This window comes from Perognathus longimembris, chromosome 12 (genome assembly GCF_023159225.1).
Source record: "Perognathus longimembris pacificus isolate PPM17 chromosome 12, ASM2315922v1, whole genome shotgun sequence".
Taxonomy (NCBI): domain Eukaryota; kingdom Metazoa; phylum Chordata; class Mammalia; order Rodentia; family Heteromyidae; genus Perognathus; species Perognathus longimembris.
In genome coordinates this window covers 25,833,290-25,977,468 of record NC_063172.1, presented here as the reverse complement: position 1 = coordinate 25,977,468, position 144,179 = coordinate 25,833,290, and the positions used below count along the sequence as shown (strand labels likewise).

Sequence of the window (144,179 nt, the reverse complement as noted above, 5' to 3'; positions counted from 1 at the left end):
ACACACACACACACACACACACACACACTCACTGAGTTTGGTGGTTATCAAGGAAAAATACTCTGAAAATGTCCCCTTTGTGTCAAAATTAGAAATTTAAGGACAATGGGAAGAGCCAAGTGTACTACAATTTAGTCTTATCATATTTGATATCATATATCTGTATATTTAGCATCACTCTAGGTAGCATATTTTTATTTTATACTTTACATAGATAGTTATATGCATTTACTTTTGTCACGTAATATTTTAAAGTATGTCAACATCATGGAATGTTTAAATGACCAATACACATTTTTGTAGTGGGAGTGCCTATCCATTCTATCCATTCTCAGCATGCAAGAATACAATAAATTATTATATTGGCCTTGTTGCACAATAGAGTCTTTACAACTCCACTTGACTCACTGAAATTTTGGATCCAACATTTCTTCACCCCTCAACTACTCAAGCCACTAGCAATGATTGCTCTATTCCATGCCTTTCTTTTCCTCTCTTTATTAGCATATATTAATTAGGCTTTATTTGGTTTGTCCACATATGCATACAATATGCTTTGATCAACTTCACTTCATCTACTACCCTCTTTTCCCCTTTGTAAAACAATTTGATAGGATTTCATGATTCTGTGCTGATTTGTGGATATGAATTCATTTATTGTAACCATCCTCTCCTTCACCCTCTCCTTTTACTCCTTATTTCTAAGACATCAACTTTTTGGATTACACATATAAATTAAATGATACAATCTTTCTCTTTTGGTGTCTGTTTTATTTTGCTTGACATAATGTCTCCCAGGTTCTTCCACAGTACAAATGAGAGGACTTCAGCTTTTCTCATTGCTGAATAATATTCCATTATCCATATATGGCCACATTTTCGTTGTCTATTCATCCACTGGTTGATATGTAGGTAGATTCTGAATCTTGATTCTTATGAACACGGGAGTACAGGTGTCTCTTAGACATCCTTTGGATAGATACGCTCAGCAGGATTGTGTTATCACAGTACCTTACTGACACTTTCAATCTTTTTTTTTTTGGGGGGGGTCTGGTCTTGGGACTTGGCGTGGACTCAGGGCCTGAGCACTGTCCTTTGGCTACTTTTTGTTCAAGGCTAGCACTCTACCTCTTGAGCCACAGTGCCACTTCTGGCTTCTTCTATTTATGTGGTGCTAAGGAATCGAACCCAGGGCTTCATACATGCTAGGCAAGCACTCTACTGCTAAGCCACATTCCCAGCCCATGTGTCAATCTTATAAATATGATTGGTGACTTCCAGACTGGGTATTTGTAAATGCTGAGTGCTTCCTTTCCTTAAGTCTCATTGAATGGGAAATTTAAAAAAAAGAAGAAGAAAAAAAGAAAGAAGACATGAGAGTTTTCTCCTCCTCTGAGTTTCTCATCTCAGTCAATGACACCACTGTTTTCTTTTCTCATCCCTCATCAAGCTTGGTGGTCCTACAACCCCCCACCCCACCTAAATCCTCAATCTGCCCACTTCATTCCCTCTCCACTGCTACTACTTACAGCTGTCCCACCATCATCTCTTCTCTAGACTTTTCCAAACCCTCTTCCTGGACTCTTTCCCTCTCTCTACAGAATTGTCCAAATGATGAAAGTCAGAGCTAGGCACTGGCAGTGCATGCATGCATGCCTGTAATCCTAGCTAACTCAGGAGGCTAAAATCTAAGGATTAAGAAGGCCAGCCTGGGCAGGAAACCCTGTGAGACGCCTATCTCCAATGACCCACCAAAAAAGCTAGAGTGGTAGAGTTCAAGTGGTAGAGCACTAGCCTTGAGCACAAAAGCTCAGGGGCAGCACCCAGGCCCTGAGTTCAAGTCTCAGGATCAACAAGCACGCATGCGCACGCACGCGCACACACACACACACACACACGATTACATGACTTTCCTGTTTGAAACAATAACTATTGCATAGCATGAATACCTAAAAAAATCTGCTTTTAATGAGCAATATTCATGATGGGAAAGAAAAAGAGGAGTCTCTAGGGCGGGTGTGCATTTAATCTTTGCAACACCTTTTGAAGGAACAGCACTGTTGTCCTATTATGTAAGAGATTCAAAGAGTTAATTATCAAAGAACATTTGATTTGTTTAATAAGACTTGGATTTTAAGGAAGTTTACATTAAGATGGGTTTTTGATGTGCAGTTCTCTTCGGACACATATTTACATTAATGTTACTAGCTGGGCACCACCTCTACCAAGGAAATTCATGCACATGTGCTCACATAAACTGGAAAATATGAAAAATGAAGCATGCAAAATTTTTTGTCTCTGAGAAAAATGCACATGGAGGATTCAAAATTTTCTCAAGAGTTCTTGTGGTATCTGTGATTTAAATTGTGATTTTAAAATGCATGTTGACACAGCAAAATGTCCAATCAGATTTCTCTGCCTCCTGCCAAATAATAATTCTTTGCCTTGACTTCCTCAGCCTTGGGGTCAGCCAGAGAAGGTGGGCAATTTAGACAACATCTAAGCGATTTCTTGATAATAGGGCATTATGTAAATGAAGTCGAGTTAACACAAAATGCAAATCCCAGGCATTATCACAAGCCACAGAAAGAATCTACTTCCACTGTCACATTGGAAGGTGTCTGACAAGGGTGTCATTCTCACCCAGTGATTTCCTCCCAGCCAGAGCTGTAATTCTCCAATTCTTAGGTGTGTTAACACTTCCAAAGCTTTACAGCTTTCTTTACCCTGAATGCCCTTCTCCCTTCCCGCAAGCTGCTGAGAATCTAGCCCTGTTCTCAGGGCCATCAGTGTCACAGAGGATGGCCAACCAATTGTCCTAATACCCTGTACCTTTATCAGCCCCATTGTATGTATGACGACTGAGTCAAAGATTTGAGAAACTCCTGCTCTCCAAGTCAACCTTGATGACCTAGAGTGACAGTGAGTATCTCCCCATGTGAATTTTAGCATCACCCAAGTTTTACTTATGTGTTAGGTTGTATTTTTTCTTTTTGTTGGCTTGAGAATGGACTCCATCGTCTCACACATGCCAGGCCACACAAGTACTCTAGTATGACATTATACTTCCAGCCCCTATCTAAGAATATTATAATGACCTTTTGAACAGGCTCAGTTCCTAAGTGTTGTACACCTTGACTCTCCCTGTTTTAAAAGTACTAAGTGACCTAATAAAAGGATTGCCTGCTCTGTCCTTCTATGTAGTCAGATCAGCTTCCCCCACCCCCCCTTACCCTGTCCTCTGAGACATGACTGTGCTTTGGAAATAGAATTAAACAGTAAGTCAACATCCAATCTAGAAGTTCTGTTCAGAACCTGATATTCCTGGTAAGTTGCACAACTTAATTACTAATAAACAATAAGCTGCATCTTACCAAATCATATGAAGCATTTGTTCATTGATACCTGGTAATATTTGGTGGCAATAATATTATCAATAATAATAAGTCTACAGCCATGTATTGTTTCCTCCAGGATAATTCTCCCTTGGAGCTGTTTAAGAACTTGTCCAATGGGCTGGGAATATGGCCTAGTGGCAAGAGTGCTTGCCTCTAATACATGAAGCCCTGGGTTCGATTCCCTAGCACCACATATATAGAAAATGGCCAGAAGTGGCACTGTGGCTCAAGTGGTAGAGTGCTAGCCTTGAGCAAGAAGAGGCCAGGGACAGTGCTCAGTCCCTGAGTCCGAGCCCAGGACTGGCAAAAAAAAAAAAAAAGAACTTGTCCAAGGTTTCAAGTTCAAAACCTTATAAGACTCTGAGAGAAAACACTTTCCCCTGTGGAAGCTACTGTGATACATATAGCCTTGCCATAGAGAGTTAAAAAATTGTGGCATATTTTCCATATTTAATTAGCTTTCAACATAAAAATGCAATATCATGTGACTTATAAAATTATTACAAAGCATTATTTAAAATATCAGGGACAGTTCCCAAGCCTTGAGTTCAAGCCCAGGACCAGCACAAGGAAGGAAGGAAGAAGGACCTGAGGGAGGGAGGAAGGAAGATAGAAAAGCAGTCTGTCTTGGGTGGTTAACTAGATTGAGGCATTTATCAGATAGAAGATTCTGGATGGTTTATACAATCTCTGGAAGGTCTAGAAGACTAAGCTGAGAGTCTAGGTAGCCAGGATCTTTGTCCCAGGCTCACCACTGAGCCCTGCAGCTGCCTCTAGACAAAGATCTCAACCATGGCCTCACCACACAGAGAGGGCTCAGCAACCACTCAAGAACCTTGTCACATGGCGTGAACACAGAGCCATCTTCCCCACCCTCATCAGCTCGCGCTCCAGCGCCATCTGCTTCTCAGGTCACCCACTTGCTAGACAGAGTGTAGCAGTTCACAAGAGCCCATGGACTCAGACATGGCGGAGATGGGAAGCATGGTCCCAGCTTCTGCCTTGGAGCTTCCCAGAGGACGCGTGCACACAGAAGCAGCAGGTGTCCTTACAGAGGCATGTGAGTTTGAACTCGCATTCTTTCCATGAATGCATCCCATCTCCTGTACTGCATTGTGAGCCATCAGCACCCAATTAAGATTTCTATTTACTACAAGTAAGAACCCTGCCTGGTCTTCAGTCTGCAGTGAACCTCCAACAAAAAACCCTTCACTTAATCATCTCGAAAGTATAAATCTGCTGGCTGCCTGTGGCTCATACTCAAAGGGCTGAAATCTGAGGATTGTGGTTTGAAGCTAACCTGAATAGAAGTCTATGATGCTCTTATCTCCAATTAAGCACCGAAAAAGTCAGAATGAAGAGGAAGTGGTAGAATGCCATGTATGAAAACATCACACTGAACACTACTTGTACGTACAATTAATTTATTTGTAACACATATAAATATGTACTATTTATGGGTACTAAAAATGGGTAGCTAATTTTTAAGGGCCCATGCATGTTTCTGAGGCAGAGTCCAAAAATGTCTGTGACTCAAAAAGAACTGAGAAGGCATTTTCAACAAAGCCTGCCTGTAGGACAGAAGTGATCATGAGGTGATGCTTATCCTACTTGTGAGTAAAAATAAACTGTAGAATGCATGATCAAATCGTTTTCAAATCTTACAGTATGCAAACAAGCACAGAGGAGAGGCCTTTGGGAGAAATACCTTCTGTCTCATTACAGAATAGCTATCATTCCGACCTGCTGGCCTGCTCGCTTGGAGATGAGAAGAACGGGGAATGATTAAATTCTTTCTTTCTGAGTCCCTGGGCCATGGCCTCCTCATTAGCAGATTCCCAGGAAAGGTGTTTTCCTGGACACTCTGCCCCAGGGAGAAGCTGCCCTTTGTCAAGTTCACTGTGAGTCTGGATCCAACAGGAGTGTCACAGGCATTTCTCACGGTGGGGACATCACCCTTGTCTTCCTGGATCCCAGGCTGACACCAGCTGGAAGCAGAGGCCCCAAAGATAACATTAAACTATTTTCCTTCTCAGTCAATAGCTTTGATATGACCCATATCACAGCTACAGAAACACATTGTGTCCCTTTGCAAATATCTCTCTATCAAAGAGCCGCATGCCCTTAGAGATGAGAAAAATCACTGGCGCAAAGCCTGGGGGAGACGGTGACATTGCCTGTGTGCATGCAGAGAGTGTACCTGCGAGGGGAAGAGCATTGCTGAATGTACCCCAGGTCTCCCTGACCCCAGAGAAATGACTTGCCTGCGTATTTGTTATGTTCTCTTCCAAATCAGTCATTGTGTTTGAGGCAAGGATGGATTCTTATCTGGTTGCCATGAGAACCAAAAATAAAGTTAATAGACTCATCTCAGGGCTATTAGTGGTGTTTTTAAAATTAGACTGCATTTCTCTGTGCTATATGATACCTGCATATCTGGCATGGAATAATGATAGTTCATCTTGTTAAATCTTCTCAACAGCCCTATGCAGGAGGCATGATTATTGTTCCTGTGTGATAAAGAAGGTTGAGGCACACACAAAAAATTCTATCATGCACCCTAAGGTACATAGTCTGCATTCATGTAACAGAGGTAGGAATAGTAGTTAGGCCTTGGGTTTCAAGGCTGACTCTTACTACTAGATAATAGTGCCCTTTCAAAGCTTTATAGGGTGCCCCTGGAGGTCATGCCATGAATGACAATGTTCTTCATCCCCAGAAAATGAACTGGAATCCGCTGTTTCATTCCATGTCCCCTGGTCTGTTTTCTGTTTAGCAGCAAAGGGTTTCAGATCCTATTAAAGTTTCCCTAAGCTGAAATTGACTGGGTGAGTCTCAATGTGATCAAGATAGCAGATTTTTTTTTCTTTTCTGAGGCATGTTCCAACAGCCTATTTCCAGCTATGTCTTCTGTCAATTTCCTGGACATGACAAGTTATATAAATGGGATGCATCTCTGGAAATGCTAACTGGTGCTACTCCAAGTACATTGTCATTACCAAGCAAAGTTGCCACTCACTGCACCCATCAATCATCCTCCCGCGACGCTGACTTCCACAACTACCTCCTACAGAGGAGAAAATGGGAATTGCTCCAGTCACATTATTAAATCTAAATTGGATGATAACTTGGAACTCTATTGGTGCTCCATGGATGACAAAACATTTCATGTAGGTTTATTAAAACACTGCTAAATAATTATCTTCAAGAAATAAACAGTTGGTATCACCCAGCCTTTTGTCCTTGGAGCTGTGTGATACAGGTCACGGGTGGTGGTGTATGTCCTGGCAGGAGGAATTGGGTAGAAACACTGAAAATCTGACCTTAGAGTAGGTACCATGTCCTCTGCCCCCGTGCCTCATATAGAACTGGGTAAATAGAAGGCATTTTGTATACATATTGTTTATCTGAAAATAAATTAGTAGTAAATTTCCAAAGAACTACTTAACATAAAGTAGTTCATGTTCTATACATTAGTTTTCAGAAAGTAGAGAACTAAAAATAATTTAGTGTCTTGAAGGAAAAGGAATTGAATGTGAATCAGCCGTGCTACCATGATTACTAGGAGAAATGTCCTATGAATATTAAACAGCTAAGTGCTTCTAGGTAAAGGATGATTATTAGCTTTTGGAAATCTAGCCAATTGGCCTGACATGTTGATAAGAGTTGGAAATAACTTCCTGAGGTAGTATATGCATGAGGCCTTCTCATTTTATTGTCATCTTCCCGGGAGCTACTTTGCCTTTGACAAGATGACATTGCTTAACAGACTCCATCGGTATAACTTGAGCAGCAAAGGATCTTTTCTACATAGAAATATTGGCTGCCCCATGCAATGTCCTTCTGAAAGTACTGAAAAGGTCAGGTGCCATATTATGTTCCGCTCTAATGCTAGGTTTGGGAAAAGAAATAACTAGTATTTAAAAGGAAGCTAGATTCCCAATTGAGGGGATGGAAAAGAGTCTGCATGGGTAGAAATATCTGAGAATCTTCTAAACTTTGCTCCTTTTCTTACTGAAAGGAAGTGTGTGTGTGTGTGTGTGTGTGTGTGTGTGTGTGTGTGTGTGTGTGTGTTGGTATTAGTGCTGGAACTCAAGGCCTGGGCACTGTGCTTTAACTTTTTTGCTCAAGGCTGATGCTCTACCACTTGAACCACAACTCCCCTTCTGGCTTTTTAGTAGTTAATTGAAAATAAGTGCATCATGGTCTTCCCTTCTCTGGGCTGGCAATCATCAACACTCAGCCTCCTAAATAGGTAGGACTATGGCATGAACCATTAATACTCAGCCAAAGATGATCTACTTATTTTCCCCCCTCCATCTCTACTGAAGGGAACAAAAGGTGTTAGGAAGCATGATCAGGGCTGGTGAGGCCAATCTGAGCCTCTCCACAATTCACGAGTCAGCTGTGCGAGTGAAAGAGAAAAGGAACTTGGTTGGCCAAGCCAGACAACCATGAGATTCAGAAAGACCTAGAAAGCTGAAGGCCTGGTGAAATCCACAAGCTAGGCTGCAGCTCTTTTAAGAGCATGAGAGAACTTCCAGCTCAGCTATTCAGAGACTCTGGGCCCAGCACTCCTGAGAAGGCATCAAAGCAAACTGAATGCAAACATCACTCTGCTCCCAATTCACAAATGCAGAAACTCCCAACTCAGCCAAAGAATTTTCTTTTCCTAACCATAACAAGTATTTACGGACTCTGCTCTATGCTAGGCATTTAAAACATTTTTATCTCACTAAATCCTTTCCCAATAACATGTGGTATTGTTATTACTATTTTATGCATGAGAACACTGAGGCTGGAAGAAGTTAGGTTGTGTAGGACACAGGAAGCAAACAGCAAAGTCACACCATGAACTCAGGCCTGTGAAAAAGCCTTCTTCCCTTTAGTGATGAAAAGTGGCTCATGTTACCGTCAATCTGCAAGTTCATTTGGAGGTCACTGGGACCAGTCACTAACCAAGCAAAGCACACCTACAGGCATTATGCTTCCATACCCTTGCCATGGCTAGAAAGTTCCACCAAATGCTGACTGCTTAAAAACCATCAATAGGATTTGAATGGATGAAACCACTTAAAATCCTGAAAGGAATTCATTCAGAATCCTCTAAACTCGAATGCGATTCAGTTAAGCATAGCCAAGTAACCTTTATCAATCACTATTTGTTTTGTGGGGGATAGACTCTCATTAGCCCAGGCTAGCTTCTCTAATCCGTCTTTAATTTTTGGCTGCACTGGGAATTGAAATCAGCATCTTGCACTTGATAGAGAATTGCTCTACCACTTGAGACCTGCGCAGTCTTTTGCTGTTTACTTTGTCTTTCTGAAAGGGTCTCACGCTTTTACCTCCTCAGCCAAAGGACTAAGATCCTCTTTTACTTGTCTTATGTGTGGCTAGAGTTACAACTATATGCCACCATGCCCAGCCCTCCAGTCCCATTTTGATTCCCTGTCTGAGGAACTGGCTGCGGAAAAAACAGACCATGAGTTATCAAAGTACCAAAGGCTTGGTCTGAACTGGAATCAGGCTGTCTGTCCAGGAGCTGACCTTGGATAGTCAATGAAAGGGATCTTCAATCTCCATGTCTGTCAACCAGGGGTTGACAAACTATATTACCTAGTCCACAGACCAAATCTGGCTCACGGCTTATTTGTGTCAATAAAGTTTCATTAGAAAACAAGTCACATTTATTTACTTACATATCTGTGGACACTTTTATACTGCAATGACAGAGACAAGCAGTAGCAACAGAAACGTTGTGGCCCACAGAGCTTAAATAATGGACGTCTGGCTCATCACAAGAAGATTGCTTTTTGTCTGCTCTAAATATCTCCAATAGTAGAAACAAAACAAACCAAAACCAAAACACAAAGCTATTGAGGGAGTAATTAGAAGACCTAAAATAGGAAGTGCAAGGCCCATATAAAGGGAAGATGGCAAGCAAGAACAGAAAGGGAAAGAGTAAGGGGGGGGGGGTGAAGTACAGAAAATAATGAAATAATAATAGCAAGAAAGTCTACTTAAAAGGGACTGAAATTGTGGGGACAGAAGGACACAAAAACCTCAACAAGTTCTGGGCAAGGACTAAGCATCTTCAGTACTATCACTACTTGGATCTACCTGGCTTTCTTTAGTTCCTCAACAGCCCACATTACTATTTCCCATTTAAGCAATGAGGAAGGAAATGGAGACTCACAGGCGCTGAGCGGGTGAGTCACCTGGAACCTAAGTCTATAGCCGGAAATCAAATAGTCAAGGGGCCTGCCTTGTTCACTCACTTTCCTGCCACTGTAACCCCGGCTCAAAGGATGGACGAGGGGTAATGCTTTTCACTTGCTCCAACAACTCCCTAGAATACTTGGAATTTTCATGGTAATGAACTACTTTCCCTCTGGGTGATTGGACAGCTCATCATCTCATTCTGCATGGCACACTCCAGCATCTCATCTACCTGCCTAAAATAGAGCATCTTGGAGGCTCTGTCAGAGACTGATGCACAGACTCAAGAGTCTCAATTAGCAATCATACTGACCCAACCCCCAAAGCACCTGCTTCTAGAAAACACCACGAGCCATTGGCTTGCAGGATATTGGGGCCAAGGCAGTCCTAAAACATTGTTCTAAGCAGGCACGGGCTAGTAGTTTAAGGCAAGGAGGCTGAAATGCTGCAGAAATGCACACTGCCAGCCTGACTCAGCTTCTTCATGGAACAGCCTCAGGGCAAAAAAATCACCCACCTAGAAATTTGGGAGGGGAGCAGCACCCAAGAGGGCATGACAAGCCACAACCAGATACCCAGAGATCCGCTGACTTGAGCAAACTGGGGTAATAATAGCCCAGCTTAAGTGATGCTTAAAATGCTGGGCACTGTTGCAAAGAATTCACACTATTAACTTGCTGACTCTACATAGCCCCTTTGATACAGGGTTTATAATTCTTTCCATTTGTCAGATGAGCACATTGAAGGAAACCAAGGCTATAGAGCTCAACCAAGGCTACGCCATCCTCACCAAGAAGAGTGCTAGAGTCTCAACCCAGGAAATGTGGTTTCAGAGACCAAGCTTCAAGCCCCATGTGGCAAGCTGTTCCTTGATCACCCTTTGTGGAGGTTGGGGCATAGGAGAGCTTAAGAGAGTGGACATGGCAGTTAGCCAGGTCTACTCAACTCCGCTGCCCCCCACCCCACACTGGGTGAACCCAGCAAATGACTTAACCTCTGAACCAAAGTCTTCATCTTGAAATAGACACCCTTGAAGATATGATGCTCACAGTTTCAGAGGGTAGAGAGTGGAGTGAGCAGCAGCAGACAGTGTACATGCATCTGTGGAGTGTCCATGCATGATGGAGGGTGAGCACTACATCTTCTTTCAGGGGTTCTGGGTCCTGGGTCACGTGTGTGTGCTTCACTTTCTGACCAAGGGCAGACATGAAAAGCACAAGAACTTTGAACAGGATCTGTGTCTCACTCACTTTGGTCCTGGGGACTCCAGCTCATGTTTGTTCGTCCTCTTGTTCTCGTTCTTCCTAAATCAACCTCATCTTCCCTTCCCAGTTGCCTGCCCTCTGGACTTTAAGCTCCACTATCAGGTGCAAAGACAGCTCCCCTACCACTGTAGAAGGCCAGGTCATACATATATGTGTGCATATATGTATATGCACATATAAGTGTGCACACATACACATGCATGCCCACACATGTATATACCTGCTAGCTTTTTGGTGGTTAATTGGAAATAAGAGCCTCATGTACTTTCCTGCCAGAGCTGGCTTCAAACCATGATCCTCAGATCTCAGCCTTCTGAGTAGCCAGGATTACAGACACAAGCCACCAGTACTTGGCTTGGGATCTTTCTTCCTTTCTCTTTTGGAATTCAAAAGCTTTTACCCTTGACATCTTCATTTGCTTTCCTACATTTACTAATAACACCTCAGTGGCTGGAAGGCATGGCCAAGGTCATCTCTGATTAATATGATGATAATAAATAAAGATATCCAGCTGTGGCTTCCATTTACTGCATACTTAAATATTAAACTATGCTAGAAGCTTTTCCTCATCGTTTTATTTAAACTTAATACTACTCTATGGAGGAAGAGTTATTTTATACTTCTTTTTTTACCTGACTCACCTCTAATCATAAAGAAAAGCCTATGTGAGTAGAATACAAAGTAGCTGCTATGGCCTCCTGCTGCCAGTGGTCCATATAGAATGCAAGTCTGCAGCTAAATGCACATGTGAAATATTGCCCTGTCTTCTTCTAGAAATACTAGAGTTCCTTAAAAGGAAAAAAATAATTTAATATAGGATAATTAGAGATTAGTGTGTGCTTCACTGTTTTACTTTAACAGGTATGTCTTTAGAAAAGATATCGTACCAGGCACCTGTGAACAGTTGAATAGAATATCTTCATCAGCATAAATTTCTATGCAAAACCTTTCCTCCCAACAGACAACCAAACAATGAGTCAACCTTAAGGCCTACTGTCATGTTTTCTTTTAGATCTTGCATACAAATTATTCTCAGAGGCACCAGAAAAGTATTATATCTTGAGGCATATATATGAAGAGCAGTAATAGGTTTGCCATGTATTCAGGCACTAGAAATACTGGTTTATTAAAAACAAAACAAACATTCAGATCTTTTATCATGTTGCCAAGAGTCACTTCTGCATCATTAAACTCTTCTTGTCTCTGGTTTCTCATTTAAACAAATGAGGTAGAACTACTAATTAGCTTTAAGAAGGTTGGTTTTAAGAGATAGATTTCCTAAGTCTAGAATTTCAAGCTTTTGCCTACTCACTCTATGCAAGCCTTCTTTACTTCTGGTTTTAGTCAGAAAAGAAAGAAAGGGAGACATAATCTAGGTGGAAGAACATAGGAAGTTCCTATCTGTCTGTGAGTCGATCATCCACTCATTCATTTAGCATGTACTTGTTGTTTACCTACTCTGGGCCAGGATCTGGGGTAGCAGCTGGGATGAACAGTGGAGAAACAGATGGACATCCCTGGCCCTCTAGCCAAGGATGACACTCTAGCCATGCTATTTCTAAATTGCTATAGACATAATTCTAACATATATTGAGATGTCAACATTTCAACAATCGTAGCATGCATGTAGTGCTTTACAGTTCCAGGCTTTTTCACTTAAGGCTGGTGCTCTACCACTTAGGACATGCCTCCACTTCTGGTTTTTGCTGGTTATTTGGAGAAAAGAGTCCCCTGGATTTGTCTGCCTAGGCTGGCTCTGAACATTAATCCTCCTCAGATCTCAGCCACTTGAGTAGGATTATATTATAAACTTAAGCCACAGGCACCCAGCACAAATCACATTCATGTAACCATAGTAATTTATTTCTCAAAAGATCCTTGGAGAATTTGCAAGAAATGTGACAAACTACTTAAAGATACAAATAATACCTTACCCAAAGAATAATAAGCAGTGGGATTGAACAGATATTTCTTTATAGAAAAAAATTCTAATGACTAACAAATGAAAGTGTTCAACTTCCTTATTGTCCAAATATATGCAATTGTTGCTGAAAGGTAACAATTTTTACCCCCATAATAAAGAAGCAAAAATCAAAGGCAAAGTAAAAGATTGTGCTGTATCAAATGATCATACTCTTTGATAGAGTAATTCTGCATTTAGTCATCTATCTAATGGAAAGAATCAGAAATTTGGTTTTAAAATAGCAAAAAGAATTTTTTTAAAGAAAGTGTAAAAGTTACCTATGGGTATAAAAGCTAATACAGAGAAAAATTTCCCCTGAGGCTACTGTTCCATGATATCAGGCAGAATATCCGAGAACCAAAGAATTCTAAAGCACATTTGGAATATCTCAAAAATAGATAATTGTCCTACACATGGTAATATCAAAGTGTCTTTCTGTGAAAATGTGGTTAACAATGTATCTTGCTGATAGCCAATGACAGATTATGTGGACAGGGCAGGCTATGTATGAACAGAGATGAAATTGTGGCAGAAAAAACTGGGATCCAGGTACTAAGATTTTTTATTTCTTTTATGAGTGTGTGTGTGTGTGTGTGTGTGAGTGTGTGTGTGTTGCTATGTATCAAACCCAGAGCATGCACTTCCCTTGAGGCAAGCACTCTATCACCAAGCTACACCCCAAGCCCAGCATTTATTCTATAGGATTCCACATTGTAAGTATCATTTACTTTGACTTTCTGCTAATTATAAATCTCTAGTGTTTATCATTTAATGCATGATGATTAGAAAGATAATGTTTCTCACAGTGTTATGACAGGCTACCTATCGCAATGATGGCCCTCCAATATCTCCAAATATTGGTATCAGTATTACCACATGCACATTTCACAGAAAGTAGGGGACTAACTTGCCCTTGACTCCAGTTGCTTCCTTCCACTCTAAATGCCCCTTAACCACTGGGCCATATAGCATTAATAGAGGTATTTCCCATTGGCCCAATTAGATCCTCCATTCTTTTAGGGAGAAAAATTTTCACTCAATTCTAAGTATAATGTAGTGCCTTCATCTGGTATTCAGTAAGTACTTACATGCAAATGAATGAATGAAGCTTTTTTCCCCCATTTGTAGGGCTTAAACTTAGATGCTGGGTGCTGTCCCTTAGCGTCTTTGTGATCAAGGATAGCACCACTTCCGGCTGTTGAGTGGTTAATTGGATATAAGAATCTCATGGGGACTTTTCTGCCCAGGTTGGTTTCAAACCGAGATCTTCATAGTTCAGCCTTCGGAGTAGCTAAGATTACAGACATGAGCCACCAGGGCCCAGTTGAATGAAGCTTTAGAAGTTGGGGCTGGGGAGATGGCCTAGTGGCAAGAGAGCTTGCCTCGTATACATGAGGCCCTGGGTTCGATTCCCCAGCACCACATATACAGAAAACGGCCAGAAGTGGCGCTGTGGCTCAAGTGGCAGAGTGCTAGCCTTGAGCAAAAAGAAGCAAGGGACAGTGCTCAGACCCTGAGTCCAAGGCCCAGGACTGGCAAAAAAAAAAAAAAAAAAAAAAAAACAAGAAAGAGGAGGGGGAAGAGGAGCAGGAGGAAGAGAAGGAGGAGGAGGAAGATTCGAGTAAAAGTAGACATCAACAAAACATTGACAGTGGGTGAATCTGAGTGAAGACTATACAGGAATTCCTTGCTTGAATCTGTCTGTATGTTTGAAGTTATTTCAAAATAAAAACTACCAAGAAGATCTTTTAAAAAAAAAAAAAAGAAGTGGCACCTGTCTCTACTCTCCCACTAACTTCCAGTCTTTCTCTAGATTGTTGGATGTGAGTTTAATCCTGGGGAATTTATATTTAGTCTCTTCCTTTTTGTTTTCTCCCCCCATTTTCATTGCCTCTTTCTTGCTGGAATCCTTATTCCCTCAAACCAGATTCCAACAACAGCCTCTGACCATTCTCCATGACTGGAATCCATCATCCTAAATTAATATTTAGATTTCCCCCTCTGATGTTCTTAGACACAAGATTGGGTCTCTCAGAGCCTGTGACAGCCAGATAATGACTGGCCACCTTTGACCAAAGACCTATCCCCAGGCGGCAAACAGTCACAGTGAAGGCTTAGCCTGAGGTGATTTCCATGCACCAGGCTGGCATCTGTGAGCTGGCAAAGACGCTGGCAAGCCAGGACACACGGGTTACATTTTCCCATCCTTCTGCTCTCTAGATCCCTTTTTCTTTACTACCATGTTCTTACACAAGAATACCACTTTCTGCTTTACGTCAAGCAAAGTCCAGAAAGTCCAGAATTAGATAGACTCAAACTGTCACCCCAAGACATTCAATTGCGCAAGCTGAAACGCTTCTGTACTTAATCTAGCACCCAAAGCCCTTGGCAGATTGGTCAAAATTAATCCTCTCTGCAATTCTTTGCCATCAGTCCTCTTCACTCTCTAGTGTCTACGTTACCCCTTGGGTGTATTGCTCTCACCTCTCTCTGTGTGGCTCTGACTTCTCCATTGGGATGCTTCACCAATCCCATCTACCTACCCAGAGCCCTTCCCCCCAAACAACCTAGACTTCTGTGAGCTCAAGGCGTTATGGGGACCACTCATGAATCAAGGATTCAAGCACATAGCCCCTCATCTACCTTTCATAGTGATATAATAAACTGTTTTATTTTTCTTTTCCAAAAATCATTTCTGGGGCTAGGAATATGGCCTACTGGCAAGAATGCTTGCCTCATATACACACAAGCCCTAGGTTCTATTCCTCAGCACCACATATATAGAAAAAGCCAGAAGTGGCTCTGTGGCTCAAGTGGTAGAGTGCTAGCCTTGAGTAGAAAGAAGCCAGGGACAGTGCTCAGGCCCTGAGTTCAAGCCCCAGGACTGGCAAAAAGAAATCATTTCTCTCTTCCCATGTTTATATCTTACCTATCCAATCAAACACAGCCTCCTTAATGGCAGAAATGATCCCTTGTATTTATGTCCCCTAGAGTATTGAACAATTTCTTCTTTGTAGAATGTAGGTAGCAAAGATATGTTTGCAGGTAATTGATTAGTACTGTCTTTCCCTCCTACCATGTGAGGAATTCAGCAACCCTTCTGCATAGATAAATGCTCCAATTTTTTTTGTGTGTGTGTGGGTAAATTGCTTCTCATTATTCTGCTTCCAGAATCTTAGCTTTGCTTAAATGCCTGGCAGGAAAACAGAACTGAGAGCAAAGCGGGAACATTTCCTGGTGAGAAAGAAAGGGCAGAATCATGAGGCAGGATAGGGTGAGGGGGCTGACAGGAAGAAAATATATCAGAAAATGTAAAGAAACCACCTTTAAGAAATTTGGAGAGGCAGAGAGCATGACAAATATAGACAAGGATTTAGAGAACAGGCAGAGGGAAAAGGATTTCTCAGGGAAGAAAAACACAAAACAAAGCTCGATCAGAAGACAGCCAAAGAAACCTGTGCAAAGAGCCCAGAACGAATGCCAAGCTCTGCCCTGAGAGGGGCGGCCTGTGCTGACCCCTGCAGAAGGTACTCTCCGTGGGTCCTGCACAGATGGTAGGCCTTGTACACATGGCCAGGGAGGGCCTGCATTTGCCGGGACAGCTTGCGGCCCCAATTACAGCACTGAAGGCAGGCACAGTGAACCGATGGAAAATTTCCTTCAGGCAACATCATCACAGCATAAAAAACAATATTGATCCATTTGCTTCCAAGCCAGAGAGAAAAATCCAGTTAGACAAAGGAAATTAGGCAATAGGTTTAATGAGACTGGAGTCTGCAGCTGCAAAATCAACCTAATGTACCCTACATCTCCTCCTCAAGCCCTTCTGGGAGGGCACGAAGTAGGTGTTGTGCAGGCAACATGAATTCCCTTAAACTCTAGTCAACTGCCTTCTGGTGTCCGGAGGGCCAGCAGAACATGATGCAGACTGAGGGCCAGGAGCCCTGGCAGCTTTGCAGAGCTCCGTGCGGCACCCTGGCCAAGCGCATGCCTGTCATCAAGGGCAGACATGCAATCTGTTGTCCTGGAGCTCAACGAGGAAGCCCTGACCTTGGATTTGTGGAGCTCAGCTTATTGTCAGGAGAGTAAGGAACTCAAGAACTCATGCTGAAATCTGGACAGCTACCATCAGAAGCCCTGATGAACAGGAAAAGGTTCTATGCCTGTGTGCATGACGCTGGATGCCAGTATTCTACATTTCAAGGCCCAAGTGAATAGTCACAAGAACAAACGAGGTACAGACTGGAATCTAAGAGTGAGTATTCTGCAGAGTCATCTCCAAGCCTGAGTTGTCTCCAGTTCTCTCCTGCCACACACAGTCCCAGGTCTAGGCCCACCAGCTTAGCTACGACTCTGGAGTGGTCCATCTGGCCACAGGACCTGCAGAATACACAGGACCTGCTGACTCTACAGGGAGAAGTAAAATCTGGAAGGTTGGGACTCACAGATGCTTCCATTGTGTCCTCTCTGAGCGCAGCATGTTCCGTCCTCCTGGGGGTCTTCTGCACCCAACTTAGTGCCCTGGTCTTGGGGTCCCTAGCAGCTGCATTGTGTTTTATTCACCTCTGTATATTCTCAGTGAACATGCAAAACCTATCTCGTAAAATTAGCATCTTGAACATTTTTACTTAAATACTTGGGGTCTTACCATGTTGCCCAGGCTGGCCTCAAAACTCCTGGATTTAAACTATTAAAATAATGAATTAAAGTCTCAGAGGCTATGAAATACAGCCCATTGAGTAGCTGTACCAGAATCCCAAACCTTGATCGTGACAAGGGCAATTCCTCAAGTCTGGTTTATTTGCTTTTCTTCTTTCTATCATTAACCCTTTCCTCACTCCTTTCACCTTTAGACTCTCCCATCTTCCTCTGCATTAACTGAAATGTGACTATGAGGTAACATAGCGCGTTTCCAGTTTCAGTGTGTTTTAGTGACTTTTCTAATTTCAGTGTATTTTCTAATTTGATTCAACATGGAGAGTCTTCAAAAATTTGCACAGTGCTGGGTGCTGGTGTCTCAGCCTGTAATCCTAGCTACTCAAGAGGGTAAAAGCTAAAGATTATGGTTCAAAGCCCACGGAGGCAGGAGACTTTGTGTGACTCTTATCTGCAACTAACCATACTCCAGAAGTGGAGCTGTAGCTGAAAAAGTAGAGCTCTTGGCCTTGAGCAAAAAAAGCAATGGTATTGGCACATGCACATATACACGCGCGTGCGCACACACACACATACACACACACACACACACACTCTCACACATTCTTATAGGAAGCCAGTACCAGTGGCTGATTACTGTCAGTTGCTATCAGAAGGCTGATATCGGGATGCTGGAATCGGGACAATCCAGGCAAAAAAAGTTCATGAGGCTCCATCTCAACAGAAGAAGTTGGGAATGGTATTCTCTTCCTACCATCTCAACAGTAGTGAGAGGCATGCCGAGGCAAACATCAAGATGCTACCTCAAAAAACAGCCAGTGTGAAAAGGGGCCCAAGTACACAGTGCCTTCCTACCAAGTACAAGGCTCTGGGTTTAAATTGCAACAGTGTCCTCTCAATATATTTTAAATATTGTTTAGAAATCCTGGATGCTTCTTCTTGAACTACTGTGATGATTGTTAATCACATTGAATACCAATTCTCCAGACACTCAGGGACAAATAAAGGGAAATCTCTAAAATTAAATAGGAAACAAAGCAAAACAGTGACTAAAGCAAAAAAGTAGAAGCTACCAGTTCTGCTGGCCCTTACCTGGGTACAGAATGAGGTTGGGGTGTATCACTTTGCCTCGATCCGTGATATGGGTCCCCAGTCATGATCTAGGCCCAAACCCCCATATGGGGGTTTTTAAGATGGAATTAATGAACATAGATTAAAATGAAATGGAGTAGAGACAAAAAGAGAGTTCTACATCCCAGAAAAGATAAAATGAGACTGCTTAGTGAGGTAGTAAATTCCCTAACACTAACAGCGAGGGTAAGGACTCTGACCCAGGAGTTGAGTTATGAGCATCTTTAGAATTTCTAAGTCTTACCTGACTCAATGCATCTAATCCAGTATAATTGGCCCTGAGCGCACACCAGAACTTCCTGCAGAGCTTTGCTGAAACACACAGGAGGGGGTTGTGCCACCTCTGAGTCCTGGGGGCAGCAGGTCCCAGGGAGGGCCTGAGAATTTGCATTTTCAACTAATTCCAAGGTAATGGTAAAGTCTTGAGTCCAGGAAACATGTTTTGAGAAATGCTAGAGGAGAAATGGGGGAGAAAGCAGTCAAGAATTCTGGTGGCTCACGCCTGAAATCCTAGATGCTCAGGAGACTGAGATCTGAGGATTATGGTTCAAAGCCAGCCCAGGTAGGAAAGAAAGTCTACGAGACTCTTATCTCCAATAACCACACGGTGTCTCAAAGTGGTAGAGTACTAGCAGATTTCAAGGACAGCTCCCAGGCCTTGAGTTCAAGCCCTGTAACAACAACAAAAAGAACTGTATATACAAAAAGGGGTGGGCCAGGGGGGTGAGAATGTTGAAAGAGGTGGCATTGATCAAGATGCATTACATTTATAAACGGCTTTGTAAAATGGCAACCCCTTTGTACAGCTATTTAAAGATAATAAACATAAAATAAAATAAATCTGCTGAGTATTTGTGACTCATGCCTGTAATCCTAACTACTCAGGAGGGGCAGAGATCTGAAGATCTCTTTTCAAAGCCAGCCCAGAGAAAGGAAGTCTGTGGTGAGGCTTTTATTTTCAATTAATCACCAAAAACCTGGAAGTTGAGCTGCAGTTCAAGTGGTTGAGCACTGAAGTGTTGGGGTGTTTTGTTCAAGCATTAAGAAGAGACCATCATCCTCCCTTGAAGTCCTTCCTCCCTCCCTGCCTTGCTTCGATTTTCCCTCCATTTTGAGGGACATTCCCACTAATGCTTTCCCCAAGGGGCCTTTGTAGAAGACGATGGCTCTTTGCTGCACACGAAGAATATAAGAACATGAAGACTCTGAGATTTTTTTTTTCAGTACTGGGGACTGAACTCAGTGACTCATGCTTGTTACATACATATTGAGCCACACTTGCAGTCCTTTTGCTTTTAGTTTGTTCTTCAGAGCGGATCTGGTGTTAACTTTGCCCAGGCTGGTCGCTCAGCCTCTTGAATAGCTAGGATTACGGATATGAACCACCACATTCAGCCTCACCCTGTTCTTCACAGGTACTGATATTAAATTTCCTCTCACTCTTCTTCATGTTATCTTTTGCTTTCTCCATAACAAAGAGCCCATGTTTTTTTGTGTTGTTTTTGGCCAGTCCTGGGCCTTGGACTCAGGGCCTGAGCACTGTCCCTGGCTTCTTCCCGCTCAAGGCTAGCACTCTGCCACTTGAGCCACAGCGCCGCTTCTGGCCGTTTTCTGTATATGTGGTGCTGGGGAATCGAACCTAGGGCCTCGTGTAAGAGCCCATGTTTTTAAGGTAACTATTCAGCATTAGGGGATGAGTCTGAGTCTGAAAGCAGGGTTGTTTGAGCCATGAAAGGACTCAACTTGGAATAAGCCACATTTATTGACAGAATGGGGATGCTAACTAGCCACTAGCTCTGGGAGTGATCTTTGTTAAGTAGTACTTTGGAGAAGACAGAAATGGAGAGTTCTTTGAATTAAAGATTTTCTTTTTAGCTGGGTGCCAGTGGCTCAGGCCCAAAATCCTAGTTAATCAGGATGCTGAGATCTGAAGAGCGTGGTTCAAAGTCAGCCTAGGCAGGAAAGTCCATGAGACTCTTATCTGCAGTTAATTACAGAAAAGGCTGGAAGTGGCACTGTGGCTCAAGTGGCAGAATGCTAGTCCTAGCCGTGAGCAAAAGACAGCACCCACGCCCAGAGTTCAAACTTCAGGACTGGCCAAAAAAATATTTTTTTCTTTTTAAAGAATGGTAAAATGTGGATCTTAAGTCATTCCAAGAGCAGGTAAACAAGGTCCAGGAAAAAAAGGTACACATTTCTTCACTAGTCTACAGCTAGTAGTAAATATAGGGTTTATTTGCTCAACAAATAATTATGAGCTCCCACATTACCTGAAGCTATACAGGAAGAAAGGCAAGTGTCAAAGACAAAAAGATAGACAATGTATCAGGTGGGAATGATAATAAAGCAGATGCTTAGTTAGGAAGGCCTGTGTCTTTTATAGAATAGTTCCTTAGTGCTTATTTCTGCTCAATTTTAATGCTGAAAATAAATTATGCTTACTCTGGCAAAGCAAATGATCAATGATAGACTGAACCTCTGTGATTCATTTCTAAGCAGCTTTTCTTTTATCATTTGGAAAATAAAACACAGCTATTAGTAGTAAAGTCCCCAGAAATCATTTCTAGTTCACTTGAAAGGTTCAGTTGCATAAGAACATGTTTAAACAACTTGGAATAAATAGTGGTTAGAATTTTAACCCAGATGTAATGCAAAGCTAGCTCTTTTTCATGCAGACACCAAACTTGGTTTTGCTTTTTTTTTTTTAAAGCTGTCTTTTGAAGGCCACAAAATGAATCTTCAGTGGTTTGTTTGAACAGTCTCACTGCAAATAATTTTTAAAAGGTGTCAGCTCTAGAGACATTGAAGAAGTCTGATGTCAGCAGAGTGTATTAGCTAGAAGAATCTATCTGAGTTCCTTAATTTTAGTCATTCTTGGTGAAAATTGGAAGAGCACAAGAAAAATAGAAGATGAAGATTTTATAAGAAATATAATTCCAATATTTTGGGGTCCTTCTGAGTGACAACTGGGGGCTAGTCATTGTTCTGCTAATTCCACAAAGTGACTATCTACTGTGTATCAAGCCGCCTAATGAATGAGCCACCTACTATATGCCAAGTGTTTTATGTACATGATCTTAAGTACATCAAACAATGCTATAAAATAAGGATCATGCACCTGAGGCTGCACACAGCTTCTAAGTGGGAGTAATTTTACTTCCGTTGTGATACGGTCCCTCCAACTCCAACTGCTCCATGGCAGGCTGAATTTGTCCAACTATAATGCTGAAAACAAATTATGATTTTGCAGAACTCACTTATTCCTCAAGATTCTTCACTATCATTCACAAAGAAATGGTCATAATGACACTATAAATCTGTGATTAATTGCTGTCTGCTGGGTTGCTGTGTGTGTGTGTGTGTGTGTGTGTGTGTGTATGTGTGTGTTACTTCTTTGAGGGAGGAAGAGTATGGTGTAAAATTTAGATGACACAGAGTGTGAAAGACCAAGGGGAAATGCCCCTTACCTTCTTTGAAGCCATCCCTGATAACCCAGCTCTATTTAAAAACCATCATTGTCACTCTTTCCTCCTCATGACTACTCCTTATTTCTTCCTTTCCTCCATACCAATAGTCTCACTTCCGGCTTAATTTCACACACCAGGCCCCCTCTGGAACCCAAAGGGGCGAATTCCTAAGCTTCACGCCATTGTTGTCCACTGAAGAGAAAGCTAAATTCATTTACCTCTATCTTCAGTGAGAAAAGAAGGGAAATTAAGCAAGAAGGGCAACACAATGCCTATCCCCAAAAAAGGTGTACTTAAGGTCAAAGCCTGATGTAATTGAGTTAAAAAATAATAATAAACCAGAATAGCTGTGAGCAAAAATATGCCTGCTTTGCAGAATGCAGTTCAGCTAGAAATCTTCATTAAATGTTCCAGTGCACACAATGTGTTAGCTGTGTGTTTGTGTGCTTGAGATGCTGAGATACCCTGTAGCTCATAAATACTGAAAAGGGACAGTTACCATGGTAACTAAGTGCTATTTAATGAATACCAAAGAACTGAAGCTCAAAGGATAGCCTTAAATTGCCAGAACATGACTTACTGCTGCTGCTGCAGGCCTACAAGTAGTTTACGTGCCTTTCTGTCTAATCAGATTTTTCACAAGTTGACTAATTCGGCTGATCTCTGTTTGACCATGTCCCACCACAAGACTCTGTCTCCACACCAAAGGAAAACCATACTCCTGATTTCTTCCCCTTGATTCCAAGTATCAAACTATTCCACAGAAATGGGTCAAACATTTAGATAAGAGAATTTGTCCCTAGATTTAAGGCTTTGAGGCTTTGGGACACACACTTCTGCCATAAGCAATAGATACTGGTTCAGTGAGCTGTCAGGCTCAATTCAGAAGACTCATTTACTTCCAAAAAAGGTGAATGCTCCCTTTGCACTAAATGCAGTATTTTTTTTTTTTTTGCTATTTTATTGTGCAGTGACACAGAAGAGCTATTGCAGCTGATTTCTGCAGAACTTTTTACAGGCTAATAATGTCTTAGGTAATCCTTCATCAGGCTGTCCAAACCTTCTCATCAAATGCCCACTCACCATTTTCTCTCACCATCCATTACCACATGTCAAACGTCTCATTCTGGAAACATCCAGTTGTTTTTCTTTTTTTTTCTTCTCACAAGTCTGACCACCTCCCCCCACCCCCCACTCCCACCCATAAAAATAAAGCGTGAAGGGGTGGCATTGTCCAAAAAGAAATGTACTCTTACCTGACTTACGTAACTGTAACCTCTTTGTACATCACTTTTATAAATAATTATTTTTTTTTATTAAGCATGGCTGCCCTGGTTTTTCCTTCTACTGATGTCCCTCCATAATGGTAAGGCAGTTCATTTTTAAGGTTACAGATTGTGTGAGTAGCACACTTGCTTCTACATGCCATTAATACCAAACAAGAATAAAAGAAACAAATGAAAACGTCTATGGATCATGAAGCCAAAAATCATTAGCAAATGAATCCACTCTCCAGGGGCTGCCTTGTTCTTGCATAACCAGCAGTTCGGATGGCCTGATTGGAGCTGCCAAGCTCAGGGTGGGCCGTGGGCGCCCCCTTCAGGATCTGTCATGCAATGCATGTTGCTGACCTCAGATACTCAACCAGGTAGTTGTTTTTGCAAGCTATTTACGGAAATTTAACAGGAAAATTTTGGCCAGTATGAAATGTCATGGCAGACATAAAGCCTGAATATCACCATCCTGAAGTTAACATTAAAATAATGTAGGTAAAATAAAAAGGAGGAATTTCTTGTGAGAAAAATCCTCCCATTAATATATCCATTGATTGATGTGATTAAATACTACTCCTCAAGGAGTAGTATTTAAAATCACCTCTGTGTATAATAATGAAATTAAAACCAGAGATAGTTCATGACATCCTTGACTTCTTTCCCCATTCTGCAGCCTGAATCTGTTTTTCTTCTCATGTAATCCTCAGCCTTAACTATTTCTTCCATGGTTCCTCCATCAATGCATTAATTTACCTTACTTCCACTTTAATTTCAAATCTCAGAAACAGATACTTCAGTTACTTTCTTTTCTTATGTGATTTTTATGCCTCTGGTTGCTCTGTCACAAGAAAGGGGTTCCCTCTTGAATTTCTGTGACATGTTGTTTCTGACTGTCATGTGAGATCCTTAACACACAGTTCTTTCTTAGGCTGAGGGTATTTGGCTTTGTAGCTCATCTCTCCTAAGACTGAAAGTTTCCCAAAGGCAGGACCCGGCTCAGTGCAACTTGACCCTCAGTGCCTGGTCCCCGAGGAGGTGCTCCTGTGTATCTGGGGCCCATAAACACTTTTCTCCCCAAGAGCTCTGCTTGACAAATTGCTCCTTACCCCACCAATCCAGGGGACACTTAAAACCAGCTCTTTCCCATGGCTTTAGGGGAAAAAAACTTCTTTTTATACTATATTCCTCTGTACTTGTCCATTCTTGCAACAGTCAGTTTTGATCACATGCAATAACTTAAAAGTATAAAGTGAGGTTGGGCGCTGGTGGCTTACACCTCGACCCCTAGCTACTTGGGAGGCTGAGATCTGAGAAATGCAGTTTGAAGCCAGCTTAGGCAGAGATATCTGTGAGACTAATCCAATTAATCACCAAAAAGCCAGAAGTGGAGCTGTGGTTCAAGTTGCAGGGAACCAACCTTGAGCAAAAAAGCTCAAGGACAATGTCCAGGCCCTGAGTTCAAGTCCCGGTACTGACACAAAATGAACAAAAGTGAAAAAATGCTATTTTGACTTTTCCCCTTACCATAGCTGTTGCTGAATATGATCTTTCCAGTTTTCCCTGATGCTATTGCTTCATCACACCACTTTTCCAAGCATCATGGAAGACTGTATCCTCATTCACCCATTCGACAGTTGTGCTTCTACTTTATACTGAGCTAAGACAGGACAAAGTCCTGAACTCAGCCAGCATAATTTCCCACTCCTTAAATATGGGCTGACCATATTTAAATACAATGTGGAAGATGAAATAATTGTACTGTGGAGAAATCCACTATGCCTCAGCCAGATGAGCCAGGCCAACGTCAATGGTGACGTCATATCTAGAACAACACACTCCCTCATGTAGTGTGATGGATTGGGTACCCACTTCTACAATTTCATACCCAAATACCTGTGGCTAGTAAAGAAAAAAGTCATCATAAAAATCACAATAGGAAAAAAAATCTTGCAAAACGCCTGACCAGTGTTCCTCAACCTGGCAAATGTATCAAAAACAAGGCCAGAGACACTACTACAAATCCAAGCAGACTAAGTTTACATGATGTGGAATGAAATCCTGCAGAGCAAAAGAAAGATTAAATAAAAACTAAGGAAAGCTGAATGAAGTATAGACTCTAGTTTAATAACATAGTGCCAGGCACTGACTCAGGCCTGTAATCCTAGGTACGATTGTGGTTCTAAGCCAGCTAGGTGTAAAAGCCCATGAGGCTCTTACCTCCCTTTAACTACCAAAAAGCCAGAAGTGGATATTTGGCTCAAAGTGATAAAGTACTACCCTTGAGCATAAAAGCTCAGGGTCTGTGTATAGGTGTTGAGTTCAAGCCCCAGGACTAAACACAAATGATGATGATGATGATAATGATAATATAGTGCTATTGGTTCATTAATTGTGAAAATCATACCAGACTAATGTTAAGACAGTCCATGTTAAGATACTAGAAAATAGCTGTGGGTTGATGGGAACTCTTGGTGATATCCCAGCAACTTTTCTGTAAGTCTAAAACTATTCTGAAATGTAACATCTCTTTTTCAGAATGGAACTAACCCTAAAAACTACCAATGAGGGCCAAAGTAAGACTGGGATGTGCTATCGTGGATGATGGGTGAAGTTTATTAGAATTCAAGGAGAAGGGTGGAGTCGGGGCAGGTCTAGTGTCTAAAGGCCGTGGAAGGCTGTAGCTGATGTAGACAGTTAAAGGTCTACTGGAAAGCTCCCAGTTGAGGTCATCAGTGTAAATTTTCACGGGGAACATCCAGCCACATGAGAAACTAGCTCAGAACAAACAGGCCAAGAATAGAGAATGCCGATGTGGCGATGTTCTGAGTAAGCACTCAGCCCAGTCTCTCCCTTTGAATGAGAACCACAATGAACACTGTCTCCTTCCACACCTTCTTCCAGATTCCTTATCCCACAAAGCCTCCTTCTCAATAGCCCTCTCTTGCTTCTTCTCCAATCTGTGCAACTTTCACATGGAAAAAGATGACTAGTGATAGTGTAAACTATCTCAATGGTGGCTCAGAGAAATTTCTTTTAAAAAGTTAGTTAAGTCAGAGAAGTCAAAGAAGCCAATGAGCCAGGCACCAGTGCCTCATGCTTGTAATCCTAGCTACTCAGGAGGCTGAGATCTGAGGATAGCGGTTCAAAGCCAGCCCAGGAAGGAAAGAGTCTATGAGACTCTTACCTCCAATTAACCACCAGATAACTGAAAGTGGAGCTGTGGCTCAAGTGGTAGAGCACTAACTTTGAACACAATAGCTCAGAAACAATATCTAGGCCCTGAGTTCAAGCCCTAGGACTGGCAGAAAGAAAGAAGGAGAGAGAGACAGAGACAGAGACAGAGACAGAGAGACAGACAGAGAGACAGAGAAACAGAGAGAGAGACAGAGATACAGAAAGAAAGGAAGAAAGAAGTTAAAGAAACCCAGAGGGAGTTATATTAGCTCAACATGATATTAATAACATCTCTTCATTTTTTCAAAAGGACAATAGAATGCAGAAAGAAAAAGGTCCCCTGTTTATTTATTATTTCTTTGTTTATTGCCAGTACTGGAGCTTGAGGTGCTGTCCCTTAGTTTTTTCACCCAAGTTTAGTGCTCTATCACTTGAGCCACAGCTTCACTTCTGGATTTTTGTGGTTAATTGGAGATAAGAATCTATTGGACTTTCCTGCCCTAGCTGGCTTTAAACTACAATCCTCAGAGCTCAGCTTCCTGAGTACCTGGGATCATAGGCATGAACCACCAGTGTTAGCTTTCTAGTTGTTTTTTTTTTTTTTTTTTTTAAGAATGTAAAGGTCAGGTGCTCCGAGCCCCCATTCCGGAGCCACCGCTCGGGTCCGGTCGCTCCGGGCCTCCGGCTCCTCGGGACGACGGTGGCGAGCGGGGACCGTGGCCGCCGCCTGGGGCTCGCCCTGGGGCTGCTGCTGGCCCTGCCGCTGGTTCCGCGGGCGCTGCGGGCCAAGCCCACCGTGCGCAGGGAGCGCGTGGTGCGGCCCGACTCTGAGCTGGGTGAGCGGCCGCCCGAGGACAACCAGAGCTTCCAGTACGACCACGAGGCCTTTCTGGGCAAGGAGGACTCCAAGACCTTCGATCAGCTCACCCCGGAAGAGAGCAAGGAGAGGCTGGGGAAGATCGTGGATCGAATTGACAGTGATGGGGATGGCTTTGTCACCACCGAGGAGCTGAAAGTTTGGATCAAACGGGTGCAGAAAAGATACATCTATGACAATGTTGCTAAAGTCTGGAAGGATTATGATAGGGACAAAGATGATAAAATTTCCTGGGAAGAATACAAACAAGCCACATATGGCTACTATCTAGGCAACCCCACTGAGTTCCAAGATAGTTCCCATCATCACACCTTCAAAAAGATGCTGCCACGTGATGAGAGAAGATTCAAGGCAGCAGACCTTGATGGGGACCTGATAACCACTCGGGAGGAGTTCACTGCCTTTCTGCACCCTAAGGAGTTTGAGCATATGAATGAAATTGTGGTTTTGGAAACCCTGGAGGACATCGACAAGAATGGGGATGGGTTTGTGGGCCAGGATGAGTACATTGCTGACATGTTTTCCCATGAGGAGAGTGGCCCTGAGCCAGACTGGGTTTTGTCAGAATGGGAGCAGTTCAATGACTTCCGGGATCATAACAAGGATGGGAAGCTGGACAAGGACGAGATCCGACACTGGATCCTCCCTCAAGATTATGACCATGTGCAGGCAGAGGTCAGGCACCTGGTATAGGAGTCAGACAAAAACAAAGATGAGAAACTAAAGAAGAAATATTGGACAACTAGAACATGTTTGTTGGAAGTCAAGCTATGAATTATGGGGAGGATCTCACAAAAAATCACGATGAACTTTGATAGACATTCATTGTAAGGAGGCAGACTGTCTAAGGTCTCTTACTGTCTTGGGTGGTTGCTACTTTCACCTGATTTACTGCAGTTGTATCTCTAAAAAAAGCATTATACCTCAGATTGGGGTAAAAAATTATTTTTCACTCCATATTTACTGGAAAGTGATCCTCACTATGTTTTTCAGGAAGATTTCTAAAAAATATTGGAATCTTAGCAAAGTACAGTTATCCCTGGGGGTGCATTGCTACAGCACGGCTTCTAAAGAGTTATTGTTTCTTTTTTTCCCCACTAGATGTAAGTAAAAGGCGAATAAAACTTGAAAAAGATCTGCTACTCAGAGGTTTGGTAGGGTGGGGGGTAGCATATTGCGTGACTGTTGTGTATTTGAGCTATCAGATTTTTAAAATATTCACCACTGCTAAATGGTCAGTGGTATTTCCTTAGGCTTATTTCAGAGCAAGTCTAAGATTCCCGATTCTTTTTTGTTTGTTTGTTTGTTTGTTTGTTTTTTTGGCCAGTCCTGGGCTTGGACTCAGGGCCTGAGCACTGTCCCTGGCTTCTTTTTGCTCAAGGCTAGCACTCTGCTACTTGAGCCACAGGGCCACTTCTGGCCATTTTCTGTATATGTGGTGCTGGGGAATTGAACCCAGGGCCTCATGTATACGAGGCAAGCACTCTTGCCACTAGGCCATATCCCCAGCCCCTCCGATTCTTTTTTGACCTTCTATTTTGAACTGTTACTCTAAAGTGCTATATAGGTCTCTGTGCATTTTTCTGTAGGTGCATAATTAATCCACATCTTTGTTTGTTTTTATGAAAAGCAATAAAAAAAGATAATGTGAACAAGGAAGGAATTTTAGAGGTAGGGAAATGATGGAGGTCAGGCATTTGAAGGATTGTACCAACATGGAGAACCCTTTAAATATTCTTGAGAAGATTTTCTTGACATGGAAATGATGTGGACCTGATCTTTGAATTCGTGGCTAGAAATATAATCTGTTTCCTCTATGACCCTGAATTGAAAATGCAGTTTTGAGAATCTAATGGATTCATCCAGCAAACCCACATCCTCAGCTCTACCACAGGACAGCCTACACCATAGAAGTGGGGCAAAGTGAATTTCTGGGCCACTGACTGAATGGCAGAAACAATGATAGGTTGGAAACAATGGAATAAAGGATCACCTTGAGGATTTTCAAAAAAAAAAAAAAAAGAATTTAAAGGTCAGAGAAACAGAAAATATGGCTTATATACCTGCCTTGTCACCACAAGCAAATTAGCTGAAAATAACCCAAAACAAACATGCGTTTCAAAGCATGGCATTGGCCTTAGAGAAAAATATGAAACAGTTATAACACATATGTTGTGTTTGTTTGATGTTGTTTTAATTCATAAAGCATGATCACAATGATTATCTCATGGCATTCCAACTAAAACCTTATGAGGTAGGCAGAGCAGTGCTTGCTAATCTCATTTTACATACAAGGGGGAAGACACAGCCATTTTGTGTGTGTGTGTGTGTGTGTGTGTGTGTGTGTGTGTGTGTGTACGCATGTAGTGCCAGCGATCAACCCTCTCTATGCTAGACTGAGCTACCCCCTAAACCTACAAAGACCTTAAATGACCTTGGACAGAGCTCAGTTTTGACCAACACATCAGGCTTTTGGGCCTCAGCTGGTTTCCATTATTTTAGTCAGAGATCTCTGTACTAAGCAGAACCAGACTGAAAGTTTTTTTTTTTTTTTTTTTGGCCAGTCGTGGGCCTTGGACTCAGGAACTAAGCACTGTCCCTGGCTTCTTCCCGCTCAAGGCTAGCACTCTGCCACCTGAGCCACAGCGCCCCTTCTAGCCATTTTCCATACATGTGGTGCTGGGGAATCGAACCGAGAGCTTCATGTGTAGGAGGCAAGTGCTCTTGCCACTAGGCCATATTCCCAGCCCCAGACTGAAAGTATTAAAGACTCCTTAGTAGTACTACAGTAGAAAGAGTACGGAAGACTTCGTACTAATAGTTAAATGCCAAATGCATACCTTTATTGCAAAACAAGTGGATGTAAGCACTTTAATATTTTCTTTTTATCATTATTACATAAAAGCACAGATTTTTATATAAGAAATGCAAAAAACACTGATGAAGGAGACAGAAAACAACTTAAAAGCATAGAAGCTTTTTAGTTTGACCTTAGGTTAGTTATTCTTAAAGTAGAAACAAGGGAAATTAAGCAGGTAACATGTAGATTGTTGAAGAAAAACTGCATCTGGCTCATTATGTACTATTCTAAAGCAACTGAATAGGAAAAGAAGGACAAAACAATGTTACAGAAATCAGTATCTTGTGAGAAAGTATCTAAATTTGTATAGTCCAAAACATGACTCACGGAGACATAATCACTGTCTATAAATATCCCCCAGGCAGCCATATGTGATAAATAAAGCAAGGGAATTATTCACAATCTTACTTTCCGGTCATTTCTTTTTGTCTAATTGTCTTAGGGAGACAATGCTTTACACCTTAGCGAGCATCGTCCTCCGAAACTAAAACGGCCAAAGAGGATCTCAAGGTGGGCGGTGCTGTCATAATAAGGTGGGGCGTTAAGAAGAACCACCACATGAATGGCTCTCAAGACTCTCCATAATACTAAGAATTAAACTGGACAGTCATATTGCTCAAGTGGGTATTTTCATTTTTCCCTCAACTTTGATACAAGAGAACAAAATCAAATCCAAAAAAAAAAGGAAAGATTATAGTTACTGGCCCAAAGTGGATGGAATACATAGAACAGGAACACTGAAATAGAACACAAGTGTCCTGCTTTGAAATCAGGAGACAGCGTGGTACCAACCTCACAGAAAGCGTACAAGGCGGTGAAATCACAGCCAGTGCGAAGCTTCTCATATCCAAACTGTCACTGTGTTGTACACTGTTATACAGGCACACTTCCCTTATCATCATAAACTAGTCATATTTGCCTTACCTGGTAAATTATATTTTAGACACCGGAAGTATCTTTTAACCACCCCCCACCAGAGACCTGTGCCCACACAAACTAGCACTAATTATCATAATGACTCTCCCATGTTTTGAGCTTCCAAATAACCATTTCCCACAAATATTTCATCTATGTGATTGTTTAAAAAATGTTGAAAATTCATCCATTTTAAAATTTGCCCGATTATAAAAAATGAAACCTAGTAATTGACCAGGTGTGGCAGAACATGCCTAGCTACTCAGGAGGCAGAAACTGGGAGGATTAGAGTTTGAGGATGGCGGGGGCAAAAAGTTAGTGAGAGAACCCACTTCCCCATCTCAACTAATAAGCCAGGCATGGTGGCATACACTCTTGGTCCCAGGTTTAAGTGAGATAAAGGTAAGAGGCCAGCCAGGGTACAAACATGAGAGCCTATCAGAAAAAGAACTAGAGTAAAAAAGGGATGAGAACATAGCTCCAATAGACAGAGTACCTGCCTACCAAACAGGAAAAAGCTCTTGGTTCAAACCCCAATACCACCAGAACAAAACACAAAAAAGCACACGACCTCATGATCTCCCTAAGCTGCAAAACGTTTCAAAGGACCCCATCAACTGGACCCAGGTTCCAGTGCCCTAGATGCCAAGTTGCCTAGATGATTTGAGTAACAGCAAAGATGACCCCTGCACATGCACACAGCCTCTGCAGAGCAGGGCTTAAAATATCTGGTCTCTAAGTGTGGCCTGCTCCATTCATCCACAGACCAAGCCAACCAATTTTTCTAGCCTAGTAGAAAAGCTTTCACATTGGATTTTGCAAGGTAGTTGTGCCTAGCTGCCTAGTTAGTGTCTTAGGTTATTTATGCAAATTAGGCAACCATACCACCAACCACTGCACTGCACAGATTGTAAGCCAGCGATGAAGTGAGATGTTGGTGTTTAGCTAAGGGTGACTGACTTGTCCTGACCATGATTTATAGTCACATGAAGCTGACCCTAGACTGACTGAGACAACTAATGCCCGCAGGTAGCATTTAATAAAAACCATCCGAGGCTTGTTTTTAGGCTCACAGCCATTTAGAGCTTAGTGTTCTGAATAAAATAATCATCCTTTTTCCAGAGAGTGGTGGTCCAGAAGCACTTTATAATTGAAGCTGAGTCTTTCTAATTGAATTGAATTTTTTTGGGGTGTCAGTACTGTGGCTTGAAATCAAAGCCTAGCACTCTCACTCACCTTGCTTGGAGCTCTTCCACTTGAGCCATGCCACCAGTCCAGCATTTTGCGGATCAATTGGAGATGAACTCCTGATGCCTTGACTACTTGAGCAGGATCTCAGACTGAGATCCTGAGATCTCAGTCTCTTGAGGAGTTAAGATTATAGGCATGGGCCACCAGTACCCAGGTAAAACTGAGTCCTTGTGATGATATCAATTCAAAGAAACTATACATTTTTGCTCACTCCAATAAAAGATTTAGAATTGATAACTCTACAGTGAAGGCAGGGCCTGCTGTATTCCTATTCACAGATGTATGTGTGCATGCAAAGTGTAGGATTTCCTCCACCACAACTACAGTATTTATGAGAAACACAAGTAAGCATGCAGGTAAATCAGCAGAACTTCCACCTCAACACAGTACTGTCTTGAATTGGTGGAACTCATCAGCCCTGCAATATTAGCATAGGATTATGGAAATGGGAAACAAAAGCTGAGTCTACTGGGAAGGACAGGCTCAAGATGAACTCAACTGGAAAATTTGGCTAACTCACAGTGACATCTTCTGTGCTGGAATTTTTCTATCTGAAAGCTCTGAGAAGGCTGTAATTAATTTTGGGTTCGCAATGCATCCCTTTTCAAATTAAACCTTTTCTTTTCTTCATGCCTCTCTCTTCCCTTCATGTGAACTTGGCCATCAGCATGCACTGAAGTGGTAAATTCATACTGGGTTATCTATGCATATCCATTTCCAGAGAATGCAACACAGGTTTTACATCTTTTACGCAAAAAAAAATTCAAAAGAATATTTCATCTTGTGCACAGGCTCAAGATTCTTGGAGATGTTTAAATAAATTACCTCACAAGAAAAGGTTGATGAGGAGTAAGAGAATGATGGAGGGATGTGACACTAATTGAGATGTGTGGTACACATAAATGCACATGTTAAATTGAAACTCCTTGGTTCAACTACTTGAAGATAATTAAAACATTGAAAAGGGGGGGGGGGGAAGGTTGATTAAAACCAAAGCAAAATTGCTTTTCAAGTCAGTGCTTTTCCTCCAGGGTAAAACTCATAGAATACAAGAACTCGTACTTACCTTGTGGCTTTTGGATCCCAAATCACAATGTCAGCATCTGACCCTACAGCAATTCTTCCTTTTCTTGGATAAAGATTAAAGATTTTGGCTGCATTTGTACTGGTAACTGCCACAAAGCGGTTTTCATCCATCTTACCACTGTGCTGTAAAAACAATCCGAGGAAGAACATATATGGATTTTGATCATCAAATATAAAAAACAAAACCCACAAGACCTGCATCTCCTATGGCAAACAAGACTCTATCTAATATTTTCTACTATGGAGCTACCACATCTATGCAGGCTGGCCAGCCTTAATCACAATGCTAATGATGGAGATAATGGCTAACATATGGAAGTCAGACTTCTCAAAGCCTATCAACTTAAAAAACAACCCCCATACTTTTTCTCCATCTTTTCCAGAATTGTGTTAAGATTTCTTCAGATGAGAGCTAAAGGTTGGCCATGGTATTCTCTGCTAACTACTGTATTTATGATCTGACTTACTTATTGCCAAGTTAAGATGTATTAGTTGATCACGTAAACATTAGGTAAAACGTTACAGTTCAAATGAGATTGGTGGTGACGCTTTTAAAATCAGATGGCAATGCATTCAAAAGATGAAATACCTACTTATAGGCTTCCGTTTTATGCAACTGAAATTTACATGATCAACAATCAAGTAGTCTACTGCAAGAGATTTAATATGAAAAGGATGATAAAGGATTTATTCCTATGTACATTTACATGATAAGTGTGACCCTAGGTTTGTTTAATTATCCCTGCCTCAGAAATGATTAAGATCCACGTCCTGAAAGTAGTGATTCCAAAAGTAAATCATCTTAATGTTTTAGAAAATAACATCATTTCATGCCTGTTCTTAGGAACTTGTCAATCACTTTAAAGCCGTTTTGATGCCTAGGAACTCTACTAGATTGTGGAAATGAAGATACTTACAGTAAGAACACCTGTCCAAGGAAGATGGTTGGCCTGTAATCAAGAAATTCTCAGTAGAGGGAAAAAGAAGGGGAGGGTTGAGGAGGAGGAGCTAACGAGGATAACCAATAGAAGCTAGAGTTAGAGATGTTTGAAGATGCTTGTAGTAAGTGAATGGTTTAAATACCGTCCTTTCAGTAATCAAACTCAAAAGGATGACTGAAAGTAGTGTGAACACCACTTCATTTTGACTGTAGTATAGGCTAGATGATAGCAAACCAGGACCCATGGACAAGGACAGACTGTTCTGAGATGACTGGCATTGATCCAAGCAAAAGAGAAACCTACAACCAGGTTGCCAGGAGATATTTGGGAATTATAATTGACAAGACTTGGTAAGTAATGAGAATTAGAAAGGGGTAGTATACATAGGAGAAAAATAATCAAAGAAGATTCTGGATGATGAAATAAGATTCCTGTCATCTAAGACAGAGATCCTGGGAGATGGGTTAAAAAGGTATGACCAGGGACCTCAGATCTAACCAGTCTCCTCTATCCATTTTTACAACTGCATGTGTCCATTGGCTTGATAGGTTAGGATGTGGACATTTCATCATTTGATTCTTCTTGATCCTTAGGGAGAACGTTGTTTTGTTTTGTTTTGTGTTTTCTGGTCCTGGGGCTTGAACTCAGGGCCTGGATGCAGTCCCTGGGCTTCTTTGTGTTCAAGGCTAGCACTTTACCACTTGAGCCACAGTGCACTTCTAGATTTTTTTGAGTAGTTTATTGGAGTTAAGAGTCTCACGATGATATTTCTGCCCAGGTTGGCTTCAAACCATTCTCAGAGCTCAGCCTCCTAAGTAGCTAGGATTACAGGTGTGAGCCACTGGTGCCTGGTTAGGGAGAATGTTTTTAATTGTGGAATATTCCCCCCCCCCAGACTTTGAGTTATTATTCATCTCCCTTCATATAGCAATTTAAAAAAAGTAGATCTAAAATCTATCTTTAAATAGGATGGTTACAAAGATCTCATGAAAAGGAGATATAAAGGTAATAAATATTCTTCATGTGTTTTCCACCATTCCAAGTATACACAGTAGAGCCATTTGGGATATGAGATAGGGGAACATGAGAAACAAAGGAGAAGAGCCACATACATCAGAAACTTCCAGAATAATACTCTGAACCCACTCTACATTCATGCCCCTACTGTCTCTGCAAAATAGTGTATCTTCTGAGCTGAAATGAGCAAAAAGAGAATTGTTTGCTGATGCCATCTGGGTGGGATGGAGTTGGATTCCCACACTCCACCAGAGTGAAAAATTATCAGAAAGCTTCTCTATGTGGGTGTGCCACTCAACCATGCAGGATCCTGACTGAAGAAGTAGGCAAAACCAGGCTAGATCCTGTGAAACTCACCACGCCTTTTTCCCATATAACTGACATCCGGTCCTCAACACCATTCACCCCATTGGGAATCTTAGTAAAGTCATCCTTCCCAAGAGCTTTCTGGCAGGTGTTGAAAGTGCAGTTGTCAGTTCCCGTTGTGGACAGATCATCACTGTACAAGAAAAGAGAAGAAGAAAACATTGAAGTGATGGGAAGATGTGGAAGGAAACTACTTTAATATATATAATCTGGTGACCCACTTCCTCTTTCTTCAAAGAAAGCCGAGAAATGCAGTTTTCTTCTTCCCTTCTTCCTCCCTCCCTCCATCTTTTCCTCCCTCCCTCCCTCCCTTCCTTCTTCCCCTTTTCTCTCCCTCTCTTCTCTCTCTCCTCTATCTCTCTCTTTGTGCTTGAATTTTGAATGTAGCGCTTTAATGCTTGCTAGGCAGGTACTCTGCAATTTGAACCATGCCTCCATCCCTTTTCTTCTCTGGTTATTTCTGAGATCGGGTCTGGGCTGTGACCCTCTTATTTACACTTCCAATTGTCATTGGGATGACATGCACATGTCACCTCCTCCAGTTACTAGCTGAGTCAGTTCTTGAAAACTATTTTCTCTTGGATTGTCATGAATTAAATCCTCTATCTTGTGATCATATAGTATTACAGTGCAAGCCACCAGTACCTGACTCGAGTAGCCTTTTCAAGTGTATAATTCACTCCTTTCCTGTCTTTATTTATTTATTTATTTTTGCCAGTCCTGGGCTTGAGCTCAGGGGCTGGGCACTGTCCCGGAACTTCTTTTTCTCAAGGCTTGCACTCTACCACTTGATCCAGAGCACTACTTCAAGTTTTTCCATTTATGTGATACCGAGGAATAGAACCCAGGGCTTCATGCATGCTTGGCAAATACTCTCCCACTAAGCCACATTTCCAGCCCCTTTCTTTATTCTAAGAATCACTTTTATAGAACACACAAGAACTATGACCCAGGATCATGGATTAATAATTTGGATTCTAGGCTCAGCTCCATCACTAACTAGCTCTGTCTTATGCTCTAGAAGTTGATAGTTGTACATACTTGACAATGAAAGAGCAACAGGGTTACTTGGACAGATGTATGTGAAAATTCCTTATGAGTAGAATGCAGTGTAAAGATACCACCTACCACCTCAAGGACCTACGAGGATGGAGGGACGGTCTTCAGGGCAACCCAAGCCAAATGGATGAATGGATGTAAGATTGGCTGGGGATGATAACATTTCCAAGGCAGCAATCCTGCTTTGATTTATGAACACTCTTAGGGATGTACAAGGACAAACAAGGAAGGATGTAAAAAGAAAAGGGAAAGTGAGCTTTTGTCCCGTCTACTGAGAAAAGCTCTTCATGACTTCAAATCTGAGCCCCTATCAATAGGGCATGTCAGAATGTCCATGAATGAAAATTCTCCAGAACAATGGTCCCTCAAGAAAGTGACAGAGACCCCTAGACAACAATCTGGTTCTAAGATTAAATCACCAAGCATAGAAGAGAAATCAAGTGTATTCTGATATTTAAAAAGAAGGCATAAGACAGAAGGTGTAGCAGGGTAGTAGAGCCCTTGTCTGACATGCATGAGGCCCTAGGCTCAATGCCCCACATGGAATAAAAGGAGAAGAGGTATAATAAAAGAACCTGAGCAATAAGAGATGGGAAAATATTAGGAGAGTAAACCTGGAGAAATGATCAGATTTCTCTAAGTCCAGGAGAGGTTTTGAAAATGTATCATGAACACAATTAAGACAGTGGTTTGTTGTTTTTTTTTCTTCCCCAAGTAAGAAGGTGGAGAAGACTGTCTGGTCAGGTAAAGTGGAATATGAGGTGCTTCAGGCAGCGTCACAGGCACTGTAAAGCAGTTTCTCCCCCACTCAAGCCTGAGATGGGTAAAGCATCTTCTGTGATGAAATACTTCAAAGTGATTACTTAGCCAGGAGGTTCATGAGAAAGCCAGGTGTGGAAGGGTCCGGTCGCAGGGGTGGGCCCATGACATAGTGGGCTGCATGATGCCATTCTTTATTCCAGTAGTGGGTTCCATCAGTGCCAAGACCTGCTGCTATGGGTTCTCCATAGACCACCATCCCTGGAAAGGTTAAAGGAAGTGTTCAGTGCCTTGATTGGCTGTTAAGAGAACCATCTGTCAAGCACATAGGTCATGTTTCTCTTAGCAGAGGCTACTGTCTAGCCTAGCAGAATCCCAAGCTATCACTTACATTTGCAGACAGAATTTACAAATAAGAATTGAGTATATACTGTGGTGCAGTTAGTGGGCCCTGTGTGGTATGGGAGGTGATGCTACCATTGGCCTATTAGCAGGCTTTCCCATCTGATTTACTTTGGCCAATCTGATGTGAATGTAAGTGCCAGGCACTGTTTCCAAGCAGAAGCTAAAAAGACTGTCTCTGAGTATTGTGACATGGGTATGGGCGAGACCTCAATCCAGAAAGAAGAGATTGGAGAGCAGAGACAGGGCAACTTCATGATGGCCATGAATATGAAGGAGCAATAACTCACTGGTTGTGAGCCATTCCTACTTTACATCAATTGTTACTGCAGCCTAATGTCGTGGGAAGATGGTGAACGCATGTGCTGTTCTAATGGAATCTTTTCAACTCAAACAGGGTAATTGCTATTATTATCTCCATTAAAAGGCAAGGCTGAAGAAATGAGATTACATAACTTCTGTCCAATTACTTCATAGGTGTTCTTTATAGATGGAGCAGGGTGGTCGGATTTGAACTCAGCGTTTTTATTCCAGCAATCTTAACTCCTCTGTTGTCCTAGCCAGATGACAGATAATAATGAATACAGGTCATATGGAATTCACTAACAGCATACCTCTGCTGCAAACAGATTGCTAACCTTTTCATACCCTTACAAAAATCTTTCCTCAAAAAAACTTATTAAATAAAAAGAACACTCAGATAATAAAATTATAACCCCAAATACATATTTTTAAAAATCATGCAAATGAGGCCATCAAAGGCACACAATGTTAGAAAACTTAATAGTGAGCAGTGAATTTGAATTTAAAATCAGAATCCTATTTCTGATTAGCATTTATCAGAATAATGGATTCACTGGCATCAAACTCATCGTATGCAAAGCAATCAAAAGAAAGAGTGCACAGAAAGGAGATGCAGGCGTACCAAATTAGTTCACTCTGGTTAATCAGATGCCAGATTTTAGTGTCAATCCTGATATATGAAGGAGATTAGCTGATTTCCTCAGAGAGTACTGACAGTGGATGGCCAGCAGCTGTCTGAGTCATATGAAATTGGAGGGCCGCACCCTATTATCTCACAGATCATTTCTCTCCATCTCCTCTTAATAGCCATCCTCTTCTAGCAGGCCTAAGAAAGTGAAGAAAATGTAAAAGCTAGGCTTGCTAAAGCCCAAGAACAACTCCTCCTCCTCCTCCTCCTCCTCCTCCTCCTCCTCCTCCTCCTCCTCCTCTTCCTCCTCCTCCTCTTCTTTTTGCAAAGGTGATGTATAGAGTTACAGTTACAAAAGTAAGGTAATGAGTACATTTCTTTTTGAAGTGTCATCCCCTTCCTCATTCCCCCTCAGAATGTCACTTGTTAAAGGACCAACTGTCATGATCTATGGAAGGGATGAGCATTTAGCCACCCCTGAGATACTTTGCTTCTATGATGTACATGTCCACATGTACCTATCTTGCTCCTGATTCACGCTTCCTTCTTCCCCCAAAGGAGAAACAACTCTAGCATGTCTTTCAGGTGCACAGAATAAGCTGTACTCATTTCGAGTGAGCCAAGAGTAACCTACTAGAGAAAGACAAAGGCAAGTTCAAAGAGAACTTCTATTTCAAGACTGTTTTATTGTTGCATGGACAATGAGAACTCAGAGACTTGATTTGCAATCACTTGATGAGCTGCCAACTGAAGATTTTCTGGGTTCCTTCATTATTGAGGAAAAATCCTGATCACCTGCTCTTTTCAGTCATTTGCACATCACAGTGATCCAGGAGTAGAGCTCCCAAATGCCTACCATTTTAATAGAGCTCAAGAAAAATTAAAAGTGGCAGTATCTACCAGGATTGTGCCAGCACTGTTTTGAGACCAGATGACAGGCAATTTCTCCCGAAGAGCTGAGCTTCATTAAAATGTGACATGCCACTCTGGGTACCTACAAGCTCTTCCTTGATTCTGTCATAGTCCCTCGGGAAAGGGGGGAGGGAGGGGGGCATGAGGGACAAGGCAACAAACAGTACAAAAAATGTATCCAATGCCCAACGTATGACACTGTAACCTCTCTGTACGTCAGTTTGATAATAAAAATTTGAGAAAAAAAAAAAAAGCTAAAAAGAAAAAAAAAAAACATAAAAAAAGTAAAATTCTTAACTGCCTTTTTTTCTATTTCAGAATGGCTCCAAGACATATCTCAAAAATCCCAGAAGAGTGCAAGAAATACAAAGAGGAAGGGAAACGAGCACTCTAGATATGCCATAAGTCAGAGAATCCAACTGGGCCATTCAGTCCAACAGCAGGCTCTGATAGTTTGGGGCTAAAAATCAATGAAGTAACAATAAAAACAACTAACACAGGCATGACAGGTGGTCACTGCAAAGCTCTCTCACCAATCTCACCTGGCCTCACAATACCCCTCATGCAGGTTGGACAGATGAAGAAATGGATGCTCAATGAGACTCATTCATTTGCTGGAGCCAATCTGCTGGTCAATGAGTCAGGAATAGAGCCGGAAGGTAAGTCTTCCTCATCCTCTGACATCCAATCATATGCATGATGTTACTAAGAAACGTGTCACTATTAATGTCTTGGTAAAGCGCATGTGATTTTTAACTGTGAAGTCAGCCACATGCTATTTGTGGATAGGGCTCAGCACTTCTCCAATTTCACTTACTGGTTTCATTCACGACTCATAGCAGGTTGGCAATGACAAGCACTGTATCTGTCTCTAGTCTAATACTCTTCTGATTACACTTGCAACCAGATGGTCTCAACAACTCTTGGGAAATAGAGACATCTTCATCATCAATCTCCTCCTACTGCCTTAAGGAGTTTCACATTAGGTGGCACTCTGTCAACCCACAGATACTCTTGCTTTATTTATCCATCCTTTGGTTCAGAAAAAGAAGAAAAAAAATCTGTCTTTATGATGCAATCTCCTTCTTAAAAGCAATTTTTCTCTTTGGGAGATTCTAAAGATTTCCTACTAATCAAGTATATTAAAACAACCCAAATCCCCCTTCATCAGACAATTCAATTATTACATGAAGGCAGATGTTAGCATCTACCTGTGAGCAGCACTTTTTTGAGTGGTGGGATATGTTAGAGAGATTTGCATGGGTACCTAAGAGTGGAAAACTTGGCTAACCAAATTGAAAACCAACACATGTTCAAAAATAAATGTTCCTAGCTGAAAAACAGGATGAAACTTTACAGGGCTCTGTTTTGGTTCAAAATATTACATTTACAAGAGAAGGAAATAATTGGGAAGAAAAATATATAGGAGCAATCTGATTGGGTGGATCATGCAAATTCAGGCTCAAACCCTGACTTAGCTACCTTTTAGCTTTATGCACAATGAATTGGTGCTCTTTTTCTTTTATGAAATGGGATCTCACTGAACTTCTAGTATGGTAAAGTCACACAAATATATGAAGGTCAAATAAATGAATGCCTAGTAAAGTACCTTAGTATAGGTTTCTGGAAGCCTGAATCCCTTCATGTTTATAAACTGAATTGTGTGCATCACCAAAACTCCAATGTTTAATCCTAAGAGACAGGATCTTTTGAAAGAGATTGAAGCTAAACTGAAGTCATTAGCAAGGGTCCTAATCCAGTAAGACTGGATCCTTATAGGAAGAGGAAATTTGGACGCAAATACTTATAGAAGGAAGATACAGAGGAAGAGAATGGTATCTACAAGCCAAAGAGAGTGGCCCGGAATATCCCATCCTTCTTCGATAGCCCTCAGAAGAAATCAACCCTAACCTTCAAACTCCACAACTGTGTAAAAATACATTTCTGTTGTTGAAGCTTTCCCAGCTGTGGTCCCTCACAAATGAATATACTCCACAAATCTTGTTTTCCTAGCCACACAGTTCTGACTTTTTTTGAAATATTTAAAACATGAACTGTTTTCCATGGTTACTTCCTTATGAACAGAAATAAATTTTAAAACTAAATTTAAAAGATGGAGTATTCGGATGTTAAGACCAAGTGAAGTAAAAAGCAAGGGTGAGCTTCCGGTACACATTGTCTCCCCACGGTAACTAAGCAGCAGAGTGCTGTAAATGAGATTTGGTTTGCTGATCTTCATTGAAAACTAGCGAATGTGCATTGTGTAATGTTTTAAACTCTGTAGCTGACATGAGGGACAGAGATGAAACAGAATCTCTGTGTGACTATATTGTATAACAATAAGCCTGGAAAGTAGAGCTTTCTACTGTATGAAAACTAATACCAAATCAGACAAAGAACAATCAAATAAACAAATATCAAACCAACCACAAGATAGCTCAGTTCATTGATAGCTCCCTGAGAACTGACATAATCTTAATGCAATTTTCAAATCCACTGCCTCAAGCACAATACCTAGCATACATTTGGTGTCCAGCAACTTGTAATTTTATGAACAGTATAAGAAAGGTTTAAAGGGGAACCTCAAATGGTGAGACAAAGAGTGAAACAATTGCAACAGTGATACTCACAAGGCAGTATGTTGAAAATGAACTGTACAATGGTGGGGGGGAGTTGTGGGGAGGGGAAGTGGGTGAAAAATGAGGGAGTGGGTAACAAGTTTGACAAAAAATGTACTAATTATCTTACATATGTAACTGTAACCCCTCTGTACATCATCTTGACAATAAATTAAATTTTAAAAAATTAAAAAGTTTTAATAATAAACCCAAATGAGGATCATGCTTCTGTCTTAAGATAGGAGCTTGAGTATAAAATAAAGTTGAGCTGGGCACCAGTGGCTCATGCCTAGAATCCTAGCTACTTGGGGTAGGGAGGGTATGTTGTAATTTGAAGCCAGCCTGGGCAGGAAAATCTTAGAGACCCTTAACTCCAATTAACTAGCAAAAACCCAGAAGTAGAACTGTGGCTCAAGTGGTAGAACACCAACCTTGTGTGAAAATGCTAAGAGCATCTAGTCACTATCAAACTCAAGGACCAGCAGAGCACACACACGTGCATGGGCGCGCGCGCACACACACACACACACACACACACACACAGATATACGCACAATTGAGGGACTGAACATATATTCCTCATTTTCCTTCCCAGCCCACATCAGCATCCAGTAAAGCAGGACAGAGGGAAGGATTCTATAGTCCCACTGAGAAAGAATAGGAACCATGGCCAAGATGGATTTGGGGTGCATAGAAACAGGTGGAATGGCAACATTTAATCAGAGGGAGCGCTGGAGGGGGCTGGGAATATGGCCTAGTGGTAAAGTGCTCGCCTCCTATACATGAAGCCCTGAGTTTGATTCCCCAGCACCATATATATAGAAAAAGCCGGAAGTGGCACTGTGGCTCAAGTGGTAGAGTGCTAGCCTTGAGCCAAAAGAAGCCAGGGACAGTGCTCAGGCCCTGAATTCAAGCCCCAGGACTGGCAAAAAACAAAACAAAACAAAACAAAAAATTTAATCAGAGGAACAACAGCCAGGGCTCAGAAGAGCAGAGGGAGTTGTAAGAGTGTTCCTACAGAGGGAAAGGGTAGTAAGTGTATGGAGAAGTTGAGAGGCATTGACAGTATTTCCCCTCTGTGGGAAACATGGCTTCAGACTGTATAATATACAAAAATGAGCTATGGAGTCCAATAAACTAGAGCTTGATTGTAGATGTAACATTGACTGATAACATCATCTTGGGCTTAATTTTTTTTTTTTTTTTTTTTTTTTTGGCCAGTCCTGGGCCTTGGACTCAGGAACTAAGCACTGTCCCTGGCTTCTTCCCGCTCAAGGCTAGCACTCTGCCACCTGAGCCACAGCGCCCCTTCTGGCCGTTTTCGATATATGTGGTGCTGGGGAATTGAACTGAGAGCTTCATGTGGAGGAGGCAAGCGCTCTTGCCACTAGGCCATATTCCCAGCCCCGTCTTGGGCTTAATTTAACATCTGCAAAATTCAATTTCACTCATCCCAATACAGAAATAGAATTGACCTTTAGGTATTATGACATTTTTGTCGTTAGTGGTGTCTGTCCTGGAGCTTGAATTTGGGGTCTGGGTGTTGTCTCTGAGCTTCTTTTGCTCTAAGGCACAGCCCCACTTGTGCTTTTTTGGGTAGCTAATTGGAAATATGAGTCTCATAGACTTTCTTGTCACTGCTGGCCTAAAACCACACTCCCCAGCGTGGCTAGAATGACAGGCGTGAGTCACTGGTACCCAGCTATTATGACAATTGGTTTAAAAAAACATTAATACATATTAAACTACACTGATGAGATAATATTGAGGAAAACCTGAAGTGAGATAAAAGATATTAAAATACTACTATGTGCCAGCCACATATTAAGCACTCAACACAACGTTAATGGTTAATCATATTCCTTTCTTGTGGGTGTAGAGTTGGCAACAAAACAATAAAGAGAATTGAATAGCATTGTATTTCTAAGCAACTACAATAGAAGCAATCAATAACTGGATATCCTTTGTGTCTTCTGAGAAGTTCTATATATTCATGAGTCATCTAGGGTTCCAGTGTGCACTTGGATTTAGTGGGTCTGGGATGGGGGCCAAAGCTTTGCTTGTCTAACAAACTCCCAGGCAATGCCGGTGCTACATTCCAGGGACCCACTGTGAGTGTCAAGGTCCTGGAAGATAGAAGGGACAATGGAAGAGAACAAAGTGGGAACCCAGGAGCATTTTTCATATATGTAGCTTTGGCTTTTGGATCTTGAAAATGATTTACATATTAAAGTAGTAAAATTAAATATTTAGACTGATTGAAAGTAAAATGAAACTTCTCATACTTTGGTTTCTGTGATCTAGAGTTTAAAATATCTAGAATTTTATTCTGTTGCTAATGGAATTTTATCTGTATCAAAAACCAGGACCAATGAGCTGTTTTCTGACAAAACTGTCAAAATGGTAGCACACTGATAGGTTCAGATTGGCCATTTCTGCTGGTTTTTACTGTTGCTTAAATTCCATTCTAACATTAAGGACCTGGTGCATTCATTACTTACAAAAGAAATTACACCAATTCCATAGAGCTGACAGCAGCGCCATCTGGTGGGGAAACATAACCTGTAACTGTCTGTATTTCACTATGTTTTTTTAAAGGCTGATGTTTTATATTGTAACCCTAACTAATATGGAATGTAGAAGGAAAGCAATCAAATACTTGGTGGCAAGACCGTGTTAGCTCGTGTGGAGTTAATATTACTCTTATCACAATATATTGATGGGTAACATCTAAAAAGTACACCTAGCCCAAACTCCTTACTAAAACTTCTTGCAACAGGAGGCAGGTCTAACAAAATTCATTTTGCTATCAATGATAGACATACTAAACATATTCTCATAGTTTTATATTTCATATCACAGAAACACAGCCAGTTTTCAGGCAAGAGTGTCTCTAACTACTTACATTTTTTCAAGCAAAATGGATCAAGCTACCCACCAAATCCAAGCAAGGTCTAAAGTCATTGGTAAAATGCACCACAGTTGGTTTTCATCCTTCTTTGACCAGTACTTGCAAATGAAAGTAATCATTTCTTGGCCCAACTCTTACCAAGATAAGAAATTGTCTATTTTAGGATGACAATTTATGTGCCACATTGAACTAGAGAATGGATGCACTAATTCATTTGGAGTAATAATCATTTTTGTTTAAAAATTAATTATAAAGGGGCTGGGAATATGGCCTAGTGGCAAGAGTGCTCGCCTCGTATACAGAAAGCCCTGGGTTCGATTCCTCAGGACCACATATATAGAAAAGGCCAGAAGTGGTGCTGTGGATCAAGTGGTAGAGTGCTAGCCTTGAGCAAAAAGAAGCCAGGGACAGTACTCAGGCCCTTAGTTTAAGGCCCAGGACTGGCCAAAAATAAATTAATTAATTAAAAATTAATTATAATACTATTGAGAGCCAGATGCCAGTGGTAGTTCACACTTATAATCCTAGCTACTTAGGAGGCTGACTTCTGAAAATTGTAGTTCAAAGCCAGCTTGGAGAAGAAAAGCCCTTGAGACTCTTATCTGAAATTAACTACTGAAAAGCCAGAAGTGAATCTTTGGTTTAAGTGTTAGACTTCTAGCTTTGAGTGACAAAGCCAGGCAAGATCTTGAGGCCCATGAGTTTAAGCTGTAGTACAGGCACAAAAAAATAAAATGCTACTTTGTTATTGCTCAAATACTCATGCTACTTTCAGACAAATCAATTTAACTCAAAAAACAGTTTATGAACATGTATTTTGTTTCCTGAAATGGCCTGATCCAGGTGCTTAATGGCTAACAGGGGATGCTTCATTAAAGTTAATTTTAAAGTTACAACTTTAAAGTTAAATTAAAATTAGCCAGCAGATTAAAAGGTGACTTCCTATGGTGTTGAGGATGAGGCTTAGAGGTTGAAAGAAATAATTTAAAGCCTTAGGGATAAAGAAATAACCTAAAGGAAACACAGAAGCCACAAAGATGAGTGAAAGGAGGGCAAATAGACCTGTGTAAAGATGAAGGAAGACAGAAAGGATTCAGGCAAAAGGGAGAAAGAAGGGTGAAATCCACGTGTAAATCTCAGAAGCAATGGCAGAGTGTTTCAGGCGCTCTGTGGACTCGAGCTAGTTCTGGGTGATCAGTGAGTCTCCCGGGGCTTACCATCTCTCCTAGCATCTGCTATCACCTTGGCTGCAGATTTGCTCATCACGTGCACAATGTAGAGGGGGCAATTCACAGCACCGGCTATGGTGATGGCTCTCATTGTGGCCTCTGCCTCCACTGCTTCCGGGCGGCACAGCTCATGGCCCTCTGGGCCGGTTATCCCCAAGGCCAGCATCTTCTTTGCTCCCTTAAAAAGTAGCATCATTATTAAAAGACAAGGAAGGTTTACTAATGACAAGCAATATTCGTTCTTTGTCAGTTAAAGGTACTCATAGACATTTAATCTGTTAGGTATGGGTATACGTAGGAGTGTTTGTTAAAAGTCATTTCAGTATTCTCATAACATGATAATTTTCCCTATGCATATTTCAAATTCTTTGGATTCAAAAGTTAAAAAGAAACTAGGTTAGTTGGGTGCTGGTGGCTCATACCTATAACCCTAGCTACTCAGGAGGCTGAGATCTGAGGATCATGGTTCAAAGCCAGCTCTGGCAGAAAAGTTGCAAGACTCTTCTCTCCAGTTAACCACTAGAAAACCAGAAGTGGAGCTATGGCTCAAAGTGGTAGAGTGCCAGCCTCGAGCTCGGCAACAGTGCCCATACCCTGAGCACAAGCTCCATGACCGACGGACAACAAATAAAAAAGAAAGAAGTAGTTTAGTTCAGTAACATTCTTTGAAAAGCAATATCCACATTTACAACTTAATGATTGGTATAGGTGAGCCAAATAAAACAAACCATTACAGATCCTTGCTAAAAGTGGCCCATTGCAATATACTATATATTTCATTGTGTGTATATATATGTATATATGTGTGTGTATATACATGCATATACATATGTACACATACACATGTGTGTATATGTATATAAATGTATGTGTGTATTTTTTTTCAAATTTTTATTATCAAACTGATGTACAGAGAGGTTACAGTTTCGTACGTTAGGCATTGGATACATTACTTGTACTGTTTGTTACCTCATGTATGTATGTATTTTTGAGGGCTTGGACTCAGGGCCTGAGCACTGTCCCTGGCTTCTTTTTGCTCAAGGCTAGCACTCTACCACTTGAGCCACAGCGCCACTTCTGGCTTTTTCTATATATGTGTTCTGAGGAATCAAACTCGGGGCTTCATGTATACAAGGCAAGCACTCTACCCCTAGGCCATATTCCCAGCTCTGTGTGGATGTATTTTTAAACTGAAGCTGGTCTTCACTGGCACCCCAAGCCAACCTATTAAGCCAAACTGGTATTGGATCAATTAGTCCCCCTCTCAAATTTTTATTTCTTCCTTATGTAAAAGGGCAGGAGGCCAGGACTCAGGGTAAAATGACTTGCCCAGGCTGTGCTGCCAGGTAGTCAAAGTGTTGAAGTTAAACCTGGTCTGTTTGATTTTACAGCTCATTTCTCTCTTCTTGATTGTTCCCTCTGCCTCCTGGCCACTGAGCCTCAATCTCATTCACTTTAATGGAAACTGAGCCTAGGGAGAGGAAAAAAAATCAGCTAATAGAAAGGGTAAGAGACAGCTCTTTAAATCTGGCAGAAGGTATACCCTATAGGCATTAGTAATGAAACTAACGTGAGAAATAAATATCATCTAGATTCCTTCTGAGCACAGCTTAATACCCAGTTTTTCAAAAGATTAGGGCTTTACAAACCTGTCAAATACACTGCTTAAGTCATCAGATTACATTTAGGCCCACATTTTAGCTTTCTGAACCAGCAGTTTTGAGCTAATATAAAAACAACACCACCATAAATAAACACACACAGTGCTCAGGGACACAAAGAAAACCATCTGGGTCTTGATAATGCAAATGGCTGGAAAAGGGAAATCCTCACTTCAATGCATTGAAACAGTTAACCTTCTTAGGGCCATATGTTTTGCAGGAAGTGAGGGCTGTTTTCATTGTCAGTGGAAGAGGGGGAATGCAGTCCTCACCTCTGCGATTAAGTCTCCATTTTCTGCATGGACCTGGGCAATTGCTCCAATTTTCTTGCACTGGGAGAAGGCTGCATACAGCTCCGAGTCCCCCACCATATACACATCTTTATAAGCCATGAACATCTTGAAAGAGTTAACACCTTTATCTCGGGCAAGGATAGTCATTTCTTCTTTCACCTAAAGGAAAGCAACAACAACAATAGCTCGAATTTCAATGACAGTTTCAACATTCTCCAACAGCTTCCATTCAAGACATAAATACATAATGACAACTGTGGAGTTCTAGAAATATGCAACGAAGTCCTGGATCTTTCTCCCATGTCATCCCCTATTTCATCTGATGAATTGCTGAGGCCATGGTATTTCACTGGTAAAAGTTCATTGGTTTTTCCCAAAGCACTTCATGTCTATGCTTGGAGATGAAATTCTCAGCTTCTGTCTCCCAGTTTGAGGGAATTGTTCTGGAAAATGAAGGTGGTAGCAAGAGAAGTGATGGTGGATCTAGAAAGAATAAAGGGTTGGGGCCAGATCTAGCCACTGGGGATATGTTCATAGAGGGAGTAGATGTGGGTGGGCCTAGGCTTGGCTGAGGAGGTGCAAGCTGAGAACTCTGCAAGAACGCAGCTCTGAGGAGGTGAGAAGGCACTGCTAACAGGACTGGACCAGCTGGAAACTTGGGAGCCTGCAGAGCTGCCAAGGATAAGGGGTAAATGAAGATCAAAACCCAGTGATCAGGATGCATCGGATTCATAATTGACTTGTTTAACTGAAACCCTTTGGACAACTACCCAAAGACCATAATAAAATATATACCAAAACTAGCCCACAATTTGCCTTTGCAGACACAATTCAAGTCTCAAAATGGATGAAACATTTTAAAGGAAAAAATCAGTAAATCAGACTAAATGAAGGAAATTGAATTTTATAGGTTAGCACACACACAAATAAGGGAACGTTGTAGTAACAATAGAGCCATTGCTTTTTGTTGATGAGAGGTTTTCCAACTCAAGAAAAACTTTAACAGCCTAGGTAAAAAATGTGACCAGCAGCTTGTGAAATAAATGCAAACAACTCCTGAATATACATATCAAAGATTAACTTTCCTATTACTTAAAAACACACAGGTCACTAGGTAAGGAGGGGGTCAGAAACACAGGAGATTTTTCTGTAAGACATCTTGTCAAAGGTCTTTGCAAAAACTACCAGAAGCTTTGGAAGAGAGTAGAACAGATCTGTCCACAGAAGGAGCCCATTCTGCTGCCCTTCAGAACTGTGAACCTAATTCTGTTGTTTAAGCCACTTGGTTACAGCAACAGAACAGAATCTGTACGTGAACAACATTCACTAGGACCTCTTTGCATATCAAAGTAATGGTAAGAGCTAATGCCAGGCACCACTGATCTATGTTATATAAAATAAAGGAGGAAAGAAAAGAGAGTGAAGGGGGGGAGGCAGGAGTTGGGGGGAAAGGGGAGGGGAAGGACCTGGAAGGCACTAAACAGATCAAGCACATCACTTAGAATGACATTTTTGGAGAAAAATCAACTTTAGCTGTGGACTATAAACTCTGCTGTTATATGTTTGGCAAATTGTTTGCTAAAGATTGATCACTTGTTTCATATTAACTTGACGTCTAAATTCCAGTTTGGGAGGGAGTTGAGGGCAAGAGTTACTCAAATAATGTCACCCCGGTGATCTCTTTCTGAATGAAGTCCAATCTGAAGAAACAAGCTGTGATTGAAAAATCTCTTCCAAGGTACACATACACATTTGTATGAGGAGAAATTCACATATTTTTGCAGCTCTCAAAACGGGCTTTTCTCTCCAAATCTAGTTACCATGTCCGTCCTGGCTTCAGTCAGCAATAAGTGGGCAAGGAAGGTTTGGCTTGAGTGCCATGATGAACTCTTACCAGCAGACTGAGAGTGGATGAGCCTCAGGTTAGGTCACAGCCGGAGGATAATCCTGGAAAGGGTCTCCGTCTATCACTGTCCTTGCAAAGTATCTGGAGTGGTCATGGGGCTGGGGCGGGATTACAAGAATCCTAAATGTTGAATTTCCTTGTTTTCTCTTCTAAATTAAACATTTCTTATTGAAGTTTTAATAAGTGGGGGTAATGCCAGTTAAAAAATTCTAGCTAGCTACCTCGGTAGTCCTAGCTACTCTGGACACTGAAGTGTGAGGATCATGGTTTGAAGTCAGCCCAGACAGATAAATTTGAGACACTCCAAATAGATATCAAAAAGCCTAAGGTAGAACTGTGGCAAGAAAAAAATCTAAGAGAGAGCATAGACCCTGAGAACAAGCTCCAGTACCAGCTCCAAACAAACAAGCTCCTGGAGATAATCAGCGCTGAGCATAAGAGAAAGCAGTACTTTTCAAGTTTTGCAGAATAGTTGTAATCCATGGCTTACTCATCAAAGACTTGTGATTGAATATAAAGACTATTTTATTGACTTCAATCTCTTTTTAAAATTTGGCAATTTGAATGGGTAATCTTTTCTAGGATCCAGAATTTGAAAGGTACAAAAGAATGGGCAAAGAAAATTCCTGGGATTGTCCGGCTGCCCTGGGAGCAGGCATTCTGTTGACATTGCTCATTTCTTAGTCTCATACAGAACAAGGACAAGGGAATAAAATGGGGAAAAAAGTAGTTAGAACCCAGATGCCTTACCTGGTCACTCCACCACGTCACGGCCACGTGCAAGCTGTAGTCACAGCAGACTTTGGGGTCAGCCCAGCTCCGCCAGGTCTCAAATGCCCCGAGGAGGGAGCTGCCTTTCTGAGGAATGGCGAAATCCATAATCATGGTGGTGCCTCCTGCCAGAGCAGCCTGCAAGCACCAAGGTTCAGAGCGTCAGCCGTCAAGCTCCACTTATGTCACTTGTCACTGAGAGTAGTGTGCATTTGCGAGCATTTTGGAAGAACTAATGTCTTGGAAATCACACAAAAATGCTGCTGCCTGCTTACAAGACCCAGAGGGCTACACTTTTTTTTTTTTTTGCCAGTCCTGATACTTGAACTCAGGGCCTGAGCACTGTCCCTGGCTTCTTTTTGCTCAAGGCTAGCACGCTACCACTTGAGCCACAGCGCCACTTCTGGCTTTTCCTATATATGTGGTGCTGAGGCACCAGGGCTTCATGTATGTGAGGCAAACACTCTACCACCAGGCCATATTCCCAGCCCTACACCTTTCATAAATTAGTGTGTGAAGTACTAAAACTACTAGAATTGCCTTTGCAAAAAGGACAAAATTTCTGATCAGATGAAAACAGTGGAAGTGGAGCCACAGATTAAGTGTAGAGTACTAGCTTTGAGCAACAAGGTCAGGGCCTAGGAACTGAGTTCAAGCCCCAGGACCAGTACACACACACACACACACACACACACACACACACACACACACACACACGTATACACAGAGAGAGAGAGAGAGAGAGAGAGAGAGAGAGAGAGAGAGAGAGATGAAAAGGGCTTTGATTCCAAGAAAATAGTGAAGACTACAAAGAAAAATTGAAACGGGAAAGTGGAAAAGACTCAACAATTTATTTTCTTCTCAAGAAATTATTTTTGCTATTATAAGATAACCTTAAGATCCATCTTGGTAGAATATATTTCCAACCGCTCTGTGATTCACCCAGGACCCCAGGAAACCCTGCAGGGTTATTGCCTGTCCTCCATCCTCTAAAACCACTGAAGGAAGCTCCATCTTTCTTTGATGTACACCTATGCCCTCCCTCTGATCCCATTGCTCCAGGCCTGGTTCAGATCCTTCTCATCTTTCACCTTGATTTTTTTTTAATGGATTCTTGTCTCACCTTATCTCTCTAGTTCTGCTTTCACCCGGCCCCAGGCAAATCTTCATGGAAAAGGGTATATCCAAGCCATAAATGGACCACTTAACTCAAATGGTTCAGGGCAAGGAGAGAGAGGAGAGGCTAGTCAATGAGACAAAGTTACAAGTAGATGAGAGGAATAGATTCCGGCATCCTATTATTTGGGAGGATGACCATAGATCAAATCAGGGCATTGTATATTTCAAAATAGCCAGCAGAGCTAGGTGTTGGTAGCTCAGCCTGTAATCCTAGCTTCCCAGGAGGCTAAGATCTGAGGATCGCAGTTTGAAGCCAAACTGGACTGACAAATCCTAGAGACTCTTATTCCCAATTAACCCGAAAGAGGCTGGAAGTGGGAGGTGCAGCTCACGCGGTAGAGCAACAGCCTTAAGTCACTAAGCAAGAGTATGAGGCCCTTAGTAGTAGCAAAAAAGAAAAAAGAAAAGGAAGAAAGGAAAAGAAGGAGAGATGTTAAATGTTCTCACCACAAGGAAATGATGAGTATCTGAGGAAACAGATGTGCTAATGGTTCTGATTGACCATTCCACAAGAAATATTCCTAGAGCACATTATTCCTTATAAGTATGTAGTTATCTGGTGGCAACTGAAAATAACACAAAGAAATTTTAAAAACCCTACTTCTTCTTACTGCCTCTAGAATAAAGATGAATCTTCCTCAGATGGCCTGAAAGTCCCTGCAATGCTGCCTTAACTCTCAGTACACCTGCTGACATATTACGTTATATTACATTATAGCTAATTTAATAACTATTATTAAATCAAGTGTCATCAGCTAATTATTTAAATTGATTTTGTTTAAACTAAAACCACAAGGTGGTTAATGTGTTTTTAATTGTTGTTGTTGAAGGAAACTACTAATTCTGCAGTTTGGGGCAGGGACCCTGGGGTCTTGCTGATGCCTGAGCACAAAGCTGTGATTCCACACTCATTAGCTACCCTGTCCCACACAATTTCTTAAGCTGCATGTGCCTTTCACTTCTTGCTGGCAAAATGAGGGTGATAATTGCACCTAGGCCCCAGGCTAGTTGAGAGGATGAGTTGAGGGGGAGGTACACAACATACCTGGCTCTGACTGACTCACAGCAGGTGTGTACTAAGCTTCATTTCACGGCATACCAAGGCCTTTGTGCCATTCCCAGAGAACTGAGAAATTTCCACTTTTCAGGCACCATCTCACTTCATTGCTTGAAATATGGCTATGTGACCATAGCCATAAGGCTCTACAATCTCTAGCCGTATCCCTCACCCACTCTACACAGCCCTGCGGGTGCCTTGGTAAGCCACACCCTGCCTGGAACTCCCTCCTTGTTCTTCTCCGCCCCCCCCCCCCCACCACGTAGCTTGGCCCCATTCTGATTCTAAAAAAAAAAATTAAAAAATCTCACTTGGCTGAGAATGTGGCTTAGTGGCATATTGCTTGTCTAGCATGCATGAAGCCCTGGGTTTGATTCCTCAGTACCACATAAACAGAAAAAGAACAGAAAACAGAAACAGAAGTGGCGTTGTGGCTCAAGGGGTAGAGCACTAGCCTTGAGCACAGAGAAGCTCAGGGACAGTGTCCAGGCCCTGAGTTCAAGCCCCAGGACTGGCAAAAACAAAAACAAAACAAAAATCTCACTCTTTTTTTGTACAAGGGTCCACATCTTTGTCTCCACTGTTAGACAGCCTTGCCTTCTATGCAGAGCAACATTTATTTGCATTTCCTAAGATTTCCTTCTGGTATAATGACAACACTAGAATAAAGACCTCAAGTTTTGTACTTTTACTTGAGCACAGATTTATCTTTTCATTTTCTTTCTTCTTCAAGTGTCTTCACGGGCAACACAAAAAAGCCTTGAGGGATTCTATTTCTAAAGGAACATACTGGAGGTTTTTGGATGGTACTGGGATTGAACTCAGGGCCTTGGGCTAGGCAAGTGCCCACCACTGTCACATTTCTACTCCTTTGCTTTTCCTTTGTTCACTGGACAGTTTCAAAATTTTGCTCTAGTAGCCTTGAACTGAAAGCCTCCTGAGTAGCTTGAATGTGGATTACATGATAATAAATATTCTTCATCTACTAATTACTTTTAAAGTCTTTCACATGCAGTCATTACCCGTAGCATGAAGGAAGCAGGTGGGAGGGGTGTACCCATATGCATAAATAATCTACAATGAAATAGTTGATTGTAATAGAAGCAAATCTAGCTCTGTAATAAACAGTATAGAAATTTCTTGGGAAGATAAGATTACTGAGCTTCCTAGGAGAAATGCAGAAAATAAATAAAAAACTCACTGGGAATTTGGAGGACAGAACAATCAAATCTGAGACTCAAGGAAGCTTGGACTTAAATGACAAGTAGGCCAGACATGTGGAATTTGCTGCTTATTATGGCAATATCTATGGCATAGTGAGTGCTTACCATGTGCCAAGAACTACTCTAGTGTTTGGCACGTATTAGTCATCATCAGTTCTGCAGTATTTTTATTGCTACTTTAGAGTGGGGGAAACTAAGCAGAGAGGCCATTATAGTATTTTAGTACTTGGCCACAGTCTCACAGCTAATAGGACAAAGGCAAAATAAAAGACAGTCATTGGATTGCAGAAGCTGTGTTTCCAGAAAAAGAAAAAAAAGAATGATTCAAGAGAGACTTGGCCCCTGAAAAAGAGTCAAAAATTCATTATTAGCTAGGAGCTGGTGGCTCATGCCTGCAATCGTACCTTGAGGAGGCTGAGGTTTGAGGATCAGAGTTCAAAGCCAGCCCAAATAGGAAAGTCCACGCAACTCTTTTCTCTAACCAGCACAAAGCTGGAAGTGGAAGTGTAGCTCATGTGGTAGAATGCTAGCTTAGAGGACAAAAGCTAAGGGACAGTGCCAGGCTCTGAGTTCAAGGCCCAGTATGAGCACATACACACACAAAAGTTCAGCATTAAGGCCACAGGGTACCATATAAAGAGGTGTACCCAGTGCACCCAGGGCGGGGTGATGGTCATTTGTAGAGCTGAAGATAATCAGATGATTATCTTATTACTTGATATAATTACTTGATTGTAATTACTTGATGACTGAGAAGATGGCCCAGTGGAAGAGCATCACCAGCTGATGTTTAAAAGGATCAAGAGCCAGTGACGGTCCCAAGGAGGTTCTGAGGAGCAATCATGGATGAGAGAAAGAAGTAGGAGGGAGCTTGGAGGATTCTGAGCTTGTCTGGGAGCCAGGGAGAAAGAAGCAGGACATGATAACGTAGATCCTAATAACGTTCTCCAGAACATAGCAACAGCACAAAAGCAGAGTCCTGTGGCCATTTCTGCCCAATATAATTTTACGTGCTTTTAATTTCCCTTTAGTTAAACCTTATTTTCAATATCTGCTAAATTTTCTATTTTAAAAGTGTGACTTAAGTTGCTCTCACCTGTAATCCTAGCTACTCGGGAGGCTGAAATCTGAGGGTCGTGATTTGAAGCTAGCTGGGGTAGAAAAGTCCATGTGAGACTCATATCTCCAATTAACCAACAAAACGCTGGAATAGGGGGACAACTCAACCGGTAGAGCACCATCCTTGAATAAATAGAGCCAAGTGAGAGCCAGAGGCTCTGAGTTCAGATACTACTATCAGTACAGAAAAAATGTCTTTAACACACATGTGGCCTAAAGATATACAAACATATAATTGTGTGTGTGTGTGTGTGTGTGTATTAAGTAGACTATGGATAATCTTAGTAGACTGAAGAGATATGATAGTCAAATGTGGGTGTGGGAGTATTTATCTGTAATCATGTACTTGGGAAGCTAAAGGAGGAGGATGGTAAGCTACAGGCTGGTTTACGCTATGTAGTGAAACCCTGACTCAACAAACAAAAACAAAACACAAGACAGGCTGGGGGTATGGCTCAAGCAACAGAGTGCCTCACAAGAGCTATGAGTTCAATAATGCCAATATCTATAAAAATGGTGGTCAAAGGCCAATCTTTCAGCTCTTGAATAATATCAAATATTTATACTTTACCTTCATAATTAATGAGAAATATGAAAGAGAAAGGAGAGAAATAGACTTTTATTTTTTGTCCCCCACCCCCCTTCTTATCCTTTTCTTCTCGTGTTTTTTCTTTTTTTTTTTTTTTGCCAGTCTTGGGGCTTTAACTCTGGGTCTGAGCACTGTCCCTAAGCTTCTTTCTGCTCAAGGCTAGCACTCTACCACTTGAGCCACAGCGCCACTTCTGGCTTTTTCTGTTTATGTGGTGCAAAGGAATAAAACCCAGGGATTCATGCATGCAAGGAGAGCACTCTACTGCTAAGCCACATTTCCAGCCCCTCCTTTTCTTTTCTCTACTCTTCTGCTTCACTCTCCCAGCCTGGGAATCTGGGAATGAATTTAGAGACTCTATAGTGAATAGCAGTGAAGAGCTAGGGCTGAGCTTGTGGATTGCTACCTGGACCCTAAGGGTTCTCTTTGCTTCTGTGCCCAGTGATTGATTTCTTTCCCTTTTTATTTATTTAGCTTAACAAAATGATTTATCTTTTCTACACTTGGCTCATACATCAATGTTCAGTCCCTACTTATTTTGATTGTTCTCTATTGAAAACCTTTTCAGTTTATCCTCTTTTGGGGTAGCAGAAGAGCCTATGCTGTCCCAGTGCAAATGCAATTGAACTTGAATCATGATAAACTCTATCCAACAATGAGTCATCACCTTGTGTAACACACACTTTTATTGAAGAATATATGAGGTTGTAGACCAGTATTGAAAAGATCCTTGGTAGTTTTCTTCTTTCTTATGGTGTCATCAAATTTTATTTCCAAGCTCATTCACATCTAAACTTCAGTCCATCAACAATCTTTCTCATGGCTACTGCCAACCTACTCCATGCCCTTATCATCACTCAGGGATTAACTAAAAAAAAAAAAAAAAAAAAAAAAAAAGCAGGAGAGCTTGGTGTCCCTACCATCTTACACAAATCAGATTCCTCCCTTCAAATGGTGATAGCAGCAATGATTCCTCTGTAGAATCAGACTGAGATAATTAAGGATCAACCAGGCCACAGCTTGTCTAGATATTTAACTACAGATATCTCTCATCTCCTGCCTCAATTCTCCCTCTATTTAAGACTAAAGCCCCTTTCTACACCCTGAGGATGGGATGAAACACTTACTTGGTTTCTTTCTATGGTGTGTCTGTGTGACATCATAAGTTTCCATTCTCTGCCCTCTACCACTAAAGAATGACCAGACTTGACATGTGAATCCTGGGAGTTGGGTCTCTGGCCTAGGACTGGCTACCTGCCCTGTACTTCCTTCATCTTCTTTGGATGGACTAGCACAGTGGAGTGAAGAAGAGAGGGAAGGAAAGACGGAAGAAGAGAATGGAGAGGGTATGCTCCAGAGTAGGTGGAAACTCTACTTCAAGGTCAGAGTTCATTTACAGTACAGCTGCCCAACCTCACTTGCCACTTCCTTGACGTCCCTTTGCTCTTGAAATGAAGAAATGAAGTCCCACTGCCCAGAAGGTTCTGTATGGCCTCACTTTTAGCTATCTCCTTAGCTTTTTATCATGCTCTCCACACCAGCAAGGCTACCCTGTGTTCTCTGAGTCTGTTTCCACCTCAGAGAGGGCACTCTTGCTATTCTTTTGCTCTTCCTAGACTAGAGATTCTTCCTCCTCCCACCTCCCCCTGGGATTTGAACCCAAGGCCTGGGTGCTGTCCCTGAGCCTCTTTGTGCTCAAGGCTAGTGCTCTACTACTTGAGCCACAGCTCCACAAACAACATTTTTAAATAATTATTGTAAAGTTGATATACAGAGAGGTTACAGTTACATAAATCAGGTAAAAAAATACATTGCTGTTTGGACAATGTCACTCTATCCCTCCCTCGCCCCCTGTTTTTCCCTTCCCTCATATTTTTTTTAATGTGGGGAAGTTTTCCTCATCTTCCAGGCTTAATTGATGTTTTCATCCCCACATTCCCATTACAGTGCTTTGCATATAAATATGCTCCTATTTATAAGCGTTCAGAGGGGAAAAAAAAGGGAGGCACTAATGTTTCTCCAAGTCATGAACTAGAATAACAATAATTCACTTTTCCAGTAGCAAACTGGAAAAGCTGTGTAAATTGTGAGTTCCTGGGAAATACTGTTTCCTAGGAGATGAGATGATCACTAGCACTGGCAGTGTGGTACCTTGGCTGCTCCTATGTTAATGTGAAATGAAGATCCTGAGCCCATTTGACTGCCTGGCGCTGTGCAACGCCTACCACAGGACCAATGTTCACCAAAAACTCCAAAGAAAATTAATGTACTTCTGGCTCTATGTCTCAAAGGACTTCTTCACTCATAAACAAAGGGTGAAAGCCTGGGTACTGGTGGCCCATGTCTGTAATCCTAACTACTCAGGAGGCTGAGATCTGAGGAATGTAGTTCAAAGCTCGCCTGAGCAGTAGTCTGTGATACTCTGATCTCCAATAAACTACTAAAAAAGCCAGAAGTGGAGCTGTGGTTCAAGGAGTAGAGTGCTAGTCTTGAGCAAAATTAGTTCAGGGATAGTACACAAGCCCTTCAAGCCCCAGGACTGGTATACACACACACACAACAAGGCAAGAAGAGAAAGGTTGAATTTTATTTAGTAAATGAAGCTCACTTTTTAGGGTTTTGATTTTTATGTGGAAATAAATCCTCAAGGCTCAGAAACTCATGACTGTAATATGCAATTTCTATACTAGGGAAAATAAAACACAATGGTAAAATAAAACAAACACAACGGTAAAAACAGAGTTCTGCCTCAGTTTGTTACCTGCCATGTGATGAGAACTCAAAGAGATACTGAGGTCCAGATGCTGAGAAGTTGCCAAGACTCACTTATCAGCCAAATTGCCTGCTCAGAAACAGCCTGATGATGCAAAGCATTACAAAACTGGTGGCCCAGTGCAAGGGGAAAGGCCACGTGTCATCTGGTCTTTAGTGTTACTCAAGAGCAGGCATAATCCAAAGTGAAGCCAACAGGGTCCAGCACAATGCGCATAGGTTCCTACAGCAGAGACTCAAATTATGGATGGTTTTACCTCCATCCTGGCTGCTCTAAGGACAGAAACCATGGATTGCATCTCTATAACTCCAGAATTGACTCTGATGCCTGGCCTATAGTGGATTTGCAATAAATAATTGTTGGGCAAATTAATGATGGAAATCTAACTACCATCTTGAAGATCCCTTAGCTTGGAGTTGTTGGTATTGCTTGGCAGTTAATAGTTCAAAATATACTGCTATAGCTTCAGAATTATTTTGAATTGGATAGTTAGAATAATTTTTTCATACTATGAAAAAATTCACATCTATACTACTTTTGCTGTACAAATGGCAGTAGGATGAGGGGAGCTGTGAAGTAAAAAGTATGGAGTATGTGAGTACCTTCCTCTGAATGTCCCAGAGGTTCACTCTGTAACTATTACATAGTCATTCAGTAAGAGCATACAGGGCTGGGAATGTGGCTTAGTGGTAGAGTGCATGCACAAAAGCCTGGGTTCAATTCCTCAGCACCACATACACAGAAAAATCCAGAAGTGGTAATGTGGCTCAAGTGGTAGAGTGGTAGCCTTGAGCAAAAGGAGCTCAGGGACAGGGTCCAGGCCTTGAGTTCAAGCCCCAGGACTGGCAAAAAATAAAATAAAAAAGGAAAAGAAAAGTACACAATTACAATCCACCAGGCTTGGAATATGCAAACTACTAATACAAAAGGACAGTCCCAACTTTAGCCTTGCTTGTGATTGAAATGATCTTTAAAAAAAAAAAGAACAAATTCTATATATTTTTCCATTAAATTCACATAGACTTTGTTTTAAAGCCAACATGTACCAATAGCCAGGATGCAGTGATGTAGGAGACACATAGGAGCAGAAACTGCCGAGAAATCTGAGTGTCTGAAATGTCTATAATGTGGAGAAGATTGGAGCGGAGCCATCAGTCTGTGGGAGACAGGGAGGAAAGCAGGAGGGCACTCAGGAGGGAGGCGAGATGAGTGTGAAGTCCTTCTGGGACATTTAGATTGGGATGTTTGCGGATGGGCACAAAGAAACCCTGATCCTCAAGAGTGTCCCAGGCTAGCAAGGACATTGGGGCCACAGTCAAGCTCTCCAATGACATGTTGAAGGCGCAGGGAGAGCATAATGGGCATGTATGACTCCAGACAATTGGGGAGAAGACAACACTCATTTCATTTCCCAAAGAGGAAAATCAGAAAGAATATGGAGAAAAACGTATCAGCATAGGTGATTCTCACATAACTTTTTCTTTATTTCTCTACTTATTGTGCTTTTATAAGACAAGCAGCTGCTGGGTGCCAGAGGCTCCCTGCAATCATAGCTACTCTGGAAGCTGAGATCTGAGGATGGCCATTCAAAGCCAGCGAGACTCTAATCTCCAATTAACCACCAGAAAACCAGAAGTGATGCTGTGGTTCCAGTGGTAGTGATAGCCTTGAACTAAAGAGGTCAGGGATAGCCCCAGGCCCAGAGTTCAAGCCCCACAACTGACAAAAAAAACCAAGCAGCTATTCTATCAATGTATCAGTATATGTTGTGAATGTATATTGAGTGACTGTAATGAGCATTTAATTAAGGGCTGGATGATATATATATATATATAATATAGAAAAAATATATATATATAGTATGTGTGTGTGTGTGTGTGTGTGTGTGTGTGTGTGTGTGTGTGTGTGTTTGCATGCCAGTCCTGGTTGAACTCCAGGTCAGGGTGCAGTTGCCAAACTTTTTTTGCTCAAGGCTAATGCTCTTATCACTTGAGCCACAGCATTACTTCCAGCTTTTTCTGGGTGGTTTATTGGAGATGAGTCTCACAGGGACTTTTCTGCTAGCTCTGAACCATTATTCTCACATCTCAGCCTCCTGAGTAGCTAAGGTTACAGATGTGAGCTACAAGCACCAAGCTATATATTGTTTTTTGTACATTTTTTTTCCTTTGATGGTATTGGGGTTAAACTCAGAGCCCCATGATTGCTAAGCAGATACCATCACTCGAGCCATACATTCAGGTTTGGTTTTTGTCGTCCCCCCCACCCCCACCCCCCATAAATTTTTTTAGATACTGTTTTCTATTTTTGCCAGTGGTCAGACTCAGACTGGAATCCTCTTATCTATAGCTTGGCTGTGTGCCTATCTCTCTGGCTTATTTGGTTGAGTTAGAGTCTCAATAACATTTTTGCTCTGGCTGGCAACATATAGTGATTCTCCTATCTCTGCCTGCTGAGTAGATGGGCTCAAAAGCAAGAGCCTCCACCCAGACTCTGATATTTTAAGAATAGAAAGAACTCTAAAGGTCCATCGCAGAACCCCTAGCCCATTGTTATGCACTTTCGCTGAACCACTAGCATATACGTGATACAATACACATAGCTGACTCCCATCTGTCAGCATGAGTTAATAACCAATAGAGCAATGAGCTTTAGAAAGGAAGCTGCAGAATGCTGTCACTTATATAAAAGTGTGGCCTCTGCATTTATATCAAGATGAGGCTGGGCTGGCCTTGAACCAAGATCCTCTAACCTCTGACTCTCAAGTAGCTGGGATTATGAACTTGAGCCATCATGCCTGTATTTTTTTTTATTTATATGACCTTTGTTACTTATATACCTTTTGTTCCTTTTGCTATTTATGTAACTTTTAAGGGAATGCTGAGAACCCTGTAAGAGATTTCTGGGTCAGCCACCCAGCTCTTCTCTGAAGCCAGCCCTGGAGAGCAACAGCAAAGGGGATTTCAAGGTTCTGAAGCAGAGCCCTTCCAAAAGGCAAGAAAACTGCACATACAACCACCATGTGGCTTAGGTGCATGCATACCTTGTAAACACCACCTTGATGGCATTTTACCAAAAAGCTCCAAAATGAAGTGGAATTTCCTTCATCAATACTTTTGAGAAATTGGTCCTTTGCCTCCCCCTCCCCCGCAAAGAAAAGAAAGACGAAAGAAAGAACAAAGCATGCTGCATGTTTTTTGTTGTTGTTGTTAACAGATGATCCCACCGCCTGTTACCAACTAACTACTGGGTTCTTAATATAAGTCCACTTCAGACTATGTGCAACTAAATATATATGTTTGAAAACTTGCTGAACTCATAACTCATGCTTTTCTGTAGTGAAAACAAATTCCTTCAAATTTATCGAATTCACAATTCCCACTGAATTAGAAATTGCATTGTCCTTCCTCATGGATATTGAGTTATTGGAAGACCACTGTACATCCCATACAAAAAAAATGAAATATGATTTCTTTAAAGCAGAATGCAATTTCTATTGGTTATATCAGATAGAAAGCTTTTACCTGTAATTAAGTAAATCCATTACAGGCTGTAAACCAATGTCTGATGTGAATTAGAGTTATAAAATGTGTAACCTTTAGTTGACCTGTGCTTCATTTTTTAAAAATTGGGTCCGACCACGGTCCAGTAATCAATAAACAGAATACCACAAACAATATCCCTTCTATTTGTCAGATATTATAAATGATCAGCCTGGTGCTTGCTGAAAGCAAATAGCTATTGGTCTAACCTTTCAGATCCCATCTCCTGAAAGCATGATATATCATTTTTACTTTATGGCTTTCTGTATTTAAGGTTCCCTTGGAGATGATATGACTATAAATGAATGTACCAATGCCTTACAAATATATGCAAATAGATACCTGTGGTCTCCATTTATTTTGATAACCTTAACTGCTTTCAGTTTGGGAAAGGTGAGGGGCTTCTGTATTTGCTGAGGATGACTCTATGTTTGAGAAATCCATTATCCATTAGCATGCAATGTATAGAGCTTCCTCGTCTATCACATCTTCTCTCTCTCTCTCTCTCTCTCTCTCTCTCTCTCTCTCTCTCTCTCTTTTGCCAGTCCTGGGGCTTGAACTCAGGGCCTGAGCACTGTCCCTGGCTTCTTTATGCTCAAGGCTAGCACTCTGCCACTTGAGTCACAGTGCCACTTCTGGCCGTTTTCTATATATGTGGTGCTGAGGAATTGATCCTAGGGCTTCATGTATATGAAGCAAGCACTCTTGTCACTAGGCCATATCCCCAGCCCCACATTCTCTCTTAACACATCTGAATACCAGGTGTTTTTCAAAGCCACTGTACCTAATAGGTAAGAGCTCTATTAATGGAGTCAGGCAAGGCCAAATTTGAGAAACCTCACTTAGTAAATGTGTACTCTTAGACAGGTAGCTTGTCTCATTTTCCTCAGTGGCAAAGACAGTGTCATGTGGGGTAGTAGGAACATAATGTATAACTTAGTGTAATGGCTGGTATGTAGCAGACACTCCATACAATAAATGCTATTTCTCTGTGTTAATAAGAAGACACCTGGCAAGTTTCAATACAAACTACAAATAGTGTAATACAAAAATACCAGTGTGTCTAATTTCTTGAACCAGGACCCAATAATATCCTTGAGAATTATAGTAAAGACTAGGAAAGGAGTCAAAAGAACTCCATGCACCTTCCTTTCAGAACTTAGCTAGCATGTCAGTGCTTCTGTGAATTTATACTTGTTTCCCTGGGGAACCTCATCTGGTGGGATGAAGCTATTACCTCCCGAGATCCAACCAATGAATTCCCAGGAACTTTGTACTAGCTAAACCTATAGACATCATCTCTCTGACTCTATCATTTCCTGCTTGGGATCCTATGGGCATAGAGGAGCTTTTGTTTACTGCCTTGACCTTCTTGAAGACCATAAATGCTAGAGAATCAGCAGGAGGATCATGTGTTAACAATAGACTGTCACATGCCACAAAGACCCACCTTCTGGGGGAGGAACTATGCATATCTCTATGCTAGAACAATTCCAGAAATGGCCAAGGAACAGATAAGTCTCCAACTTCAACCAGATCTCAGGATCTCAGGACACACCACACAGCTGACCCTGAGAAAGTGAAGAGATGCCTGGAGTAACACTCCAACCTCTCCGAGGCTGCTTCATCTGGATGGAAGGGGAGGAAAGGAAGGGATTGGAAGGGGAGGAATGGATGGAAGCTACTGCACAAACTGAGGAGGAGGCTGCTCCTCCAGGGCCTGGCAATTGATGGACAGGGATATCTGCAGCCTATCTTCCAAATGGGAATGTTCAAGGGAAGGCTCTACCATCAGCAAAACACTGTTAATGAGTCTGTGATAACAAAACCACACTATAACCAAACAACAGGCTATAAAACTCATATGTACACACATTCAAATACATATGCACAATACAACTTTACTGTTTGTTAAAAACCATAAAGGCTTTGAAACAAAACATTGGTGGTTGTTTAGCAGGAGACTCTTGGAGAGGGACGATTTTTCTTTTCAGGTTTCTGTTATTTTTTATGAGTTGGCCTAAGAGCGATAAATTCAATTCAAATATAAAACAATGTGTTCAACTATGTTTTAGGAGAGAGAAAAAGGTATATTCAAAGCAAAGCTTTCCGATTTTGAAAGCAGATAGATAATAATTTGTCCTCCAAAAAGATGGTATTGCCCCATGAGACCTGTGAATAATAAGTAACTAGGAAGGGGCGTTCCAAATGCTGGTTTGGGCATCTTGTCCTCTTGGTGTCAAATCATTGGGGCCTACCAAGGAGATCTGAGGAAGTGAAGGAATGGAGAAGAAAGGTGAAGGACAGTAAAACTGTTGGAAATCAAGACCGTAAATGAAGGAACGATCATTCAAACTACTCTGGAAGCCTGGCCCATCTCCAAGTGGCCTAAGCACTCTGATCTGGTTCACACTTAAAGGCGAAGTTCTAGGGAAACCTCACCCCTCCCTGCTCCCCAGCGCAGGCAGTCGGCCTTTAGGAAATCAATACATCGCGGACAGAAGCCATTTCTCTCCAGGTAACACAAAGCACAGGGATGGAGAACAGGGGTGTGTTGTTAGGGCCGAGGGAGGGGCTTTCAGCCTCCTGCTCCCGCCGAGCTGCCCGGTCAGCCTGGTCTTGTTTTCAGAAGCACTGCTGCTTCCAAGTTCCTTCCATTGCTTCTGGGCTTGGGTTGGGGAAACCGCAGCCTCCCTCACCTAGAACCCGCATCTGCCAGGCCTCCTACACCCTCACTAATGCCACAGAACCCAAGCAGCCAGGATGGGGATCCACGACGGCGGGGGGCGGGGGGGGGGAGGAGGGGTGTGATCTGGGGCCAGCATGGGAAGGAGAGGCTGGCCAAGGCCGCCTTGGGTGAGGCTAGTGAACTCTTGGTTAGGAGGGCATTCCTGGAGTATTTCCCCATGAAGGCCCTCATCCGCTGCATTTCTTCCTCCAAGGGCTGGGTGGAGGTGAGGGCACGGAGGATTTAGGCTTCCAGTCCACACCACGACCTTAACGCGCTGGCACTATCTCCTAGGTGAATAGCTGGGATGGAGGACTAGGAGAAATGGTGCGTGCGCGCGCGCGCGCGCGCGCACACACACACACACACAGATTCTAAGCTAGACACTTGTAATCCTAGCTACTCTGGAGGCTGAGATCTGCGAATCAGGGTTGTTAGAACGCCCAATTAACAACAAAAATAAATAAATTAATTAATTTTTAAAAAGCTGTGGAAGTGGAGCTGTGGCTCGAGTAGTAGAGGACCAGACACTGAGTTCAAGACTTAATACCAACACACACACACACACACACGCTACAGATTATACATCACTTTTGTATTTTGTGGACTTGGGCAGAACACCAAACGACGGGCATTTCCGGGCTTGGGGCGAAAGGCAGTGATGGGGGGGTGGGGGGGGGGGGAAGAGCATACCTCTGACTTGCCAAGTTATCCGAAGGGAGGAACCCCTGACAAGGGGCACCCGGAATGACCTCAGCAGGGCGCGCGTGTCCCCTCGATCCGGGCCGGATGCCCTAGGCTCCCGACTCCCCCTCACCCCCACCTTCACCGGCCACCCCTGCGGGGCGCGGCGCGGCGCGTACCTTGGTGCCCTGGTGGAAATCATCCACAGACCTGGAGCCCATGAAGGGGAACTGCATGTGCGTGTGCGTGTCGATGCCGCCGGGCAGGACGAGCTTGCCCGAGGCCTCGAGCACCCGCAGCCCCCCGGCGGCGTCCCCCGGAGGAGGCTGCAGGTCGCGCCCCAGCGCGCGCACCACGCCGTCCTCCACCAGCACGTCGGCCACCTGCGAGGCGTCGTCGTTGACCACGCGGCCCCCGCGGATGAGGAGGCGCCTGGGCGCTGCCATGGCGAGGGGCGCGTGGGGAGGCCGGCCCGGGGCGCGCCGAGGGGTGGGGGCGCCCAGCTCCAGAGTTCCCGATCCCGCTGGGAAGGGAGGGTTTTGAACCCGCCACAGGTGCGGGCTCCACCCCGGACCCCACCCCCCGGGAGCGCTGGGCGGGGCCAGAGACTGGACTGCACCGGGGTGGTGCGGGGGTGGGGAGGGGAGGTCAGCCCCGCCGCCCCGGGGCCCCGCTGAACACCGGGTTCCGGGCTTTTGGAAGATCGGGGCGTGCTGGGCGGGAGGGCCGGGTTTTCTGGCATCCCCTTCCTCCCTGAGGGTGCGTCTGCACCACAGGACAGACGGGGGACGGGGGGGACCGGGGGTGCCACACCAGCAGGAGTCCCCGAATCAGAACTGAGCCGCTGGACCCGGATTTCCTTCTAGTTATTCGTTAATTGAGCTAGCAGCAAATCAGCTCACAGGCTCAGCGATAGGCTGGCACCGAGCGTTCACGTCCAGACCCAAAGATTGATTTAATCCATTTGAAACCAAGATGACTTACTTGGGTCTCCGCTGTTCTCGAGGACTTAATGACACAGCGCTTTAATGGGGCAATGGCACTCATTCTAACTCTAAATACCTAGGTTTATCCGCGCGCTGGGCTGGTGGCTCACGCCTCCAATCCTAGCTACAGGAGACTGAGAGCCGAGAATAGCTGTACACAATGGAATTCCATGGCCCTATCAGAAAGAATGACATTGCCCCTTCATAAGGAAATGGAAGGACTTGGAAAAAAAAAAATCATACTAAGTGAGCCAGACCCAAAGAAACATGGACTCTATGGCTTCCCTCATTGGGAATAATTAGTACACGTCTAGGCTAGACAAAGCAGATCACAATAGCCCAATAGCTATGCCCATCTGAACCATGAGATGATGCTAAGCGAAATGAACTCCAAGTTATGGAAACAAGTGGTATATCATTGTTATTTTCAACATGCCCTGTGAAACCTTGCCCCTCTCCCTTTTTTTCTTTTTCTTTCTTTCTTTCTTTCTTTTTTTTTTTTTGTATTTCTTTCCCATGGTTTTACCTCCGATATCATTGTAACTGATTTTAGTACCCTAGATATTGCATATACCTGTAGGAACTAGGGAAGGGAAAGGGAATACCAGAATTGAGAGACAAAGGATAAAAAGACAAACCAATGCAACAGCAATACTTACAAAACTATGTGATGTAAACCAACTGTACAACTCATAGAGGGAGAAGGGAATGGGGAGGGGGAGGGGGGAAATGAGGGGGGAGGTAACAAGTTGGATAAGAAATGTACTCACTGCCTTAATATGAAACTGTAACCCCTCTGTACTTCACTTTGACAATAAAGAAAAAATTAAAAATGCTTAGAAAATTATAGTATCTATGATTAAAAAAAAAAAGCCAGTCCTGGCAGGAAAGTCCATGAGACTCATGTCCAATTAATCACCAGAAATTTGAAAGTGACATTGTGGTTCAAAGTGGTAGAGCACTAGCCTTGAGCGAAAAAGTGCTAGGACAGCACCCAGGCCCTGGGTTCAAGTTCCACGACCAACAAGAAAAAAGAAAAAAAAAGGGGGGGGGCTGAGAATGTGGCTTAGTGGTAGAGTGCTTGCCTAGCATGCATGAAGATCTGGGTTTGATTCCTCAGCACCATATAAATAGAAAATGCAGGAAGTGGCGCTGTGGCTCAAGTGGTAGAGTGCTAGCCCTGAGCAGAAAGAAGCCAGGAACAGTGATCAGGCCCTGAGTTCAAGCCCCAGGACTGGCAAAAAATAAAAAATTTTTTTAAAAAAGGAAAGAAAGAGATCTAGGCTTGCTCCAGATTTTCCACAACTAGAGATCTGTGGTTGAATCTTTGATTCCCCCCCTTTTTTTCTAATTTATCAATTTAATTTACTTATATAAACTATTGATTGATTTTTTTTTTGTGCCAGTCCTGGGACTTGAACTCAGGGCCTGGGCACTGTCTCTTAGCTTTTTCACTCAAGGCCAACATTCTACCACTTGAGCCACAGCTCCACTTCTGGCTTTTTTGGTGATTAGTTGGAGATAAGAGTCTCATGGAGGGCTGGGGATATGGCCTAGTGGCAAGAGCACTTGCCTTGTATACTTGAAGCCCTGAGTTCGATTCCCCAGCACCACATATACAGAAAATGGCCAGAAGTGGCGCTGTGACTCAAGTGCCAGAGTGTTAGCCTTGAGCAAAAAGAAGCCAGGGACAGTGTTCAGGCCCTGAGTCCAAGGCCCAGGACTGGCAAAAAACAAAAAACAAAAACAAAAAAGAGTCTCATGATGGCTTCCAACCTTGAGCCTCAGATTTCAGCCTCCAAAGCAGTATGGTTACAGGTTTGAGCTACTTGCCCCCAGCTTCATTTTTCTCACATAAAAAGAATGCTCATGCACATTTTCCAGACTTTCTTTGAGCAGCAAATATGTCAGATACAAATGAACTGACATAAGGCAGGAAACGTCACACACATTTATTTAACTAATACTTGCCTAGAATGGAGGCCTGGATTGGGAACCTCTGTTAGGGATGACCTGAAAACTGAAGTAACTAAATATGTTTTAGTGTTAAAATTACAACAGCTTCTAAACCCTGGTGAAGACTCCATGATAGTGGGCTGCACCCCCACCCATGAGACTAGTTTCTTATAGTTTGACATTTAAAAATGAAGGGAGCACTTGTTCACCTCTGTACCTGGGTAGCAACCATGGTAATGGACAGTAAAAATGATCATAGTCATAGACTATAGAAATAACCATAATAGTAGTAGAAATGCCATTGTAACCGTCAGGTTGGTATACTTAAGATTGAGTACTGGATTGTTTTAGCCTGCTCAAGCTTGCTTAGTGGGAGTGGGAAAACATGGTCACAATTGTTAAAATAAAGTTGGTACTAGGTCAGCCTGACCGCAATATTCTGCTTCTGTAAACGGCTTGCTTAACCCATTTGTGACTTGCTCTACCCCCTGCAGTAACCTCCTGCATCAGTGCTACATGACCACCTGTTCTCAGTTCCTGATATGGAGGCCAGTTCCTGATATCAAAGCCAAAATAGATAGCTGAAAGGGTAGATTGCCAATAGAAATAAGATGACTTGCTTGCTAAATGCCATCCAACCGAGTATCCGCCAAGTTGGAAATACCCTGCCCAGTTGTAATCACAATAAAAGCCCTGCCTATCTGAGGGTCGGGACTCTCAATCCAGATCTGCTGCGTCGGTGATGGTTGGGAGTCCAGGCTCGAGCTTGCAATAAAGACTCTTGTGCGTTTGCATCAGTATCGGCTCCTTGGTGGTCTTTGGGGACCGGAAATCTATGCTTAGAGCCAGTGAGGACAAATGTACAAGCTCCTTATATAAGGACAGAAAATTATATATATATTATGTAAATTATATATATATATCAGAAAATTATGTATATATATCAGGACAGAAAATTCTGTCCTGAGGGCAGAGGTAAGAGTACAGAGGATGGGTGAGAGTTTATTTCTGGCCAAAAGAAAAGTAAATATGGAGGTCTCACAAAGAGGTATGAAGCCAGATATAGAGGATAGGTGTATGAAAGGTAGGGAGAGAAAACAGTGTTCTCTCTAGAGGGGGTGGGTAGAAAAAGGCAAAGACGATGGGGTGGCCTAACTGGGAGCCTGAATTCTGTGTGGATAAGATAGATGGAACAGGGCCAGCTCCTTTACTTACAGGGGATGAAGAGGAAAAGACAAGATTAGAAAGAAGAGACAAGGTCACCATAAAGAGAGAACAGGTGTGCAGAAGTTCAAGGAGGAAAACAGGATGGGGTCCCAGCAGAAGGCTGGATAGTGTGGTAGATATATTCTGCCATATCCATCCATCCATCTATCCATCCATCCATCCATCCATCCACCATTTATTGTCCTTCTATCCCTGTATATGGTTTCATATGTTTATCGTTTATATATAACTTCCACATATGAGCGAAAACATGAACCATTTATCTTTCAGAGACTAACTTACCTCACTTAACAAAAACATTTTAGATCCATCCGTTTCCCCTCATTTCCTTTAGACAGAAGGGATACTTTCTTTGAGCTGGAAGATTAGATGTCACCTGTGACCCATGAGATGGCAATTTCAGTAGTGGCATGCAAAGTATTATTACCAAATTTACTCAAGTTTTAGATTGCCTAAATCTCAAAATAATTAAAAATTAGAAAGCATCAATAAGATAAAGTCCCATTGATTTGGCTGTCAAGCAGGGAACATTAAGGAAAAAAAAGCCACAAGAAGGTTATGTAACTATGCCAAGGTACCTTTGTGTGGAAGTGAAAGGGGGGTAATTATGCATATAATGAAACTCCTACAAGCTACCCTAGAGAATAAGATTAGGTGTGAACATGCCTATGATGTCTACATGAATGATTTCTAAGGTTTTGCTATCCTGGGCATTTTATATCATGTAATTGCCTGTAATACAAAACAAACGTCTCACATTTAATGAACTCAAACTTTTGTGAGAAAAGAGGCTGGCGGAATGTCCCCAAGGCTGGAGGAAATGGCTCCCTGAGACTTGCCATAATAGGAGGAAGAGGAGGAAATTTGGGAATTGCTGGCTGGCTAAACAGAAAGGGCCGCCCCGCCCTCCTTTCTAGCCATCCTTCTGCACCACACCTTGCAGGGCCAGAAGCTGAATCTAAACAAACAGGCTGAGGGAAGGACGGTCTTGGGTACACGCTCACCTCCATTTCTCCATTTATTTTTAAATTTGTCTCATTCAACCATCCTCTTATGCAGACACGTCAGCCCCCTGGTCCCTGTGTGGATGGAATAACATGGCAGATGTTGAGTTTATTTCCGGTCAGTGATGGAAATAGGAACAGGCAGTCTGCAGCACAGAAAGCATGGTGGGGGGGAACTGAATGAGGAATTCGAATGAGGAGTCTGGCTTTGAGGTCAGTTTCTGGTATGAAGCTCAGCAATTCGCCTACTCACAGGGCTTCTGTCTCTCCAGCTGAAAGATGAGATCTACATGGATAAGCATTTCTACGACTTATCCTTCATACTCAGAGACTTTTGTGAATCTGTTAACAGAGAGTACCTGGTGTATTTCTTTTTTAAAAAACAAATTTTTATTGTCAAATTGATGTACAGAGAGGTTACAGTTTCATACGTTAGGCATTGGATACATTTCTTTTACTGTTTGTTACCTCCTCCCTCATTCCCCCTTCCCCGCTTCCCAAATTTTTTTCTGCCAGTCCTGGGCCTTGAACTCAGGTCCTGAGCACTACTACCCCTGGCTTCTTTTTGCTCAAGGCTAGCACTCTACCACTTGAGCCACAGCACCACTTCTGGACATTTTCTATATTTGTGGTGCTGGGGAATTGAACCCAGGGCTTCATGTATATGAGGCAAGCACTCTTGCCACTAGGCCACATTCCCAGCCCTTGTGCATTTCTAAATACAACTTATTTCAAGTTCCATGGAGTGGCCTGGAGCCTCGAGGAGCCTTGTTTTCTAGATTCAGGACATTTTATTTCTGATTGCTCCTCCTGGACCAAGTGGTTTGGCTTGAAAAGGAGTCACATTCAGTGAGGAATAGTGAGGAATCAGGTGACAAGGGTGGTAGTTTTGAGGATCTGAATGTTGAAACTTAGTCTAAGCAACAGTATCAAGAGGTGAGATCTTTAGAAGGTGATTTACTTAAGGCCTTTATCCAAGAGGCGTCACATACCATTTGGTCCTTTTGCCCTTTTGTCCCTTCCATCAAGTAAGGAACAATTCCCACTGTGATGTATCAACAAGATGCCATCTTGAAAGTAGCCTAGGAATGCTCCCTCACGTGCACCTGCTGAGGGTTTTCGTCCTTGAAGCCCTGCTTTCAGTGATAAAGTAGTTTCCTTGAGGAAAAAAAAATCAGCAATGGTAGCTATGGTTTCCTGAGTACCCACTCTCAGTCAGTACTGGGCCAAATGCTTTACCTGCATTACTTAACCCTCAAGACATCTATTTAAGCTAAGTAGGATTTTGGCTTTTGATAGGTTACCCTTTTAAGAGGCCAAGAGCTTTCATTCTGCAGCCTATCATTTCTTTTTATTTTATTTGTTTTGTTTTTTGTTGCCAGTCTGGGGGCGTGGACTCGGCCTGAGCACTGTCCCTGGCTTCTTTTTGCTCAAGGCTAGCACTCTGCCACTTGAGTCACAGCACCACTTCTGGCCGTTCTCTATATGTGGTGCTGGGGAATCGAACCCAGGGCTTCATGTATATGAGTCAAGCACTCTTGCCACTAGGCCATATTCCCAGCCCCGAGCCCATCATTTCTGCAGGAGTAACTCTACACTCCAAAGCCAGTTCACCAGGGTCTACTTTTACTCTGAAAACTCACCCAACTAGGTAGCACTGTTCATATCCAGACACAAACCCTTGATGGCCAAGTTTAAAGCCAAAAGTTGAATGTGTTAGGATTTATTAATGTGGTGTTTTTTTGGATTTTTTTTTGGTGGGGGGTAGGGAGATCTTTGGAAAGTCTGACTTCAGCCAGAAGGGCAGACACTTTCAGTACTCATAGTACTACAGTAATGGAGACATAAGTAAGACTGTCGACCAGGGGAACCAGTTCAGAATCTTAAGCTGGTGAGTCAGTGAAGCTGTGCTTCCATCTCTCTGTGCTTTTCTCCATTGCCATTGCAATTGGACCTGTTCCCTCTGCAATCATTGTTTTCTGCACCACCTCATTTTACTACATTTAGGCTTATTAAATCTACGTTGAAGAAATTGAGTTCTCTATCTTTCCCCATTTCATTAAACATGCTCTTCCCATAACAAATTCTTTCTGTGTTAGGCAGCAGGGTTTCAACCTATCATCCTAGCTATTGAGGATGCTGGGATCTGAGGATCATGGTTCAAAGTCAGCTGGGGAAGACAAATTGGTGAGACTTTGAGCTCCAAATAGCAAAAACAAAAAGCCCGGACTGGAGGTGTGGCTCAAGTGGTAAAGCACCAGCTGTGAGAAAAGCTCATTACCTTTCCATTTTCATGTTATCCTTATTACAGTGTGGACCTCCATGGTGGGCCTTGAGTGTTTGGTCCATGTTAATAAGGCCACAGAGTCTCATTTAAACTTCTTTGCAGTCACAAACTTAGCTTTCATATCATTCTGTTAGGGTTTTTTTTGGCCAGTCCTGGGCCTTGGACTCAGGGCCTGAGCACTGTCCCTGGCTTCTTCCCGCTCAAGGCTAGCACTCTGCCACTTGAGCCACAGCGCCGCTTCTGGCCGTTTTCTGTATATGTGGTGCTGGGGAATCGAACCTAGGGCCTCGTGTATCTGAGGCAGGCACTCTTGCCACTAGGCTATATCCCCAGCCCTCTGTTAGGTTTTTAAAGTAGGTCACCGGTAAAGGAGAATGCCACGCGGTATTCAGGCAGGAGAGAAAGTTTATTACCGAACTGCTGGCCTGTGGCCAAGATGATCCATGGCGGGAGAGAAGGGAAAGACGGGAGAGAAGGGAGAGAGAGAACAAAGAGAAGAGAGAGAGGGGAGAGAAGGGAGAGAGGGGGCGACCCCCACCCAGCCCTGCCTTATGTCTAGGGCAGGGGCAAGGGGTGTGGCCAGGTGGATTAGGATGTGACCTCAGGGAAAGGGGAGGTAACTGCCTCCAGGTCTGCTGGTTACCCAGGTAACTGGGTGGAGACTTAATGAAGTGGGGGCATCTACATGGAGCCTTCCAGGGACGGACCTTACAATTTCCTTATTTTGTTTTTTAAAAATTATATTTACAATGGATTTTCCAGTCAATATATACACACATTACACAAATACATTATACCCACACATATATGTAGATAAGTTATACATGAGATTACAGCCAAGAAGGCTAGCCAGTAAAGTTTTATCACTGCCTAGTTTTTGCCATTTTTTTCCTACAAACTTTACCATCCTGACCACTTCAATGGCCAGTGAATTTTTTAGATAATAATAAAGTTCTCTTTCTCTTATTTCCAGTCATTCCAATTCAATCTTTTGATTTCAAGGTAGTTTGAGGGTTACCAAACAAGTTATCCAAGTATTTGTGTTGCAAAGTAAGTCATGTAATGCCGGATGTCCACCACTAGATGGCTATTTGTGCTTTGACGGGTGTCTCACATGCCAAGCAAGCAAGTATGCTACTACTTACTGATCCAACCCCAGCCCGTAGGTGGCTTCTTAAGACCACCTATGTCTTTGGCTTACTCTTGCCATCAAAAAATAGTGTTATTCCTGAGCTCTCAGCATCTATATTGACAAACGATTGTATCCTGTGTTCAAATTGAAGAGGAAAACAGCTCATTTCATTTTTTTTTTTTTTTTTTTTGGTGCCAGTACTGGGACTTGGGACTCAGATATTGATATATGGTTGTATCCTGTGTTCAAATTGAAAAGGAAAACAGCCCATTTGTTTCTTTTCTTTCCTTTCTTCCTTCCTTTCTTTTTTTTTTTTTTTTTTGTGTGTGTGTGTGCCAGTACTGGGGCTTGGACTCAGGGCCTGAGCACTGTCGTGGCTTATTTTTGCTCAAGGCTAGCACTCTACGACTTGAGCCACAGCACCACTTCTGGCTTTCTCTGTGTATGTGGTACTGAGGAATTGAACCCAGGGCTTCATGCATGCTAGGCAAGCACTCTACCTCTAAGCCACATTGTCAGCCTCCTATTTGTTCCTTTTTAATATGGCTAACACAAATCTGTAAGTTACCAGTCCAGTTTCACATTACAAAATAATTAATTTCCAGGTTTATACATTCATTACACTAAATTTTCAGAGTAGGATTTAAATAATATATAGGTGTGTGTGTGTGTATTGAGCTTATAACAATTTATTAATGGGAGTTCTTTAAACAATAAGCCTGTTTTCCATCTCTAATATTACATAGTTCACATATCATTGATTTGTGTTGGGTTTTAAATTGCCGGGCTTCAATCTACCCCTCCCGATCCACGTAGGGAGGGGTCCTGGGCTTATCTATCTCTTTGGTCTGGGATCCATACTCACTCTCCCACGTCACCCCCCCCCCCCTTCCCCCTGGCCGGTAGGGATCAGAGGCGGGAGCCAGATCCCGGGTGCCTCGGTTTGCGTGTGGGTGCGAGAACCCCTTGCCTGCCAGCCCAAGGAAGACATGGGCGCGTGGGGTCTCGGAGACCGTCTCTGGGACGATTCTATTTTTATTCAAATGAGGAGGCATAGATATACCACAAAGGCGGGCACAAGGGAGGGAGAACAGATTGGCCACGAGAACTGTCCATCAAGTGATGTCAGGGGACCTCCCTTGTGGGCGGAGGCCCAGCCCCCCAAGGATTGGGTTTCTGGGGTGCCCTCCGCCATTGCACACGTGCTAGCCCCAGGAGCAGGGGCTTCTCTTCCTGTCAAAGGAGGAAGAGGAGGGGAGGAGACAGGCCAAGGTCAGCTGTGGTCTCTTAAAGGCACAGCGACCCCAACAGACTTGTATAATCATACTTAGGCTGAACTTGGTCAGCCTGGAGCTTTATTAGGGGATGACCAAATTTATAATGTAGTTGTAACCGCTCACACATTTGTAATTAACTTTGCTATCCATTATACTTGAATAAGATATGTACTCAAAGGGGTGTGTGTGTATCTCAAAATGTATTACATAAATAAAAGAGAGTGCTTGCCTCATATACATGAAGCCCTGGGTTCAATTTCCCAGCACCACAGATATAGAAAACAGCCAGAAGTGGTGCTGTGGCTCAAGTGGTAGTGGTAGCCTTGAGCAAAAAGAAGTCAGGGACAGTGCTCAGGCCCTGAGTCCAAGACCCAGGACTGGCAAAAATAAATAAATAAATAAGAGTATTCAATAACTAATTTTGAAATATCTTAAAAATTCTTCTCATTCTTTCCTGAGAAAAGATGAATGCACATGACACACTGAAAATCTGAATAAATGACTTTATAAATAAGGCATTTTCACTATCATAAAAACATATTTTCTTCTCAATGGGCCTCTCTTTTTAAGGAACAAGAAAAACATTAGAAGTGAAAATACACAATTACTCAAGTCAATGATCTGACATTTATATGCAGTTAAAAGTAAGAAATCTCCAAGGGTTAGAGGAACTCTCAAATCATAGCTCTATATTTGGAGCTAAATAGGCTTTATAGGAGAAAGAAATTATATGGACTGTTCTTCCAGTAGTTCAGTGTTTTTAATAGGATGTTTGTTTGGGATACTGTCTTATTCCCAGTTCCACAACTGGGCCTGCACCTAGCATTTGTAATGCTCAGGACAGGAGTATGGGTGGTGAACACTGGTCCTTTCTCTCTCCCCACCTACCCACCCCCTGCCCCCCTTTGTCTTGCCTTGTGAGAGGCCTGGTGGTCTTGCATGTGAATATCCCAGACTCTGGGCAGCTTCATTGTCCCACAGGAACAAATCAAGGCACCAGGCAGCCAGGCAGCCAATACATATGGGTTTAGGCCACTTGATAGTAAAAGCTGGGATTCTAGGTGCCAAAAAAAAAATGTGGTCTAGAAATGGCTCAGTCACTCATATCTCCCTGGTGGGTTGGCTTAAAGTGACATTTATAGTTTTATAAATTTATAGTTACTCAACCTTCTTAAACTAATTTTTGGCACATTTTCATCAACCCTCAAAGAAGCCTTATAACCCACTGTTCAAGAAGCCTGCAGCCTGACTCACCTTCAAAGAGGTGACTACTATAGGCCCTGACCTCCTTTTCTTAGTGCCTTTACTTCAGAAAACTTGTACTTGCTAATCTTGGCTTTGCCTGGTGAAAATATTTTCGTCCATTCTCTTGCTGGCTTTGTTCTCAAGGTCCCAAGAGCCATGCCTTTCTATGCAAGGATCCCCCAAACAGTGCCTAATCCTCCAGCCTCTGTGGGAGGACAGGAGGCTAACTTCAATTAGAGACAATACAGAAGCTAACCAACACTGATGAGACTTGCTCCAGTACTTTCCACTGATCCATTCTAGTTCTTAAAAACCTGAGTCCTCCCTCTGCCCTCCCCACTGCACTCTTAACCTCCCCTGCCTGCTGAATGCTCTCCTGGGCACTCTTCCTTTGACATTCATGCTGTCTCAAACTCCTTTCCCCTTCTTAGCTTTAAGCAAACACGAATTTACTTCCTATCGCCATAAGTTTGCCTTTTGTGTCTGTTTTGCATACATAGATTGTATTGCTCATGGCTGTTGTTAGTTGCCTATCTATCATGTGATGGACATTTGGATGTTTTCTAATTTTTTGGCTGTTAAAAATGCTATCAACCATTTTATTTTTGGCATGGACATTTTTATTTCTTGGATATATATTTAGAAGTGGAATTTCTGGCTCACCATTTAAAATTGTGAAGCAAGGCCTGATTTGACAAAGTGGCTGCAATGATAGGCATCGGAGAGTAGTATCTGAGACCTCCATCTTCTCAAGTTATCTACATACCTTAATTATGCCCACTCCCCATACTGAGTGGTATTTCTAAAATCTGCCCGGCCCCCCACACTGCCATCTTACAATCCCTTTTCTTTCCTTACCAGTTCAGTTCCATGGTTTGACCCTTATTGGTGTTATTCTTACTTTCCAGATGAGACAGGCTCAGTAAGATCAAATTCAGTGTCACAAAACACTCCAGTGATAGAACTGGAATTGAGCTGTGACAGGCCTGACTCCAAAGCCTGCATCTTCCACCTTTCAGTACTATTGTTTCTCCTTAATAGAGCTTCCCTGTGGCTTTTAGGTTAGAACCTAGGCCACAGGGACAGCATCTTGACCAAGTAGGTTGAAACCAGGAGTGAAAGAGGAATGCAAACCAATAGAACATATTAATAAAACCCATTGTATTAGAATCCAAAGAATCATGAGCATCTCCACAGACGCTGGGAAGGCTTGTAGTAAAACTAAGCATCAGCTCTTAAAAATGTGTTTAAAATAGGGATCAGTGGGTAATTCTTAAGAGGACTAAATAGATTTCAACACCTCACTGTTGCATTTTGTCAGTGTTATTTAAAATCATTCCAGAGCACTAGACAGTCCCACTAAATACAACACCAAGGAGTATGTAAACTGGAACAAAAGCATGCTTCATGATTGTGTAGTTGAAAAGATAAAATAACAAACTTAAAGACTACTACAAACTATAAGAAACTGAAGTCTTGGGGCTGGACAAAACATTCAAACACAATAAGACCTCTATTAGCTTTTATATATATTAAAATGTAGCTAATGGAAAAAAATTTTACTGAAGGCAAAATGATGAAATTTGTGAGTACATTCTTTAAAATCATGACAGATATCTGTAAAGCAGAATGTAGAAAAAAACATGTAGGAAACAAGACTTGAGGGCCATTTGGAGAAGGCATCATGACTTAGAGATGCAGATCAATTGGAGAGAACAGAATTAGTTTAAAGACATATGCAAATATTGTGGAAATTTATTATATAAAAGTTCTATTTCCACCGGGTGCTTTTATCTCACAAAGCCAGCTTGGGCAGGAAAGTCCGTGGGACTCTTATTTCCAGTTAACCACCAGAAAACTGCAAGAGAAGCTTTGGCTTAAAGTGGCAGAGTGCTAGCCTTGGGCAGAAAAGTTCAAGGCCAGTGCCTAGGCTGAGTTCAAAGTCCCACCACCAACCAAAAGAAAGTTCTATTTCAAATCAGTTAAGACAGATTTATTTAGTAGCTTTGGGAAAATCATATAACTACTGGAATTAAACAAGCCCTAAATTTAGAGAAATAATTGATTTATAGATGAATAAAATATTCAAATTCTAATGACATTTCCACAGAAGAGTATAGAAAACAGGCACAGTATAACCTACATTAGGATGTATGGCACTGATATACATACAGCTGTTTATATATAGTATGTCAAATGTATGCTTTTCCTGTAGGAATATACAAGAATCTGGTGTCATTTCAAAATGGAACTAAAAGATGGGTTTCAGGGGCAGAAGAGGAACTTACCTTTTACTGTTTAAACCAAGGAGTTGTATTAGTCAAAAAAACAAACAAAAAACATGTCAGTAGCATGCACATGACCCGATGCTTGGTCCCTAGCACTGGAGGAAAAGAAGACAGAGAATAAAACTAAGTCTATAGTGTATAATACATACAGGGCCTACATACAGAGAGGTTGGGAATGTCTGGACCCTGGGCTGTAAATGGCCGGTGAATTCATTTGGTTTGGCCCAACTGCAGATGGGACTTAAATTTGACTAATCTAGCTTTATCAAAGTGAAATTCAATAAATCTAGGCCTGTGAATGACGTTATATTCAAATTGGCCCTTGACAGAAAAAAATGTTCCCATCCCTATAAAAGATGACTAAGTTGCTAACCTGAATTCTGCCAGTACAGTATTTTGTAGAGGTCTAAAATATATATGAAAACAGTAATAATAAAAGGAATAATCATGTTAGGATATTATATGAGATATACCAATTAGGAGGCAGTTTTCTTAAAAGGCAAAATGATATTCAGGTCCACATGGGATTTTCCCCTTCAAGTAAGCTACTGTTTTAATACAAAGTCAAGGTTGCTACATCTTCTTCTTCTAAATGTAATGCATATTCTGATGCCCGAATTTGTACATGCATCTAGAGTCAACAGAAATAAAGAACAACTTTGGTTTAAAAAGTACCTCAAGGCAATAAAAAAAATCATTTTAATTTCTGATACATATTAAAACATTTTAGTCAGTTCTTCCTGACAGCATAACAGGACAAATACACAAGACCTCAAACATGCTTTAAAATGACATTCAGCAAAGTATTTAAAATTTAATAAATAGCAATAATCACACACAGATACATTTTTCATACTCAATCATTAAGCTACTAAAACAGACAGCTAAAGAATAAATAAATAGGAATCAACAATTAAAAAAAACCTGGGTTTTTGCAACTCACTATACTTAAAAAAGGGGGCAATCTGAATTTTTAAATTTGCTTTTCTTCCAGATTATAGCATGACCCCCATGAATAAAATATACTGAAAAAAATCACTCTTACAATAATGAAAAATTTAAATACAAGAAATAAATATGAAACCAGCAAAGCAATTTCAAATTGTAATAAAAATGGTCCCCACCCCTCCAGAAAGCTATGGAAATATATAGTCACTGTGGTAGCAAAGAATACTATTTAAAGTGATAGTGCTTGTGCACTAAACTCATCTGAGACCTTGTTATGATTTTAGTGCAAATCCCGAGGGCCCAATACAAGCATAACCCTGGACTAGGGAAAGACACAACCAGCTGGAACTTACCACGTACCATTTTTGTACACAGTTTATAAAGTTCAAGATTTAATGCATAGTAGAATATCTTCATCCATTTAATTCTGTTGCAAAATAGAGATGAAAACAGAAATATGACTTGGGATTTTACCATTTGGTTTGTACCATATTTGAGTATTAAAGTCAATATTAGAAACTCTATAAAAGGTTTTCTTTTTGCCATTAATTTATCTAACTCTACCTAAATTTCATATCACTGTATGTTAAACGTAAGAGAAAAAACTTGAGGAAGATTTTTTTCCCTTTGATAAGTGCATATTATGATGAAATTCAGTAATAGACAAATGTTATTCAAACAAGGTGAGTGTAAGGGTTTTCTTTTTGTACATAACCTTAACATCTAGTGCAATAATTTATGTATTGGCAAAAGCATAGAAGACTCAATTAGAAGGCAGTTTGTACAAACAAATTCTTTTTAACATAGGATGGATAAAATGACAGTGAAATGAGTTTAAGCAGCTGTATTTCTACTGTGAACTACAGTACCAGGATGAAAACAATCAAAAACAAATAGAAGAACATTACTGAACAATATGAATACATAATGCAGTTTTAGCTGCTAAAATAGAAACTCTAAGTTCATAGAGTTAGAAGTTGTTTAACCATGCAGGCTTACATATAATAAGAAAACACCCTGCATCTTTTTTTTTTTTTTGTAAACTAAAACTAGTTTAATTGTAACATTACAAAACAATGAATGGATATTGCTCCAACTTGTATACAATCTCCCTTATGTAGTTAGGACCTAACAAAGTAACAAAGCCTCGTCATCACTAGTTTCATTTTTCAGTGTTGCTTCTAAGCACGTGTCTGGTATCTGGGCAGTATGGACGATACCACAGCGCTCACACGGGCCATCGTGGGTACTTGGCCTTACTCCAGGGTTTGTTGCACTCTGTGGTTGCCTAAAGCCTTGTCCTTGATCTGAGGCAAGATCAAGAAGAGGTCTGGAGCAGTCATTGACATCAATGTCTGAAGCTCCATCAGAGATCGGAATTAGCATTTCGACATCATCATCATCTTCTCTTCCATTTACCCCATTATCAAGTTGTCTCAAAGGACTCTGGTTCTGACTTGCGGCACTCGATCTCCCTAATGTAAAACGCACCCAACGTAGCCCCTGAGTCATACGACTTAAAGCACTGGAAAGCTGGTGTCGTGCTGGGCTCACACTTGGGGGTTCCACACTGGTCGCTTCTCTTCCATTCTCCGTGTGACTGCTTCGGGTGCTGTGAGTTGAGGAACTTCCACCCGCTCCCACGATCGCCTCCACTGCTGTTGTGGGAGGGACTTTTTGGGGCAAAGGTGCTGCAATCCCACCAGAAGCTCCTGCTGTATCTCGTCTCTCACTTTCTGTGTCTGTGTCATCAGACTCCACGGAAAACAAACCTCTGTGAGCATTTCTTTCAGGTTCTCTGCTGGCATTCTGACTAGGGACAACCTCATCTCCATCTGCTGAGACCAAAGCCAATGACCCTGAATGACGTGATCTTGCGAAATTAAAAATACGATTCCAGATATTGCTCGATCTGCCTGACATAGGAAGCCTGATTGAAGTAAATCCAAGCTGAGATCGTACAGCTAGCCGCAGGTTTTCCAAAACAGAAGCCTAGGAAAATAAGAAAAGATCTTAAGACAAGTAACACAAAGTATTGAGATGGCAGAATTCTTGTATTAAGAGTATGTTGTGGCTAAAAATTCTTCTATTCATGGTTACTAGGATGGATTAAATTCTCTGACCTCTATACTGCAGAATCTAATCTATACCCTGAATCATTTCTCTCTGTTTAAGATCTCTCTCCTTTCCCTCATTCCACTCTCAATTCTCTCCCTGTCTAGCTCTTTCTTCTCCCTCCCTCACTCTGTCTAGTACTGGTTTAAAACTCATGGCCTTGTACTGTTAAGCTGTATCACTTGAGCCATGTCCCCAGCCCTTTTTTTACCTTAGTTATCATTTTTGGATATAGTCTTGTGTTTTTGCCGTGGCCTGAGACACATCTACCCATACCTCCTGTGTAAGATTACAGTTATACACCACCACACCCATCTTATTTGTGGAAATGGGACAAGGGAGGAAGAGTGTCTCATTAACTTTCTGCCTGGGCTGTTCTTGAATAAAATCCTACTGATCTTTGCTTCCTGAGTAGCTGAGATTATAGGTGTGGATCTGGACCATGCATGCCCTTTAAGATTTTCCGGATACACCTCTCTGTACATAAGTTTGATAATAAAAATTTGAAAAAAAAAAAAGACTTTTACTTTTCCGGATACTACATTTTATGCATTCAACTTTACAATGGTACTTAGTGTCAAATAGAAAAGTTACCTTGCTTCAGAACCAATAATTACCCAATTCTAAAAGTAAAGTATAACAAAGATAGGACATAAAATATTGTCATTCCAACAACTAGGAAGAGAGACAAACTTCTTTCATATGATTTTACTAAGGGACTAGTGTGAAAACCAGGACTTTTAATGTTTTTTTTTTTTAATATGAACAAGTCATATTTGAGTTATAAGGTTGACCTAGCACAAATATGTGAGAACTATATTCCACAGACTTGGTTTTCAAGAATTTGTTGAATTAATAGATACTGAGGCTTTAGTTATATTATTACAAATAAAGGAATTAATGTATTTGTAATACAGTACAGAAAACAACACAAACATATATAAGCATTTGGATTCTGTCTTAATTTTTAAGTTATTTTATTTTCTACAGTTTTGTGTTAAGCATAAGTGATACTTTTAAAAAATGATTTAAAAATGATTTTAGTACATCAGTATCTCTAGCTCAAAGATTTCTTCTGCTTTCAGCTTTTGCTTCAGTAGTAAATAAAAACTGATTAAGAGTACATATGAAAGTGCCTAGACCAACTGAAAAAAAAAGTATTAATTTTGTCTAGATGAATAAAAATATTTAAAAAATGCATAGCATATAAATAGTCTTTAAGCTCCACCTAGTGGTTGTAAAACAAAAAGATTATTCAAACTTTGAACTTTGTACTCAACCTGGCATTTGTCATTTAAAATAAGGTATGCTGATATATGCTTCTTCAAATGAGAAGCTTCCCTCAGCCAAACTCTTTCCTTCCCCTCAAAGAAAAAAGAAGTGTCTGAGGAAGGTAGGATAGCTGTGTTCTCTCTTTGTGACTGGTACGGCAACTATCTGTGGTTTCCACAGAGGCCTTTCCACAGTGCTGGGCATGTAATTCAAGAAAGGCCACAAAGCTACTCACATAGGAACATGTTGTAGTTGAGTTTTACTCAAGTACAGACTATCAACAGGAAAGGGTGATATTAGTACACATGGACCTGCAGTTCAAGGGAGTTAGATTTTCTTACCAATAAGAGATACACGTAACAAAAACAAAAGTGGCGGCTCCCATTCAGAATGAACTCCTCCACAGATACAGTTATCATTGGTTAGTATTTAGGATGTTTGGCTTTGTGTGAGCAACAGGTTGTGATATGCTAGAGTGAACTAAAGGTTCTTCAAGGGCTGGGAATATGGCCTAGTAGTCACCTTGTATACATGAAGCTGCAGGTTTGATTCCTCAGTACCACATATATACAAAAAAGCTGGAAGTGGCACTGTGGCTCAAGAGGTAGAGTGCCAGCCTTGAGCAAAAAGAAGCCAGGGACAGTGCTCAGGCCCTGAGTCCATGCCCCAGAACTGGCAACAAAAACAAAACAAATAAACAAAGGTTCTTCAAGTATCATTCTGTGCCTCCCAACCACCAAGATTAATAATGTCTCCAGACTACATTAATGCTGATTTTAGCATTGGAGTCTGTCACAGTCTATGTGAATAGCCCTCTATAAGGAGAATCTCATGGAAGTTTCAGCAACAGTTTTCTACACTTCAGATTAAGAAACAGCACATAGGCCTTCCTTCCTTTCTTTAGGTGTTTCTGGGTCTGAACTCAAGAGCCTGTGCTTGCTAGGCAAGTATTCTTACCACTGAGCTACACCTACTGCTACTGCTACTACTACCTACTGCTACTGCTACCTACTGCTACTGAAAAGCATTTCTATTTAAGTGAGATGATAAATTACTTTTCCCCCCAAAACTCTATGAAATGTTGATACTTTATTACTAGACATTTTAAACCAGAGTTTAATCTCTTTAAATGAAATTGAGTTTAGTATTCATGAACATATGTTAAATGTGTAGTTGAAGTAGAATGCTCTCACAGAAGGGTAAATCATAATCCTAGAGAATGGGCTTTTTGTCTTAGTTGAAGAATTTAATCTTGCTCAAAGCCTTTGACCTTGGCTTCTGGAATAGGAGCCATAAACCTCTGGAATGTCAAGCCTGACAAAAATGTCTGCCTGGAGGCCTGGGGCCAGCGAGATAGCAACAACCCGACTTAGTGTGCTGGTGGCTTTAGTCGGGTGATGTCAGTCTTAGGAGGGTCTAGAGACTGAGATGAGCCATATATGCAATTATCAATGAAAACTCTGGACAGGGGGCTTAGGTTAGTGTGTCAAGTTGGTATACCCCCTGCACACTGTCTGTCACACATGTGTTAGCAAGAGCACTTCTCTCCAGTCTCTGGTGAAATGGCAACTAGAAGATGTGTGTTCATGATCATTCTGAATTTCCATTTTAATCGGAATCCTAGTAATAAACAAGTAAACAGTCCCCAGTGAGTTATCTGAGTACTCATACTGAAGAATAAAGTTTGAGGGCTGTATGGAGAAGCCTTGCAAATTGCAGCTGGTGTTGCGAATTAGGGCAGTCTTGTGGGCAACTGTGTGCCTTCTAGTCAGAGTTCAGGGGCACAGTAGTGAATGAGTTCTACTTACAAAGAAATCTACCTCTACACACACACACACACACACACACACACACACACACACACACACACACACTTCTGTGCTTGAAATGAACTCATACATATTCTTAAACCTTAAAAAAGAAACCTTAAGGGAGGAGGTAACAAGATGGATAAGAAATGTACTCACTGCCTTACATATGAAACTGTAACCCCTCTGTACATCACTTTGACAATGAAAAAAAAAAAGAAACCTTAAAAAACCTACTGAGATATATAATAAATTCAGAAACATCAATAAAGAATGAGTTATTACTACATAGAGAAAATGGGTTGAATTCTTATACACTGTAAAATCTAGCTTGCAGTTCTGCAAGTAAGACGATGTCAAATTGTTAAATTACTTTTTCTTCTAACTAGTCAGTCTGACATGTGGCATCATTGGTATGTTAACCTTAGTATTCTTTATTACCTTCAAATGTTTCAAGTAGAAAATAATTTGCCAGTTACTTTCGAATTCTGGTGTATTAAATTACTCTAACAATAAAATGCTTAAGAAACCAAATCAGAAGGATAAAAAAATAGGCTTTTGAATTTTGTAGTGTTAGTTAAAATAGAAGAATTATGTCAAATTCTCATATATTTAGTCCTTCAGTTGACTGCACATTTCTACCAATCAAGGGTCCTTGTTCACCAGACATACAGGTATAGATTGTGTTTTATGAGACAATAAAAATCAGGAATCGCAACATACCTGATTAGGGGAACAAACGGGAAAATCTTCCACAGGTGGAATTAAACCTTGAGCGATCAACTGCCCATAGGAAGGAGGAGCTTCTCTTCGTAAGAGTTCTGCCTCCACTCTTGACAACTGGGTCTCAAATGATCTTTAACAACAGAGGATAAAAAAGGGTTAAAAAAAAGGCAAATGAACAGTATTTTCTATTAGCAGTAGTTTAAAAAAATGTGAATCTTTGTATATCTGATTATTTTTAAAGCTGGAATCATTCAACCAAACATTACTCAACTGTGCATGCTGTCTACTCTGGGAATGGAAAATGAAGTCAGTGGACAGTCTATCTACAGGGGGCTTTCATGCTGCTCTTTTGTTGAGGTGTGGCAGAAAGTTGCCTGGCCACTTTCACTGTCCAAAGAAAAGATGCCGTGCACTGTGTGTTATTCTTTTTTAATCTTAGTTGTCTGGTATGTTCTTCATTAAATCTATTATTTGTGATTCCATTGGGACTGAAAGTCATTGTCTCCACAATAGCCTTTTGGGGGACTTCTGTAGGATTAATATCTCCCACCTCTACTTTCCCCTGCCCCACAATGAAAACTGCTGTCCCTAAAGGGGTCATCCTTTTAACGGTTAATTCCCATACTGCACTGAAAACTCTGATGCACAGCTTTTATGAAACTCACAATAGGATGCTGGATTTGTGCCCCAGTCTCATCACCTAGTGTGTAACTTAGGCTCCAGACCAAATGAATTATATACTCATGTCCACGCAATGAAGGGTGTTCCTACTTGTACAGTCTCTTAGGTTTTTAACTCCAATGCCTTTTCTCTGTTTATATTCTACCCACAAATTTCAAATGGCAGCCCTCCAAGTAAACTCTTCCATATCCTTCTGTCTGATTACCATTCTGTTTTACAGCTCTTCTAGGACTTCCAGTCTTGGAATATTCTATACAGCAATCTTTCTTCCTAACTGTAAACTGCTTGTGGGATTATGCCTTATTCATTTTCTTTCAATTAAAGAGTGTGTTGACAAATATGTGGTATCACTGAACATTTATAAAATACAGGTTAAAAAATCAGAACTGAGAGTTGTAACATATAAAAGATCTACAAAACATGTTCATCTGAAAAGAAGAAATGGTAAATTTGATTCGCTTTTCCCATCTTATAAATCTAAGTATTTAATAGTTGGAATGTGGCTAGCTTGAGTCTTGGGCTTTTCGTACTAAAATTAGAAATTATTTAACAATAGATACATTTCGAAAATAATATAAAACAAAGATATTTTGGCAATCACATTGAAGGACTTGTGGTAAACATATGGGCCGTGTTTCTGTTGCAGCATAGTCACTCTACCTTGATACTGACCTTCGTTCAAACATTCTCAGGGAGTAAAGCTTACAAGTGCATCCCAGTGCGATGACGAGCAGCAGGCCACAGATAAGGCTTCCAATGACGGCTGCAGTTATGACTCTGGTAGGCACAATAACTGGGCAATTCTCCTCATCACTGCCATCACCACAGTCATCTTGAGAATCACACACCCAACTTTCAAACACACAGCGATTATTTTTACAATGAAAATTTCCTGGCTGACAAAAAAAGCAGTTTTTCTCATCTGAGCCATTTGGGCAATGGTTTTGGTAGTTGCAGCGATCAGAACGAGGGTAACAGACACCATTTCGGGAACATGGAAATTCCTCTTTTTGGCACATGGTACAATTGATTTCATCCCTTCCATTTGGGCAATGCCAGTACCCATCGCATCGCTGCTGCTCAGTGTAACACCCCCAGTTACCTCCACAGGGTATTTCCCAGGGCAAACAGAAGCCATCTACTTGATAGGTAGCATTAAAACCTCTTGCAGCATTCACTTTATCAGCACAAAAATGGACTCTTATCTGTCCAGAAGAAGAAACAACTGTAAGAGGAGCATGAGAATCAAAAGCTGTCAACACACGTAAAAGCTTGTGTGGATTCTCCTCTAATCCATCATAGATTTTCACATAGTCACCATAACCTGTACCATCAAGTTTAAAGTCAGTGAAGCGTAAAATGACTTTGCGACGGTCACCCGTGTCTATTAACCAGGTACAATTGCTTCCAGGAGGATAAAAGTCTGGATAGTTGGGTGAATTAAAAGTACCATAAAAGTACTTTAACCACTGTCCACAAGTTGGCACATCACAGTCTATCTCATCCCCTAGGTCAAGGCAGTCAATGTTTCCATCACATTTTAAAGATTCAGGAAGACAAGTGTAGACTTTGGTAAACCGGGACAGACACTGGAACTGGTTGTAAGCGCAGGGCTGAAAAGAAGCAGCTGTTGGAGGATTGGCCTCCTTGGCACAGATGTCTTCGTCGGAGCTATCTCCACATTCGTCCATGTTGTTACATTTCCAGGCTTCTGGTATACACTTCCCATTACCACAACGAAACTGATCACAAGCACAGTTGGGCTCATCAGATTTCCCTGTGAGAGTGCGGTCAGAGGGAGATGGAGCAGGAAGAAGAAAAACACACTTCTCAGAAGACATAGAATAGGTATTGCTATAAAAAAATGTTATTAACTCAAAACAAGGCTTTAGAAATCTTGCTCAAAATAGGTTAAGTTCTAATGACAAATTAGTACTGGCACTAATTACTAATTTATTAAATGGCTATTAATTTTTTCTATGAAAATTCTTTGTATCCTGATGTGAAGAGAAAATGGATCAATTCTGTTTTTGCAGATAGCCTGGGAGCACTTATAGAACGTTTAGTAAAATGGTGTAAGGTACCTAAATAAGGATATACTAAGAAATTTAAGTAATATAATATTTAAATAAATATTTGTTTTTGTTGTTGTTGGTTGTGGGGCTTGAAACTGGGGTTTGGGCCTTGTTCCTGAGCTCTTTTTTGCTCAAGACTAATGCTCTACCACGTTGAGCCATAGTCCCACTTCCGATCGTCTAGTAGTTAATCAGAGACAAAGAGTTTCCACAGACTTTCCTGCAAGGGCTAGCTCTGACCCAAAATCCTCAAATCTAAGCCTCCTGAGTAGCTAGAATTACAGGCATGAGACACTAGCACTCAGCTAATATATATATATATATATATATATATATATATATATATATATATATATATATATATATTTGCCAGTCCTGGGGCTTGAACTCAGGGCCTGAGTACCGTTCCTGGCTTCTTTTTGCTCAAGGCCAGCTTACCTCTTGAGCCACAGCACCACTTCTGGCTTTTCTGTTTATATGGTGCTAAGGAATTGAACCAGGACTTCATGCATGGTAGGCAAGTACTCTACCATTAGGCCACATTTCCAGCCCTAAATAAATATTCTTAAAAACAAAAATCCAGCTAGACCACAGTGGCTCACGCCAGTAATCCTATTAATGAGGCTGAGATCTGGAGGATCTCTGGGCAAAAGGTCCTTGAGACTCCATCTCCAATTAGCCAGCAAAATGCTAGAGGTGTGGCTCAAGTAGTACAGTGACACAAAGCTGAGTGACAGCTCAAGCTATCAGTACAGAAAAAAAAAAGACAAATTCACTTACTACAAACACCTTTGCAAACTTTTTTTCATGTTCTTTACTTCCTTGTTGCTCCTCGCATATGCACCATTTAATATTTTGCTGTTACATCATGGCACATTTTACAAACTATTTAGGCTTCACTTTTGCTAAGATTATCATTTAGATAATTTTATGCAGTCATAACCAAGTATTTTTATAATTTATAATTTTGTATTTTAAATGTAACTACAAAATCGCATAAAGTTAAGCTTAAAGACATAATTTTTTCATCAAAACAAAAGGGAGAGTAAAAAGTACTGATGTGCTCATAGAATTCTAATAGTTTTAGTATCCACCTTAAATAATCCTCATAATGGCATAGGGTAAAACAACCAAACAACATTAAGAGTCCCACAGGTCCCAAACTGGCAATGTTGGAACAATGCTTACTTCTACACCAAAAACATTTTATTTATTTATTTTTTCAAATTTTTATTATCAAACTGATGTACAGAGACCAAAAACATTTTAGACAATGTGCTTCAGAAAGTAAATATTGTAGAGACTAATTTTAAGAAAAAAAATAGTCTAAATTCTCATATCATTGACCCGGTTATTTTTGGAAATAGTTTCAGAAAGGCAAAAAATAAAAAAATAAAAAGGCAACTTCTGAAACTATGGTGGTGAAATTGGTCATGTCTGTTCTCTGAAGGTATAAAAAATGGATAATAATTAATATGCACAAAAGTATATTCTGAAGTAACTTTAGGATATAAGCACTTGTGGGAGGAAGGGCTACATTTAAAATAAAAGCATTTACGATGTTCGGAAAAAATTGACCTCAATTTATGAACTAAATCATTTTATTAGGATTATACAAACCACCTTTCGGAGATAGAGTTCTCAGGTACTTGACTTTAGTGTCTAATCTTCATCTCAGATGCCTTTACTCAGTTAAGTGGACACAGATTAGCTCCGAAGCAATCAAACAGTTAATACTACAGAACTTGGTTCAATAGCATTGTTCTTTTAAGAAACACACCTGAAAAATATGCCAGTCTGAAGCCTTTTCTAGAGATGCTGTCATCCGAATGGAACCTGATCCAAACATGGTCTTGTGAAGAGATATATGGAGGTGGAATTGTGGAACCACATGCTCTGTAACTTTCAATATTTTTGTATGTTTCTATGGTTAACCAGTCCAAACTGCATCTTCTAGACCCTTGAATATCAAAGTCCTGAAAACTACAAAACATTTTGAAAAGTTTATTTAAAAAATATTTGGAAAAAATTCCTAATACTCAATGTTACACAGGACATTATTATAAACCTTCATAAATTCCTTGGTTTTCCTGGGTTTCTCAGGTATATCATTATTAACAAACTATTAACACATCATTAATAAATCATAATAACCACATTATTAACAAATAATAATATTGCTCCTGTGCTTCTATATTTGTATCCAATTCCAGAATAGTACTTCTTTTTTATAAGGTGATATGAAATTCCAAGCCAATGCTCAAAACTAGGTAATAGGTTGACACCTTTTTCCTTTTCTTCTGTGAGTCTATTTAGAAAAACCCATTAATCTGCAACATCCTAAACCGTCTGTGTTTGAACCAGAAACACCAATGTGTCTGTCACCTGCTGAATTGAACCATACACAGAGAGAGTCAGCTTTGTCTTAGATTAGTCTGGCTCATCTGCTTGCTTAGGAGACAGTTTATAGCTTATACTTTTTTATAAGGCAAATAGGAACAAAGAAACAAAAAAATGAGGAAACAAAAGACTTTGAAAATGATTTTGAGAATTTTTTTATACAAATCACTTTGGAAACATTATGTAGTTCACAAAATGTGGGCACAAATAAAGTACAAAGAAAGTCAAATAATAAATAAGAACACATACAAAAATCAGCCACTGCTTATGACAAACAACTTTTTTCTAGCACCTGCCAGATGGCCATTGTGGAGCTGTCCACACACCAATCATGTAAACCAATCTAATAAATCCTATGCTCTTTAACAATGATTAATTATACATATAGACATGCATTTATATGTATATGTCACTAGTTCTGTCCTTCTAGAGAACCTAATATAGGATTCATTCCATCAAACTATATAAAAAAGGTCAAAATAAAACTAGAATAATCTTTTCTGACTTTTAAAATCGATTGTTTTTATTTATTGTGCATTTCCCCCCCTGGCTGGCTTTGAACTACAATCCCCTGGATCTCATCCTCCTGAGGAGCTAAATTACAGGTGTTAAGCAACCACTGCCTGGCTCTTTCCTTTTCTAAAGTTTAAGATTTACTCCATAATTCTTTCTCTAAACCACTTAATTAAATGTTGAGCTTACTTATTTTCCATCTTACTAATTTTTAAATCAAGAAATGCTTAAACTGGAATACTTTTTGCTATGTATTCTTTTGATGTACTCTCAACAGTTTTGATATATATACAATACTTTCTCTTAAGTTATTTAATAAAACATTTAAAAGCCATTCGTGGTAGTATGCACATGTCATTCCAGCAACTCTGGAGGCAGAGATAGAAGAATCACAGAACTAAAAGCAAGAGAATTGGGAGGCATGAGTCAAATGGTACAGCACCTGCCTAGCTAGTGCAAGGCCTTGAGTTCAATCCCCAGTACCACCCTCTAAAAAAAAAAATTAATCCCATTTCTTCTTTAAGGCAAGATTCAAGTGTTTCTGGTGTTTCTGAGGAATAAATTTCCAAACACAAGTTTTGCTACTCTATTTTAACTGTGCAGCAATAAGCTGCAAAATGTGAACGTTGTAGGTTTTGAAATGCATGAAGAATTCAGCTGTGATTTCATAATTGTTAAAAAAAAAGTCCCATATACCTATAAAACCATGTGCATTCACTGATGGTTGAAAGAAATTTAAGTAGTAAAGGTGCATTTAAAACCCTTCTTCCTTAATTGTGGATTCGTCAAATTTGCTTGGCAATTCTCCACATTTTGCTTTGCACGTATTTTAGGCTACATTATTAGATAAGCCAAATTTGCTATTGTTTTATCTTTCTAGGAAATAAGCTCATTTCCTACTAATAATTATGCCTCAAGCTGTATTCTATCTGCTGTTACTCTTCCTAGATTATCTTTCTCTTGATTAGCATCTCCAAAGCTTTTTCTGTCTTCTCCCTTAACACTTTCTTTGTTAGTTTTGTTTTCATTGTGCTGCTACAAAGCAGTCTATAGTAAGACCATGCAAACCAATCAATAAAACTGACTGCTCAATCTACTTTTTAAAGATTTGAATTAATACATTTGATTGAGAGTGTCCATTTGACTGTTCCTCTTTTCTCCTTCATTCTTCTATCTCTCTCTGTATGTGTGTGTGTGTGTGTGTGTGTGTGTGTGTGTGTGTGTGTGTGCGTGCGTGTGTGTCTGTGTGTATTTCTTTTTATTTTTAATTTTGTTTTTCCTGCCAGTACTGGGGGGCTTGAACTCAGGGCCTTATGCTTGCTTAGCTTGCTGTGCTTGGCTCTTGACTCTGCCACTTGAGCCATGTCTCTAGCCCAGCTTTTTGGTGGTTAGTTGGAAATAGAATCATACCAATTGTTTTGCCTAAGCTGGCTTCAAACCATGATCCTCTAGACCTCATTCTCCGGAGACACTAGAACTGCAGGAGTGAGCACAGATGTTTGGCTACATTAACATTTTTTTTTGTAAAGGTTCTGTTCCTCAACAAGAAGTTCAAGATAGGGGCTGGGGATATGGCCTAGTGGCAAGTGTGCTTGCCTCGTATACATGAGGCCCTGGGTTCGATTCCCCAGCACCACATATACAGAAAATGGCCAGAAGTGGCGCTGTGGCTCAAGTGGCAGAGTGCTAGCCTTGAGCAAGGGACAGTGCTCAGGCCCTGAGTCCAAGCCCCAGGACTGGCCAAAAAAAAAAAAAAAAAAAAAAGAAGTTCAAGATTGTTATTCCTATTTCTTTCCTCTGTATTATTGTCAGGTATTTTTAGTTCAAATTCTAAAACACACTTTTATTTTCTAATGAAGGCTAAGTAGGAGAGCATTCAGTATTTGTTTTTCTAAATTTTCAAATTATGCACAACTTATAACTTTATGTTCATTAGCCTCTAACTGAAATTTATTATTTCTTTCAATTACAATATAAAAAACAGGGGCTGGGAATATAGCCTAGTGGTAGAGTGATTGCCTTGTATACATGAAGCCTTGGGTCCGATTCCTCAGGATCACATATATGGAAAAAGCCATAAGTGCACTGTGGCTCAAGTGGTAGAGTGCTAGCCTTGAGCAAAAAGAAGCCAGGGACAGGGCTCAGGCCCTGAGTCTAAGCCCCAGGTCCAGAACTGGCAAAAAAAAAAAAAAAAAAAGAATAATAATATAAACAACCAACTACAATAGTATTTATAGTACTTTCCATTCTATCACCATTAGAAATCAATTATTTTCTTATTAACTTTCAGTTTTATAACTATCTAAATACTTAAGTTACTTTGACATTACAGAAGTAATTAAACTGTCACTTGCTTATGTCAACGTGTTAGTAAGTATATATTATTATGTGACGATTTAAAAATATATAACTGTATTTTAATACAATTACAGTTATGTTACCTTTTTTGAATTAAATAACGTACTGAAAAGAAATCATAGATTTTGCTAAAGATAAAGGTTAAGATCTTCCTGACATCATAAATCTTACAATGTCTTTAATATATTTATAAAATTCCAGGTTGATTTTTTTTTTTTTCAGAGACAGGGCTTGATATGTAGCCTAGGCTAGGCTTGAAATCATGATCTTTCCGACTCAGCCTCCAGAATCCTGCACTTATAACTGCGTGCCATCATTTTTGGCTTCCAGGTTAATTTTACTTGCTATTTTTCTTAGATTTGGGGCTGTGAGCTTATTTTATATAAGTTTTTTTCTTGGTCCTTTTCCTTTCCTCTCTCTCTCCCCCTATGTTCCCAAAGTGGGCCTCCATTCGTGAGTTACAGATCCTCCATGGATTCAGAAAGTGGTAAATTCATTTATGTTAGTTAGGGTTCGGGTAGTGGTTTGTGGATGTTTTTTTCTGCTTTCTTGAGCAAAATAGCTGGATTCACAATCAGATTCTAGGACTCAATCCTTTTTTTTTTTCTGGGATTTCAGGGAGAATACAAGTAAAATTATCTTTATGTTACCAATTTCAGCCAGCTTTATACAGAGAGCTCTTGACATTGCTCGTTTGTACTCTGTAATTCGTTTCCCTCTTTAATCCAGATTTTTAAAAACTGTGTTTCGAATTTAATTTTAGTAAAGATTTTAATTTTATTTTATATTCAGGAATGAATGCAGATCTTCTTTATATCAAAATGCTTTAAAGCATCTAATCTATTCCTGATAATCATATGCATTTTATTTTTACTTCTTAATAGTTAAATCAATGTAAAATTTCCTAATACTAACTAACTCATTTGCATGTTAGAATGAGCTGCATTTGGTTATGGAATAAGATTCATTTGAATAGAGTAAGGGTTTATAATAATAATCACATGTAAAAATTACTTTACATATATCTATGTATTACTTAAAAGTATTTTGATTATTTCTATAAGAATGCCTTTATTACTACACTTTTTAAAAATCAATTTAAACCCAAAATTATTACCGTCTGCAATTTAGGATATCTTCCTGTAGATCTAGGATTCACCTCCACTTTAGTCCTACATTTTAGTATTATGCCTGATTTTCTTTTGCATCTTGCTCTAACACAAATCAAAATAAGATGGCATCTCCATATAATTCTTCTGGGCTGGCATTAATTTCTAAGTTTTGCATAGTGGCCTGATAAACTGAACTTTAATCCTTAGGTTAAAAGATTAAAATCTGGCTGGGGTCTGGTGGCTCATGTAATCCTAGCTACTTCAAGAGGCTGAGATTGAGGATCACAGTTTGAAGAAGCCCAGACAGTAAAGTCTGTGAGACTCTTACCTCCAATAAGTAACAAAAAAGCTGAAAGTGGAGCTGTAGCTTAAGTAGTAGAGTGCTAACCTTTACCAAAATAAGCTCAGAGACAATGCCCAGGTCCGAGTTCAAGTCCCAAGACTGGCAAAAAACAAAACAAAATAACCAAAAAAAAAAAAAGGTTTAAATTCTAGTTATTTTATGCTAGAAGTCTAATATTTGGCAAGAATGTTATTTTATTAGGGCTTTAAAATGCTTGACAGCTATATTTAATATAATTAGTTTGTAATGTTATATTTAGCACACTTAGACTTTGTCATATTATATGTAACAGAAAATAGGTCTATTTGTCATATTTGTCAAATTCTAATGGTAGTACTGCAGAAACATAACATGCTGTTTTTTCCTTCTTGATCAATCTGCCTAGAACAGACTACAAGAGATACAAATGGCCCTTTCCCACAAAAATGAAATAGAAGACAGTTATGTTTCTCAAGAGAATGGTCCTCTTATTAGTTTAAAAATATAAAACAGAGGTTGTGGGCCATAGTAGAGTGCCCACAATGAGTTTTATACCTCAGTATTGTAAATAAAAAGGAAATAAAAAATAAGGAAGATGAAAAAAGATGAGAAGGTAGGTTGCTAAATCAGAGCCGTGAAATCCCTAGGCAAGTACTATGAATCTTCATCCTTTTTACTTTATTTTTCAGGTAAGATGTCTTTCTTTGTTTTTTGTTTTTCCTGAGGGCCATGTTTGGGCTTTGACGGGCCGGCCATCCTTCTGCCTCTGCATCCCAAGCCAAGCAGCTGGGATTACTGGTGTGGAACACTGTGTCTGGTTAAAATGAATCCTAACTTTTCTTATTATAGTGTCAGAAACTTAAACTTATGTTTGTCTTTTGTTTTGTAGTGTCTACCTTCCCTTTTCTTTCTCCTTTCCTCTTCGTCCTCCTTTTCTTCCTCTCTCTGAACACAGAAGCCTATATATATAGTAGGCAAGAACTATACTACTGGGTTATATGCCCAGATCTCATTTTGTATTCTTAACATTTTTTTGTTGCAGTTACAAAAAGGGAAAAGGGGAAAAAAATCCCAAAACAAAAAAGATTTTTCTAGACATAGCATTATCATAAGCTTGTTTAAAGTTTCACATATACAGATATGCACAAATCATGTTTTAACTTCTTTTTATAGAGGACTCACCTAATGAGACAAAGGTTATGAGCTTGATCATCAAGGGGATTAGTAAATTTTTATTTATCCATTGCCCAAGATTACTTAAAACACATGTTTTAAGTATTGTTCTAACTCTTAAGATGGCACTGATCATCACAACTTATTTGTATTTCTGGAAAATCTTTTTCAATCACCATACCTTACAAATTCTAATTTGGAAACTGCATTTACATTGTAATAAGATATTACATAGTAATAAAAAAGAATTACCTTATAGTAATAATTTCCCCTGGGTTTGCCCTAATGAGCCAGCTACAGTTGATTTTGGCAGGATATTCAGAAGGCCAGCCTGGACTTGTGATTATTCCACTTGGTGCTCGAATTTGTTCTGGGGTCTCTCCACAAGCTGGAAGATGGCCAAAGCAACCTTAGCAAATTATTATGTTTTACAACACAGAACAAAATAAATCAACATTTATGAAAAGACCTCCACATTTTAGGCATTAAATTATGTGCAATAAGACATGGTTTATCAATCCTAAGAAAGCTTCTGTTCTAATGTGATATTTAATTTCTTCCTTTTTAGACAAAGAACTTCATCCTAATTAAGTACATACATACTTTGGGCAGTCAAGAAATGTTTTAAATTGGATCACTTAAGTCAGGATTGCAAGACAGTAACAGAATCATTCATCTGTTTTACTTTTTCAGGACTGGGGCTTGAACGCAGGGTGCTGTGCATATATGTCTGGTGCTCCACCATTTGAGCCATGCCTCCAGCTCAGCTTTTCACTTGTTATCCTGGAAATGAAACCTCCCAGACTTTTCTGCCTAGACTGGCTTTGAACCTCATCCTCTGGATCTTAGTCTGAACAGCTAGAATTACAGGTATGCAATGCCCATCTCATCCATATTTCTCAAGCTCACTTGTATTTATCTTATTGTAAATTAACTAAAGTTCAATATTTACTGAATGACCACATTCAGATCTTTAGGATCACCATGTTGCTTTTATAGCTCTTTATATAGAAGCACGCATAGTAAGATACTAGATGAAAGTTTTTGTTAATAAGTTAATGAATGGTTGGATAAAGACAGCAAAATGTTAGAAATTCCTGCAAAGTAGAAATGTATGCTATTAATACTCTTCAACCGTATTACAAGGAAAGATGTATAATATTATAATTAGTAAATTTATTTTCATAGCCACTGAGATGTTGAATGGGTGAATGAATCAAGGTACCTGGCAAATAATACAGCCTGAGTTACCATGCTCTTTATGTTCTGCTCTGAGTTTAAAAACCAGGAAACCTACTTTGTAGATAGCCAAATACCCTTACTGTAATTGTAATTTAAAAAAATGTTCCTTTTTGTAATAGATATTATAGAGTCCTTTTAACTTAGATTAAGAATGCTGGAAAATATACTGTATTATTTTAAAAACTTTTTTCCTAAAAAAGTCAAGCTACATTTCCACAAAGTAACCTTTCACTGGAAAAATAGGCAATCAATGTTTTAAAAATATAACTTGCTGTAGAAAATATGTTCATGCCAAAAAAGTGTCTACTATGGAATCTGAGTATATTACAAAGGGGATCTTGATTTTAATCACTTTCAGAAGACAGGGAGTCATTGCACAAGATACACAGGCCCAGCAAAAAAGGGCTTAGCAATCATCTCCACTGCCAGCACAGCCAATACTTCCTTTGCTGTTTGTTTTTTCTCTTGCTCTTTAAGTTTTATTAAGAGTAAATTCCCTTATAAGAAAAATTTTAATGAATGATATATTAGAGTAAAAACCCAGCTTTTCCCAAATGCAATTCTATTTTAAGAGCTGATAATAAAATATTAGTTGAGCATCTTCTTTGCTTTGAGTTACTTTAACAAGAATTTAATAAAAAAGGTAACAAGATTTCTTTTTTGTTTCTTAGCAAAACATACTAAAGAAAAATTTAAATTCATGAAGAAATAAACGTACAAATAAACGGGCAAAAATAATCACAATACGGAAAATTATTCTCCCACTGTGAAAAATTGTTCATTTTCATTCAAATTAAGCTACATTAAAGCTAGTAACATAATTTTCAGTTTAATTATATTAACTCAGAATTATAGTACCATATCAGCATATACATACTCAAATACTCATTAGCTGATTTAACAGCAGTGATATGTAGCATAAAATTATATGGGAGCATTGTCTCACAAAGCAGACAACTTTTAAATACACAATCGACTAATTACAGAAAATAAACTTGAAAGAATTTATCAGGTTTTGTTTTATTTAAAAGTGTATTTCCATATACCTGACCAGCCTTTAGGTGGTGCTCTTATATCAAAAACTGAAGTAAATCTCTCATGATGCTCAGAAACATGATACAAATTTTTTTTTTCCATACAACTGCACAGGATAAGCTATGCCACCACAAACAAGAATGGTTATTTTAAGGGAGGGAGGTGTGACTCAAGCAATAGAGGGCCTGCCTAGCAAAGGGGAAGGGCCCCAAATTCAAACCCCAGTAGAGCTGACAAAGAAACTATTAAGATCCATTTTTTTTACATTTCTAGTTTAACAAGCACTTTGATTAGTGTGATTTTAAAATATCAATGATTTCTCCCTAACTAAAAAAAAAACCCACTATAGCAACGAAGTTTCTGCTTGAATTTATTATGAACAGAAACGTGGACTTCATTTTACACATTTGCAAAATGGATGAATTTGATATTTTGTTCTAGTGGCTTTTAAAATATATATTATTTAATTAATATATAAAAACACAAGAACTGTATATATGCAGGAAGTAACCTGTAATGTTTTGATACATGTATCAAAATAATGTTTTGATACCACTGCATAATGCTTCAATCATGCTAAACATGCTAGCTCCTTAAATATTTATCAGTCATTTCTTTATGATGAGTCAGGTACTTTTTAATCAACACGTTTTCCCAAGTACTGGACATAAATGCTAATCACAACTTATTTTCTTCTGTATTTAGGAAAAAATAGATTTGATCCCAAAAGAAACCACTGAAGTTTCCCCTCTGTTCTGGGTTAAGAGTTTGCCTATACATACTGGTGGATATGGAATCATTAACCTAGATGCTGTTTGCTTCATCTGCTACTTCCTAGCTTTGTTACACTATAAACTATTACAACTTATTGGGTGTTAAAACTTTTTCATGTGTTAAAATAAGGAGCAGCTATGTGAATTTCTCTGGTCTGTCTCAGCCCTCCTTACCTCATTATCATGAAGTATTTTCACAAGGTCATGAGAAGGCACCATTACATTTTTCACTTTCTCACTTTGCATTTTTTTCTGACATACTGAAATCAGATTTTCAATTCTTACCCTACTCCATAGAAACCATACTAGCAAGCAAAGGCCATTTATTACTCATCTCACTGACAAATCCAGTGCACTCTCCGTTCCCAAGGTACTTGATCTTTCCAGAGCACTTGACATTTACTTTCTTTTCTTCTACCTTGACTTTGCTGAGAACACCCCTCTAGTTCTATTTCTGTGCGTAAACTCTTGAACCTGGAAACTATTCTTAATGAAATATCCACTGGACATTCCAACCCCAAGTTCATTAGGATCAGATCTATGTGTTTCCAAAATCCTTTTATTTATTCCCTATTCTGAATTTTCACTGAATTTTCACATTTGCCTGCGTCAAGTAAAAAGGAGCTTTAAAAATACTACAAGCAGCTAGGCACCTGTGGCTCATACCTGTAGTCATAACTACTCAAGAGACTGAGATCTGAGGACCCAGGTTCAAAGCCAGTCTGGACTGCAAAGTCCCCGGTGAGACTCTCATTTAACCAATCAAAAAAGTGGTGCTGTGGCTCAAAGTGGTAACATGTTAGCCTTGAGCAAAAGAGCTCTGGGACAATGACCAGGCCAAGTTCAAACCCCACAAAACAAAACAAAACAAAACAAAATAAACAACAAAAACCTACAAGCAATCTTGGGATTTTTAAGGACAGAAAATTAGAATAAAGGAAGACCTCATAATGTCAAAACTAAAAATATGAGTTAGAAATACAGCTTACTTTTTGCTACCTCTTAGATAACCAGAGGATGTTTTATTGACTACATCCTACCTGCCTTAATCTTCCAACTGCTTTTCTCTGCACCCTATTTCTTTCATTATTTCAGTGTCTTAGATATAACTTCCTAGTCCCTACTCATTGTAACACTTCAGCTCTGATACACAAACTCAACTATAATTTTATTCTACTGAACTTACTTTACTCAGTGTCCTTAGCTTTAAACAAAATCCAAGCTTTTTAGATGATTATATAACAAATACACTTTCTATAAATTCCCCTTAACTCTAGAAATAGAAGCCTCTCCCTCACCCAGATTAAAGGGCTTCATAGTATTGGTTAAAAAAATACCAACTTTCACTGGATATGAGGGTACTAACAGTACCTGAGAGGTGGAGGCTGGGAGAATGTTGAGTTTGGGGCTACCTGGGCTATACAATGAGACCTTGTTTTAAAAACAAAAAACAAAACAAAACAAAAATCACACATACAAAACCACCCTAAAATAACAACAAAGAGAAACTTTCAATGTAGATAGTATCTTCTTTTGGATTAAGTTATCTAATAGCCACTCAAAAAGTCTGTTAATTTAATTCACAATGGGTCTAGTATTCAGGGACAGTGCTCAGGCCCTGAGTTCAAGCTCCAGGACTGGCAAAAAAAAAATATACTAGTAATGTTACTATATAGTTTAGAAAATTAGGTAAAAACTGACTGAAAAATGCTCAATACTTCAATGTGCTTTTACTGAAAACAGTTCAATACTCTCATGGAAAAGCACAGATATGTGGTTTTAAAACTAGACTGATGTATTAGAGCTATTTTTTAAAAAATGAAAGTGTTGCCGGACACTGGTAGTTTATGCTTATAATCCTAGCTAATCTGAAGGCAAAGACTGGAAGAATTGTGGTTTAGTTCAGCCTGGGTAAAGGGCATTGAAAACCATTCCATTCAACAGCTAGACACACACGCCATCCTAGCAATTTGGAAGGCTGAGATTGGCAGGGTCACAGTTCTGGGGCAAAAAGGGCATGAGACTCCCATCTTAATAAAAAGGGTAGAAGTGATGATACACCGCTATTGTGGCCCAGGAGCGACTCTACTTCAAAAGCAACCAGTGTAAAAGGGCTAGAGGTGTGGCTCAAGCAATAGCACATCTGGTCTAGTGCAGGTCTGAATTCAAACTCTAATACTGCCCCAAAAGAAAGAATTCTAGTATGATACCATTGTGCATGTATACCACATTTTCTTGATCCGTTCATCCGAGGGGCATCTGGGCTGATCCATACCTTGGCTATGGTGCATAGTGCTATAACCAATATGGTTGTGCTCGAGGCATTTCTGTAACGTTGTCTTCTATTGGATAAATGCCCAGGAGTGGGATTGTTGGGTCATAGGATAGTTTTATTTGTTTGAAGAACCTTCACACTGCTTTCCAGAGTACATACAATAGAAATTTACCCATTAGAAAGAATGGGGGCTGGGAATATGGCCTTCATATACATGAAGCCCTGGGTTCGATTCCCAAGTACCACGTATATAGAAAATGGCCAGAAGTGGCGCTGTAGCTCAAGTGGCAGCGTGCTAGCCTTGAGCAAAAGGAAGCCAGGGACAGTGCTCAGGCCCAGTCCAAGGGCCAGGACTGGCAAAAAAAAAAAAAAGAAAAGAAAAGAAAGAAAGAATGGTATTGAACCATTTGTAAAGAACCAGAAATACTTGGGAAAAAAAACATAACTGAAGTATGCCAGATCCAGAGAAATAAAGGTTGTATGATTTCCCTCATTTGTGGTAGCTAGAATGTGCCTATAAATCCATAAGTAAACACACTGGGTGGTAAGCAAGTGGTTACAAATGAAGTAACTGAAGTACAATAGACTCTATGCAGAGCTCAAATAGTATGATCTTTTAGAAAGACTAGGTCAAAGCCCAACAAAATCAACACCAGGAAATAGGTACAACCTGGCAGGGTAAGTTCTGGAGAGAGGAGACCAATGAAGGGGGAAGAGGTGGAATGCAGTAAAAAATTCAGTGCATATAACACTAAATTAAGAAAAATAAGGGAAGGGTGAGTCAAGGGAGGTGGGATTGAGAATGCCAAAAGGCATGGCACTGATCAAGACGCATTATATTTATAAAGTGCGTTGTTATATGGTACTTCCTTTGTAAAACTACTTAAAGACAATGGCATTTTTAATAGAAAAAAGAGTGAAATAGAAAACTGACAAATAAATATACAAAAACTTTCAAATAAAAAGATTTTAAGTGTTCACATGGTCTTTGTTCAAGAGAATACACAGGAGAAGAGAGGGCCACTTCAAAATGTCAAATAAAATGCCTTTCAATTTAGGATTTCATACTTTTTTAAAGTTTAGGAAAAAAAAGAGGTAAAGAAATTTATGATTAGAGCTTACATACCTTAAAAGAAAAAAAGTAAGTACAATTTCCTGTTCAAAAGATAAAATCCTAGGTTTCTTTTCAAAACTGACAACCTTTGACACCTTACTGCAAAAAGTAGTTGAGATTAAAAGGGACATGAAAACTGTGTGTTAGGTTTTAATAAATAGTAAAACTAAAATAGAAGCAAAAGTAAGCTATGTTCACTGACCACTTAATTTTCTGAGGCAATTTGTAACAATGATATCTGATTAGCCGAATCTAAGAAACAATTCACCTGTGAGCACACAAGACAATATAGAAATAATGAAATGATAAAATGTATATTTAAAGTAATTTAAAACTATATGTCATACATAGTTAAATGCATAGCAGCTTTAAATAGAAGACTAAATTCATGAAAAATGTATTATATGTGGTACTTACTAGACACTGTTGAAAATGAACTATACAACTTGTGGGTGGGGGTGGGAATAAAAGGGAAAAACAAGGAGAGAGCAAGGGAAGAAGTGACACTGTCCAAAAAGAACTGCACTCTTTGCCTAACTTATGTAACTGTAACTCCTCTGTATATTATCCTTATAATAACAGTAAAAAATAAAAATTAAAAAATGTATTTTATAAGTTTAGAACAGGGAGGGACTTGATTATAAGCCAATAATTTTTTCTTTAATATAGAAGCAGATATAGCATAAATTTAAAAAACACATCCTAAATTGGTTAGAATAATTTAATGAAATAATTCCATAAACACTAATCAAACCAAGGTGGAGTTACTGTGAAAAGAAGGATGCGTATCATTTTGTGAGAAAGTAATGTTGCAAAGAGATCAGCTAAAAATAAAATATAAAAGCTCCTCATTTTACTATGGAATAAAAACAAACTCACTCTGATCATAAGGAAATGATAGTGTTTACGGGTAATGGTGGTTATTTTTTTTAGACTACAGAGTCTTATAAATTCATCTAGTTTCATTAGCTTATGAACACAAGGAAATTCCAATTTCTGAAAATACTCAGAAGCCTCTCCTGCACCTTCTCTCACCATGTGATCTCTTCATGACAAGCACTGGCCACGATGGCCTCACAGTGAGTCACTCAGAAGGCCTTCTCCTGGCGAGACCACCGATTCTGGCTGTTTCTGCTTGAGCAACAGCCCAAAAGTCAACAGGATGAGATGAACTGGGACAGTGAAGGGTAGTTAAAAACCTGTCCCCTGACTCTGAAGTCTGTGGCCTACAATGTCCATGGGTTGGTTGTAGTCCTAGGACAGTAACGAAACACACAGGAAGAGTGAAAGAGTGATTCAGATACACAGAACTTGCTTCTGTGCCTCAGTCAGTCAGGGCTCTAGATAAATCAGATGCCCACAGTGAAAGTATCAGAAATGGGCCATTTCAGGTCTTTGAATGTAAAGTTGGGTCCTTCTCTTAGGTCAGGCAGCCTGAAGCTGGGAACTGCCAGTTATCTGGAAAGAGGCTTGTACCCCCAGGAAAGCACAAGCTGTTTTGCATATTTTACAATTATTCCTTGTCATTGGCAAGGACCACTATACCTGAAGCCATGATTCCTGCTCCAGAAAGCTTTTCTTAAATCACAACTGTTTCAGACAACCTGCACTTAGAAGACAGCATCTTGGGAAAGACAAGTGTGAGTGAACTTTACATAGCCTTGCAGCTATTCCCACTGAAGATGGGAGAGAAAATACTTTCTCAATAACTCAGCCAGTGACTGGTGAAACTGAAAGTGGGCTGTGATTATTGCTAATATAATTCTACTAAAAACTAGTGCATGCTGCATTCATGCCTCACATATACCTCCCTGGCCATGGAAGGAAGCTCTGCTTCCTTTCCTTTCCTTTCCCTTCCCTTCCCTTTCATTTCCTTTCCCCTTCCCCTTTCGTCTTTTTCCTTTTTCCTTCTTTCTTTCCTCCTCCTCCTCCTTCTTCTTCTCCTTCTCCCTCTCCCTCCCCCCCCCCCTCTGTTTAGGTGACAATTCTGGAGCTTCTACTCAGGGCCTGGATGTTGTCCTGAGTTTTTCTGCTCAAGACTAATGAGCTACCACTTGAGCCATAGCTCCACATCTCACTTTTTAGTGGTTACTTGGAGATAAGACTCTCACAGGCTTTCCTGCCCAGGTTAGCTTTGAACCTTGATCCTCAGATCTCAGACTCCTAAGTAGCTTGGATTAGAGCCACGAGTCACTTTTTGAGTTAGCCCAACACTCTCCTGTGCTGCCCCTTGTTGCAGTTAAACCACATAAATAGTTTCTCTTGGAAAAAAAAAAAGAACATTAAATGGCAATGACACATTGAAAAATTAGAATATGTAGTTAAATGACTCCCCTGAATATCATATCTACTGTCCAACTGTCAACTTAGAGGACCAATCAATAACAGTTTGACAAAGTGCTGCTGATCAGATTTCTGTTGCAAATGATAAGTTCATAGCTCTGAAGTGCAATACCTCTGTATATAGTCAAGGTGACTATAATTTGGCCTATAAATCCTATAAGCTATGATGTTAAAAAATCGGCTGACATTTATTTAGCTCACATTATCTGTCAGGACCTTATTCTCATTTAATTCTTAGCCTTATCATCCCTAGATAGCAGTGGGGGAACAAAAGAAACAGAGACATAAAGTAACATTTTTCAGGCAACAAAGAAACAGAAAGCAAGTGTCAAAGTTGGGAGTCTGGGCACTAGGTTTCAGAAGCTAGACACTTAGCCCACCAAGGCAAATGCCTGTCCACTAAGGAGCTCTCCATAATGAATACAGCTATCAAAGGAGTAAAAGGAAGCTGCTTAAACAGAATTTCAATGAAGAGTGACCTATTGGTCCTATATCAACACAGATGTATAGAATCTATAACAAATTAATGGGGGGGGGGAAGAGTATACTTAATTTTAAAAGCTTCTGAAGACTAACTCTTACCTGCTAAAACTCTATCTAGGGACAGTAAGTAGAACTAAGTTGCTTCTTAGTATCAATGCCCCCCAAAAAGCTTCACAGGTTTGGTGCGCCAACCTGTGGTGCTACTGGAAGGTGGTGGCATCTTTAAAAGGTGGTATTTCTTGGGAGGAAGTTAGGTTACTGGGGGTGTGCCTTGAAGGGGATATTGGGGCCCTGTCTCCTTTCTCTCTGTCCTGTGCTTTCTAGACACCACTAGATAAGCAGTTTCCTGATATGTGCTTCCAACATGCAGCCCAGCTTTACCACAGGCCCAAAGCAAAAAGGCCAAAAGACCATAAATTAATACCTTTGACAATATGAGCCAAAATAAAGTTATTAATTTTTTTAAAAAGAGGAATAGATGGGTAAAGTCCAGACAGCTGAGTATATGATGAAAGACAGTAGTATTCTCAAATATAGAACATGGGATGGATCATTACTTTAGAAAGCAAGCGTGTTGAATAAAGTTTATGGGCCATTAAGAACACAGGAAAAGTGAGCAAATGAGTGTTGGAATCTCTAAGATGAATAAAGTTAAAAAACTACTACAGTTGCCCTTTTTCTGAATTTTGTGGGGACTGCAACCTGAATAGGAAACTTAGGAAGCCCATGGCTAGGAAGAAATGGCTTCAGTTTCAAAAGTCTCTCTACTAACTTCACAGGACTGGTTACCTATATCTTGTTTTATTTAACCATTTGTTGACCAGACATCTTGAATGAATTTTATGACCACACAGAACCTGAGCTAAGGTCTCTCACAACAGAAATATCACAATAGTCAACAAATTCAGGCTGGAAGACAGCTGAGTGGACACAAAGATGGGGCATGAACAGAATTTCCTAAAAATTATTCCGGAATTTAGTTTTTCATTCTTTAAAAAAAGTCAGAAGAGAAGCTGAGTGTCAGTGGTTCATGCTGGTAACCATAGCTACTCAGGAGGTTGACATCTGAGAATCTAGTTCAAAGTGAGCCTCAGCAGACAAGCCAGCAAGATCACTATCTCTAGCTAACCAGGAAATAATTGAAATTGAATGGGAAAGTTTTAACTGAAAATTTAAAAGCTAAGAGTAAGTATAAGAAGAAAAATTTTGAACTATCATTTCCATTCAAAACTCTCATTAGTCTCAAAGCAATCACTAGAAATCATATTTTCTTAGGTCAAGTAGGAAATCCTCTATCCAGTTGCTTATAATGCACATGAATATTCCTCTACCTCAGTGTATATTTAAGAAAGATAGCAATAGGATTATTCCTTTATGCTATGTCACATTATTTAGAAACTAAAATATTTTACTTGGACATTAGCTCTAATTAAAGTAGGAAACCCATTGGTCTTTCCAGGCCAATGTTCAGAACAAATAGTAACAAAGATTTATGTGAGAGTAAAAGGGAATTCAAGAAAGGTAGAAAGGGTACAAAATATACATAAAGAAAGAAGAAAATAGAAAAACAAGGTCATGATGAAATATAATAAAGATGAAGATGACAAAGAAACTAAATGGATCTATCTTCAAAGAAAGCTACCATTAACTCTAAAGTTTCTAAGTAGTAAGAATAACTTGGAACTTTGCTAGCAAAGCCTAAGGAGACTAGGGAGGATTCACCCTTTAATACCATTTTTTAAGGGTAGAAGAGGACAATCTTTTTTCTGGAAGGGCACACAGACTATTGATACAGTGACGGCATTTTCTAATTTATCCACTACAAAAGACTAAAATGTGAAGCAAGCTATACTTCCATTTCCCAAGTGTGTGAAACTATTAATATTTGAAGTTTGCTGTGACTCTTGCTGAAAGCATAGAAGCACAGAAGAGATGAGGCAGAGAGATCAGTTCTTAAGAAACAAACTGACCTTGGAGCTCATGATTTATTAAGTCTTCTTTAAATACCTCCACTAGTCCTCACTTCTTAAGGCTCTAACACCTCCCCAAAGCACTTATCTAAACAACATAGTACCTGCTACATAGTGACTTTTTTTTTTAAAATTCTCTTTTAGTACTTGCAGGAGTATCACAATGCTGATACTATAAGCCTTTACAACTAATAATTTAGCAATGGCCTTTTCAAATTAGAGACATATAAATCAGGACATATAAGTTACAATAACAAGATTTTGTGATAACCATAAAACCCAATAGTAAACTGGATTTTGTTTTTACCTATTGTTTTAAGCTTAGATATTATAACACTGTATTTTGAAGCTTCCCTGGAGAGAATCTAATACTAGATGGAGCATTCATTATTCTAGAATTTTTAAGTTCTTATAAAGGATCTGAAAGAAAATAAAACTTAGGCTGTAATTATTTGATAGCAATTTGTAGTTACTTTTGAAATAGGAAGGTTACACCTGTAAGCAGCAGGCAAAGTGGTCCATTTACACCTTTCCTGTGGGACTTAATAACAGTTAATCAGATGTCTCTTGCTAGTGACTAAATATAACTTTGCAGTTTTTGACCAATGCTACATGTTGTCCTTGATCCATGTTTCAGATGAAAACGAAAAGGAAATACAAAGAGAAAAACTTTGAAACAAGAAAAACATGGTCATACCCAATGTAAGTGCTCTCATACATTGCAAAGGCCTGTGTAAATTGGTACAAACCTTTTTTTTGAAAGCACCTTGCCAAAAGGCTTCTGGAGTTGTTAAATTACTTATGACCTTTGATACAATAATTCTACTCTTAAAATTAATGCTAAATAAATATAGCCTTAGCAATTAAAAAAGGGGGGGCTAGATATAGATGCCTTTTACAAAATGATCCATACTAGGAAGATTCACTAGAAATAACACAATCATGTGTACAAAAACATTAATTGTAAGTGTAGCCACTTGATGAGAATTTTATGCAAGCATTAAAATTATATATAAGTACTAATGAGAAAATGAGTGTATTTTATGAGGTGTTAAAATACTATAATATGAGAGAGAGTAAGGTTAATACATAGTTCTCTTAAGTTTGTTTGTGCAAGCCAGGCATTGGTGGCTCATACCTGTAATCTTAGCCACTCAGGAGGCTGAGATCTGAGGATCAAGTTTTGAAGCCAGCCTGGGCAGCAAAGCCCATGAGACTCTTATCTTCAATTAACCAGCAAAAAGCAAAACAATTCTTAAGGTTCTAAATCCTAAGGACATCATTCAAAACTACATTTTAATACACTTCATTTCAAATAACCTTGAATCGAAAGAAAATACAAATCCAATTTACCCAGCTTTTCTCTTGGTTTAATGTTTATATGAGAAAAATAAGCCGATCCTTTGAGAAAGTATAATCGAGCCACAGGCATGTAAGTATCATTTTTATCTCATGAAACTTTCTCTATGTTCCACTTACTTCATTCCCTATTATATGTTGCAAAAGCAGTAATAGCCAAATATCACTTTATAAGATACCAGGTGGCTTTTAATATTTACCATATAAATCATGCATGAAATTTAAACATTACAAAAATGACTTACCTGTTGACACTCCTGAAATATGCACATTTTCAGAATGTTCTGCAAGTGCACCATTTCCTAAAATTAAACATAATGAATAAATTAATTTCCAAGATAAAATTTGTAAAATTAAGAGAAACAACTACACTGAGATACTTTTAATATTTATAAAATAAAGTTAGGTGTAATAATCTTAAACACAATATTAAGAAGCCTCAAATTGAAATCGTAGTAGGGAAAACAAAACACCTTTGAAATCATAACAATATACTGTAATAGAAGGGTCAAACACAGAGATCTGATTGACACCAGAAAGAATCTTCTACCAAAGAGTAAGGAAGTCTGGTGCCACTATTGAAATGAAGGAACCATGGCTTGGTTCAAACAGAATGCCTCTAAGAATGTCCAACCAACCACAGGCTACTGATTACTGTGAGGTCCACATGTTGTTACTTTTTTTTTTTTAAACACAGTCATAAATATTTTAACCTTTCCTCATCAATAATTCTAATTGTTTTAAGAGCAGAGCTACACTGTTCCACATAGAAGCATTCCAGTAACTTACTGAAGGGATAGTACAGAGTTGGGTGAAAGGGGATTAAGGAGTTCTTGGTGGGCTTTAGCCAAGAGTATCTGAAGGCACTAATCCAACAGGGACGTAGCACATTGCAACTAGCCTTCTTTTTTCTTTGAGAGGGGCCTGCCCAAGTCCCTCATAAAAGCAGGGTTTTATGTTACCTGATTAAAAACATGATCCTAAGAGACTCCCATTTAAAAGCACAGAGGATATTTCTCCCTCAAATTAATGTAAACATGTGGGAAAGTTGCTGTGATTCAGAGAGAATGGAAGAGGAAAGGGGTGTCTGATCAAGATGCACTGGATACGTAAACGAACATGCTAAATTGTAATTGCTGTTTACAGCCACTTGAAAATGAAAAAAAAATTAAAAATAACATAAACCATCTCTTCAGGTATTCAACTTTTCTAAAAATATTTTGTTGTAAATTATTTCTATCTACCCCTGCCTATCAAAAGCATTAAAAAATTTATCAGATGTTATTGCCTTAAATTTTATACTCATTCACTGCTAGCCCAAAAAAAACCCCACCCAGTTCTAAAACTCTATCAGGCAAAAGGCATTCTATCTCCCTAGGTATACTGCTGCTGCTCCTTGTCACTGGGGAAAATGACCTTTCCTTTTGGAATAAAGATATTTGATCCAGAGGTAAGGTCCTATGAGTTCCCTCTTCGGAGGTGGCTAAATACTTTAGTACCTTTTTAGTTCTCTTTAGGGGTCACAAAAGATAATGGATAGACCACCATGTGTGATATCTTTCTATAACTAACCTATAATGGCTGTTTCAAAGACAGTTGCCTGAGTTTTCACTAACTTACTTTCATTTTTGTAGTAATTGAGTCAAAATTCAAAATTTTTGTACATGTTGTTCCAAAATGAAAACAGATACAGGCAAAACCAAAAGGTTAAAATATATCACAAAAAAGGTTTGGAAAGATGAAACGCTGAAAAATAATCGGCGTAAGTTGGCCATCATTAAAGGCTATTGAAAAAATTCCCAAGGCCAAAGTTGAATGCATTGATATAAAAATACTATGCTCCAAACCAAGTTTTTAAAAATAATGATCCTTTACTAGTAAAATATATGGGGAAAGAATATTCGACAGTAAAGTATAACCAATGTAACTGATAAAATTACAAAGAAAGCCGAGAGCTGGACTAGATGTAAAAAATGGCTGTTAAGCACTATGCCAGCTATTAAGACAAGTGACTTAAAAAAAAAAAAAACCCAGTAGATTTTGTTTAGAAAAAAAATGCTGACAAATTCTAGCAGTCTCTAGGAACATCTGTGTGATCTTAACTGAAGTCATAAAAAAGTATAGATTCCCAGTCCCACTAGATCTTCTGAAAACACATCCTTCAGCCTTAGTATATTGTCATTTTGATATTTTAGTATACACCCAAGTGTATTTTCAACTACATAAACTAATTTTCTAGGTTTCTGGTCTATTACACCTGAAGAGCCAATCAGAAAGCTGGAGGTTTGCACTTCCAAGATACATAAATAGCCCTAACAGAAAGATGTTTTGGAACTTAGACCACCACCCTTCTATAACTCCTAAAGATTATGGGCACTTAATGGGTGGGAATGGTGGGGATGAAGGTGTCTATATGAAAACTGGGCCAAAAGAGGAAAGTACAAGGTATCTTTAGGTTGATGCAGGACAGCCTGTGACAAAAGACCAAAATAAAGATAGCAAATCAAAAGACCACTCAAAAGTCAGATGGGGTATATTTATCCAACAAAGACAACTTCTAACTGTCCTTTGCTTCACGGTTCCATTTAATGGCATCTCTATATGATTAGCCTTACAAAATGGCTGTTCTCATACATCTCGTACTGAGAAACACATGCAAAAATCCCACTAAGGGCAGCAAAGTACATTTCCAATTCCAGGAAAATTCCAACCCATGCCTGGAATTTCCCTCTTTTCCTCCATCGTAACTGGTTAATAGTCCTTCCATTAAAGTGATAAGCTAGCCAAACTCCCCAAGGAGACAGCTCTCTGTAAACAAACAAACAAAAAAACAAAACTTCTTAATTCCTGTCTTACCTCTGAATTTTCTTTGATAGTGACAAGAACCTGAAAAATACTGGGTATAGGTCTCAATCTGCTGAGACCTCCCCTAGCCTTCCTCTACCAGTAGAACAGTACTACCACTGAGTTACATCTTCATCTTTACTGTTCTGTCTTGCACAAACTGCTCTTTACAATTTTGTTTCTTTCTATCCATTAGGTGGATCTATTATTACAAGTCAGGAAGCCAAAAGGGAAAGAATTCTATGGGGGTGACATGGGAGAAGAAGCGAGGTGGGAGAATCTTAGAAAGCAAAAGCATTTTTCTTTTACAACTATCACATTTCTATGGTTTCTGATTATTACAAACATCCAGAATGGCATTAAGCTGAAAAGTCTGTGTTTATTTGATGTACCACTGTATGTACAGCTCCCAGAACGGCACACATGCCTGAATAGCTGCTAGATGAATAAGATAAGGGATGTCATGATAATTTAAGTGAAATCATGCCAATTAGCACTTGATACAGTACCTGGCACTGAATAAGAACACAGCACTGAACAAGCATTCATTCTTTTTTACTGAACAAGCATTCATTCTTTTTTATGTCTTCTTTTTTTTTTTTTTTGCCAGTTGTGGGGCTCAAACTCAGGCCTGAGCTTCTTTTCCTCAAGGCTAGCACTCTACCACTTGAGCCACAATGTCACTTCTGGCTTTTTCTGTTTATGTGGTACTGAGAAATCGAACCCAGGGCTTCATGCATGCTAGGCAAGCACTCTACTACTGAGCAATATTCCCAGCCCAGCATTCATTTTTTTTAACTGTGTAAACTATTATTACTACTAAAGAATAGACCAATAGTGAAAAAAAATCACCATTTTTATTCAATTCCACCTATATCCTTCAAAATAAATTGTCTCCCTCAATTAAGAATTATATAGTAGTCTCCGTGAAACAGGCAAGTCAGTCGTACTAAATATATAAACAAATATGATTGAAGTTATTTTATGCACTGTGTATCAATACCATGTAAGACAGTTTCTTTTTCCTAGCAATGTTCAGTCTTACAATCATAGAACTGAAACTATTAAAAAGAACTAACCCCTTTCTTTACCATATACAAGTTATCTACAATAGCTGTGGAAACAAAATAAGAACCTGATGAAATAAAACACCTAATAAAGTTTGTCGAAGATCAGGAACTGCCTAAATCCTTGCTGAAGGATTGATTCCTGCCTCCAATCTGGGCCAGGCCAAGGATACCACCCTTGGTCCCCAGGGGACAATAGCCCCTCACCTAAGGTGAAGCATTCCACTGTGGGCCTGGCCAAGGCCATCACTCAGGGCCCCCAAAAGACCACAGCCTGTTTTCTGTTTTTTGCTTCCTTGTTAAGCTCCATATAAGCCCTACCTCAAAATCCAGTTCGAGGCACAACCTCCAATCCCATGGGAAGATCTGTGCCCTCGCTGTTCCTCAATTAAACAGCTCTTGCCTGTTGATCGCCTGTTGATAGGTGATCCCACCTATTCCTTTTCCATTCTCCATTTTCCCCATACTTGCTACTCATGAGTTCAAGGAAGTATTATGTAAGGCCTCCACTTCAGGTTACTGAGTCAGAATTTACATTTTAACAAGACTCAAGCCTAGCCATCTGTACACACATTGAAGTTTGAGAGGCACTTGTAAGGTTTTGGCTTAAATCATCCACTTTATTTACCTCAACTACAAACCTTGTGATTTGTAATGCTAAAGTTTCCCGTATACTTACAAGAAGCACATAAAATGATCAGTTTTAATATTGGATGTATTTCATATGTTAGACCATTATTTTTTTTTATTCAGTAAACAAAGGCTGGCAGAAGGAAAAAAAGTAAATCATCATAATGCACTATGTAAGATTTGTGGATTTTGGACTAGGTTGCTATAAAGTTTATTAATGTAGGTAGCCAATAATGGAGAACGTCATGTAGTATTCAGGCAGGAAAGAAAAGTTTATTCCCGAATTGCTGGCCTGTGGCCAAGATGATGTATGGCTGATGCAAGGAGTGACTTGGCCCTGCCTTATCTAGGGCAGAGGCAGGGAGAGGGGAGGTGGCTGCCTCTAAGTATGCCAGTTATCCAGGTAACACAGGTACTGGGTGGAGACTTCAGACATGCTGAGGCATCTGCATGGAGCCCTCCTGGGGTGGACCTTACAACTGCCAGGTAATCCAGCTCTGCTACTTAATCTAAGTTACCAAAGCTACCAAGCTTCTTTGTGCCTAAATTTCATCCCTCTAATGGAGATCTGTATGATAGGGCTTAATGGAATTCTTTATAATAGAAAAGAATTGAATCTATATCAGCATGTAAATCAATAAAATGGCACAGCCTTACAATAAAATATTTAATAATCTGGAATAATTGTTACATAATAACATGGAGAGCTAAAAATTAAAATATTTCAGAACAGCAATACAATTGAGTTTTAACTTTAATTATATATGTGTGGTTTATAATGCGCATGTTTACATAAGGGTGTCATACATACATATGCTCATTTATACAAGCATTGATGCATGTAAGAATATATATATACTAGGGAGAAAAGCCTGTGGAGCAGGAACTATGAAGACTTGATGTGTACACTTTTACACTAACTGAATGTGACAGTCACGTATTTCTTTAAAAATGTTACTCATATTACTAAAAGAGAAAAAAATGATAGGTGAACATTAGGCAAATTTATTCCTTTCTATATAAGAGGAATCTAATACTGTGCCAAATATTATAATTCTAGAAAAGCACTAGTGATTTAAAATATAACATGCTAATTCCCATAAATTTACTTAAATTTAAACAGGGTCCTATTGTTTAAAATCACAATCATTTCTGTTTACATTGGGTATCCTTTCTGTTGTAATAGCAGATGTTTTTTATTCTGTACATCACTTGAAGTTAGATTACTTCATTTAGGTATAAAAAATTCTAAAAATATCCTTTTTTTTTTTTTTTTTTTTTTTACAAAATGTCACTTACATCACTATTCCTGTGTTATCAGCAGATAGACAAAAATTGCTTTGACAATGGAAATTGCATTCTTTCTAGTGCCCCCTCTCTGAAGACCCAAGAACACAGCAGACAATGGATATGCACGTATATGCACACACTGCCCCCCCTATTACTGTATTATTATTATTTTTTTTTTGCTAGTACTGGACCTTGAACTCAGGGCCTGAGCACTGTCCTGGCTTCTTTTTGCTCAAGGCTAGCACTTTACCACTTGAGCCACAGGGCCACTTTTGGCTGTTTTCTATATATGTATGCTGGGGAATGGAACCCAGGGTTTCAGTTATGCGAGGCAAGCACTCTTGCCACTAGGCCATATTCCCAGCCCTCATTACTGATAGTGTTCACATGAGCTACTAGCACATCTGTATTCTTAACTTTTTAAAAACAATTCAGGTTCTATACCAATTCCATGGCATTAAGCAGTTACTGTGTTTTACTTTTTCTCTTTTAAAGGAGTCATGAATACAATTCTTGTTTATAAAATAGTGCTTAGTACTCAGGATTCAAATCTATTGCCCACAGCTATTCCAATCTGTGGGGTGGAGGAGATAACATTAGCTTAAAAATGGAAAGACCATCAACTTCTAGCAACTACTAAAAGTGACTAACATGTTCAAGCATCATTCAATTTCTTTTCCATGGTGCAAGTTATGAGACATAGATACATATATGAATATACATACATAAATCAAAAGCAAGAAAAAATTATTTCTATTTTATTGTTCTTTGGGAAGAAGCTTAAAATCCTAGGCAGGCATATCAAGCTCTCCAATCTGGTTTTCCCTAACTACATCTCAAGTTTCATCTTTTGTTACTCATTTTTCCATTTCACTTCATGTTTCCAATCATCACAGACTTCTTTTTAGAAAAGTCTAGTGATCTTTCTAGACCTTGAATCTTCCTTTATCATTATTTCTTTGGGAATGCATCTTGTGATTCCCCTGTACTAGGTTCATCCATTGTCCTTAGTTTTTAGTATATGACTTTCCATAAAATTATCACAGTTAAGTTATGTTTGTAATGCCCATAATTCTTTACTATGTCCTAATCTTGGGGACTTGGAATATCAATGAAATGTTAGCTGGGTTTTGGTATTTTGCAACCCTAGTGATTAGTACGGAACACAAGACATGGACACAGTCCATGTCTGCTCTAACATGTAATTAACCAAGTTGAGACTTAAGTAATAGGTATTCAAAATACCAGTTGCAAAGACTGACAACTGAGGAAATAAAGAAGTATGTTAAACAGTAGCAAACATAAAAACTAAATCAATATGCTTCAGAGCCAAATTTAAAACCTTAGGTATTTTTCTACTAGATACAGGAATTCAAGACAGAATGCCCACTTATCTTTTCTAATATTAGCCAGTGTGATTTGAAAAAACAAACAAACAATAAAACCTACAGGTACTATGAACTGGAAAGGAAATGTAAAGGTGTATGTGCAAATGATATGATTTGATAGGATAGTATATCTACTTGAAAAATGCAAGACACAGACAGCCAGTAGAAAGCAATAGGAAAGTTTAGTAAAGTAGCTCACAAAAATTAAAATCCTTCATAAATACAAATAAAAAGACAATGCAGGGAGAAAAAGATCTCATATTTGGTAGCAGGAAAAAAAGAAAAAGAGTTTTTAAAAGGCTCAGACATAGGGCTTGCTGTTGGTCATAAAAGAGTAATTGTTAAAAAAGACCGGTAAGTCTGCAGGCAACAAGTCAAAAAGCTGAGGGAAAATGTGAATAAAATTCAGACACTGGACAATCTGTGTAAGTCTGTGGTTGCTGATAAAAGAGAGAAATTAATGTGAGCCTGATTATTGTACTGCTTGGAGATATCCAAGAGCTGGGCACACTGAGGGGTTCGGAACCTAAGCAGAGGATGGAGACTGAGGGGGGACCCAAGCAGAGCATGGAGACGCTGCTAACCTGGGGGAGACAGACACTGAAATTTAAAGAGGTTGGGCGAGCAGAAATGTTCAGGATTCCAGGGCTGGGGGATCTTTGGAAAGAACAAATAACAAAAAATATGCCTCAAAAATCCTAGCCTCGGACTGGCTTCACAAGAATAGGTCATATGTGGACAGGTCAAGAACTCCTGGAAGTATAAACAATTTTACCTCACACCAAGGTAGAAAATCACTCAAGAGTGAGAGAATCCCAAAGTGCAGACCCTAGGAGAACACCTAGGTATGACCAGACAATCAGTCTGTACACACCATCGGAGTAGAACTCATTTAATTTAGCTTTAGATTAAAGGCTACTTGTAACTAGTCTAACACTAAAGCAAGCATCTACTGGGGCTCTCAAAAGTCACAGTCGAGTGTATAAAATAATGCAACCACTTCAGAAAAAATTCTTTTCAAGATGATCATATATCTGTATGTCCTAAAAAGTGCACACCTTGATAAGAGAGGAAAAAAAAAAGAAAACAGAAACAAAGAGAACAAGTGGCTGCCACTACTAAGCACCAAAGATTTCAAGAAGTATGATCCTATTATATAAAATTCTGAAGAGGAAATACTGATCTTCAGTGGCAGAAATCAGATCAGTGGTTGCATGGGTAGGAAGTAAGGGTAATAGACTTATAAGAGGCAGGAAAGATCTTATTGAAAAGGAAATGTTCTTTATCTTGACTGGAGTGTGTTACATGGATATATGTTGAACAAATTTTAACATATTGGGTTTATACCTTAATACAATTAATCTTAAAAATGAAATCAAGAAGTAGACAGGTTGGACTTAAGACCAAGTTTCCTCTCTCTCTGATTTTGTGTGTTTTACTGGCTTCCTGTAGGCAAATAGAAGGGCAGCAGTTCCAGCCAACACATTCAAGAGGAAGAGATCTTTGTGTTCCACCACTTGCAACCCCAAACTATGATTCTCCTTCTGTTTACTCACATATCCATCCCTGTCAAGAAAAATGAAATGGAATGATGGCTGGCCTAAGACCAGAAATAAGATTTTGAATTAATTTTTTCAGAAGCATGAGGACATTATTAAAAAAACAGGAAAGAGATAATTGCATTATAGGCAATTAACAAACTATGATGCAGCCTTTTTCCTTCCAAATAAAGCCCAACTCCAATGAGGGAGGAGGAAACAAACAGTACAAGAAATGTATCCAATGCCTAACATATGAAACTTTAACCTCTCTGTACATCACTTTGACAATAAATAAGAAAAAAAAAGCCCAACTCCTTGTCCTTGTGTTCAGGATTTATACATTCTAGGCTCCAAACATTCTTCTCAACTTTTATTTCCTTTATGCCTTTGTGCATTAAACTCATCTGTTTTTTCATCTTCTGTTTAACACAATGAACAAACTTGCTCTTGTCCCTTTAGCTTTACTTACCAAGTTTTAAAGAGAAATATCAAGGTCCAGTTAAATGTTAACTCAACCATGAAGTTTCTGGGGATCACTCTTAACAATTTGTGACTATTTAAAAACTCCTATAGTCAGCATTCAGTCATTTAATGCACTAATAGCATCAGATATTTAGTTCAAAGAAAAAGAGTCAATGAAACTGCTTGTATCTCCCAAATGATGAACATATACAAAAAGGGAAACGGAATTCTATTATGTCTCCACCTCATGCAGTGCTTTCTACAGCTGTAGCTAACATGGTAGCCAGTAGCCACATGACACGAAGCCAGTGGATCTTAGCAAATAAGTTACTTTTATTTAATTTTAATTAAATCAGCTTCAACAGTGGCTTCCCTGTTAGGCTTGGAATTCTAAACATGATGACCAATTTATAGGAAAAGCAGAGATGGAACATTTTAAATCATATTACACAGATACTCAGTAAACTCGGGACTGAAAAACTCTGAAGAACAGTTTACCAAATATATTGTAAAAATTCTAAGAACGTTAATGAACCTACAGACTGAAAAATGCTTAATGGAGATTAATTGAGAAGTGTGGATCTTATTTGGATTCTGATTCATAAACACTTGAGATATTCATGAGATTATTGTACATTCGATTTGTAACACCTAGATTATAGAGGAAAAACGAATTCCTGGGACAACAGTGTAGCACTTACATTTATTTAAATAGAAGGCATTTCTTTTAGAAAGGCACTCCAAAATATTAATCGAAATTAATGATGTCTGATGTTTTCTTTTTTCTTCCAGGCCAATCCTAGGGCTTGAACTCTGGGCCTACTCCATTCTACCACTTAAGCCACAGCTCCAGTTCCAGGTTTTTGGTGGTTAATTGCAGATAAGAGTTTCAAGTAGCCAGGTGCTGGTGGCTCATGCCTGTAATCCTACCTGCTTAAGAGTCTGAGATCTGAGGATCTCAGTTCAAAGCCAGCTGTGGCAGAAAAGTCCATGAGACCCTTATTTCCAATTAATCACCAGAAAACTAAAAGTGGTGCCGTGGCTCAAAGAGGTAGAGCGCTAGCCCTGAGCCAGGGGGAAGGGGAGAGGTAAGAACCTCAGGGACAAGCACGCAGGCCCTGAGTTCAAGCCCCAGGGCCAACTTAAAAATAAAAGTTTCATGGGCTTCCCTGCCTGGGTAGGCTTGGAAAGTAGAGTAGCTACTAGAGTAGCTAGGATTAAAGGTGTGAACCACCTGTTTTGATGTGTTTGTTTTTTTTTTAAACAAAAATAAAAACATGGAGAAGAAAGAATGTAGCAGGTTAATAAATGGCACAGGGGACTGGCTGTAGGTTTTGTGTGAGGGTTCAATGTTTCCACATCCTTGCTACTATTTGTGACTTTATCTTTTTCAGTCATCCTACTAGGTTCTTAGTGTGTCTCATGTTTTTGACATATGGCTAATGAATAGATGGCAAGGTTCTTTTATTTGGAGAGATGTCCATTAAAACCTTTGCCCCTCTTAATCGACTGGGGTTTTGGTCTGGTTGGTTTCTTATTATTCATTTGTAGTTCTTAATATACTGTGCTATTGTTGTTCATATATATAAATTGCAAATATTTTCTCCCCTTCTACACCTTGGTGTTTCATTTTCTTTTCTGTGGTACTAGGGTACTTGTATTTGTGATGCTCTACCTAAGCCTCTCTTGCTGCTCTGCTTTTGGCTGGTTATTTCTGAGATGGAGTCAAATGAACTTTCCTGCCAGTGCTGGTCTTGGATAGCAATCCCCCAGATCTAGCCTCCCAAATAGCTAGGATTATAGGAGTGATCCAATGGTATCCAGTAATTTTTCGCTTTCTTGATGACATCTTTTGGGACACATATATTGTGAGACAGCCCAATTTATTTATGTCTTTTGGTGATTTGTTCATATCATATTTATATAGTTCTGTAATATTTTGTTACATGATCTTTATAGCGTATAAAGAAAAAAACTGATTTGTGCTTTCTTTTTAGTAGTAGGATAGTAAGTTCAGAATGAGCACGTTTACAAACACGTTTGTGTTTATGTAACACATACAAATATATAAACATATTTTCACAAACTGGGTGCTGTTACCTATGTATTTTATTCTCATTTAAGAATATGCGTTTTTGAAACTGTAACCCCTCTGTACATCACTTTGACAATAAATAATAAAAAAAGAATATGAATTTTAAAAATATATTATTTCAAAATACTGTTTTTGCTTCTTTTTCTTCCTGGTTTTATTTTCTTTTTGTAACATTTCTTTTAAAAAAAATTTTTATTATCAAACTGATGTACAGAGAGGTTACAGTTTCATACGTTAGGCATTGGATACATTTCTTGTACTGTTTACCTCCTCCCTCATTCCCCCCTCCCCCCTCCCCCTTTCCCTTCCCCCCCATGAGTTGTTCAGTTCATTTACACCAAACAGTTTTGCAAGCATTGCTTTTGTAGTTGTCTTTTTTTACCCTGTCTCTCGATTTTGGTATTCCCTTTCAACTTCCTAGTTCTAATACCAGTATAAACAGTTTCCAATACACTCATATAAGATACAGAGATAGTGTAGGTACAACCACAGGAAGGGGATATACGAAGATCATCAATAATAGAAGCTACAGTTACACATAGCATGTTGAAAGTAGTTACAACAATGATATAACAATCATTTCCATAACATGGAGTTCATTTCACTTAGCATCATCTTATGTGTTCTTAAGGGTATAGCTATTAGGCTTTTGTGATCCTCTGCTGTGACTTGCCTAAACCTGTGCTAATTATACCCTATAAAGGAGACCATAGAGTCCATGTTTCTTTGGGTCTGGCTCACTTCACTTAGTATAATTTTTTCCAAGTCCTTCCATTTCCTTACAAATGGAGCAATGTCATTCTTTCTGATAGAGGCACAAAATTCCATTGTGTATGTGTACCACATTTTCCTGATCCATTCATCTACTGAGGGGCATCTGGGTTGGTTCAAGATTCTAGCTATGACAAATTGTGCTGCGATGAACATTGTTGTGCTGGTGGCTTTAGTGTGATTTTGTTTGTGGTCTTTTGGATAGATACCCAACAGTGGGGCTGCTGGGTCATAGGGGAGTTCTATGCTTAGCCTTCTCAGGAATCTCCATACTGCTTTCCAGAGTGGCTGAACCAGTTTACATTCCCACCAACAATGAAGTAGGGTTCCCTTTTGGCCACATCCCCTCCAACAATTGTTATTGTTAGTTTTCTTGATATAGGACAATCTTACTGGGGTGAGATGGAATCTCAATGTTGTTTTGATTTGCATTTCTTTTATGGCCAGTGATGTAGAGCACCTTTTCATATGTCTCTTGGCCATTCTCATTTCCTCATCAGGGAAGTCTTTAGCCCACTTGATGAGGGGGCTATTGGTTTTTTGCGGTTTTGTTTTGGAGAAATGTAATTTTTTTTAGTAACATTTTTTGGTAACATTTCTGGAAAGTGGCCTACTATAGTCAAATTATGTATAAAGACCAGTATCCAAATTGGTAAGTCTGGTTATTTTACTGTTTTGTTACATGATAATTTAATAGAGAAGAAACATGAAATTGTCAAATCCAGGTGGCTTTTCTTTGTTTCTCCCTAGGCAAAATCAAAATCTTTCATACTATGGGGTTAGGGCTCAGAAGGGACAGCAAGAAGCTGGTGATAATCAAGTCTGCTTCATTAATAGTTGATGAAGTGCAATGAAAAGTAGTTGTTTCTAGAAATCAGCCCTAAAATCCTGCAGCCACTCTTTTACTGGCCTGGGCTGGCCTCAAACTTTTAAGACCTCTACCACTTCCTACTGAGTATCTGAAAATACAGGCATATGACTAAAACAATGTTTTTGTTTTAATGATGAGAAGACTAATAAATGGTTAGTTTTCCTATTTTGCTAATACCACTAACAATTTTTGACATTTATGTACAAACTAATAGAAACAGTGTTGGTTTTATAATCACAAAGATAAATATAAACATCAAAATAAAACATAAAAAATGTATTAGGATGTAGCCTAGTCCTTTAAAAGTAGAATTATAAAAAATAATATTTAAAAATCAGTTTTGTGTTGCTGATGGTGCTTTATCTTTTTTTTTTTTGCCCCAGTACTTGGGACTAAACCTGAGGCCTCATGCATGCTAAGGAAGGGCTCTACTACTTAAGTTAAGCCCTCAACTCCTCCCCCTTTTGCCCTTTGTTTTTGGGACAAGGTCTGCCTTACTTTGCCCAAATTGGCCTTCAACTTGTAATCCTCCTGGCTCTCCCTCCCAGGTAGCTACAATTACAGATCTGCACTACCATTCCTAGACTAGTCTGTTTTAAAAGTCTACACTTATATGAAAAAGAAACTACTAAATTAAAAAAAATCGGGCTGGGGATATAGCCTAGTGGCAAGAGTGCCTGCCTCGGATACACGAGGTCCTAGGTTCGATTCCCCAGCACCACATATACAGAAAACGGCCAGAAGCGGCGCTGTGGCTCAAGTGGCAGAGTGCTAGCCTTGAGCGGGAAGAAGCCAGGGACAGTGCTCAGGCCCTGAGTCCAAGGCCCAGGACTGGCCAAAAAAAAAAAATCATAACATTTCTATATCTATTTTCTCCCAGCTTTAACTCAATGTTTTCCTTTTCTGCATCCAATTATCTTACTGTTGTCTTCTTTTTACCTTTATTATGCATGAAAGATGAGAGAGTGAATTGTTACTGCTCTCTAGATCACCTTCAGGACTTTCATTTCTTCTGGTCCATCTGTCTCCTTTTACAAATATATTCAGACCTTTCTTGTCCATTAAAATGAAGCAAAACTTGTTTCTTGCCAGTATACCTCTCTCTTGGTCTTCTCTTCCTCAGTCTAAATTTCCCGTTTGTTTCTTAAATTTAAAACAAAGTTTAAGATAGAAGGATCTGTATTCAGTAACTGAGCTTCCTTTTCTATCACTTCTAAGCCCGTCTCCCTGACTAGGTTTTTTGTTGTTGTTTTTTCCGTATTGGTACTGGAGCTTGAACTCAGAGCCTTGTGTCACATCTCCAGTCCAGCATTTTGCTGGATAATTGGGAGATAAAAGTCAGTCAGACTTTTCTGCCAGGGATGGCTTCAGACCTTGAACCTCAGATCTCAGCTTTCTGAGTAGTGAGGATTACAGGCATGAGCCACTGGCACCTGGCTTCTATCTAGCATTTACTCCTAGAAAACTGGATTTGGGCATGTAACTCAGTGGTCGAATGTTTGCCTAGCATGTACAAGCCATGAGTTCAATCCTCAGCACACCACCACCAAAAGGTAACCCCTAGAAAATCTAAACAAAATAAACAAGAGAAGTTAATAAAATATAAAGCAAGGAATTAGGTACACCATAAAACCAAACTAGAGAGCTCACTTTAGGAAGAACACCTAAAATAGAGAAACCTGTGATAAGTCTAAGAATGACAGAGAAACAGATGGATGGGTATTAAAAATGACAAGGATGATAATTACAGATGCAAAAAGCACTCTGAGAATATTTATAACTTTAAAGCAAATGAGAATACAGAATAACAATATTTTAAGAAGATATAAATTAGCAAAATTAACTTGAAGAAATTGAAAATATAATCAGGCAGTTTTTCCTACAAAGGCATGCACATATACTGTACTTTTAGACTTCTATAAAACCTTTAAGAAACCTAACGTCTATTTCTTGTAAATAAACTCTCTATTCTAGTTCAGAGCTTAAAAAAAATAATAAGAGCAGGAATAAGGTCTATAGCCAGCATGGCTCAATGCTTATAATCCTAGCTACTCAGGAGGCCGAGATCTGAGGGCTGCTATTCAAAGAGCCCAGGTCAACAAATCCTTGAGACTATTATCTCCAATTAAACAGCAAAAAGCTGGAAATGGAGTTGGGTCTCAAGTGGCAGAGCTCTAGATGAGAGCAAAAAAGCCAAGTGATAGAGAGAGGCATTGAGGTCAAGCCTCAGTACCAGGGAGGGAAAAATCAAGGAAAAGTCTTATATTCTGATTCCAATTCTCTCTAACCCACCTATACACATCAATCAAACCAAATACTCTAGAGGGAGGTTAGATAACAGGTACCAAAATAGAGTTGCATAGGAAGAATAAGTTGTAATGTTCCACAGCACAGCTTAGACTGCAGTTCCAAGACTGTAATTCATAACAACTTATTTCCTCCCCATGCCCCTTTCTTCTTTCCCTCCTTTCCTTTACTGAGCTACTACTGGGGCTTGAACTCAGGACTTCACACCCTCACTTGTTGTATTTTTCCCCTCCTGCTCTTGGCTGGCACGCTGTACCACCTGAGCCATACTTCCACTTCTGATAGTTTGCTGCTTAATTGGAGAAGGTCTCTGGAATATGTCTGCTGGGGCTGGCTACGAACCTCTATCCCTCAGATCTCAGGCTCCTGAGTAGCTAGGATTATGGGTGTGAGCAATTTTTGCCCAGCAATAGCATTCTTTATAAAGAATTTAAAAAGAGAAGTCTGAAGGTCTCCAACATAAGTAATAAATGTTTAAGAAAAACAATGCTAACTACTCAATTTGGTTATTATATGTCACCTATATATTACATATATTAAATATAGAAATTGAACACTAAATATGTACCATGTATTACACAAGTATTCAATGTTTTATACATATATTTTATTCATATATTGACAATATATACAAATACAGTATATAATTATGCTGTACCTTATAAATAAGTACAATATTATATAGTAGTTTTTGATTAAAAAACCAAATTCTATCCCTTAAGGTAATTTAGAAGAAAAAAGTAATGTGGAATTAAATACTAGATAAGTTTAGTTATGCAACTTTATCTATACTCATTTGAAATTGTCATATAGACCATAACTGCAGCCAATTAATTTCCATGGTACTCAAAGAAACTTCTGTACCAATACTACAATGATACTGGATGTTTTGTACTTAAGTATTCTATTCAGGAATGAACATATAAAACAGGTATATTGAACCTAAAGGTGATTTAACAGACTGTTAACCCACGACTTCAGCTCAATTCACATTTGCCATCTCCAAGTTAGCCTCCACAACGTCTGCCTTTCACATGTGAGTTCCAGTTCTCATGGGACCAATTCATCTTCACTAAGGTACTGACTTATTTAGTCTTAGGCTTATTCATAAGAAGAGAAATATTTCTTACAGGCACTCCTCTATTATTATGCTCAGTGAAACACAATTTAACCATGCTAGGGATGTTAGTTTGCTTTGCAAGGTCCTATTAATGAGATCTATTCAATTTCGCTGCCGTCACAGTATCTGCATAGTTCAAGACCAAATACAACTCTTCTTTTCTAGTGTGTGTGTGTGTGTGTGTGTGTGTGTGTGTGTGTGTGTCAGCTATGGGGTTTGAACTCAGAGTCTAGGTGTTGTCTCTGAGATTCTTTTGTTCAAGGCTAGCACTCTACCACTTGAGCCACGGTGCCACTTTGGGCCTTTTCTGAGTAGTTTATTGGAGATAAGAGTCTCATAGACTTTCCTGCCCGGGCTGGCTTCAATTTGCACTCCTCAGATCTCAGCCTACTGAATAGGATTACTGGCACGAGCCACCAGTACCCTGCTTCCTTTTCTAATCCTAAAAGGCAAAATAATCACAGCTGAAACATTAAAAGTGCACATGGATAGTTTCTGACCACAGAAATCAAAAACAACAAAATTACATGTGCATCTAAAGGAATGCACAAGCTGATATAAAAATCAGATAAAAGAGGAAAGAAAGGTAACTGGAGAGAAGAAAAGGAAGAGGAGAAAAAATACGGATTCACTATGAACTTATCTCATAAACATAAATGCAACACATAACAAATATTATTAAATATATTCCAGATTAAAATGCATCATTACCAACATGGTCAGGCATTTTTTTTGAATATAAGAACAGTCCAACATTAGGAATGACATGAATGTAATTTGCTCCGGTTATGAATAAATGAATTCTTCACCCAGTTGTCTGGCATTATATCAGGTATGTTTCACGCACAAAACCCTAGTTCTATAGTAATTTACATAAGTGTAAAACAATTCAATTTGTCTCATTACATTTTTGTTTTGGAAAATACAGTTGTCATTTTACACATTTTAATTTAGCATGTTATTTATGGTAATGCAAGAGGATTTCTTTTGTCACTTAAAATTAATAACAATCTTACCATTTTAATACTATTTAAAGGAGCACATACATCCTTTGGACTCTCCAGCTGTTGAATCCTGAGACCTGCAATTTTGTGAACTGTTGGTGCACTACATTCCCTTACACTTATATGCCATAATTTCTATTGCTGATGTTCACATGGGTTGTTTATACTCTGGGACTACAACAAGTAAGAATGCTCTGAATATTCTTACTCGTATCTTTTGGCATATCATATGTCCCTACTCCTGTGAATTCATACCTAGGAATAGAATTGCTGGGCCACAAGGAATGTTTAAATTCAATTTTAATAGACACTGTATTTCCAAGTGGCTACTGAGCATTTGAAATATTTTAATTGCCATGAGCTGTAAATACAAAATTTTATACTGAATTTGAAGACTCCGTATAAAAAGCAACTCAGAATATCTCAATAATTATTCTATTGGTCAAAGAATAATATTTTAGACACATTAATATCATGAACTTCCTCAGTTTGTCTTTTTATTTCTCTTTATAGCTATTGGAAAATACAAAACTATATCCATCCATGATTTACATTGGAGGCTTACATATATGAGATGTTTATAGATGTTTCTAGTTTTGAGGAACCAAGAAAGAATCCCCAAAGGTGACAATAAGGGAAGCTGTAGGACAAGCAGAAAGTGGTGAAGGGAGGAAGCCATACCAGGTGGAGGGAATGATGTGTGTGTGTGTAAAGTCTGAGAGTCAGGAGTAACATGCAGTATGGTAGGGACACAGCATAGGGGGGAAAAAAGGCCTAAGTGGAGAGGAGTCACATGAGATATACAGAATGGTTAAAAACCAGTCAGGTCCTAAAGGCTCTAGTGATTTTAAAGATGGATTTTTAAGATTAGGGAACAGAAGTGGAATAGATGTGAACCTTAGGCAAAGTCACTACTCTCACACAAAGCTCTAGTTTCTAAAAAATACTGGCTTCACATTTACTTTGAAGAATAATTATGGCATGATTTTGCAAAGATGTATTCTAACTATTAGTAAGAGATTTCGGAATCACAAGAGGTGGCAATAATAATTCCAAGAAACTGAATTATATTGCAGAAATCATGAGATACCAAGATTCATCTTATATTTTCTCTCTGACATGAACACTTAAAATCTTAAATATGCTTTAACTATAAATGAAGTTGTCAGATAAAAGGCTTATTCTCCTCCCATATTAGATACAGTAAGTTCCAACGACTAAACATTCCATGGTGTTCTCACTAATTCTAATATTAAAAGATTAGCACAATTTTTCATTTCTCTAAAACCTGAAATGTAAGTGAATTAAAAGTAGTTATCAAAAGAACATCAGTGTAAAACAATTTCATCCCTTGACAGTACTCTTAGAAAGGCAGGGAGTTATCAAATATTAAGAGGAAAACTAGAAAACTGGATCATGAGGTTCACTAACTTTGAAGTTTGGGGAACTGCTAAAGGTATAGCTTCTATAAATAAGTTACTGATCCAAGAAAAGAGGTAAAAAGTTATTAATTCTTCCAAATTTGTTCTGAAATTTATTAATTTACTAATATATTCTTGACTTTTCCAAAGACATAAAGCCGTTTTAATGGTCACTTAAAGCATTTAACTTAAGGGAAAAAAAACAACCTAGCATTTGTCCTATCTGTTGCTTTCTGTTTAAAGTATTCACAAAACACTGCCGAAAATTGTTGGTTTTATCTCACTGACAAAAAAATGATTGTGCTAAGCTGAAGTCTCCATAAGACCTTTCTAAACTTTATTACATCCTAACTCCTCATAACTTCTGGTCACATCTTATATGACACATCTCTTGTACTCACTATAACATTCTTTCTCTTTTCTAAATAATAACGACTTGACTAAGGTCAAACTGTTATACCAAATAGAGAGAAAAGAAATCATCCCCCAAACTCTATTTCTTCTCTTCTTTCTTATCTAGTGATCTCATGTAATATTGAGAAAACAGTAAAATCCGATGTTATCTCTATCTTCCTAACATCTAGAAACTGAAAGGATACTTGCCCTACCATTTCTCTCTTGGAATGATCGAAGTGCCTGATGCCCCTTTTCTTTTTCCTCCATCAACAGGGCAGTCCAAACTCATCTACCTTTACTACTGCTACCTAGACCAATGCTACCATTCCTCCATCAACAGGGCAGTCCAAACTCATCTACCTTTACTACTGCTACCTAGACCAATGCTACCATATTTCTCACCCGAATTACAATCAAACCTTCTACTTGACCATCTTATGTCTGTTCTTGTCTACTTCACAATATCCACTAAGTGGCAAAAGTGACTGCTTTAAAATACATTTCATGTCACTAAATCCTATTCACTGGTTAGCAAAACAAAAACTCTACCATGGCCTTCAAAGTCCTTCATTTCCTACATATTATTCTAACTTGACCTTGTTAGAATGGACTATCCCACTACGGACCATGATTTCCAAGCTACAGTGATAGCATTCATTTCCCTGCTCTTTCACATCAGACATTTGCTGATTCTTGTATGCAAGGTTATTTTACTCCAACTCTAACATAATTAGGGTGTGTGTGTGTGTGTGTGTGTGTGTGTGTGTGTGTGTTCAGCGCGCTTGCGTGCATGCTAGTAGTGGAGTTAGAACTCAGGTCCTGGGTGCTGTCCCTTCTTATTTCACTCAGGGCTAATGCTCTACTTATTACTTGAGCCAGTTCCAGCTTTTTGGTAGTGATCAGTCTCATGGGTTTTCCTGCCCAGGCTGGCTTCGAACCATGATCCTCAGATCTAAGTCTCCTGTGTAGCTAGGATTACAGGCACAAGCCACCGGTGCCTGGCAAGGTTAGGTATTCTTTAAATCTCAAAATAGCCCTTGTTAAAGCTTCCTATTGTCTAGTATTTTCTCTGCCCTTTGTTTCTGCTAGAGAACGAATTATAACAGAATAGATGTAAGCACCATGAGGGCAGAAATTATGTCCATCAAGTTGCTGTACCTAACACAGTACTAGACATAAGCAAGCATTCAACAATTACTTGTTAAATGGAGACAGGATTAGGTTGTTATCCTGATGCTACTACTTCTTAGTGTTTTGATCTCAGATAAGCCACTTATCTAAGCTTCAATTTTCTCTTCTATTAAAAAAGGAATAAATACCCAATAGTATTGCTAAATGAGATCTTCTGAAAATTGTCAATGAGTAATGACCAAGTACAGTGCCTACAACTTAATAAATGCTACAAACTTAATTTAATAAATGCTGGCAACACAGCGCGAATTCCCTAAGCTAATTTCAGTACTGAAATTACACATATATATTTACATCTACTTAAAGAATAATATAGACCTGAAGAGAGAGATGGATAATTTGTATTTAAAAGTTTGAATCCTAAGTGTTAGAAAGTTGAAATAAGCAGGATACATCTATTACTATCGCTCTCACGAAGAGGAGAAATGTGGTTGAGGAGAAAAGAAGAAACAGAAGGAAGCGGTAACCAAGAAATTACAGATCCTCAGTTCAACTCCAATTCCTAAATTTAGGACAATTTTCATTTACCTATAAAGACCTGCAACAAGATAAAGATTGATACTTATTCTCAACTCAAAATATTTTTATTTGATGATTTAGACATATATGTATGATATGTATATACACATTTATTTGTATTAACTAAAGCAAATAATGTATTTGCTTTCTTTTTACTTTACTTTCATTCTCAGTAAATACTGCTGATAAAAAACTCACAACCAAAAAAGTAACAAAAACACCTCAGATGAAAACAAGTCTCATCATGCCCTTATATTCTTGAGATTTTTCGACCTACAAAAAAAAATTGCTGCTCACTTTTCAGTCTAAAATCTCTCTTACCTTTTCTTCAAAGGAGATTTTACTTTCTAGAAACCTTCTAAATCATTTACCACATATCATTCAAGTTTTCTTCCTACTCTCCCTAGACTATCACTGCCCCTCGAACAAAGGCCATTCCATATTTTCTGCCTGCTAATCACATAGATCTGTGTGAAGATACTATTTTCATATCCTCCCTAGGATAGAGATATAATTTAGATTCTGAATTCAAGGAAGAGTTTGGTTAAGCAATTAATCAGTCTTATTCAAGATACTTTTTGTACTCAAGTTTGACTTCTTTAGAAGTAATTGGTATCAGCTTATTTTTTCCTTCTGTTCTAGTTATTTCTATTGCCTTTCTAAAATCAGTACTTCTAGTGTATCCTTATATTGGAAAACTTTAAAGTGCTGCTGAATGGTCTATAAATTTTATGAGAAAAGATTCATCCATCATATATAAAATGCAGGAGTAAAAAGAATACTTTATGCTAACACAGCATGCACAATATAGATTCCTGTCTGTAAAAAAAAATAGAACTTATTACAGGCCAGTCAATAGATGTAAGGAAGTTTTTACTGCTATGGCATGTTTTGGTAACAAATACCTAAAAGCCAAAAACAATCGCAACTTTTCAAAGCTATTGTAAGATTATATATAGGCACAACAAAGATTCTCAATTAATTTTAAGGCTTCATTTAGGGCAGTGCTTATCAAATTAAGAATTATAATCTATTAGTACATCCAAACTAGGGAATTCAGACCATGAATTAAGAAAGGGAAGGTGGGAGGAAAAGTAGACAGAATACAAAATATTTCAGTATGTCACAGGAGTAAGTGTTCTCTGTGTATGTAGGGAAGGGGACATTTAAGTGCAAGTCAGAAAACATTGATCTGGGAGACAGAAGAGGAAAGAATGAAGCAAGAGGACTATTAAAATTATTAAACTGTGATTTCAGAATGAGGAAAAATAACTGTTTCTATGTCTGAAGGAAATTTTAGCAACTTACATACATTAGAAAATGACATCTCAATGTGAGAAATTAAGAATCACGTTCTCCCCGGATATGCCTAGGACACTGCCCAGAAAAGCTGACTGATGTGCAAGGATGTCACTACTAAGAAAGCAGTGGTCAACTTTTACTTTCTCCCTTTAGGCACATTCATTGTAGTTAAGACACACAGCTCTTCATGGATAATTACTGGTCCTAGAACAACCACTTCTGAAAATATTAACTGTAGATTACTGTAAAATCTAAATTGTGTAACTTCACAGTTTTAAATTTCAAGTAAGACTTTGGCATCCAGAAAGATAACTTGGGAATGAAATAGTTACACATGGTATTTCCTCAAAAATGATCATAAGAAGGATATAAATACCAAATAAGGATTTTTTTTTTTTTTTTGGCCAGTCCTGGGCCTTGGACTCCAGGCCTGAGCACTGTCCCTGGCTTCTTCCCGCTCAAGGCTAGCACTCCGCCATTTGAGCCACAGCGCCGCTTCTGGCCGTTTTCTGTATATGTGGTGCTGGGGAATCGAACCTAGGGCCTCATGTATCCGAGGCAGGCACTCTTGCCACTAGGCTATATCCCCAGCCCCAAATAAGGATTTTTGAAAAGGCATATGAAATGTTTCAAACTCAAAAAACACCCTGGAGGGGAGGCATTTGATGATGCAGTTATATAAAATATGCACTGAAAAAATGGTATTGACAGAGCTTTCTGATCAGTTTTGATGCCACTCTTTTTGACTATATAAGAGACAGTTTCACAATTTCTACTTAATATCCATTCTAAGATGCTCAATATTATTTGATTTTAGAACACAACCACTAAATATCACGACTATTACAAGGTTCAGTTACCCAAAACATCACTATTGCTATGGAAGTGTATCCCTCAATACTTCCTACTTACATAAACCCACATCTAGTTGGAGAGACAGAACCCACATGTACACAGATAGCTGTACAGAGAATTTCCCACTTGCAGGTCAGGGTTCCTTGAATCTCAGTTAATGTAAGTTAAATGTTCTGTTCAGCTCACTATCTTCTTTTTTCTTATACTCTGAAACTTGCTGTGGCTTAACCACTTGCTAGTTTTGTAATTTGGCTCTGCACTGTGGAAAAAGGAGTTTCAGTATTTGACAAGAATTCGTCACAGAACAAACCCAAAATATATATCTTTGAGAGGTACCCACCAGAAAGTCACGTTGTATACTCATACAAATGAATATATGGAGATAAATGCTGGGGCTCAGAGATTCTAATCCATAGAGGGAAAAGATTCTTTTTAGTTTAAACACTAATGACAGTTTTTTTATTACAGGAAGAGCCCATTTATTTATCTAGTCTGATGAGACATCTGAGAAATTCAATTCTGGTTATAGTGCAGGACAGATACAGACGAACATTCCTAATTACACAAGATTAAAGATTCCTATCACTTCCTTCTTTCTTGTGGGCCATTACACAAAACCTAGAGCAGAACTACACCCACCTTCGGGCTAGCAGAAACAACATAATAGCTTATTGATCTTTGGTTTGGACCCAAACCCACAAGTCATCAGCCAAGTAGTGATCACCGCCACTTGATGCAACTAACAATCAGAAGTCATGCACTGGGTTTTCTGGTCCCACACAAGTGTGTCATGGGCAATCATGCCCATCAAATGTGGCCCACACTACCCTCCTCCCCCAAAACAAGAACAAATAGGACTCAGTCAAGGGGGCAAAACATCCTAAATTATTGAAGAGACTATTACAAAAAATTTGGCTGTCGGTAAATGCCAATGTGAAGTGAAGTTCACTGTATTTTTATGTAATCTGAATTTTCAGGTTTAAAAACTTATCACTTTCAATTTAATGGATCATTGAATTGAAAAGAAATGACACATGCTGGTGAATTACATAGGACTAGAAGCCCATCATTTCCATTTTACAAGTCCAGTGAGTGTTTGTAGCCAATGACTTTGACTTTTTAGTAAGTCTTTCCATACAACTTACCAGACTGGTAACTTCAAATTATTTTCTTCTGGGGGAATCAAAGCAATAGCCCCACAAAGGGGGAAAAATTAAAGGCAATACTCCGAAAAAGAAAAATCAACTGTCCTCTGAACTACCCATCTGATAATTAAAGTGAAGACAGCTCATCTCTCAAGCCATGAATGTTTCTTTACCCATTAATTCTACTTGACTCTGTTCTGAACCCAAGGCAATCTTTAAATTTATTATTTTTAAAGCACAGTCCTGGTAAATCTTCAGTCCACTTTTAACCCGAAAGGACTATACCCAGCACCAGCCACAGACTTGAACCAGGCAGACAGTGACCACAGTAGCGGACATAGGACAAGGGATGAAATAACAATTGCACTAGGAGTCAGGGGCAGATGTGCAGGTTGGGAAACTATTTTCTGGCCTCCTCGGAGCAAGCTCCTTCTGGGGGAGACACACAGGATCCTACATGCCCGAGACCCACAGTGCCTGGAGCGCCCGAGGTTAAGTGAGGAGTGGGTGGGGAGGCCGGGAGCGCGGTGCGTTTGCGGGGAGTGGGGACCGATCGGGATCGGGGCGCCGGCAATTTCCCGGGGGAGAGAGAACTTCCAGACTCCGGGAAGGGCGGAGGGAAAAGGGGAGGGGGGCGGCAGGACCGTCCCGGCCGCGACCTCCCCAGATCCCACACGAACCTACATTTTTGTGTGAGCCCCGTACACGGGGCCGACGACGACTCTTTGAGGGGTCGGCCGGGGTCCTCCAGCCTAGGTTGGCAAGTCGACCCGCACCCCTTGGCTTCGCCGGGGGACACCCCCCCCCTTGCCCCGCCTGGCCAGCCCCTCTCCCACAACCCGAAGGTGGGCGAGCGGACCAGCGCATCTCCGAGCGGGGCCGGTCCTCCCGCCGCACCCACGCTCGCCGAGGCTTTGTCCCGCCGGGCGCCCGGGTACCCCCCCCCCCCCCGCCTCCCCGACCGCGCACACACTGGGGGCTCCCGTCCTGGAGGCCTTGGGGCCCGGGGTCGTCCGAGCTTTGTTCGGTCAGCGGGGCGCAGGGAGGCGGACACTCACCGTACACCCCGGCGCAGAAGAGCCAGAGCAGCGCCGACCTCCATCGCGGGGACTCTTTTGTGCTCCGGCGACGGGCCATAACCATGGCAGATGGAGGGAGCGAGGAGATGGAGGAGGAGGAGGAGGAGGAGGAGGAGCTGGGGCCAGACGCCGCCGCCGCCGCCGAGCCCGGCGGCTGACTGCGCGCTCCCTCCGCGGCCGCCTGCGCGCTCCCTGCGCGCTCCCTCCGCGGCCGCCTGCGCGCTCCCACCGCGGCGGCGGGAAGAGAAGGGGCGGGGCCGCCGCCTCCCGCGCGCGCTCCCTCAGCCGCGCGCCCGTTCCCGCTTGGGCCGCGCGAGACTCCCGGCACGGGACGGCCTTCCCCCGCGGCCGGGGCAGACGGCGCCCGCGCCAGCGCGACGGGAGGAGGAGGGAGGCGCGGCGAACGCGGAGCTGTGGCCTCGTGCCTCGCGCCTCACTGGCGAGCCGGCGCCGCCACCCGCCAGACGAAGTGCGAGCCGGCAGTGGCTCGCATCTTTGCGATCGGCAATCGCCCGGCCTGCCTGCCGCGGCCCCGCCCCCCCGCTTCGCTGGACTTTCCCAGTCTCTGGTCGCTTTCTCGGAGGCTGGAGTCGGGGGGAGCCAGGCAGTACTAATTGATGAGCGAGTGCGCGAACACTGGACGCTGGGTTCCCCAGAGCTCAAGAACTAGGGAGGGTGAGGGGGGCCGGGCGGTTGCGATTCCCGCCGCAGTCCCAGGTGTGGGCGCCCGCCCGGTGGGGAAGAGTGGGAACGAGTTGAGAGGGGGAAGGTGGCCGCGTGGAAACAGTGGGTGTCGGAATCTGGGAACTTGGAAGTTCCTTCCCAGATCCCTCGGTGCGCCCTGCTCGGCGTGGCTTGTTGGGGTGGGAGGCGGTCGGGGGTCTCGGTCTGTGGCGGGTCCAGGTGGTTTCAGGTTTCGGGGGATAGTGGTGCTCCGCGAGCCACACGATGCTGCGGGCCCGGCGTGTACGTGGCGCGCTTACAGTCTGGGGGTGGAAGTCGGAGAGGGGGTCGATACCCGCAAGTTGGGGGGCGGCCGCCGGGCGGGGTGCGGGCCGGCGCCATCCTTGGTGAGAGGATCGTCCCGCACCTCGTCATTTCTTCCCCGGCTCCCCTCCCCCCCAAGTGCGCACCCCCACGCCCTTCCCCGAGGTCTCCCCGGCACTTGGCTGGATTCGGCCGTGACCCTGGCGTCGCCGACCTTGCGCCCGGCGTGTGGCCAGCGTGTTGGTCTGCGAGGTCTGCGAGGCGAGGCGAACGCCCCGCGGTTCCTCGAAGACCTGCCGCGCGCCACGCTGTCCGGGAGACCCAGCCGCGCTCTCTGGAGTCCTCAGCGGCCCCTGTGAGATAAATAGTATGCGTATGTTATACAGTAGAGAATGAGACTTAAAGAAGTTACATTAATCTAAAAAAAAAAGATAGCAAGTAAGTCGTTCGGAACACTTGTTTATTCATTCCAAAGGCAAAGGACATCGCTTTCCAAAATCGTTTTTCCTGTGTCACAATGTTAAAATTGAAGATATACTTTCTTGTGGAGTACATCTTCTGGTTTGTCCTTCTTGAGGTATTTTTTCCCCCCTGAAAAGCATATGCTACAGGAGGAAAGGAGAACATTTATTAACACATATTACAAAATCCCACAATCAAATATTTTTATCACCTGATAAAAATAATAACCAGAACTCCAAAAACATTTCCCACTATTTGTATAGAATAAAACTGCTTTGGTTTTCACTCCATCCTGGGGTGGTTTTTCCCCCCCGTAAGCTCCACTTGCTTGTTTCTGGAGATCTCTTCCTATTTATTTCACTGCCATGACAGCTATGTGTTAGACAAGCCATGGGCAAAATGGAAAAAACGAGACTCTGTCCACTTTAATGTCATGCAAGGAACCTTGTCCCCAAATGAGATACCCAATGCCCACAAGAGCCCCTGATCTTCCATCCATTCACACTTGGCTTTGCTTATGTATCCCGCTGTGTCCTAAACTTGTCAGGTTCCCAAATTTGGTGGTATCCAGGCACTCTTAGAGTTTAATTATTCCAAAAAGCGGCTTTCCCCCCCACCCTGTGGGTTGTGACTACTATTTGTTATTCAGAAATTAAGATGTTAAATGCTTATGGATGACTTTCAACTGAACATATTATAAGCTTATGTTACTATTCCTCCCCCTTCCCCCCAAAAGGATTGTTTCCCTTTTGGTAAGTATATATCTAGCATTATACAGGTGCTGCTTATTATCCACTCTATTGTAATGTTGTTTTAGTTGGACTATATGAAGAAATTCAGACTCACACCAATAGATAAATTGGTAAAGGCAGGACCGCATGTACCTCTCTGAAGTAGTTTCAAGCACATCTCCATCAGATATAGGTTGAGCATCCCTAAAGTGAACATCTAAAGTACTCTAAAACACTGAGTGCTAAAGCTCACAAAAGTTTGGGTTTTGAGTTTCAGATTTTTCCAGCCTCCAAAAAGGTTGTTGTCCAAAATGTTTCAAATAAAGGATACACAGTTTGTAAAGCTTTGAAAGTCTTTGTTCTAGGTGTCTATCTTAACATCTTCAAAATCCAAATATTTTTGGCCTGGGAAGGTGGCCTAGTGGTTGAGTGCTCACCTTGCATGCATGAAGCCCTGGGTTCAATTCCTCAGTACTACACACAGAAAAAGCCGGAAGTGACACTGTGGCTTGAGGTAGAGTGCTAGCCTTGAGCAAAAAGAAGTCAGGGACAGTTCCCAGGCCCTGAGTTCAAGCCCCAGGACTGGCAAAAATAATTTAAAAATTTAAAATTAAAAAAAAAATCCAAACATTTTGTTTCTCACTGGAAAGGATCTAGTAAGCAGATCCAAACATATGTCTCATGAGGGAACATGGAAAAAAATGCATTCTAGACTCTGGTAAGCAACGTGGCATAGAGTACTTAAGGCACAAAAGTGACCCTTTTTGTCACTTCATTTTCCTACCTGGCCACCTAGGCTTGTCAAGTAATTATCAATTAATTATTGAAGAAATTACTTTGAAATTCATTAAAATGGCCATCCTATAATTATATTGGTAACAGCTCCACTACAACTGGGATACTGATTTTACTTGGACATTGTTCTGATCTGCATCCTATAAAACATAAATTATACCTCCCCTGGGACCTTCATGGCTTATTTTTATTTTTTTTACCAGTGGGGAAACTTGAATCAAGAGCCCCAGAGCTGACTCACAGTTGGTACTCTACAGCTTAAGCCCATGCCTCCAGCATGACTTTTTTCTGGTTAATTAAAGGTAAGTCTCTGACTTCCTTCATGGTTTTTAACTTGGATCCTCTGGATCTATAAATTGGCTTCAAAAGAGTTTCTTAGACCTTCTGAAACTGGTCAGAATGCTTTCTTTCGTTCATGAACTTTCGTAGAACAAAGATTGGATATTTTCAGCATGTTACTAGCTGCCAACTGTTTTTAAAAGTTTAGGAAAAATTTGAATAAGGCGACTTGTTTGAAGTGCTTTTTAATTCTTTTCCAATTGAGTTTTGAGCTTTTCAAGAACCATATATTTAGGAGTGAGGAAGTATATGGTCTGCTTGTTTTTCCTTTGACATATTTTCTAGAGGTTTTCAATTCACATGCCCTTAAAGAATCAAAATCTTTTGGTTTTAAATTTCACTTTCTTCCTTGTTTGTCATCTTGTATGGTGGTTTAATTTTTAACTCTGACCACCAATAAAAATTTATTTCAAGCCATTGTGAACCCTGCTCCATTTATTATCATTTGAGATTCTCAACCTTGTTGTGTGGTTTGACTGGGAATTTATGTCTTATCACTGCAAACATCATTGGAAAGCAAATGGATGGTAGTGGATTTTCTACTTGGCATGCTGCCAAATCAATCAAAATGTTTTAACTCCCCAGGGAAGGAATATTTTTTTAAAAGAAAAACTAATTCAGTAACAAATATAAATAAAAGGGAAAGGGCTCTTTTAAGAAAGTTAAATGAGATGCCCTTATAAGCAAATTGTAATTTCCTTTGGTGTTGAATAATATAGAATGGCAAATTAGATCCATCAATTCAGACAACTTCTATACCAGCTCCCTAGCACATTTATTATTATTTAGCGTGGTTTGTGTTCTGACAGCACATACAGAATTGTACCAACTAGTCAGAAATATAATCCTGGCTCTAAATACTCCATACATTCATTTTGTCCTCATCAGCTCAGCTTTTTAATTGCAAAACCAGACCAAAGAACCTATAGGAACTTATAATAGTAATAATATTTTTATCTTGTATTTATATGAAATAATTTTCCCCATCTGGATTTAAAAAAAAAAGAGGAAAGAATCAACTAAAGACATTCTAAATACTCTGAGGCTTTTTGTTAACTGCTCATTTCAATACACACATCTTTGTTAAAGTTTGTGCCAAGATTGATTGACGATATGCACTGAAAATGCTTGTAGGATGGGATCTTACCTCCAGTCCCTGAGAGCTCATCAGCGGTGAATCTAGTAATTGTTATGGCAACCAAAAGGCCCTTTACAGGAATCTTGCCAATTTCATACATGTATAAGTTATCTGTTTGCACTCTGACCATAACAAAAGAATTGAGGAGCCTAAATGTATTTTGCAAATATAGTCTACTGTAAGAGATAAACGCTTAGATTTGTATTGTTTAGCAGGGCTGGTTTTAATCTAAGTGGTTAACCTTGGTAAAGAACCTAACTTCTTGCATTCCATATTCCCTCCTTGAAAAATATGGGGTGGGGAAGAGGCCTCTCATTGCATGTCTTATGTGAAATAATAATTGCTAATATACTTTTGAGTTCCTGTGGTATGCTGTGCATTTAATCTTCAAACATTCCTCTGATGTTAATACTACTATTATCTTCAATTTTCAAATGAACCAACAGGCAGAGTTTCAGTAATTTTGTTAAGATCAAACAAATGGTAAATGACAGGCATTTAAACTCAGGTGGTCTGACTCTAGAACATACAAACTCAACCATCACATGTTGCGTATAAAGCACTTAACACAGTGCCAGGCACTTAGAATAGGTACTCAACAAATGGCATCTCCTGTTATTAAACATGTAAATGGCATAAGTAAAGCAGTGCTTCTTCTATTTTTTTTTGTTTCCCAGATATGACCATTACTACCTTGAATTCTGTTTAACTTAAATCAATGTCTGTCTATTCTTTAGATTTATATTTTAAAAGAAAACTCATTTTTTAAAGTTTTATCTCCTTGAATTTTGGAAAATGGCACATATCAATTAGATGAAGCATTAGTCTGGCTTTTTGCTGCTTGTACTATTTTTTTTTCCCCAGTGACCTTGGAGTCATTATTTATAGTTTCCTTTGAAGATCAGAAAACCTTCGGTTGCTTATTGCCCTAATCTTCAGGAAAGATCTATGACAGACGTTTTTTCTGATCTCAAAGAAAATATAAAATCATACGAAACTTCTCAGTTACCAAGCCATGAAAACAGAGGTCATTTCTACTAAAGAATAGATTACTCCAGCTCTCACCATGAAAAGAACATTCTCCTTGGAAATACCCAGGCAGGTTTGCATTTTGAATATGTACCAGCTGTGATGGAAAAGAACAGTCTAAGCCTTTGGATTCCTGTAGTCCCCAGCTTCCCTCACACAGCAGGGAATATGAAAGGAATTGTAACAGAGCCTCTCAACATAAAAAGTTTATTCTCAGACTCAACAGAATGAAATAAGTAACTGAAAAAAGGTGAGCAGTGTAGACCATTATATCAGCTAATTCCTGTCACCAGTGGATTTCACTCGTCACCGCAACTTTTTCCCCTAGCATGATTACGAACTCTTAACAATCCTAAGATATCAGCCCTTATTTTAATTTTTTCACAATTGTAAAGATTTCATTTAGTGAGGAGAAAATAAAGGCCATGCAGGAGAGTCAGCAGCAGCAGCCCTGTACACATGTTGCCCACCACATTTTCAAGGAATGACTGTTTTACATTGTCCCTCCTCCAGTTTTCCTCCTCCCTTTTCGCATTTTGTCAAGTGGTTATTGGTTTGTTTGAAATAAGACCCTCCCCCTGGACAGTAGCCACAGGATAGCAGCTTGTAAGAAGGCTGGCCTGAGTTTTGGTGGGACCCAAGACTTTTCCCTGGTAAACTCACATATACAAAATTGCATAAAATAATGTTAGCCTTGAGCTGCCTGGCTTAAGTCATGTGTATTATTAATAAGTAGAGATCTCTGTTGCATCATTGGCTGGCCTACACTTGAAAGGAGGAAGGGCATAGTCCCAGAGCATCTGTACAGATAGTCCTCCTGGATTCAAGTCTCCACAGTTCTGACCTTTAGTCCTCCAGGGACCAGGACTTAGGAAAGCAAGGCTCCTCCAGACATTTTGCCCCTCTTGTCATTGCCTCACTCAAAGGCAGACATTCAGCTGCTTACCATACACATTTAGTCTTTCCTATGGCATCCTACCTTCCTATTGAGGAGTTATGGACTCAAAAAACAGTCTCTTCTCATCTGGGCCTCAGTGGCTCACTTCTATAATCCTATTTAGGTGCCTGAGATCTGAGGATCATGGTTTGAAACCAGCCCAGGCAGGAAATTCTGAAACTCTTATCTTCATTTAACCACCCCAAAGCCCAAAGTACAACTATGGCTCAAGTAATAGAGCTCTAGCCTTGAGCAGAAAATGGCTAAGGGATATCACCTAGGCCCTGAATTCAAGCCCCAAGACTGACATAGAAGTCCCTTTTCACTTTGTTGTTTGCCTTCGTCAAGATACTTAATGATTTCCCCAGAGCCCCATCCCAGGTTAGGGTTCAGAATTGAGTTATGACCAGCTCTGTGAATGTGGGAGACATTCTTAGCATTTATGAATCCCATCTATAGTGGATGGCCCCATGCTTTCATTCATCTCCTATCTTCACTAAGGAAGAGTGTTATGGAAAGTGAGTAGGAGAGAACACTCCAGAGAGATAGAGCCCTTTATGTGTTTTGTTTGCCACTGAATCTTTAGCATTTGGATGAGGGCCTGTCACCAAGTAGATGCTTAGATTCATTGGTTGAATGAAAGTAGATGCTTAGATTCATTGGTTGAATGAAAGAAGGTATTCAGGAATGAAATAACTTCTTAGGGAAAATGAGAAGTAAAACTATGACAGAGGGTTAATACAGAAGAGAGAAAAGGAAGACAGATACTTGTTCCAATATTAGTTCACATCTGGCCCAAAAAGCAACAGAAGAACCCAGGTAAAAAAGGATTGAATCTTTGATGTTTTGTCTTAGGACAAGCCATAACTTCACTGCAGGAGGAAGCCTATATAATCTAGGCTGTTAATATTCAAGGTATTAGATAATGTGCTTAAAAAAACTATTCTGGTATCAAAGCCATCATTTTGTGCAATTTTATTATCCGTGATATTTTTTTACTGTATTGGGTAAACAGCTTTTTATGGCATCAGGCTTAAATGATCTATAAGTCATATACACTATTTTATTCTATTTAAAATAAATAGACTTTTGTTCTTCCACCTAGCAGAAAACCTTAGAAAAGAAAGCTTTTCAAAGCATTCTCCCGCAGCAAGCCTAAGCTACTACCTTGCTTCAGCTATGCTGAGAGACTCCAATTGTCCGTGAACTTAAACAACTCCTTGCATCAATCTAAGAGGTGATGGAATGAATGCCTACTATGAAGTCAGCTTCAGAGGGCAGACAATGTAACTCAGGTGGCCAGACCATTGCAATACATACTCAAAATGTGTTCACTGTATTATTTCTGGATTATTAGTCACTTATCATATCAAAATGTTTAGTACAAAGACTACTTTCCTTTTTTAATTTATTAATTAAATTGTGTTGACAAGGTGTTGTGCAAAAGGGGTACAGTTACATAATAGGGCAGTGAGTACATTTCTTGTGATATCTTACACCCTCATTTTTCTTTCCCTTCCCTAGATCAGGTAGGAATATATACAATACCCAGTGTACCAAAAACATGTACAGTAGCCATGTGGCATACGCCAAAGGAACTACACCTAGAACTTTAAATATAACATCAACAATAGAGTTTGCTTATCTTTGTCTTATATGATCATACATACATACATCTGTGTATGTGTACTTTTTTGTTTTGCCAGTACTAGAGCTTGAACTCAGGGACCTCATGCTTATTTGTTTTTTGGGTGTTTTTGACTGGTGTTCTACACTTGAGGTACACCTTTAGCCCAGAATTTTATTGGTTAATTGGATATAAAGTCTCAGGGACTTTTCTGTCTTAGTTGGCTTTGGACCATGATCCTCCATGTCTCAGCTTCCTAAGCAGTTAGGACGATAGACATAAGCCATGGATGAATATTTGACATATGTTAACTATTGTAGACATTATAAAAATAAAAGTCCTTATTTATCTCATTCAATTAACATTGTGGTCGACTCTATTGGGCTAGTTATTTTAAGTACAATGGAACACATAGTGGGGAAATATATGTCACTACATATGAGTAACATTCATGCAACAAGTATTTATTGACACTTATGTATGAGTATTCATGGTACTGGAATTGCTAAGTGCACAATGTTATAACTTCCGTGATAGAGGCACAGGCACGTACAATACACCACAACCATAAAAGAAAACCAGAGAAGTCTTCACAGATCAAAAAAAAAACAAAAAACAGGAAAAAAAAGAATGAAAGGGATGACATTACGATTAAAGATAAAAATAAAATAAATATATAAAAGAATGTTTTTACAGAAATAAAAGAAAAAAGAAAAGAAAACCACTGTCTTGAGCATTGGAGGACGTGCCAAGATTGCCAGTAAGAGGGAGATATGCATGGGTGATAGGAAAGCACTCCAAGCAGAAGAACATCAAGTGGAGATAAAAAATAAGGTATGTTCTTGGTATTGCTCAACAAAGTGTGTGTGAGAGAAAGAGAGAAAATTGTCATATAATCAGAAATTATATCCCAGAAGGTCTTCAAGAAGATACAAATGAATCTACCTTCTTCTTTACAGTACAGGAGATGAGGACCCTTGAAAATATGTTGAGCAGAATCATTCTCCATCTATGATGGACCAGATATGAAAATGGGTGGAAATATAGACAGGAGTCAGGAGGATGATAGAGTGTGTACAGTAGTGAGGAGAGAAAACAGACTAAGGAGTGTTTATAAAAATGTAGAAAAAG

The 144,179-nt window shown here is 40.1% G+C and overlaps 2 protein-coding genes and 1 pseudogene across 8 annotated transcripts in view; 1 reads left to right on the top strand and 2 right to left on the bottom strand.

Annotated features, from left to right (window-relative positions):
* Positions 1-66,696, bottom strand: part of Dpys (dihydropyrimidinase) — a 78,364-nt gene extending 11,668 nt beyond the window's left edge. For all 6 annotated transcript variants that reach the window (XR_007212757.1, XR_007212758.1, XM_048358427.1 and 3 more), the window contains exons 1-7: positions 66,386-66,696; positions 51,292-51,450; positions 48,615-48,794; positions 46,670-46,859; positions 37,783-37,939; positions 35,852-35,993; positions 33,517-33,659 (exon numbers count right to left, since the gene is read on the bottom strand). Coding sequence is in view for 4 of the 6 variants with exons in the window: in XM_048358427.1 (XP_048214384.1) it covers positions 33,517-33,659; positions 35,852-35,993; positions 37,783-37,939; positions 46,670-46,859; positions 48,615-48,794; positions 51,292-51,450; positions 66,386-66,652 (1,238 nt within the window). In the remaining 2 variants the exon portion in view is untranslated. The remainder of the gene's footprint in view (positions 1-33,516; positions 33,660-35,851; positions 35,994-37,782; positions 37,940-46,669; positions 46,860-48,614; positions 48,795-51,291; positions 51,451-66,385) is intronic.
* On the top strand, positions 17,017-28,239 carry LOC125361000 (annotated as a pseudogene).
* Positions 66,697-80,284: 13,588 nt separating the features above from the next.
* Lrp12 (LDL receptor related protein 12) lies at positions 80,285-135,141 on the bottom strand. Of its 2 annotated transcripts, XM_048358494.1 has the most exons (7): positions 134,983-135,141; positions 109,951-110,007; positions 97,364-97,499; positions 91,014-91,216; positions 87,831-88,935; positions 86,475-86,607; positions 80,285-82,548 (listed from the first exon to the last, which is right to left on the bottom strand). In XM_048358494.1, exons 1-7 carry the CDS (start codon positions 135,065-135,067, stop codon positions 81,685-81,687), a joined length of 2,583 nt encoding a protein of 860 aa, XP_048214451.1. In that variant the 5' UTR covers positions 135,068-135,141; the 3' UTR covers positions 80,285-81,684. The 2 variants fall into 2 exon arrangements, with proteins under 2 accessions (XP_048214451.1, XP_048214452.1); XM_048358495.1 differs by lacking the exon at positions 109,951-110,007.
* Between the last annotated feature and the right edge of the window lie 9,038 nt (positions 135,142-144,179).

Excerpts from the sequence above, each read along its gene's own strand:
- Lrp12 (XM_048358494.1), bottom strand. The coding sequence starts at position 135,067 with ATGGTTATGGCCCGTCGCCGGAGCACAAAAGAGTCCCCGCGATGGAGG. Across the intron at positions 110,008-134,982 it reads CTTCTGCGCCGGGGTGTACG|GAAATGGTGCACTTGCAGAA; the intron begins GTGAGTGTCCGC and ends GTTTAATTTTAG. Across the intron at positions 97,500-109,950 it reads TATTTCAGGAGTGTCAACAG|CTTGTGGAGAGACCCCAGAA; the intron begins GTAAGTCATTTT and ends GCCATCTTCCAG.